The sequence below is a fragment of the Lepus europaeus genome, chromosome 7 (assembly GCF_033115175.1).
Source record: "Lepus europaeus isolate LE1 chromosome 7, mLepTim1.pri, whole genome shotgun sequence".
NCBI lineage: Eukaryota > Metazoa > Chordata > Mammalia > Lagomorpha > Leporidae > Lepus > Lepus europaeus.
In genome coordinates this window covers 86,521,461-86,665,639 of record NC_084833.1, presented here as the reverse complement: position 1 = coordinate 86,665,639, position 144,179 = coordinate 86,521,461, and positions in this window count along the sequence as shown.

Here is a 144,179-nt window from a genome sequence, read left to right as displayed (position 1 = left end):
GTGTTTCCTAGAATTTGTCCTTTTTGCATTCAAAGTAAGTTTTCATTCAAATAGCATGGCCTCTTGTATTTGTCAGTGCTTACCCTTTCATGATGTAAAACCCTGACTTTGTACTCCCAACACTTTGCGGCACCAGTAGATTCCTGTGCTCATGTGATGTCTCTAATGCTGTATGCAAATGCAAGAGCAAGGAAAAGGAAATACCACATATATCTTTTGTTCATGCATATGTTCCAGAGTCCCACTGGGAAATAACAGTTGAAAAATAAAATTATAGCAGATCATATAGCAGACCATATGTATTCCTGAGCCTTGGACCTGAGTGTATAACATAGGTCTCACTGTTATGAAAGCAGGCCTACTGGACTTTCTCTGCTTTCTTTCCATTTATTATATAATTCCTATATATGCTACAATTATCTTACTGCCTGTTCAAATCTGAAATTATCATCTCCTATAAAAGATTCTTTTACTTTTCTCAGTGAGCCCCTTTTCATATTTAATGTCATTCAGAACTGCAGAATCACCTTTGACTTTTTCTGTTTTCATTTCTAATTAGTCAAGAATAGTATTTGTTTTTAAAAAGAGTAAAAGATATACTTTTATTTTTAATATTAAAAACCTAAGGAAAAAATGGAATCTACTGGTTCACATTTCTGAGAAGAATATTTGAGGAATTCACAGAATCAAATGAAAGAGCTGCAGGGAACAAGGGTCTTATAAACTGAAATTGTGATCTTAATATCACAAGGCATTTGCTTCTCCAAATATATCTCATTTCTTCTCGATTCTACCAACAGCTTAGAGCCAAATGAGTTCATGTTTATAAATTACCTGAGGAGTGCCTCACACATGTTAAGTGTTTAGTTTAAAATATTATCATTTATCGTTATTATCATATCCATGCAAGAGTAAAAGGAGACCTCCCCACTTCCAAGGGGAAAGATTTCTGTTACTAAGATTGGACGAATGGTGTACACTAGAGGGGGAGAGAGCAGTCAGTATAAATGAAGAACTTGGATTATTGGCATTCTTAGAATTACACGGGCTGAGGTGTGAACTTATGTAAAGAAATAGGCTTGTTCTTTCCTGAAGAAAGGGGTGAGTCAGTAACAGTGGCTGTACCAGCTGATTATGCTCCCAATGTGTTTCCCTACAAACACTTTTTTTAAATTTCCTCTGCCACTTCCTTAGTTCAAGACATTAATATTTCTCATAAATAGTATTCTGCAAATGTATTTTAACTTCTTAGTCCCCATCCATTATATCCCCTGCTTTTTAAATCCTATTTTAAAAAGTTGTTATATAAATTTCCTTTCATACTTAGCTCTGATTCATTACTGTGTTGTTCAAATACATTTAATGACTTTCCATTGCTAAAAACATAACATATAAATTCCATACATTTTCTAGTTCTGACTCTAATTTTTTAGCCAAAATACTTAATTCTATAGCTTTTTTAAATCAGCGAATTCATTTATCTCAAACATGCTTTATAGTTTCTGGTTTCTCAGCTTTGTATAAATTGATCTCTCAGCTTCAGATATACTACTTGCCAATACATCGCTCTATTCAAATTAGACAATATGGGTAGAAGTAATTTTCACTATAAAGCAGAATGTAATTTTTACCATTTTAACTATCCATCTTTATCATCTACTTCGTATCTTAAAACTCTCTTTAAAGCCTTCACCAATTTGTTAGTTCAAAAATAATCTTGTTTACATGTTTTCAGAGTGGTATTTATTTTTCTATCATATTCCTTTTTATTTCCATCTTTTCATTAATATAATTTTATACATATTATCACCTAAATGTAGTCTTCTTGAGGATAGTATAGTCCATGTCATTTCTCCTCAAGCAGACCCCAAGGACCAAATTCTTCCAATCACCTGTTGTTTTTTTTTTTTTTAATTTTATTTAAGGAATACAAACTTTGTGCATTTCATGCTTACAAATTTAGGAACATATGATTCTTCCCAACCTACACTCCCTCCCACCTGCATTCCCATCCTTCTTCTAGATTCACTCCTATTCTCACTCAATTTTTATGAAGATTCATTTTCAGTTTCCTTTATACTCATAAGATTAACCCTACAGGAAGTAAAATTGTTAATTGTGTTGGAAAACACCTTATTCACTTGTTATAGCTTATGAATGCCTTTGTGCTAAAATGGAATATTGAATAGCTGTGATAGAGACTATATGGCCTACAAACCCTATCTAGCCTCTTCCAGAAAGTTTGCCAACTCCTATCCAGAGTCTGGCAAAACATTTATCATATAGTAAATGCATACAAAATTGATTTAAAAGATTCTCTATGTATTTGTTGAATATTAATTTTAGAGTATGAAGGCCATTTTAATTTTCATAGGCTTTAAAATGAATTTTCTGTGAAATTCAACAGAGTTTAGTTCAATGGTACTGTGAAAATTAAAGTTTAATGTGTTTCTTGAATTTAATGTTAAATATTTTGTTACTTTATGCTATTGGATTTTTCTGTTGGAATTATTAAGTAAGATTATGAAATAAGTAAGAGATGTGGGAAAAATATAACAGTTGACTAAATATTTTAAGACAGAGAGGCACAAAGCTCTCAATGATTTTGGGCAAAAAATGATGAATGTGATTTATTTTATAACACAAATGCCAACATAAATTAATGTTTACTTCATTCATGAGCAATCAATATATTCCATAGTAGGAGATACATAAATCAAAATTACTTCATCTTTCTAGCTGATTATATAATTTTTAAAATCTAAAATATTAGTATTTTTAAAGACAAAGCAGCTAATATTTGCAGTAAATTTATAAAGTTTCTTAGTACTTTAGAGTTGTACCTGCCAAAATCCTGATCTCTACTTCATAAACATTATAACTCAGCTATTAATTGACACTATAATAAGATACTGTCACCTATTGGCATCAACATGGAAATTGGCTAGCTGTAGACTATTGCCAAATATTTGATGTATAAAAATAAGAGTGGGAATAAGAGAGGGAGGAGCTGTATAATTCTGCATATGTTCTGATGGATTGACTTCTAAGGGTACAGCTAAAAACTGCCATGAGACTCCAAATCCCATTAAGCTGGGTGGTAATAATGACATCACTTAAGATGATGTCATTATTAAATGATCATATTAAGTGTTTAATTAATCATATAGGTAGGATTAAGTGTTAAAAAGATCATATAAATAAGATAATAACAATAGAATTAAAAAGGAGAGAATGTTCCAACATGGGAAGCAGTTCACACTGCAGACTTATAGAATGAAAACACTCTAAACAGCACTCTGACCTCAGAATCAGCCCTTAAGTCTGGCTGAAAAGCCCATGAAAGCATTTCAGGCATGGAAAGCCAAGACACTATGCCTAAAAAAATTTTAAAAAAATAAAATAGAATAAAAAATTGTCCTACATGAAGGATCTCTGTGAGTGAGACCCCAGTGGAAAGAAGGGGCCAACAAAGAAGGAGGTGCCTTTCTCTGAAGGGAGGAGAGAACTTCCATTTCACTTGTGGCCTTGTCTAAATACTCTTGGAGACTGTGTACTCAAAAAGCTTCCATAGTCTTGGCAGCTCATGGCAAGAGTCTCAGGTGATCATTGGCAAAATACATAAGTCTGTTAATTGGTAAATTAACAGCAGGAGTCACTGTGCACTAGCTCCTCATGCAGGACTTCTGTGCTTAATGAGTTGTACTATGAGACTTAAGTGTAAAACTTATTCTTAAACAGTTTTTTATATTGTGTGTCTGTGTGGGGGTACAAGTTTTTGAAATCTTTACTTAGTATAGAGTTGGTCTTCTGCACATAAAGTTAATTAAAAATGACTCATAATGGAGAATGAGACTGAGAATGGGAGAGGGAGCAGGAGGTGGGGTGGGAATGGGGGGGGGAGGGTGGGTGTGTGGGGAAGAACCACTGTATTCCTAAAATTGTACTTATGAAATTTGTACTCATTAAGTAAAAGATTTCTTTTAAAAAATAAATGCAGAAAAGCAAAAAAAAATAATAATGAATTAAGTAGCTCATATGAGTACCCAGCAATGCTTACATCTGACTGCTCCCCTTAAACTTTGAAACTGGGGCCAGTGCTGTGACGTAGTTGGTAAAGCAGCTTCCTTCAGTGCTGGCATATGACATCCCACATGGGTACAGGTTCAAGTCCCAGCTGCTTCACTTCCAATCCAGCTCTCTGCTAATGTGTCTGGGAAAGCAGCAGAAGATGGCCCAAGTCCTTGGGCCCCTGCATCCATCTGGGAAACCAGGAAGAAGCCCCTGGCTCCTTGCTTAGGATCGTCCCAGCTGTGCTATTGTGGCATTTGGGGAGTGAACCAGTGGATGGAAGACATTTCTTTGCCTCCGCATCTGCCTCTTTGTAGCCCTGCCTTCCAAATAAATAAATAAACCTTATTTAAAAAAAAAAAAAAAAAAACTTTGAAACTACATATGCAACACTTGTCTAGATATGATTCTGTTTCTGAAAAAAGGTTGCATGTGTTTATACCTGGTTTTATCAGATTGTATTCAAATAAGATTTTGACAGAGTTTGACTTCTTTATTTCTAATGAGCACATACAAATGCAGATTTTACATGTATAGCAAATGGGTGCATCTAGCAGTGTGTAAAAAAGATTTTATCTCATAAATGCAATCAGATAAAATCACCCCTGACTGAAACTAAAGAAACAAACTGATGTTTCACTAGATTACTTATGTTGTTGACTTATATCTACTATGTATTCACTCAGTGAATAAAGCACTAAAAAGTGAGAAAAAAATCAATAAAACAAATTGACAACACTAATAAGTTTTGAGAAGTGTTGTTGCCTTCCTGAAAATATATTACCAATATTGGATGTATTAGAGGATGAATTTGTAATTTTTATGGATTTCTTATTTTAAATTGTTTACTGACATGATTCATCGTAATAGAGACACTGCTACTTTACATATTCTTTTCAGTTGAACACAACTGTAGTACATATTATGAGCTTTATTATAGTTCAACATTCTCATTTTTCTAGAGACAAATTACTGTGAGTCATTCTTTGATACAGATATCATTAGACTTTACTTGGTGATGTAATTTTATGCACAAAGGCAAATACTGGCACTGAATTTTTTTTTACAGTTTTACTTTTATTTGAAATTCAGAGTTACAGTGAGAGAGGGAGACATTGAGAGAAAGAAAAGAGATTTTCCATCGACTGGTTTGTTTCCCAAATGGTAGTAACATCTAGGGCTGGGCCAGACCGAAATCAGGAGCCACAGGCTTCCTCTGGGTCCCCTATGTGGGTGCAGGGGTCCAAGCACTTGAGCCATCCTCCACTGCTTTCCCTGGCGCATTAGCAGGAAGCTGGAATGGAAATGGAGCAGCCAGGACTGAAACCAGCACCCATATGCGATGCTGGTGCTGCAGATAGTGGCTTAACCTGCTGTGTCACAGAGACGGCCTCTGCATAGAAATCTTATAACCCTACTCATTATAGCGCTGGTTATGAGAAAAAAATATACTGTTAATTTTTAAAAATTGTTATTTAAATTAAATTACAAAATCACACACATACACACATAATTCATGACAACTGCAGAGTGTATCTGCAGATCTCAGTATGAGGTTCACAGAACAAAAAAAAATATCAGAAATCAATGTTGTACAACTAAGTAATTATGGAGAAAACTACAGACTCAATTTACTAGGCAAAAATACTGGTTTAGGGAAATGTTCAGCCATAACATATCAATACCAAAGATAATGGCCAGGTTTGTAATCAGAAAAGTAGATCTGGTAACAAAAAAGGGACAAATGAAGTAAATGCTGGTTGAATGACCTTAGTCTGTTTAGATAATAAGAATCTGGCCCAAAATATTTTTAACTGAGGAAAATGCTTCTTTTATTTAGTGCCTTAGATGTGGCTTTAAAATACAGAAATCTTTGTTTCCATTTTATCTCAAAAATAAACTAAGATGAAATATTTGAGATAATTAAATAGTAATGGTTAATAAAATCTACTGATACTGGCTGAAATTATTTTAGGAATCTATCATAAATCAATTCTTTTTTTCTACCAGGTAAACAGACATAGCCTTGGGACCCAAGAGAATGGCACCCGGCCAGTCTTATATTCATTTCAGACATGTGCAGCAGATGGCATAGCAGCTACTCCATTTACACTGAAGTGATCCCATTATCATCTTATTTTTCCTGGCACTAGGATAATGTACAGGGTAATTTTGATAAGCACTGGAAAATACTTTCATAAATTACACACTTGATAGAAGCATAAAATATACAGCTGGAGAGAAAATAACATACATTTGACCATGATTTCACATTTTTGAATGAAATAAGCAATGTCCTATATACATAAAGTTTTTAAAGATGTTCTAATTCTAAATAATCATCACAGTAAGCTATTGTTTAACTTAATGTCAACAAATTGTTTCTTTAATTCTTATTTATTTTCATTTCACTTGAAAAGCAGAGAGACAGAAACAAACAGAAAGACAGACAGACTCAGAGACAGAGATCTTTCATCTGTTAGTGAATTTCTAAATGCCCTTAACAGCTCGGGTTGAGCCAGGCCACAGCTGGAAGCTCAGAACTCAATCCTAGTCTTTCATTGAGTGGGACATCCTAACTGCTTGAACTATCATCTGCTGCCTTGCTGGGTTTATTTTAGCAGAAAGCTGGAACTGGGAGCAGAACCAGGACTCTGGAATCTAGGTACTCCACAGTAGGATGTGAGCCTTGCACATGCCTTCTCAATCATTGTTGCCAAATGCCTGAATCAAGAAATGAGTAATACTTTATATTTAAAAGTAGAAGGCAATTTTATGGTAACAATAATGGGAAAATTGTTGAGAATATTAAATATGGTGTGTGTGGTCTATTTTTTAAGTGAACTTTTCTGCCCCTCATAATTCAGGTGTTTAGAGGTTAAAAAGATTTTTTTATTTGTTCAGTGGTTAAATATCTACTATAAGATTTAACAGTTTTTATGCATCTAATCAGATAATAAATTCTCTTGAAAGTAGACAAATATTTCATGTTTTCATAACTTTTAATATAAAAATTAAAATATTAGCACAAAAACTATAATTGTGAAAATTACATAACATATTAACAGTTTTATTGACAAATAAAAATAAATTAAACACATCTGTCTAATAAAATAATAGGATGTCAAATATACATTATTGTCTTTTTTCACCCAGACATATTTAAGCCTCCCATAGACCTTATGTCACACACAAAAATAGTGAATATTGGGGAAATATATTAAAAATTTTAAAATGTATCCTATTCTATATAAAATATTGACTTGGCTTAAGAATGGAGAGTGCAAAACACTGTTTAGTTTAGTGAATGGAACAAAACTGCTAAATAGACTGGTCTTTCAAATAAAAAGAAATTTAGAATTTTGATTCAGGTTTTAAATAGTACATGCTATTTTCAAATTCCGTGTTGATGTTTTCTTCTTTCTTTGAGTAAGGACTTTTATAAACAAGATTAGTTGATGAGGAGCATTGAAGATGGAATATAGGGATTGGTACTAAGACAAAGAAGATAGGATCACCCTCAAGAGATTTGTTGCAAATGACCACATGACTGATGGTCCAGTAGAAAATAAGGGGACAGACCAATGTAATGGTGCAGCAGTTAAACTAACACCTGCCTTGCCAGTATCATGTATGAGTACCATTTTGAGTCCTGGCTGCTCCTCTTCCATCCAGATCCCTGCTAATGGACCAGGGAAAGCGGCAGAAGGTATCCTGAGTGCTTTGACTCCTGCCACCTATACTGGAAACCTGGATAAAATTCCTGACTCCTGGCTTTGGCCTGGCTCAGCCCCAGCTATTACCATAGTAGCCATTTGGGGAGGGACCCAGCAAATGGAAAAATCTCTCTCTTTCTCTCGCTCTCTCTCTCTATTCTTCTTCTCCTAATCTACTTGTTTTCTTTTATTTAAAAAATGACCTATTTATTTCTTATAAAAGAAAACAAGTAGATTAGGAAGTAAAAAAGGATGTGTTCACTTTGGGGCAGGTTTAATTGAGATACTTGTGGTACAGTCATGTAGCAATACCTATTTGTAGTGAAAAATCTCAATCTAAAACTTGCAAGAAACATTTTATCTGAATATAACATCACTGAGAGTTATAAAAATATGGTAATTATATGACAGCAGAAAATACCTGCCAGTATTTGGAATACTTGATAAAGCTAACAATTGAAGCAATATTATCCAAGAACCATAAGCATTAGAATCATCCAAGCTGCTATGTAAATATTCAGGTCCCTGGTCCATCCCTTGGACCTATTTTGGTGACAGGGCTCTGGAATATGCTGGTTGAGTTTGTTTGTTTTGCTTTTGTTTTGTTTTTTTTTTTTTAATGGGCATCAGCAATGAGCCAATGTGTAGTAAAACATGTGCTCTGTTGATTTAATGGGACAATAGAAGATAAGAACAGAAGTGAACAAGTCATGATGAAAAGATAATGAAAATGTCAACAAAATCAGGTCACAGGAGCATAGGAGATGATTGTTGCAAAGAAAAGGCTAATAGATTTAATGGTGCACAGGACACAAATGAAGCAGTGCTTCATAATCTTATCACAAGTGCCAGTGGAATCAAGGGTGAAAAAGAGAACTTGTAAAGAGTAATATGAAAAAAGTGAGACAACAAATATTAATATCCTTATCCAGAGATTTTACTATTAATAAAAAATTCAAATAAGGTATTATGCAGAGAAGAATGCAAAGTTACCTAGCAACTTTTACTTTATTTTTTTGTAGAGTGAAGAAATTCATTCAAATAAGCTAAATGATATATTCTTATTTTTTTCCTAAGACTTTATTTATTTATTTAAAAGGCAGAGTTACGGAAAGAGAGAGAGAGAGACAGAGACAGAGATCGATCTTCCACCTGCTAGTTCACTTGCCAAATGGCTTCAGTCTCAGGGCTGGACCAAGCTGAAGCCAGGAGCCAGGAGCCAGGAGCTTCTTCATGGTCTTCCTCATGGGTGCAGGGGCACAAGCACTTGGGCTTTCACAGGCACATTAGCAGGGGACTCGATCAAAAGTGGAACAGAGGGGACTTGCACAGGTGCCCATATGGAATGCCAGCATTACAGGCAGCGACTTTACCTGCTATGCCACAACGCCAGCCCCAACAATATATATTCTTTCTGTCAATATGACATCAGACAAAAACTTTTTAAACAATTACTTTTGTAACCTGTAATTCCTCACTGTGCCTCCTGGTTCATGTGATGTACCTAAATATATGAGCATGTAACTTTTCTTATTACAAAGATGAAGGCAATAGGAGTGCACTTATCATTGGAAAACAGAATAGTAGAACACAAATTGTCAGTTTTCAAGAATGCTAGCAAATGTTAAAGCAAGCAGCATCACCAGTTCACTATAAAGCTAATGAATGCATATTGAATGCATTGATTTTTGAGTAAATTTCTACTGTGTGCATAATTCATCATATATACCCTAAGAGCAAGATAAGTTTTAGAAAGGAAGTACAATATAAACTTATCTCTGTTGCTGTTTATAATCAGGCCAACAATCCTCTCTGCACGTGTGTCTATTCTGAAAGTTTCCACGGAATGCTTCATGCCTCATGGGTTTTTTGTAATTTTGGAAATAACCAAGTCAAAGCCAATGTTGTGTTCAAGTAACCATTTTTCTGGTGCTCGAATCCCTCTGCCACAGAGTTTTTGCTGTGCTTGGGCATTGAGGGTATTTATAATTAGAAGGATTTTTAATTTTTCTGTTGACCATCTCTAGAAAGCCTCAAATTATTGTTGCTTAAAATATTTTTCAGAGCTGATACTTGCTGAAGGAGCAGTAGGTGAAGTCTTTTGTAGGAGGCTTTTTTTTTTTAAGATTTATTTATTTGAAAGTCAGAGTTACAGAGAGAGGAGAGGCAAAGAGAGAGGTCTTCTGTCCAATGGTTCACTCCCCAGTTGGCTGCATAGGCCAGAGTTTTGCAGATCCAAAGCCAGGAACCAGGAGCTTCTTCCGGGTCTCCCATGTGGGTGCAGGAGCCCAAGAACTTGGGCCATCTTCTATTGCTCTTCTAGGCCACAGTAGAGAGCTGGATCAGAGGTGGAGCAGCCGGGTCTCAAAAGGGCACCCATATGGGATGCCAGCACTTCAGGCCAGGGCATTAACCTGCTGTGCCACAGCGCAAGCCCCTTGTAGGACAGTTTTATAGGCAGGCTTTGTTATTAAAATCATGGCAATGAGTCCATTGTTTTGAACATTTTCTTCCCATACTTAAGCTAGCAAACATATGCAGGGGCATTCATACTTGAAGAAAATGTTTTATTTGGGACCTTCGCAGAAGCTGATGAAAGTTTGATTGGATTAATTACCATACAACATTTTCATGTAGATGAGGCCAGGGAAGTTAAATTGCTTAAACATTTGATTTTATTCTGCACATTCATAAGTTCATTGTGTATTTTCACATTCAATGAAGGTTTTCAAAAAGTTTGTACTTGCCATCTTGAGATTCCAATGGCAAAGCAAAAGCATTAGGTCATCACATAGGCTTAATTGCAAACTAGAAACTTGTATTGTTACCATTTCATTATTATTATTGAAATTCTGAGAATCTTTATGAGATAATGCTAGTCCGGTGCTAAGTGTTTATAGCAGTGTTTAATTCTTTGCTTTTTTAAACCTTCTCATGTTGATCATTTAATACGTAAATTCTTGTTAAATATTTTTTTATTTAATTTTCATGTTATTTTTCAGGCAGAGAGAAATAGGTAAAGATCTTCTATTTGTTGTTTCTTTCATTTTCTTTTTTTATTTAAGATGTATTTATTCATTTTAAAGCCTGAGTTACAGTTCAGGCAAAAGCCAGGAGCTAGAAGTCCTTCCAGGTCCCCTCTCCCTAACTGGTGGCAGGGACCCAAGAATATGGGTCATCTTCCAGTGCTTTCCCAGGCACATAAGCAAGGAGCTAGATTGGAGATGGAGCATCTGGGACTTGAACCCATGCTCACATGGGATGCTAAATCAAAGCAGCAGCTTAAGCCACTGTACTCCAGAACTGTCCTCTTCATTAGGTATTTCCTTCCCCAAAGCCCCCAACAGCCAGGGCTGCACCAGGCCAAAGCCAGAAGCCTGGAACTCAGCCTGAGTCTTCCACAGGAGGTCAGAGATCCCGACCATATGAATGATAGTCGCTGACTCCCACAGTATGTATTAGCAGGAAGTTGAATCAGAAGCGGAGTAGCTAGAATCTCAAATCAAAAACTCCAAAATGAGATACAGGAATCCTAATTGGTACTTAACCACTGTGCCCCATACCCTCACACTTAATTTAATTCTTGTTTGCCCAAAACTAATGCCTTTGTTTTACTGATGAAGGAACATGTGCATATCTATATTAAATAATTTGCCTTAGATAAATGACTAATACCAGGCAGAACAAAGATGAGAACTATTTTTTTTTCTCAGTCTTAAACTTGAACTCTTAAATTGCATTGCTTACTATGAGTGAACATGGTACAAAATCCAGCCCAGTATGACCTCTTAAGATGTCTGCACAGGTAAAAATCCATTGCCATAGTTTTTGTACATGAAAAGAAAAATCATTAGAGTAGATTGTTTATAAAAACTAACATTTTTCTTGGCTTTATTTAAATATGTGTGTATGTGTGTACACGTACAAATCGGGATCAGCTCAGTCGTTTTGAGGCTATTATCAATAAATACAGGCTAAGCTGTGTAAACTGTCAACACTGAAGACTAGAAATAAAATTAAATACAAAATAAAGTAATAATAATTGTGTGGGGGTTCAGTTTCCCTAGAAAGCTACATATAATATTCATTAAATACGCATAGTAACACCTGAAGCCTAGAGCTTAGTGCAGGAATGAAAAACAAACAAACAAAACAAAACAAACATCTCTCTACACTTTCATATTCTGTGGCTGGCCTAATAATTAAGCCTAGCTAAGACACATTAACAAAAGAAAAGCATACAAAGTTGTGTATTTTTTTACATGTATATAGGAGTCTTCAGAAAGAAAAAGAAGATCCAAAGACTCCTGTTTACACACAAAAAAATGGTAAATTATGGAGATAAGTTGTGACACAGTATGGGCTACCCTTAGTAAGTAGTGAGAGAGTGACTGGAAATACATGGGATGGGAGAGCATTAATGGAAGATAAGCACAAAGTTAGCAGAATTATTTGTATGTGTCTTTGTACAGCTTTGATTACCAGTCCCTGGTAATTATATCTTCACCCTGCTACAGAGAGAGCATCTTGCTCATGAGAAGTTTTATGATCTGCTTTTAGGTAGAAACAGGAAGGTCAGGGCAGGCATACAGTGCAGCAGTTCAGTCACAGGCTGGGATGCCCAAATCCCTTATTGGAGCAGCCAGGGTTGGAGGGAATTGAGTCCTGCTTCTTCTCCCAGCTCTACCTTCCTGCTAATGTGCATCCTGGGAGTGATAGGTGATGGCTGAAGTAGTTGAGTTCCTGCTTTCTGGGAGGTAGACTCAGACTGATTCCCTGGCTCCTGGCTTCAGCCTGGCCTGGCTTTGCTTTCTTCTGGCTTTTGGGGAGTGAAACAGCAGATGGAAGTCTATCTGTCTCTCTGCTTTTCAAACAAAAAAAAATTTAAATTACTAAAGAAAAAAAAAAAAAGAGAGAGAGGTCAGAAAGCTCCTCCAGCATCTGCTGTTTCTCATGTTCCAAGTCAAATAATCTAAATGCTGAAACAGCATATTGGAGGAGGGGTCATGCTCTGGATCCCTTCAAAAGAAAAGGAATAGCAGTTTCATAGATAAATAGAAAAAAAGAACAGACTCCTATCCAAGGTGAGTTATCTGACATCTCAGATGGAAAGTCTAAGTTCCTAACAACTCAGACATATATCATTAAAAAAAAATCAATTGAGGGATTAAAATATTCTAAACCACACTAAATGGAATGTTTTAATAAGACATATCATTTCCTTGACTATGACAGCTGTGATCTGTTAGAGCTCAGAATGAGAAAATATTTGCATTTTTAGTCCTCACTGACTCCTCACGCTCCCTTTTGTCATGATGGAATGGGGTGAAGTGATGATACTTCAGTTTGCCTTTTTGTAACATTGGTATAGAAACTATAAAAAAATTGACAAAAATTAGTAATTTTGTTTGCATATCTTCAGAATTAGAGTAGCAAGTAAAAGGGGTTTACCTTGGATAAAGAAAAGGAAGAAAAGGCAGACAGAAAAGAATGTGGTACCAAGTCAGTTGCCACTGCGGGCATGAGGAGATTCTTTTTGCTGGGAGACTTCTTGGAGTGAAGCAGAAAACACATGGCTAAGATTTATTTCATGTAAGGCATGAAAAAATAAAGAGAAGTATGCATCAGTTTTTCTCAGTCTTTGGTAGAAGGGGTACCTGTGCTTCCTCAAGTTAGAGAAGATTTGCTCTAAAACAGGCAAATGGGTTTGTAGACAGTTGCATACTTGACTCTTTTTTTGGACAGAGTTAGACAGCGAGAGAGAGAGAGACAGAGAGAAAGGTCTTCCTTTTCCATTGGTTCACCCCCAAATGGCCGCCACGGCCGGTGCGCTGCACTGATCCAAAGCCAGGAGTTAGGTGCTTCCTCCTGGTCTCCCATGCAGGTGCAGGGCCCAAGGACCTGGGCCATCCTCCACTGCCTTCCTGGGCCACAGCAGAGAGCTGGACTAGAAGAGGAGCAACCAGGAGAGAATCCGGTGCCCCAACTGGAACTAGAAGCCGGGGTGCCGGCGCCACAGCATTCTTGACTTTTATAGACCAGAGTTTATAATCACTGGAGTCCTGGTTCCACTCCTGATTCTGTCTTCCTACTAATGCATTCCCTGCGAGGCAGCAGGTGATGGCTCAGGTAGCTGAATCCCTGTCACCAACATGTGAAACCAAATGGAGTTCCAGTATCAGGATGAAATATTCAGGCAAAGCAATGCTAAAGCTGGGGGTTAGAGGTTAGTTCATAGACACTGAAATGATATACGACAGGAGGATGTGGACAAAGCACCAACAGCATCTGCTAGAATTCATTAAAATTTCCTTGTATATGAAACATTAGTTTGTAAAGGGTTTTTTTTGGTTATTGTTCTGGTTTTTTGTTTAATTTCAAGATAAGGGCCAGCATTGTGGTGCCATGGAATAAGCTGTGTCTTCAGTGCTGACATCCCAATTTAGAGTGTCAGTTTGAGACCCAGTTTCTCTGCTTTGAATGAAGCTCTGAGCTAATACACCTGGGAAAGCAGTGGATGATGGCCCAATTTAGTTGTGTACCTGCCATCCACTTGGGAGATCCTGATGAGGTTCTTAGCTCCTGGCTTAAGCTTGACCAAGCCCTGAAAGTTGCAACCTTTTGGGGAGTCAATTGGCAGATGTAAGATAAATCTTTCTCTCTCTCTGTCTCTTTCTCTCTCTCTTTCTGTCTCTTTCTCTCTGTCTGACACTTTGCCTTTCAAACACATAAATAAATCTTTTGAAGAAATAAAATAAATTATAAGATATATTCAAACTATAGAATTTAGAAGATAATCCATTAATTTAGTTTCCTTCTAACTGGGATCTTAAATAACTGTTTATAGAGACAGGAATGACTACCTAGCTTGTGGCACATTGTCCTCCTTAAACACTATTGGCATTTAAAAATCAAATAAATGATTGATGGCTCTAATTTACCAAAAATGTTTTTCTTTTATCATCCCACTTGCTAGCAAGTACCATTTAATTGTTGTAAAATTTTTACATTATTTACCTTGGTGAAAGTAACCGAACTGCTCAGAGTTCATTTTTCTCTAGTTTGTGGCACTTCTCACATGTTAGTTTGAGAGCCACCGTGAAGAGATTTGGAGTTGAGGAGAATCCATAGGTTCCTTAGTGAAGGAGAGGAAGCATCTGCAGAACGCAGAGGGCAATTAGGGGAAACAGCTTCAAGTGCAGACTCAAGCCCACTGGCCTTGTGGCCCTGGCTGCTGATCGATTGCTTCCTTAAATTGCATGAGAAGTCTTCAAACAATTGGAGGAAAATGGAATTAAAAGAGAAGTTTACTTTGGTGCACAAAACCCTGAAATCTATGCTTAGATTTTTCACAATACACACTTCCCATGAACTTTTTGAAGTGTTCATATATATGTGTGTGTGTGTGTGTTTTATGTGTATATTCTATACACTGAATATTATAAAATAATGTAGCATGTAAAAATATATTCATATGTAGTGAAATTTTACCTTCACCAGAACATAGTATGAAATTTAAGAAACTTCTTTGCTTTGTTTTACTTTTCTCCAAATATTTTTCTACATATTTCTTCTATATTTAGGCAAACTGATTGTGTTTTCTTGCCTTAAGAAACATTTGTGTCTTTAGGTGTCTGTAGGCACTTGACTATCTAGCTTTTGTTTGCAAATGTCTAAAACCATTGAGGAGATTATGATTTGATCAATCTTGAACACTTAGAAAAATAGATTTTGAGTAGAGACAGAAATGTAAAATAAATGTAAGGAAAAATCTTCATCAGAGAAAAATACTCCTATAAAGTGGGACAGGATATCATGGGAATGGGAGTTGGGCAGGGATCTGAGGCCTTAAGTTTCCAAGAAACACCAAAATATGTTGTGGCTCAATTATTGCATGGAAGCAACAGAGGTGGTGTACTCAGTGTGTGGTGATGGAAAACAACAGTTTCTTAGCTGTATCATGTGATCACCATGAGCCATCAGAGTGGAAGGGGGTAGCTCAAATGTTCTATGAAATACAAGCCCAGTATGCCCATAGTACAGAGCTTAGAGAGTCAGATTTAGCTGGGCAAGAGTTTTATTTCTATTGGACCCTAAACATCTGTTTTTCTCTCTCATGTTCCATAATCCAGTTTATACAAACATTCTACCATTGAAATCATTTCTTTTCTCCCACTCCTTCCAAGTGTCTCCCTAATCCCTGGACCCCTTCCACAGCATTTTCTTTAAAAATCAGCAGTTACTTTCTCCACATCTCCACTTTCTTTTTGCTTTCAATCTACTTTTAGACAGACTCTTGTTCACACCACTCCCTCCCTTTACACACATCAAAGTCACTAAGGGTCTTTTTGTTGTCAAATGCAATTTTCAAGTCTCTTCTCATCTGAACAGATCTCTGAACACCATTCAACACAGCTGACCCTTATTCCTTCTTGAAATATATTTCTTTATGGGCTTTTAGAACTCCAAATACTCCTGATTTTCTTCCTATTTTCTGCATGCCATCTTAAATTCTTTAGTTATCTCATCCTCTTTTGTCAAATCTTTGTATTATTTGAATCACTCTTGTACATCCTTCATTAATTTCCTTTATATTTTGACATAATCCTTTGTGGGATTTCTGGATGATAGATATTAAGAGTGAAAGAATGGCTTCCTAGAGTGTAAGTTAATGCTGCCACCTGAATTTTTGAGTTTATTTTACCTTTTGACCAATAAGCTAAGGAAGTTTTATTTTAATTTTTTAAAAGGTATTATATATTTACCTGACAGGTAAAGTCACAGACCATGAGAGGGAAAGATAGAAAGGTCCTCCATCTGCTTCTTCACTCCCCAAATGGCCGCAACGGCTAGAGCTGGGCCCATCCAAAGCCAGGAGCCAGGAGCCTCTTACGAGTCTCCCACATGTGAAGGGGCCCAGGCACTTGGGCCAAGCTCCACTGTTTTCCCAGGCCACAGCAGAGAACTGGATCTGAAGAGGAGCAGCCAGGACCAGAGCCAGTGCCTACGTGGGATGCCAGTGCCACAGGTGGAAGATTAACCTACTGTGCTACAGCGCCGGCCCTGAAAGTGGTTGTTTATTAACTGAGGTGATTAATTTTAAAGTAAAGGGCAAATACTTAACCTTCTGCACAGAGGGGATTTATTGCACATTGCCTAGGATTAGCCTATTGAGCCTTGGTGCCGGCCCCCCTTATCTGTTTCATAGCTGCCCCCTGCAGCTTATCTGCTTTGCTATTTGCATTGCAAGGAGTTGAGAAGGACCAGGTTAGGCACCAAGGATCTCTACAAAAAGGAGGACATGGGGTTGTGGGGCCGGAGGAGAAAGAAAGAGAGGAGGGGAAAGGTGTGACAAGGTGACAAGTCCTTTAATCTATGCATAATTTCTTTTATTATTGACACCCAAACTTGTCAACATCCTTTTTGCCTATAACTTATTAAACAATAATTTACCAGAGAATTAATAAGCACCAAATTTTCTCAGGGTGCTCACTCAAGAGCTCATCCTTTAAGGAGTAAGGCATTCCCAGTAGATTGGGATTCTACAAACATATATATATATATATATATATATATATATATATATATATATATATAGGAGGTGGGAGACAAAGATATATTATTTTCAAAATGTGCCCTATTATTATGGATGCTAGAATGCTCCCAAATCTATAGGGTGAGTTGACGATCTAGAGCTCCAGAAATATCCATGTTTTAGTTTCAATCCAAAGGCTAGAAGGAGACAATGCTCTAGTTCAAAAGCTTTTACAGGAAGAATTTTCTTTTACCTATGGGAGTGTCATCTTTTAGTTATAATCAGACTTTCAACTCATTGGATGAGCTCATTCACATTATAGAAACAATTTGTTTTCTTTACCTTACCAAGTCAAATTCAGTCTCATCCAGAAACATCTTAACAGGACACCCAAAATAAGGTCTGCCAAATATCTTGGCATCTCATGGCCCAATTATGTTGACATAAATTAATTATCATACCCAATGATGAGAAATAAAGGCTCACTGCAGGAGACAGACACTGATCAAAGTGTGGGTCTTGGGGAGGCAGCTAGAGTGTGTTTCGCACTGTTCAGGTCAGAAAGGTCTCGCAGGGAAACCTAAAGAAGTGCAGTAAATAAAAGAGCAAGCATTTTAACATGTAGCATGCTCAGAGGGCCTGTTCAGGAGGCACAATATTAAGTCAAAGTTCAGAGTCGACGATTGTTCTCTTCTTGATTGAGTGACGTTCACTGCAAGTGTTCATAATCTGCCTAATTAGGAAGAAGTAGAAGCTTCAAATCAGATAGGAAAAGAATATGGTGCCAATATCATAGATTTCTCATTTCAGTCACTGTATAATGAGACAGTTGAATCATGGAATAAATCTTACTGTTATGCAAAGTCCATTATTTCTTGTGTTGTGTCCAATTTAGTTCTGTTTATTCAATAACATGGTATATGTTCATTTTTCTTCCACTATATACTTCTTAATGGAAAAATTCATGATATCTCTACATTAATCTTACAAAAGTTAGATTAGTATATGTATTAAAAATACTGGTTTCTAAGAATGAGAAGAAACTGTTTAAGAGAAACTAATAGGAACAACAAATGTTCCAAATTTTACCACTAAAAGATGACCCCTCTTACCCTTGAGGGACACTCACCTCATAAGAATTATCTCAGGGTTCTCTACCTTTGTTACTACGAGGGCATGATGGCATCCACAGCTGAATTGCCTCCTAGTCACACCACCTCTAAGTAAGGTCTATATATTATGCATTGATGAATACCAGACATTTGTCATTGCACTGGAGATACAAAATTACCTCCTGCTTTAATGAAACAAACGTAGAGATTGACTATTTAAAGAAATGACTATAATACAGGCCCAAAGAAAGCCTAATTAGTGATTACATATCATTGTGGGTGTTGTTGCATTACTAGAGCTGCATATCAAGCCACTTCAAAACTTAGAAGCTTCAAACATTTATGAAGTCACTTCAAAAATTTCATGGAAACCAGAATTTTAAAAGGTAAGTTTGAGGCCATCATGTACTTTTGAGGAGTAAGCTAGCATATGGGAGCACTGACTCTCTCTCTCATTTTCTCTCCCTGCTTCTCAAATAATTTTTAAATATGTTTATTTTGCTACAAAATATTTTGAAATACATTTATTTTTCCATTATCAATTTTATATGCAATTTAAAAATAATTTCACATTTTTAACTTCATTTTATTTATTTGAAAGGTAGAGGAACAAACAGAGCGAGAGCAAATGAGAGAGAGAGAGAAAGAGACTAAGAGACAGAGGTAAATTCTCCAAATGCTAGCTCACTCCACAGAGTCCACAGTAGCTAGGGCCAGGCCAGGCCAAAGCTAGGAGCCTGGAACTCAATCTGGGTCTTCCCCAAGAGTGACAGTGATGCAAGTGCTTCTGTCATCACTTACTGCCTCCCATGGTATGCTTTGACAGGAAGCTACAGTCACAAATGGAATTGAGACTCAAACTGAGGGTTGGGTATAGAACATGGGCATCCTAAAGGATGTCTAAAGAGCTGTGCTAAATGTCTATCTCCATGAAATTGAAGACACCCTCATATGCATGAAATTCAAAATTTTTACACCAAAATGCACTTATTATTTAATGCCATTTCCATGAACTTTTTGAAGTTTATTCATATTTTGCACATGAATGGATTTGTTGGTGCCACTCAGCATCAGTTATGAGTTGGATTCATCAAAAGGATCCCTTGGTCAAATGTCTAGTGTCTGAGCTAGGTCCTTTTAACAACTGGGGACTGAATCATCTGGGCTGCTTGGTTATCTCTTTTTTCTCTATTTAGTCTCGCCGCATGAGTTCTCCATCATGGCCACATTAGGACAGAAAGCCTCTTATAGCAATAAGCCTCCTAAGATGCATGTCTCCAATGAGAGCCAGGTGAAAGCTGTAGTGCTTTTTATTTTATGAAGCTGTCTTAGAAGTCATGCAGTGTAACTTTCACAATAATCCAGCTTCCTGGGAAGAAACTGAAGGCTCCTTTCACAAGGGAAGAATACCCAAATCACATTATAAGAAGAACATATTGTAAGAAGACTGGAATATTGCACTTGGAAAATGAATTAGCCACAGGTGTATAGAGAAGGGGATACTATTTCAGACTTGAGAAGTCAAGGAAATATTCTAGAATGGGAGCCAGGAATTTCAGTAGAGGAATCACCTTGGGCTTTTTCCTCACCTCTCCTCTGTTCATTTTCCACATTGACTCCCAGAAACATTATCTTGACTCCCAAACAAATTATGTATAATATAAGTGTTATATCACTACTATGCATAGCACAGCACATAGTACAGCACAAATGCTGTACTAGCACTATCCTATAGAACTTTGTTTTATGGTGGGAATATTCTGTAAACCATGCAGTATAATAGCTCGTAGTCACAGGTGGCTATTCAGGTTTAAAATGCTACTCATTTAAAATAAAAGAGTAACTGAATATTTAATTTTATTTATGTAAATCAATTTTAAAATGATTAATAGGTACATAGGGCTAAAGAGTAATTTTTTCAATAGCATAGACATTCTTTTTTAAATTTTTTTTTGACAGGCAGAGTTAGAGACAGAAAGGTCTTCCTTTTCCATGGTTCACCCCCAAAATGGCCGCAACGGCCGGTGCGCTGCACCAATCCAAAGCCAGGAGCCAGGTGCTTTCTCCTGGTCTCCCATGCGGGTGCAGGGTCCAAGAACTTGGGCCATCCTCCACTGCCTTCCTGGGGCACAGCAGAGAGCTGGACAATAGGAGCAACCGGGACAGAATCCAGCACACCAAATGTGACTAGAACCTGGGGTGCCAGCGCCACAGGCAGAGGATTAGCCAAGTGAGCTGCGGCGCCGGCCAGCATAGACATTCTGAGATAAACCCCAAAGATGTTAAGTCAGGGTGTTCTCTTACAATAGTCTTTGAAAGACAAGGAATCATAAATTAAAAACATTTTTTTTAAATTTAAGATGTTACCATTTGGTTTATAATAGGAAAATCTTATTTTAACCAAGGACAATGCAAGTATTTAAAATTTCTCTGTGTAACATTCAGTGTTAATTTGAGGAAACACTTTCATCAAGACATCTGCTTTATTGGCATTTTTTTCAGTATACATTACAAAGCTTCACATACTAGAAAATGTTGACCAGTCATGAGGAAAAAAAATCAAGGATTGCTGTTGAATCATTCGTATATTATTCCTGACATCAAATATTTTAAGTGTTGTTTATGTGTTTGAAGGTTAAATTACAGAGGGAGAGATGTTGGAAGAAGGGAGAAAGATCTGGCACTGCTGGTTCATTCCCCACATTCCATCTGAGTCTCCCACATGGGTGGCAGAAATCCAAGCATTTGGGTCATAATCTGCTGCCTCCCAGGCATAAAAGCGGAAGCTGGCCAGAAGTGGAGGCAGGACTCAAAACCAGATATTTTTGATATGGAATGAGAGCATCCCAAGCAGCTGTTTAACCCACTGAGCCAGAACACATTTCCCTATTTTAAAGTCATTTTAGTTATTACATAAAGTTATTTTAAAGTCATCCTTGCAAACCTTTACAAGTGATTTTGTTGTTCAGGATCTACAGGTTTACATATCTTATTAGTCCTGAGAAGCTGATCTTGGGGATAATGCAATGTTAAGCATTGTTAGTTCCCTTCAGATTTCCTCCCCTAAACAATGTAGTGAAATAATCCCTTTACAAACCTTGAGTGACATAGCGTTGAAGAGATCCTTTCTCTATGCCACAATCTTGGAATTATTCTCAAAATAAAGACATCTTAGCTGGACATTTTTGAAAGAATGCTAACATTAGAGATAGATACATATATATAGAATGGATCTTATTATGTACCTGAAAACAGCAATAGGATTTTAATACCATCTTAAACTAACAAATGTAAAGCTGCCCAATTAGTTAAAAGGTCATACATTGTGTTAAGAATGAGCCTGGAAGACTCAGCATCTTTGTTTCATATAGTTACATGTTTTCTTTTCTGGGTAATATAGTCTGGTCCATACATTAGTCATCTTATTTTCAACTCAAAATTTCTTTTTGCATTTTCTAGATGAGAGACAAATCTTGGCAGGCAAAATGAAGATGAGTAATTAGGATTCTGTTTATTCTGTGAGTTGTAATTCACAGATCCTACTGATTAGCAATGAGCAATATTTGAAAGGTTGACTGTTATTTTGATGTTTGTTTGCTACACTTAGGATAAGAATAACTTTCCACCATTTGTAGCTAACCAGTGAATGCAAAAACAACCATTTTTACAGAAGATAAAGAAATCCAGTGAGGAGCCATGAATGTAAATATCCAAATATAAACTTTTCTACCATTTCACTTAGTTTGAGAGTTTCCCAATAAGAGGGAGAGATGCACCTGGAGGGGTGAGCCCGAATGCCTGAACTCACCGGAGTCCGGAGCGGCAGGGCACTGCAAGGTGGGAGCCCGGATGCCTTGGCAGCTGGCTGTTGGTATCTGGGACTGCATATCAGCCTTCTCTGTTTCATCCAGTCTAAGAACAGAAACAGAAAAAAAAAAACAAGTCTGAGTTATCTCAGGTTAGTGAGGTTGGTGTATTACATATTATTTCTCAAAAACTACATTTTCAGTCTGTGACATTGAGCAAATACTGCATTAAATGGCATGAACAAACTTTAGGCTCAACTCTGCCATCAACCAGTGAATTGCCTAACCTCTGAGACTTCTATTCCAGATCTGTAAGGAAGGAAAGGTATTAGTATATAAAATATTGGCTTGTCTCCATAAATAATAGGTGAAGCAAATGAAACCACTTAATAACTAGATTTGCTCCTCAGTCTTTGGTGAGCACCGTAAACACCTGGAGGCCTTTTTAAGCAGGGCTGCTGGGCATCACAGCAATGCAAAGGCTACAAACAACTTCACTGACGTCCTTCTAAGAGGAAGGTAAGCTTTCTTGCCCCCACACGCAGAGAACTTGTTAAACAATTTTCAATAAAAATGGAAACCAAACAGATCCTGTAGATTTAGTTTTTCTAAATTGGATCATATATGAAAAATATTTTCATAATGTTAATGTAGGTAGTTACATAGCCATTCTGATGTCACTTGGTTAAAAGTGATATTTCATATAATACATAGTTCTTAATTATTAAATATGAAGACTTAAGGAAATTCTGGATAAACTTTTCTGTATTTTGAAGGAAATAATACATAGTGGGTTGAATAGTTTTCTCTAATTTATGCCCACCTGGAACATAAGCATGTGAACTGATTTGGCAATAGCCTACAGATGTAACTAATGTAACAAACTAGATGAGATCATCTTGCTTAGGGCGGGCTCTATATAGTTTGAGAGAGTTCTTAGAAAAAACACACAGTCGGAGAGAAGAAGGTGATGTGAAAACAGACGCGAGTTGGGGTGAGGAACGGATGTCAAGAATTGCCAGCAACCACCAAAATGTAGTGGCAACACAAGGAAAGTTTTCTCCCTCAGAGCCTCTGAACTGAACATCTTGACTTTGGACTTCTGGTCTGCTGAATTGTGAGAGAATAAAGTTTTATTGTTTTAAGTGTTTCATAGTAATTAGTTAAGATACTATTAGAAAATTAATACATCATAATATATCTAAAAATAGATGTATACGAAGCTTAAATTATTTAGACTTTATTTTGGTTTTCAGGTAGTTGGTTACATGCAAATTCTAAACAAGGATCTTATGGCCCATTAATGATGGGCAGTGCTGTCAGTGACCACTATCTCATATCTGACCAGCTTCTCTCTGCGTGCAGCTACAAGTCTGTCTTGTACCTCCTTTGTTGACTCTCATTTTCCTCTCTTTGCTTCTCCTTACACTATCCACAGTACCACTAATTTTCCAGCAATAATGTCGTGCATTCATTTTCTTTCTCTTTTCCTTTCCCATACGTAACACAGGTTTTGTTTGTCTGTAGGTTTTACCTTGAACAGTTGACACTGGTGCTGAGTAACTTTTATAGTTTCTGTCTCTGCTCAAGCATGGAAACAAATCTGCAGGCCGACATTGGTAGATTGAATTTTTTTTTAAACAACCTACAAAAACTTTGTAGTAGATAACTAGAAAGAGACATTTGTGTGGGTGTATTGATAGCTCCTGCCTTTTTTTAGTAAAGTTGTTTTTATGGTACACCTCCTTTGAATATAGTTGGGATTTTCTGCTTTTCAAAGATCCAATGAGAAATCAGTTCCTCAGCACAGCTGCTCCACCAGCAAGAGAACAAGACAGAGGTGGCTTTAATGTATGCCAATCAACATGTGCTGTTTCAGTTTGAGCTACAAAACAGGCAATAATACAATTCTCAACAGATCTACTAAGTAGCAATTATACTTTAAGGTAATATAAAAACCATCCTTCCTGGTGGACAATCAATACAGAGTCCAATATGTATATGTCAAAAATGGGTGATTTATGCTATTTTAATTAGTTTATAAATAATTCATAAAAGAACATGCTTGCTTACCCAGTCATTAATTCTTTAAAGGAATGACAAACATTATTAGAGAAAAGGCAGATTATAAAGCTAAAGCTATAGGACTTTAGTTTCCAGGTAACCAAAGAGTATAGTGTATTCTGATTTTGTCAATAAATTTTGTGATTATGAGTAAGAGCAATTAATATACTAACGTTTTCCTGAATTTGGTTATAGTGAAAAATAATGTATCAAATGTTGCATCCTGTTATCTGGGTGTACTTAAAAGCATTTAAAACCCTCAAATATTCCAATTTATTCATTTAGTAATCCAAATATTCATTTTTCTCTCTATATATATAGAGGAGCTTCAAATTTGTTTAACATATAGTCCTCAAGATGTCTAGATGGTTGTGCAGAAATAATAAAATGTTGCTATGTATTAAATATGTGTTAAATATTACTGTTACTTGCTTTGCACCATTTTTTAACTAGCATTATTTTACGAAATTGAACCATTGATGGTTTTAAACAATATTTCAGAATTGTTATTTCTATTGAGAATCCAAGTATTCTAGACACTGAAATTTAAGTTTGTGTTCCTTCAATGAGTATGCACTGTTGTTTTACCCACAATTTCACTCATGAGCATAATTGCTAATACCTATAAGAATAACCAGAAAACAAATGCATTTGTGTTGCTTTGCAATGTTTCAACTTGGCTAGAATGAACTTTACCTCCCAAAATACTCTTCTGCATTCATTCCTGTTAGTGCAGGTTCTGATAGCAGCTCCTGTGGGAGATTTGGAGGGTAAAAATGCAGTAGTAGCCATTTTGTAATGCAAATGGATTCAAAGCTTAGGTACTGGCTTACCTCCTTGGTGTGGGGGGAAAAAAAAGAAACTGAGTGTGATTGTTTCACCTTTTCTTGGGTCCCTTTTTAGCTTCCTTAACCCTATAGGCTAAGTGTGGGTTTTGTGACACGGTGGTCTTAGGTTCTGCAGGAGACGCTCATCAGCAAGGTCAAAAGCAGTAATACCTGACTTCGATTTCAGTCCACTTTATTGAGCTCTAGTTTATACTCTTGGGTTCCTGTTTGTTTTTCTCTTGAATATTTTACATTAGTTTTCCCTTTCTGATGTGTTGTTTTGCCCTGTGGACTTGCATGCAGCTCTGACATCAGGCATGATGACAACAGCCTTGCAGAAACTGCTTAATGAATGCTTCTCGCAACTGAGTCAGGTTAAATCTTTAACAAATCTGTATATTCATCAAGGGACTTCAACAGTCTACACCATTGCTTCTCAAATATAGTCTATGAAAACTGACAACAGCCTACAAATTGTTACTGATTCATATTGAAATAATACATGCGTTTATTTTAATTTAAAATTTTGAAAGATTCTATTTTGAAATTTTATTTTTTAGGAATAAAATTTTATAGCTTACAAAATACTTTTTATTTATTTATTTATTTAAATTTACGAATTGGCATTGAACTGGGAAATAAACTGTTGACCACATAGTCTGCAAGCACTGGGCTCAGTGACTTGTCCTGCCCCCATAGCCAAATGATTACACTAACTCTACTTGAGTAGGAAAGACACCATGGACAATCAATTGTGATAATAGAAGGCAGCATGGGAGAATTGCCGTCTGCATGGTAGAAGTTTCTTTGTCTTGACTGCTGATAGAATCCTTCATGGAAAGGATAATGATTTCAGCTGGTACTGCAGCCACTTAGAGATGGCTAATGGAAGCTGAGTGGTTTTCTCAGCATTTGATTACAAGTTGTTTTTATGGTTATATGGTCATTTCTTTGCATGTAGTTTCTTATTCTGTTTTTCTGTTGAACACTAATTAATACTTTAATAACTAATGCAGTATAGTTCATCTTCATTAAGGTGTGCATCTAATGTAAATCAATCAAATGATAGTAGTACCTCTATTGCCAGTTCCATTTTCTCAGTGTTGACTGTCTATATTGTTGTATTCATGATGCCACATGATACCACATTCAGGGCAAAAGACATGGCTGTCTTGTGTGACAGGAGTAATGGGCTGTATGCTTGGTATTTGCTGTCTCTGAAATGCATGGTATCTTACTATAGGCAGCTGTGCAAAAACACTTCCTAACTGTCCAACTACCAGCATCCTTCTGAAAATTTTTAAACAACAGCTTGTTATGCCTTCTCCATGCCATGTTTTCAATCTCATTATACAGCAAAGGTTGACTGTTAAAAAAAATATTTTCTATGATTACTTCATCATTTAAAAACAACTGCTTGTCCAGGTGACCTCTTGAAGTACTTTGCATCTATATGAGCTGTGACTGATTATTGTAATCCATCATGTTTCTAAAGCACCTATGGTTAGTCTAAACATAGCTGGATAAATAGCAAGGGTTTCTATTCATGAAATTAAAGACAAGGTAAGATAGGAATATAATATATTTGAATACAATAAACTATTCAGAGACTGCTGAGCCAAGCAGTTGTTTTGAATTTGGAAAAGCTAGGATCATGGTCAGAGTTCAAATGGAATATCACATTGAGTGCAATGTGATATTGTGCTCTGTGTCACTTGCTGAAATATAGCGGTAATCAGTTACTTTGTTCAGTCCTGCATCTGCTCTTTCATTTTCTCTCTCTTCTGTCTTTGTGGGACTGTTAATCACACAGATTTGACTGTCCTGCAGGACTAGTTGCAGAACTAAAGCTGAGCCAATAAAGTCCCCTCAGGAAAGTTTACTGGACTTATCAGAAATAGAATACAAAATAAAAATTCCCCTTTTCTATATGATTGCTGATATTAAGGAGGATAAAAAGGTTTTGCATTTTCATATGGAGAACATTCTTAAGAATAAAGCTGAGGGAGACAAAATCAGAATCAAGATTAGAAGAAAGCTTTTTCTTTAAACATCTGATTAACCCCTAGTTAAAACTTGGATATTTCGATTATATAAGACAATAATTTCCCTATCTTACTGAAGCTAAAGTTTGTATTCTTGTGTTTTGTAACTAAAATATGTTAATAAAGAATACATCCCATAATATGATTTCACATGATTGATTTGGAGCAGTGTAATAGCCCAAATAAGGAAATTTACAAAATATGTGGAATTCACAAAAATGTTAGAATGCACATAAATAAACCACATTGCATACAATTGTATGATATTTAACTGAAATTTCATGAACTCCAGACTAACAATCAATGCTCTAGAGAGAAAAATAAATTTTAAGTAACATCAAGAGTATTGTCTCAGAACAGAGAAATTTCAGGAGGAGAAGAAATCAAAACCGAAATGGAGAGAAAGGAACACCATGGTTACCTATTATAGAAAATTTATAGGCCATTTAAAAGGATCATGTCTTTAAGAGTTTCCTTATGGTCCCCATAGAAACAGTTGATTGTACAATGAAACTACATACATAGAGCTTACTCTAAGGAAAATTACATCCTTAAGATACACTCAGGTAATTCCAAACCTCTGTCTACACATCCATGATTTTGCTTTTGCCACTATATATTGAAATCAAATCAGGATGCATTCATTTTGAACACAAAACATAAGAACTTTTGTACTATAATTTCCACTTACAGTTTGCCAGGGTAATTTCCTGGAAGTATTGTCAGTGTCTGCAACATCTGCTCAGTGTAACCTCCATCTTTCTACAAAAAGCAATTGGAAGGTTGTACCACTTTAGCAAGAAGTATAACTCACAATTATTCCTATTTATTACATGGAGTGACTTAAATTTAGGAGCTTCTCTAACCTTTAGCCCCACCTTGCTGTCTGCAAAGATTACCTTAGTTACTATCATTCTAACATGATTTACCATCTCATCTAGAGACTGCTCCTGAAAATTGACTTCTTCCCCAGCAAGTTCAGCTTCAGGGTTAATGTTGCTTATTTGTTTAAGTTGATGCTGACTGTGCAGTGTCATTACCTAGTGGCCGGCCCCTATCCAATGTCTTCCTCTGACCTCTGAAGCATGATAATTCCCTACCTGCTAATTCTTCTTGTTGCTTCTGATTCCTACAACCCCCTGGGATCTGTGCCTGGAGCAACCCTTTTGTACACAGATTTTATTTTATGCATTCAGTAATACTTTTATGTTGTTTTTAAATTAAATAACCTCTATAGACTCAATGTGCTGTGTACACTTTAAGCGGGAAATTCCTTTTATTAGAAAGCAAAGGGCCTTTTTTGTAGTTCTCACAGATCAGGGAGAACATATGATATTTGTCCCTTTGGAACTGGCTCAATTCACTCAGCATGATGTTTTCCAGATTCCTCCATTTTGTTGCAAATGACCAGATTTCATTGTTTTTGACTGCTGTATAGAATTCTATAGAGTACATGTCCATAATTTCTTCATCTAGTCTACTGTTGATGGGCATTTGGGTTGATTCCAGGTCTTAGCTATTGTTAATTGAATTGCAATAAACATTAAGGTGCAGACAGCTTTTTTGTGTGACAACTAACCAACCACAAAAAAGAAAACCTGTTAGAGAAATGGATACTATGAGGAACAGTGACTTGATCAGCCCTTGTCCTGACTGTTGATGTACAATTTAATACTTTATCCCTTCTTATATTTTTTTGTTCTAGTTAGTACTATTCGTTGAACTCTAATTAACACATTTATTCTTAGGTGTTTAAATTTAACTGAAAAGTGTTCCCTGTTAAATATAAGAGTGGGATAAGAGAGGGAAGAGATATACAATTTGGAACATGCTCAAGCTGACTTGCCCCAAATGGTAGAGTTAGAAACATACCAGGGGATTCCAATTCAATCCCATCAAGGTGGCATGTACCAATGCCATCTTACTAGTCCAAGTGATCAATTTCAGTTCACAATTGATCACACTGATAGGTCTAAGAGTCAAAGGGATCACACAAACAAGACTAGTGTCTGCTAATACTAACTGATAGAATCAAAAAGGGAGAGAATGATCCAACATGGGAAGTGGGGTACACAGCAGACTCATAAAATGGTAGATGTCCTAAACAGCACTCTGGCCTCAGAATCAGCCCTTAATGCATTTGGATCTGACTGAAGAGCCCGTAAGAGTATTTTAGGCATGGAAAGCCAAGACACTCTGACCAAAAAAAAAAAAAAACCCTAAATGAAAGATCTCTGCGAGTGAGATCCTAGTAGAAAGAACGGGCCATCAAAGGAGGAGGTACCTTTCTCTGAAGGGACGAGAGAACTTCCACTTTGACTATGACCTTGTTTAAATAAGATCGAAGTCGGCAAACCCTAAAGGCTTCCATAGCCTTGGAAACTCATGACTAGAGCCTGGGGAGATTTCTGACACCATAAACAAAAGTGTCAAATTGTTAAGTCAACAACAGGAGTCACTGTGTACTTACTCCTCATGTGGGATCTGTGTCCTTAATGTATTGTCCAATGTGAATTAATGCTATTACTAGTACTGAAACAGTATTTTATACTTTATGTTCTGTGTGGTTGCAAACTGATGAAATCTTTGCTTTATATACAGAAGATCGATTTAATATATATTAAGATAATTGAAAATGAATCTTGATGTGAATGGAATGGGAGAGGGAGCGGGAGATGGGAGGGTTGCAGGTGAGAGGGAAATTATGGGGGGGAAAAAGACATTGTAATCCATAAACTGTACTTCGGAAAATTATATTTACTAAATAAAAGTTTTAAAAAAGGCCGGCGCCGCGGCTCAATAGGCTAATCCTCCGCCTTGTGGCGCCGGCACACCGGGTTCTAGTCCCGGTCAGGGCACCGATCCTGTCCCGGTTGCCCTTCTTCCAGGCCAGCTCTCTGCTGTGGCCAGGGAGTGCAGTGGAGGATGGCCCAAGTGCTTGGGCCCTGCACCCCATGGGAGACCAGGAGAAGCCCCTGGCTCCTGCCATCGGATCAGCGCGGTGCGCTGGCCGCAGCGCGCTACCGCGGCGGCCATTGGAGGGTGAACCAACGGCAAAAAGGAAGACCTTTCTCTCTGTCTCTCTCTCTCACTGTCCACTCTGCCTGTCCAAAACAAAAACACAAAAAAAAAAAATAGAAAAGTTTTAAAAAAACATAAAAAGCAAAGGGCCTGTCTGTGTTGTCATGTAGTGGGTTAAACCACTGGCTGTGATACAGGGGCATAATGTATGGGCACAGGTTTGAGTCCCAGTTGCTCCACTTCCGATCCAGATCCCTGCTAATATGACTGATAAAAGCAGCAGCAGATGGCCCAAGTGCTTGGGCACCTGCATACATGTGTGAGACACAGATGAAGTTTCTGGCTTCAGCCTGGTCCAGCCCTGGCTGTTATGGGCCTTTGTGTTGTGAACTAGCTGATGGTTCTCCATCTCACTCTGTAACTCTGCCTTTCAAATAAAATAAATGAATCTTTAAAGAAAAGAAAGAAAGCCAGTTTTATGGTTCATGACGGGAGAAAACTGTCCTGCTAAGAAAATAATGATCTAATACCCAAATTGTATTTGGTTAACTCTCTTATCATGTGATCCTTATGTCAACATTTCTGATTAGTCATCTCAATTTAACAAAAGAAACAGCAGTTTTATTAGATTGGTGCACATGGATCTTATATAATTGAAAGAAGAGTGAGCTAGATGATCAGTTTCTATGAAGAATAATATTTTAAAGATTTATTTATTTGAAAGGAATAGTTAGAGAGAGAGAGAGAGAGGTCTTTCATCTACTGAAGCACTCCCCAGATGGCCGCAATGGCTAGAGCTGCACTGATGTGAAACCAGGAGACAGGAGCTTCTTTGGGGTCCCCAGTGTGAGTGCAGGATTCCAAGTACTTAGGCCTTATCCCACTGCCTTCCCCGGTCACAGCAGAGAATTGGATCAGAAGTGGAGCAGCCAGGCTTGAACCAGTGCCCGTATGTAGTGCTGGCACTGCAGGCAGCATCCTTACCCACTACGCCACAGCATTTGCCCTGTCGTGTGGACTCTTGGAGCCTCCTTGAGCTTCATGTTCCTGTGATTTAGCTTTACAGTGGTTCAGAATATTGGGTCTGTTGGAATGATAGTTCTAAACAAGCTCTTAAGAGTAACTAAGGGAGTCTTAGTTACCTCCTCTTAAAAACAAACTATTAAGTACATATGTATTTAGTCTTACCATTCACACACAGTCAAAAAGCTCCTTCATCACACACAAGTGTACACACAGCTATTATATGAGCATTCCATCATCTCAAAGATAGCCAAAGATACTAGTTTGCAAACTACTGTTTAACTTTTTTGCTGAAGTTTGTCTTTCAGAAGTGTGATGTTTTTCTATGAATGTAACATCAAATAATATACAAGTTTTGATTAACTCATATTTTTCTGTCTATGGTGACTAAAACTTTATGATATTAAAATAGCCTGTCACATCTTATCTGTAAACATGCTTAAAAATTAAAACTTTGTGTGAAACTCTATGTAATTAATTATTATATTTGTGTACTAGAAAAGGCATGATTGGCATGAATGCCATGGTGCTGTGGAGTAGAAAGGCTCTGTGGGTCCAAGCTCTATACATTTACCCTGTGTAGCAGTTAAGTTGCTAAAATGTATGTTTTTGTTTGTAAAGCAAAAACAATGCTTTTTTGGCTTAATCCTGAATATTGTGTGAGAGGTGTGGCCAGGATACAGTTTAGGTTTTGTAAGCCGCAGTTTCTCTGTTGTAATTACTCAGTTCTATCGTTGTCACATAAAGGTGTCCGTGGCTAATATGAAAATGAATGGGCATGGCTATATTCCAATGAAATTTAGTCATTAAAACAAGCTTCTTTCCTGAGATTCATAATTTTGTCTGTCAGTCCCTGCCTTAGAAATCCCTTTTAGTCAAAAGTCACATGGTAACCACTGGGATACACAATTCTTCCTGTCTGCAGGAGACACAGGTATTTAGAGAATAAATGTAATATCTATTAGGGATTATGACATTTAGTTTCACAACCTTAGTAATATACAGTTCTCAAGTTCTCATTTAGCTATATTTCAATATTTGGTCATTTGTAAATGGAAGAACTGAAACTTTAAAGCAATATGACACATCAACTATTATTTGAAAGAGCAATTGAGATAAGAGGAAGAAAAAAGATCTTCCTTGTGCTGGTTCATTCCCCAGATGGTACCAGGTCTGGGTCAGGACAAAGACTGGAGTCAGGAATTCCATCCTAGTCTCCCATTTGTGTAGCAGGAGCTCAAGTACAAGTGCCTTCCAAGAAAATAGAAGCAGCTGGGACTTGAGCCCAGCCCTCCAATATGGGATGCTGGCATTGTAATCTGCAGCATAACCTTCTGTGCCCCTCCCTCTAGGTAGACCATTATTGATCTGAATAATCACAAACAAGTAGCTTAAAAATTGAAAAAAATCAGTTATAAAGAACAAAAAGTGAAACTATAGGAGCATGAAGGTTTCATCTGTGTGGGGAAAAATACCATGTGAGAAGACTGTAAAGTAATAAAATTAGAGATTGCTTTTCTAAAAGAATCTCCTGTAATATTTTCATAATATTTTAAAAAGCATTTCTAAAATTATAAAAATGAAAATTTGCTTGAATCTCATGAAATTTTTATAGAGATGAGCAAACTGACAAATTGAACCTATTACTTTTAAGGTATAGTATAGAAGTCAGGAATTACAATATAAGACTTGAAATATAAGAATCTGATGAATAACAGTAAGATTTGGTGATTGTGAAGTAATACAGTTCTCTGTAAGACTAGAAATTATTTCAGAAATATTCTGCCCTGTATATTTTCACTTACAGAAGGAACAAAAGAGAATTATCATTGCCTGTGACTAGGTATCATGCTAATTCTATTTATTTATAATAGTTTGTTGTATCAAAAGTTTGTTGTAATAGAGAAGTCTGGTAGTCAATATTTAGATGAGATATGTGTTCTACTTTCTCAGGAAATCAAGACACAAGGTGGAAATGTGAATTTTTTTAATTTATTTATGTGAAAGAGTTACACAGAGAGAGAAGGAGAGGCAGAGAGAGAGAGAGAGAGGAGAGAGAGAGAGAAGGAGAGAGAGAGAGAAGGAGAGAGAGAGAGAGAGGTCTTCCACTCGCTGGTTCACTCCTGAATTGCCGCAATGGCCAGAGCTGCACCGATCTGAAGCCATGAGCCAGGAGCTTCTTCTTGGTCTCCCACATGGGTGCAGGGGTCCAACAACTTGAGCCATCTTTTACTGCTTTCGCAGGCCATAGCAGAGAGTGGATTGGAAGTGGAGCAGCTGAGACTCGAAACAGCACCCATATGGGATGCCAGCACTGCAGGGTACACCAGAGTACCAGTCCCAAAATGTGAATTTCTGATGCCTTCCTTCTACTTCCACTGCAAGGTATACAGCAGTACCTGGTATTTCTCAATATGAGTGGTTTAGATTTTAAGAAAATTAAACTGGATTGTAATAGACTGACGGATTAGAGCAGGGAATATCCTTGAGAATGGAAGTCCTCATTATCTCTCAAGAGCCAAAAAATCAATGAAAGCATGGCTGCCTATCCAGCCAATAGAAAAGAAAATGGAGGAATGTGTGCAGCTGCTGTATCAAAACGGAATAGGCAGAGAAGAGCACTGAATTAGGAAAACTGCATTCATCTTCTTGACAAAGAATCCATTGAAATAAAAATTTTTCCAAGTTTGCCATAGAGGAAACAAGTATAAAATATAGAAAATGTGGGCCCCTGTTGTAGCAAAGTGGGTTAATCTGACTCTTGTCATGCCAGCATCCCATATGAGCTCTGGATCAAGACTTGGCTACTGTGCTTTCAATCCAACTCTCTGTTAATGTGCCTTGGAAAGCTATGGATGATGGTACAAATGCTTGGGCTCAAGTCATCCAATGGGAGATGCAGATGCAGTTCCAAGCTTCTGGCTTTGGCCTGGCCTAGCCCCAGCCATTGTGGCCATTTGAGATGGAAGATCTGTTTCTCATTGTGTCTTTCTTCATGTCACTCTGCCTTTCAAATAAATATTTTAATCTAGAAAATAAATTGAAATGTGAAAGTTTTCAATAGTTGAAAAAGGATTTTTTTCTTCTTTTATTTTAGTAGCAAGCATATATGACCTACAAGGTAAAAATAGACTTTTACATTGTATTCTGCCTCTTTATTTTTGCCTTATGAAACTAGTCTATTTTTTCTATTTGTTGATATGTATGACAGATTGTTAAAATGAAACAAATTATGTCTTGTTTCTACTGTGGTACCAATGTGATAGGTATCAGACGCTGGAATGAGTATAAGAGCTTCCATGTATGCATACTTTTCCAAAATAAATTTTGGAGAGCCTGTCTTAAATCTTTTATTCCTCAGATCTTTAAGAAGATAAAAGAGAAAGAAAAATGTGAGGATTTTCCTTTGGAGATAGTTTTTGTGGGTTCATTACTTCCTCCTTTGAGGTTGAGACATCTTGGGAGATACATTCTTCACTTTAATTGTAAATAAAATGAGCCTCAGTATGAACCATTGTATAGCTTGATGTGTGTATCTCTGTTGATATGAGATACTCTGGATTGTATTATCACATCTAATTGCATAATCAAGATGTGGAGATAGCTGATTCACTGGCTGAGTCAGGAGAGAGCTTTGTATTATTTAGGTTTCACAGCCTTTTGAATCTTTAGGCTTTTGCAAATTTTGGGGGAAAAATGCCATTATTCCTAGGAAAACTTTTCTGGTCCCACACTTTTCATTTGCTTCTAGGACTCTCAAAAATAAATGTGAGAGCTTTGTTATAATTCTATAGTCCCATGATATCTCACTCAATTTTTTCAGTCTGTTTTTATCTGTTGTTTAGGTTTAGTAACTTGTCATTAAACTTTCAAATCCACTGATTCTTTCACCTTTTCATTCCATGCTGCTCTTCATTCCATTCAGTGAGCTTTTGCTTGAGTAATTTTTGCTTAAAATTTCTATTTGGTTCTTCTTTATGTCTTTTTTTTTTCTATTTCTTTCAAATGTGTTTATAATTTCTAATTAAAGCTTTTTTTTTAAAGAGCTATAGCTGCTTCAAAATACTTACCGCATAATTCTGACATCTATCTGATCTTGATATTGGCACCTGCTAAGTATCTTTTCTTATTCAGATTGAGAGTTTGCCTGTTTTGTTAATATGAATGACATTTGATTATATCCTGGACTTTGTGGATATAGAAAACACTGGGTCTTGATTTAAATCTATTTTAGTGGAGTCCTCTGTCTGACATTGCTCAGGTGAACAAGAGACACTGACTTTTACCTCTGTATAGAGATGAGAGTTCTGAGTCCCCAGTAGGTCTCTGTGGATGCTTGTCTTGGTGGAAGAGCATAACTTATTACTGCTGAATGATCTTGGATTTCAAACTCCCATGAGGCTTTCACTGACACCACCCAAGCCGGGATAGGGAGGAGCTCCTAGTTACTACTTAGGTGACTTCCAACCACACAATTGGGAGGGAAGTTATTCTTGGCAGGAATTTGTTTCCCAATTAGCCTCATCTGACAGGCCTGCTGCAAGTGGTACCTTGTGAGATTTGGAGTTCAGGATCCTAACTTAATGTCCAGCCACTCTGAGGAGAACATTGTATGAAAGATCCAGTCCCTCACCCATTCTTCTCTGAAAATAGACTGGGAGTAAGTTTGCAAGGGGTGACTCATTTCACCCCGGGAAGAATTGAAGTCCAGAGTTTCATCTGGCCTTTACTGATGGAAGTAGGAGTGTTACTGTTACGTTTTTTTTTTTTTTTTAAACCTTGTTTTATCTTTGGTAAGGTAAGGCATTCAGTATCTAAAAGGCTCTGTCATGCTGCTTTGTCTCTTTCTGGTTCTAGGAAGGAATAGAAGTTTTCAAGTGCTTTTTGTTGCTGTTGCTGCACCCCTGGACTATTCTAAATTGTTGCCACCTTCTTTAGCATCAAGTCTGGGATATATGATGCAAAAAGAGAACTCACTGTAATGGTCACTGTTATAGGTCAACATGAAAAAACTCTAGTCCCTAGCTATATAGCTAAACATTAATTTAGATTTGCTCTGAAGATATTTTGTAGATAAAAATCAACGTCTAAAGTCAGTTAACTTAAAGTGAGAAAGATTATTTTCAATAATCAGGGTGAGCTGTATTTACTCAGTTGAAAAGTGTTTAAAGGCTTCCCTGAAAACAGCAAATTCTGCCTATGGATTGCTGCTTCAGATCTGCCCTCTCAGTTCCAGCCTGCCTTTACCTGTGGCTGGTCATACAGAGTTTGAACTTTCCTACTCATTCCCCCTAAATCATATAAGCCAATTGGTGCAATAAATACTTTGGTATCAGGGAGCAGTGCGCTGCTATAATAAATGCTTAGAAATGTGGAAATAATTTGAAACTAGATAATGGACAGGGTCTGGAAGAATTATTACATGATGGAAAATATCTAGATTGCCTTGATCAGATAGTTGATAGAAATATGGGCTTGATGTGAATGGAATGGGAGAGGGAGCGGGAGATGGGAGGGGTGCGAGTGGGAGGGAAATTATGGGGGGGGGAGCCACTGTAATCCATAAACTGTACTTTAGAAATTTATATTTACTAAATAAAAGTTAAAAAAAAGAAATGGGCATTAAAAACTCTACCAGTAAGTTCATAGGAAGACATGAAGAACATGACAGAAATTTTGCATTGTCTTAGAGAATGCATAAATCCTCAGTTTTTGCAGAAATATGAATGTTTAAAGTCCTTCCGATGAGAGCTTCCATGGAAATGATGAGCTTACTATGAAAAACTAATGGAAAGGAGATCCTTGTCATACAATGGTGGACACTTAGCTGAATTTTTGGCTTACATTTGTGTGGAAAACAGAAATTTTAGCAGTGAATTTGCATATTTAGGTGAGGCAGTTAACAAGAAAATCGTTAAAGGAAAAAATTCTTAACCCCCATCCTTCAAGATGTGACCTTATTTGGATATAGGGTATATACCAAGGTATTCAAGTTAAAATGATGTAATGAGGAAGAACTCTAATCCAGTATGACTGATGCCCTTATTGAAGTGGAGATTTTGGACACACATACAGAGTGCCATGTAAACTATGTATATGTATATGTGTGTGTGTGTGTGTGTATGTATATATATATATATATATATATATATATATATATATGTCATCTACTAGCCATGGAGAAAGACCTGGAACAGGTCATCTGTTCACATAGACACTGCCAGTGATACAGAGAAACAACCACGTGAAAACATAGATGGCCATGTACAAGTGGATGAGAGAAGTCTCAAAAACCCAGCTGCACCAAATCTTTGTGTATTAGCCCACTTTTGTTATCTTAACCAAAACATCATCCAATAACTCCTTGGGAAGGGGAGGGAAAGCTGTACTTCAGGTTATAGTTTGAAAGATTGGATAGCATGAAGTTGTAGTGTCTGGTAAAAACTCACGATGTTTGTGGAGAAACAGTCACATGGTGAGCCAGGAAGTGGAATTGCTAGGTAGAACTTGAACTAGAATAATCAACTCGCTCTAGAGAACAAGGGCCTACTAAGGCCATACCCCCTAAGACCTAAAGACCTGGCACCAGATCTACCTCTCAGACATCATGATTAAATCAAACGTCTACTCTTAATCCATTCAACCACACAGTTAAAATATCTGCATGAGGCTTGTGGAGTTGGGTCCTGTTCAACCGCTATCACCTTCATCTGACACTTCTACTCTCCAAAATCTGGAGAGGAAAAAATAAATTATAACTGTTAAGCCTCCCATTGTGTTGTAGAAACCCTAACAAGCTAACAATTTTTCAAAGAACTCCCAAAAGCCAAAGAGTTTTGTGCTGTTTCCTTTTGAAGAAAATGTTACTTTTATAGAATGATGCAATCATTGTACACTCATTCCCTCGTAAAAAAATACTTATTTCATTCCCAATTTCGTAAGTTTAAATGGAGTCTTCTCACTTTATGCTCACTCCCCTTAAATTAGGGAGCTCTTCTTACTGTGAATTAAAGACCAGATGCAAGTGGCCAAAGTTTGAATTACTCAGTATAGTTGGAATTTATACAACAATTAAAAAAATAGGTTCCTTTGGAGCATTTTTAAAATGTTGATCATTATATGCATGGTTCTGAATTAATAAATGGATAAAACACTTCTGGCTCAAAACAGAAGTGATCCTAAATTAAAAGATTGATAAACTTATACATAAATATGCAAAGTTTAGAAATTATTTTACTTTGGTGCATATGTAATTCTTTCATTTTACATTTTGTCCTTTTCTTGAATTACATATAAACAAAGTAGATAATGAAGTTTCTTCAATCCTTAGCTTTTTCTTGCCCTTATGTGCAAACCTTATAGTAAAGTATAAACAAAAAGTGCATTTTTTTAGGCTTTTTGTTAGCTTTCCCCTGCAAAATTTGAGATTATATTTCAAATGACTACCAACAGGAATTACATCTATCTGTGGCAGCTAAATTTTCTTTCTTTATTTCCCTTTCCCTGTTTAACTGCTGTTCTAATTCTTCCAAATTTCAATCATAGGGTTATTTTATAAGACATCTTTTGTACAACCATCCCCTGTGGATTAAAGAAACATTCTCTTTGTTGTCCTCATTTATAACTTTAACTTTTACAATTTGATATTATAAATATCTATTTGCTTTTCTGTCTCATCTACTAGGCCTTTCCACACTTTTTTGTTTTTATCTGTACTGCCTCATATAGCATATTTAAATAATAGACACTTATATATTGTTGAAATAAGCTGCTATTAAAAATTAATGTTATATGGACCACCATTTCCAGACATACATTTCTATGTTTAAAGAATGTCTTTTTCATATATATAATGTAGGATTGTATTTTAATAAAGCGCTCATTTTTACTACATAGTATCAATGCTCCTATCAGATAAGAATTTATGTGTTTCAATACAATTTTAGTTTATTCAAAGATGAGGATTAAAAGTTGACAGTAGTATAATATTAAAAAGTTTCCAGTTTGGGCCATGATGATTAAGAAGAAACTGTGTCTTGTGTGCAAGCACAGAAATTTTGGGTGACTGGCTTATCCTTGCTTAGTTGGCACTGAGCCCGGGTATCAGGTACTCATCCTGCTCTCCAGCAAAGTGTGTCCTGGGATGTTTAATGACCGTAAATGGTCAGGACCTCAACTTTATGTCTCATCCAATAAGAGTGCTTGTCTTTTAAAACACTAAAATGAAGGCTGAGTCATGAGGAAATCAATAGTGTTATATTCAAACAAAGCTATTTAGAACAAAACACATTCCATTTGCTCATTAGCTATGGAGCCAGAGAGGGTTGGGGGGGAGGAGAATTTGCATTCATCTGAAATGCACACAGATGGGATGGTTGCTTCCCACTGCCTGGAGAAGGCTCCAAAGTACAATGACTCAAATGTATTTTATTAAAAGTGACTTTAAAAATGCATGTTGTTTCCTCCCATTTATTCAATAATTGATTAATTACAGCCTACTGTACTTCTTTCAGTGACATTTCTCAGTTTATTTTCCCTTTATATTTTTGAAGTTTGGTTAGCATTGGGAATTGTATTTCAAATGAATTTTTAAAAGATTTGAGGAAATCTGATTTCCTTTTTAAAAGATGATAATACATCAATTTCCAAAATCAGTAATTGGGACACATGCATTTGTTCACATTTTGTAGGATTTCCAACAGAAAGCAGAAGTCATAACTGGAAAGTCAAGATTTTTGTTTCTGTTTTTTCCTGGAATTTTAGGAATTGATGCATATTCCAGTACTGTGCTATGTAATAGCAGTGCAACTGAGTCATGTATAATATCAAACTTTCTAGAGGCTACCCACATTAAGAAATATAAAATAAACATGGGGAGTTAATTTTAACTCTATATTTAGCCTAGTGTATCCAAAATGTTATCAATTCAAAATGTAATATAAAAGTCATAAATGAGATATTTTACATTCTTAGTAATAAGTGATTAAAAGTAAATGTGTATTATACATTTAAGCACATATGATAAGTGGCTATCAGTGTAGACAAAACAGTTCTATTTGTTCTAGCTGTAGCACTTCAGGAATACTGAATCTCTTTGATATGTGCCCTGTTACATTTGACCATGATGTTACCGTTAAATGGCAGGGTCCTTGTCTTCCAGCAAGAAAGAATTCAGGCATGAGACAGAGAGTAAGCGGAAAGCAAATAGCAAGGTTTATTAGGATAGGGACATCTGTAAGAATGGATGGGCACCTCCCCAGACAGAACCTAAGAGAGAGTGCCCAGTCACTCAGACTGAGGGAGAGCGGGTTACATGGTTGAGTGGAGAGATTACACCTGGCCAGGCCAGGTGGGCGGCTCAGCATAGAGGCAGAGGTCTGAGCAGTCTGGTTGAGGCCGGGGGTTTTTAAGGGGATGAGTCTTTGTCTTCTCACATCTCAACCTGAAACGAAAGACTTTATGGATGTAAATACTAAAAACTCCTGAGTTTTCCCCCTGAAGTTATCAGACAGGGGAAGCCTGGCTGGCATTGCCCGCTGAAAGGAAGGATGGGCAGGACCCCCTGAAGGATCAGAATCCAGAGCAGGATATTTGAAATGCAGAATTCAGGCAGAAGGGGCGGGGACCCCCACCTGGCAGGTTATAGGGTTGAAGGGGCAGGGCGGGATGCAAATACTGGGCTGCCCCTGAAATGTTATAGGGATGACTTTGAGATGCACATGCTGGACCTAAATGTCCACTTAGGCCTTTGTGACACACACATAATCTCATATCTGACTTCCTACCTAACAATGGCCCATATTTTAAAATCTCTTGAACATTCCTGTCCCCCACATCACCATTTCCACCAGCAAAAAAATAACAAAACAAAAGACAACAATAAATTCACAAGGTATTATTAATTTCCCTCCAAAGTGTCTGCAGATTGTACTGGATGTGGTAGGTTTATGATCAGTGCTCAGAGAGCAATTAGCATTTGAATTAAGCCACATGAAGATAACAACAGGCGATTACCCATTTTAAAAGCTGCTAAGTGGTGTTAATTGCTGGCTATAGACCACAAGCTGAGCAATTTTCTGTATATTGTACAAACAGAACAAAACAAAGAAGTTAAAGGAAGAGGTATTGTCCTTATTGTAATAAAGTACAGTAAAGTAGATGGTGACATAATGTACACTTATGAAAGATGTGATTTATGGAATTGACCATAAATAATAACTAGGCAGCATTTGGAGGGAAATGAAATTCAGGTGTTTTTTTGTTTTTTGTTTTTTTTTCAAATAATAAATGGTTGGGTAGGCCTTTGGTACAGTAGTTATGACTCTCATAATGAAGCCCACATTCCAAATCTGAGTGCCTAGTTTGAGTCCCAATTCTTCTGCTTCTGACACAGCTTCCTCTAGTGCACTCCTTGGGTAGAAATAGGTGATGGAAAAAATACTTGGGTATTTGCCACCCTTATGAAAAATCTGGAGTTCTGGGATGCTAGCTTTGGAATGGTGTAACTCACTATGGGGGACATTTGGGGAGTAAACCAGAAAATGGATCTCTGTCTCTCTCTGCCTTCTAAATTACAACGGAATAATTGAATTAAAGTAGTATGCAATTCAAAATGTTTTTTACATCCCATTAGTTTATGACTCTTACTGGTTGAGGTGAGTTCTTGTTATTTGCTTTGTTTAGGAAGAGATGTAATTACAAGTTGGAAGGTGCTGTAAAATAATAGTATGATTAAACTATTCCTATGAAAAAAGTGTCCAAAAGAAGTAGAAATCATCAGGTAATTGGGGAGGGCTGCCCCTGGGACACTTGACAGACTGGGAAAGTCCCTATCTAAGGCAGTGCAAACTCTCCAGCTGCCCCCAGAATGGCAGATAACCTAATGGGGAAAAACTGTGTTGGATCACAAGAAAATACTTGTTGGATCACAAGTATAAAGAGGCTGCTATTGCAAATATATCTCTGTGATTAAAGCCTCAGTCTGAGTTGTAGCAGTCAGCCGCTGCCTGTCCTGCCTACTTTCTCCTCTCGCCATGTGTTCATTAAATCTGACTCTGCTCACTCTGTCTGATGGATCAGGGGAATTTTTTCACCACCTGAGTTGGACATTTCCTGCAATAGTAGTTAGTATATGCAGATTGAGTTAAGTTGTATTGATATTTACTGTCATTTCAGTTTTTGTTTCTAAAACGATAGCTAGGAAAATGTGATTGATTTCCATTTTCAGTCCATGAGACTGTGAAACAATGGATCACATATGGAAATTGTTATTTAGAACAATAAATCATTTATCACATTTATCATCAGTTTATTCTTAAAATTTGTATTATAAAATGCAGACATATCTAGAATGTCACATGATATCATAGACATAATTATGATAGATTTATTTTGGTAAAACTATCCACCTACAGAGTTACCTTGATTTCTTTTTTTAAAAAAAAAGACTTATTTATTTATTTGAAAGAGTTAGAAAAGGAGAGGCAGAGATAGGGAGGTCTTCCATCCTCAGTTGGCTGCAATGGCAGGAGTTGTGCTGATCCGAAGCCAGGAGCCTCTTCCAGGTCTCCCACATGGGTGCAGGGGCCCAAGGGCTTGGGTTCCTATCAGAGTAGCAGAGAGCTGAATTGGAAGTGGAGTATCCGAGACTCGAACCAGTGCCCATGTGGGATGCCAACACTGCAGGTTGTAGCTTTTTACCCTCTATGCCACAGCACCGGCCCCACCTTAATTTCTTATTCCATGTAATTCTGTGTTCATGAGCCTGGCTTTCAGACAAAAGTAGCATTTGCTGGTGTTGGAGAGTGGGGTTTAATATTTTTATTCCAGATTTTTGCCATGCATAAAGAGAAGAATTCTTTGAGCTGACGTATATAAAACAGATTTGATTCAGAAGGTGAGAAAGTGAAAACACATGTGTGTGAGCATTTGTTGTCCCACACAGAGACATACTCATCATGAGTGGGCAGTGAGTCCAGAAGCAGAAAGGGGTTGGAGAGAGGAGGACACAGAACATTCTAGCACCTCCTGCAGTCATGGTCTCAGGCAGAAGAGAGCTGTCCCCTATTGTCAGCCTTTGCATGAGGTAGGAGCAGGGTTGGTATTTACCTGGTGTCTCCATGCCATGTTTCAGATGAAGGAGATGCATTATGATTGACAAGTAAACGAGTACCTGGAGTGAGGTATCAGCTTGTGACTTCCAGCTCAGTGATCCTAGCTGGCTGCCTATCCCTTATCACTTATACAATATTATGTACAGTTGGAAAAAGGAGCTAAGTACATGGCTACATTTGCAGCCTGCTGTCTGATGCCTGTTGGAACTTGAAATTTTTATATCAAGTCTTTTACAATTCTATGTTATTAATTACTGACCAAGATGGCCTTAATATCCCCCCTCAGCTCAGCTGAATGTTTTATAAATGTATTCACTGCTCTAGTCTCCTCACCTCTTTTCTTATTTACTTTAGATAACTTGGAATTGCAAATTATTTCTCTGCCCTTGTGAGATGTAAATCTTCTTCCAATGCCTTGCCAGTTGGACAGACCAAAAAAATAGTTCTCAAGGATTTGTGAGTCATTCCATTGAAACATAGCCATTGGAAAAGATAGCATCTCTGTAAACCATAGCAGAAGCTGGACTTTGATAGATGCTAATAGCAAACACACATGGTCTAATCACATTGACCAGTTTCTCCTCTAATGACTTCCAAGATTTTCCATTAACAACTCAGTGATAAAAATTTCCCATGCTTTATTTCAACAGAGTTGATTTCTATCACTCTCCCTATTGCAAATAGTCTTAAATCCATTGCAATAATTCTGAATTAATCTTTCTACTGGTTTAACCTAATTTAAAAAAAAAGTTATGAAAAGCCCCCACCCTCCATAATTAGATGAGAGATGGAAAGCCTTGGAAATAGTCATCTATTCTCAATCTGTATTGCAAGTAAGAGTGTTTCACATGAAATGAGCATGGGAAATGATTGCAAAGACATAGAAATCAGTTGCCTTGGTCATCTAGAGAAGAAACTATGAAGGTTAGAGAGGGTAGAGGTGTATATTATGTATATATCCTTCTTTTATACATACTGCAGTCTGTGTATTTTAATGTTATAAATACATAGAGGTTAAAAAGAAACTCAAAAACAAGAAAAAGTATGGATTTTGGAACAAGGTGTCTGTAACTGGTGACTTTTCTGAAGAAATTATAGGTGTAAGTAATACATTTAAACATTTAAGAAATGGTTTTGGATACATGTTTTATTGGAGACATATTATTAGAACAAAATCTCCTTCCAATCTAGAATATCACAATGGTAAAGAGAAAGAACACTAACTTAAATTTTAAAAAGCATTAAAACAGAATGTCATGTGCATCCCAGGCAATCTGCTAAAATTTGCCAACACAGAAATCTCACCCTTTTATAGAACCATGTGGATAAATTCCCTTGAATAACATGTTCTCAAGATAAACAGTAACTAGTCTTCAAGTAAGTGAACTTGACACCATCATCTGTCATGCAGGGTTCAGCCTAAATTCACCTGGTAATTGAGGTGAACATCTGTGTTAGCTAATTGGCTTTATACAAGGGAAAAGTAAACTCATATATTTATGACAGGAGGACAGTTCTGCAACTTGAAGCTGAAGATAAGCTCTAACCTTCACGCAGAATCTGGGAAACAGTCACACTCTCTTCCTTGGATGTTGATATTCCAGACAGATGATTCCCAGCTCCTTGAAGTAAGCATTCCTAGGCCATAAGCCTGGCAAAAGATATTTAACTTTTTGGAGGGTTTACATGCATTTCATTTAGAGAGAAAAAAATTAAAACAAGTTTTCCAAGAAGATTATAAATTTCCCTGATTTTCAACAGAGAATTAAGCCTCTTATTTGTAATTTGCATTTTCCATTGTATACTCCTGAAAAGAAACAAATGAAGAGCAAAGAATCAAAAGAAAAAAAAAAGTTATAGGGAATCTTGACAGTTACATTAAAAAACCTTAAAGATATATTTATTTTTAAGATTCTTATTTATTTGAGAGGCAGAGTTAGAGAGAGTTACAGAGAGAGAGTTACAGAGAGAGAGTTACAGAGAGAGAAAGAGAGAGCGGTTTTCTATCTGCTGGTTCACTCCCCATATGGCTGCAAGGCCAGAACTGGGCAGATTGGAAGCCAGGAGCCAGGAGTTTCTTCTGCATCTCCCACGCAAGTGCAGGGGCCCAAGCACTTGGGCCATCTTCCACTGCTTTTCCAGGCCATTAGCAGGGAGCTACTTCGAATTGGAGCAGCTAGGACTGGAACTGGTACCCATATGCTGAGTGCTGCAGGTGGAAGCTTAGTCTATGCTACAGCACTGGTCCCAAGATTATTTATTTGAAAGAAAGAGTGATAGAGAGGGAAAGACACAGATATCTTTCATCTACTGGTTCACTTGCTAAACGGCTGCAATAGGCCAGGCTGAAGACAGGAGCCAGGAGCTTCTTCTGGGTCTCCCATGTAGTTGCAGGGGCCCAGGTACTTGGGCCATTTTCTGCTGCTTTACCAGGCCAGAAGCAGAGAGATTGATGGGAGGTGGAGCATCTGGGACTCAAACTGGTACCCATATAGGATGCCCATGTTGCAGGCAATGCTTTAACCTGCTATGCTACAAGGTTGGCTCCCATATTTAAAAATAATGATATTTAATACAATGATCCTGATAGTGAACACTTAGTTATAGATTTAAAGGATCATGTTGGAGATTCAAGTTGCCTAGACATAGCTCATAAGACTCTGATCTATAAATTTTTGGTTTTAGTAGCATAGTTTCCTTTTTATCTATCTATTCTATAGTTACTTTTGTTATTAAGGAATTTCTGCCTAATAAAACTTATACCCACATTGAAGAAAACAAAGATATCTTATAGTCAAGCATTATTAACATTTTGGTTGATTTTTCATTAGTAGTTTATATTTGTATATTTTAATATAGCTGAAATGATGTATATATAATTTTTATTCATCTCTTAAATGCAGGGTCGTATGTTTTTATTTTTGTTCATTTGTTTATAATGTTTACTTGATAGGCAAACAGTTGGACATCCTCCACTTACTAATTTATCCCCAAATGCCCACCCCAGCTGAAGCTGAGCTAGACCCAAGGCATATGCCCAGAACTCAATCCAGGTCTCTCATGTAGGTGATATGGGCACAAATATTTGAATCATTCACTTTTACCTCCCAGAGTACACATTCTGAGGACTCTGGATGGGAAATGGAATAGCCCGCACTCAAACAAGGCACTCTTGGAAATGGGTGACCCAAGGGGCCGGCACTGTGACGAAGCAGGTAAAGACACTGCCTGTAGTGCTGGCATCCTATATGGGCTCCGGTTCGAGACCCAACAGCTTCACTTCCGATTCAGCTCTCTGCTATGGCCTGGGAAAGCAGTAGAGGATGGCCCAAGTCCTTGGGCCCCTGTACCCGTGTGGGAGACCCAGAAGAGGCTCCTGGCCCCTGGCTTTGGATCAGTGCAACTCCAATCATTGTGGCCATTTGGGGAGTGAACCAGTGGATGGAAGACCTCTCCCCCTCTCTCCCCCCTCTCCCCCTCCCCCTCTCCCCCCTCTCCTCTCTCCCCTCCTCTCCCCCCTCTCCTCTCTCCCCCCCTCTCCTCCCCCCCTCTCCTCTCTCCCTCCCTCTCCCCCCCTCTCCCCCCTCTCCTCTCTCCCCTCCTCTCCCCCCTCCCCCCTCTCCTCTCTCCCTCCCTCTCCCCCCCTCTCCCCCCTCTCCTCTCTCCCCTCCTCTCCCCCCTCCCCCCTCTCCCCCCTCTCCTCTCTCCCCCCTCTCCTCTCTCCCCCTCTCTCCCCCCTCTCCCCCTTCTCCCCCCTCTCCTCTCTCCCCCCTCTCCTCTCTCCCCCCTCTCCTCTCTCCCTCCCTCTCCCCCCCTCTCCCCCCTCTCCTCTCTCCCCCCTCTCCTCTCTCCCCCTCTCTCCCCCCTCTCCCCCTTCTCCCCCCTCTCCTCTCTCCCCCCTCTCCTCTCTCCCCCCTCTCCTCTCTCCCCCCTCTCCTCTCTCCCCCCTCTCCTCTCTCCCCCCTCTCCTCTCTCCCCCCTCTCCTCTCTCCCCCCCTCTCTCCCCCCCTCTCTCCCCCCCCCCCTCTCTCCCCCCTCTCCTCTCTCCCCCCTCTCTCCCCCCCTCTCTCCCCCCTCTCTCCCCCCCTCTCTCCCCCCTCTCTCCCCCCCTCTCCCCCCTCTCCTCTCTCCCCCCTCTCCTCTCTCCCCCCTCTCCTCTCTCCCCCCTCTCCTCTCTCCCCCCTCTCCTCTCTCCCCCCCTCTCCCCCCTTTCCCCCCTTTCCCCCCTTTCCTCTCTCCCCCCTCTCCTCTCTCCCCCCCTCCTCTCTCCCCTCTCCTCTCTCCCCTCTCTCCCCTCTCCTCTCTCTGTGTAACTCTTTCTTTTTTTAAAAAAAAATTTATTTATTTCAAAGAGTTACACAGAGGGAGGAGAGGCAGAGAGAGAGAGAGGTCTTCCATCCAATGGTTCACTCCCCAGATGGCCGCAACAGCCGAAGCTGTGCTGATCTGGAGCCAGGAGCTTCTTCCTGGTCTCCTACGTGGGTGCAGGGGCCCAAGTCCTTGGGCCATCTTCCACTGCTTTCCCAGGCCATAAGAGAGAGGAGCAGCCAGGTCTTGAACCAGCATCCATATGGGATGCCAGCACTTCAGATCAGGGCATTAACCCACTGCACCACAGTGCCGGCCCCAACTCTGATTTTCAAGTAAAATTTAAAAAAAAATCTTAAAAAAAAAAAAGGGGATGACTCAAGTAGCAAATTAACAGCTGTGCCTAATGTCAGCTCCTAAACAATGTTATGCATATTTTGGTATCTGAAATTAACTTTAGATTTTCTCACAATGCGCTATGTTGTGTAAACTATGCTCCAGAGCATGTTAGTCCCAACATCAGTAATTTATACAAGAATGGTCAACAGTTATTTATCAGAAATGCCATACTACAGTAGTTGTTAAAACGTATACTTTAACCATCTCTATGCCTGTCTATACCAGACTGTATATAGTCTGTCAGAGGTAAATTTTTATTGATGAAATTACTAAATTGCAAAACATATTAGAAATGGTATTGAAGTTGAATAGATTATATAAGAAGATATAGAGCCATTTATTCACTTTTGCAATAGCCTGGTACATTATCTTTGAAAGCATTTTAATGGGTAATGTTAGGAAGGTTCCCGAGGTTTGAGCCCTAAATGGTTCATATTTTCATCTGTTTTCTTCTAATTTCTACTAGCATGGCTCTAATAAATGGCTAGATGAATGCTGTAGCTGGAATTTGGCCCCGTTTATCTCAGAACTCTGGAAAAAAAACTGGGAAGTTTATTGACCATGTTTTGTCACCATCTTAAATGAGCTGCCTGCTTAAAATAAAATTCAGCAAGTAGGGCTGAAAAGGGTCTAAGACTTGATTTTTAGAGGGATGATTCTGAATGAGCAGCAAACTTTTCACATGGGGATACTGGTTGTTACTGAACATACTGTTGCAGAACCCCCCAACTAGTTTGAGGTGTTGGTATAGAACTGCCAACTATAGGTCCACTCATTCAGTGTGCCAAAAGCTAATCACTGACATCAGGGTAGTGGGAAAAAATAGGTATTTATTGTAAAGTGCACATAAAAGTTCTGGGCTTTAATTCCTGGGCTCCTCATGGAGTTGAGGGTGAAGGATTTTACAGATTATAATTGGAGTTGAGGCATGTGTTCATCTCAAGTCCAAGTTCCCGGTTGGTCAGTGGGGCTCTTGACCTAACTTTGGTCAGTGATGCAGTGACCTTTAAGGAGTTTTTATGATGGTCAAGTAGACTTAGTGAAGTAAGTCTAGAGGGTTAAATGCAGGATGTGGTTATATTCTGCACCAGACCTGAAATTCCCCAAACAATCTCATCAGTACAATACTGGCCAGAAGGTTCTTATCTATTGCAGAAGGAAATGACTCCTTGAGTCCAGTAATGGAATGGTATAGGGACCAGCTGTATACCTCAGTGAATTCCTTTTGATGAAGGACAGGCAAGGGCACCTTGGACTAAGGAAAACATGTTAGATGCTGGGTCCTCCCTTTACATTATAGGGGATTGGTCTCAATACCAAATTGTTTAAGATTTAAACTTGACTTAGGCCAGTTTGCAATGTAAATATTTCTCATATTGCATTTATTGTAAGTACCATCATATTGAGTGAAAATTTTATAAAGATATCACAATTTATAGAATCGTGATCAGTTCATGGGCATTTTCTGGCAGATAGTGTAGCAAAGAACATTTTTGTATATGAGCTTTTGCATTGCAATTATTTTATTGGGATATGATGCTAGAATTGATAGTACTTCTTCAAAATATATGATTGTGCCTTTTGATGCAGTGCCAAATTGTTTTCTGAGAAATATGACACTTCATAATCCCTTGATTTCTCTGAAAGGCTAAAAGTTACCTCAATTTTCTTCAAATCATCTTTCATTTTGAGTGTAATGGTACAGAAAAACAAGTCAAACATTCTGATATTTCAGGACACACTATATTTACCAAACAAGTCTTTCCTAGTGTTTCGATCTGATTGTATACCACACACACACCGATAAGCAGTAACCCATGGGAGGAGGCAACACTTTAATCACTGGTGTGATCAAGGAATGTGGGGCATGAGGGTGGCAAATACGGCACTGAGAGGAAGTTAGGCAGAGTCTGAGTTGTTTACAAGAAAACTTGATTGGGCACAAGCATCAGGAGAGATGATGTCAGCGCATGAACAGTACATGGACCTTATGGAAACCGAGCACATGATAGGGTAACCTTTAAAATGATTGGCTGGCTTCTCTTCCCCTCCCCTATAGCTCTGCAGTTTTTTGCTTTAAAAGAGGCTTACTGCGCAATAATAAATGAGTTCCTGCCTGACTTGACTCCCCGCGGTGTCTGATTGTCTCCAGGATCAAGGGAGGTGCAGAACGGGCAAGCGGCACACTTACCTTTCCTCGGAACCAGTCCACTCTCATTTGGGTGGACTAAGACCCTGCAAATGAATAGTTTATTTTTTTAAAAATTACTTATTTTAATTTTATTACAGACAGAGAGAGTTCTTCCATCTACTCTTTCATCCCCCAAATGACCACAACTGCAAAGAGTGCGCCACATTGAAATCAGGAGCCTAGTATGCCATCTGAGGGTTATCACATTATTGTCAGGGACCTGAGTGCTTAAGCCATTACTCCTGCCTCCAAAGTGTCTTTGCAGAAACCTAGGATCAGAAATAGAGCTGTGAATCCAAGCCAGGCACTCCAATATGGGTCCCAAGTGGCATCTTAATTGTTGCGCCAAATACCTACCACAGTCAAGGAAAACTTTAGATCACTGAATAACAAAATATCAGGGCATTAATTGATACCACTAGCAGTCATTGTGAAGACAGTAATGAAGGAACAGAACACACTGGGGGGGGAGGGCGGATAAGGTGCACTATCTTGGGCTCTTAGCCAAAGATAGAAGAAATATTTTCTTACATGTCTTACAAATAATACTGTGAATATTCTTGAAGAAATTTGTGCTATAGGGAACATAATATTAAGAAAATTTACTTGTGATCGTTTCTGGTTTAGGCTGAAAATAAACCCGATTTAAAGATGAGATGAGAAGACTGTCCAGAGAAGAGGCTTGTTCCTGTGCCTCTGTGTGTGTGTGTGCACAAGCAGGTTCATGTTGTTTGTGCCAAATTTAAATAGGAACTTATACATGGATCATATGACCCCTGTGTGACTGACAACAGCATTTGCTCATGCTTTTTTTCTGGCAAGAACATTGGATTTGTGAATATATCCCTAAATGCTCAATAGTTAAGGAACAGGGCATGGGGTTCCCTGTAAGTGTCCTTTGTAGTATCTTTTTTTTTACATCTTACAATTTGCATTAGTTACCTTTGTAATTAAAAATTACATAAAGCAGAACATCTTTACATAACACATAATATAAAATCCAGAAGCTGGATACTTAGTAGTTAAATACTTAGTAGTTAAAGTAATTACATAAATAGATAGGTGAATAAAAGTAAAATCATTTAATAAAATGAGTTTATATATATTTTTGATATATAGAGCATGGTATTTATAAGTACAGTTGTGATCAAAATTCAGTCATACCACAAAAACCCAAAATCACAATCGATGACTCCTAGAAAGTTGTAGTTGTGCTGTTTTTATAAAAGAATATCTACAGCTGAATCTGTATCAGTTAAGAAAGTTAAAAATGGGAATTATTATCCAATTAGTCTTATTAAGAAGTATACAATCAAAATGAATTATGCAAACCTTCAGCATGAGTTAATAATCCATAAATAGAAAATTTGTCCCTGTGATATTCATCTGGAATATCTTCTTATTCTTAGCTTTTGAATCTAATTTTTCCCCCCTGAGATTGATACTGCTTTCTTAGCAGGAATAATCTCTGTTCCTTCAGAAATCCACGCGAATTCAGAAAAGAAACTGTAATATTGTATCATCATTTTCCAAAATGCAATCCTACCAATTCCTTTTTGCTAGAAGTTATGAGGCTGAAAGACTCATTTGAATATGCAAATGTTTTCAGATGAAGACAAGAGACAGGGATAAGAAGAGTAGCTCATTTATTCATAGATGACTTTGTAAAAATGTAACAGAGCATGTGTTTCCCCATGTAATAAAAATGTCACTGTCCTGAAAGACAGCCTTATTATACAAAATTAAGTTGAGGAAGGGAAAACACAATATCTTAATCGCTCGAATGCTGTCTAGTCATCTGATATATAAAACATTTTCTGAGGACTAGATGCAACCACTCAGACTAACAAAAAGGATTCTGATCAAAGTCTTATATCTACAGAATACTCTGGGCTATCATTTTTTTTTCAAACAAATAACTAATGTTACATGAGTGTACTTTTAGAAGTTAGACATGCACATGATGGCATATTTTATCATTCATTAAATAAAAGTTTAATAAATGAAAAATAAAAGAATAGTGTATTTCCAGAATGGTACTTTTTTAAGGTTAAATAGTATTTTTGTTTTATTTAAAAGTCACAGAGACATAGAATGATCTTCCTGTATACTGATTTACTCCCCAAATGTGCACAAGTCAAGGATGGGCCAGATCTAACTCAGGAGCCAAGAACTCAATCCAAGTCTCCCACTTGAGTGGCAGGAGCCCAAGTACTTGAGCCATAACTTTACTGCCTTCCAGTGTGTGTATAACTAGAAGTTGGAATCAGACCCTCCGATATGGGATGTGGGCATCCCAAGTGGTAACTTAACTCTTGTGCCAAATACCTATCCCAAAACTTTTACACTGAAACAGAGTGAACCTGACTGCAGAGAAATAAAAAAAAAAAAAAAACAAAAAACAACCATTTATACACACAAACACATACACACACACACACACACACACACACATATATATATATATATATAAAATGTTTAATCATATGAATAGACTGGTCTTAGAACATTGAAATTTAAGAAGTTCTTTCATAGGATTATTTATGTATTTTCATGTACTTAAAAGGCAGAGTGATAGAGAAAGAGAGAGAGATCTCTATCCATTGGTTCATGCCTTACATGCTCCCAACAGCCAGCACAAGACCAGGTGAAAACCAGGGACCTGGAACTCAGTCCAGATCTCTCACGTGGGTGGCCAGAACCCAGGTACTTGGGCCATTATCTCCTGCCTTTTGGGATTGATTAGCATGAAGCTGGGATACAGGTGCCCCAAGTGGCAGCTTACATGCTGTGCCACAATGCTTGGTTAGTTAAATGGCAAATTACATAATTGTAAATATTTTATCTATCTATGGGAAAATTATAAGACTTTCCACTTTACTACAATTTTATTGAAAACCCTCAGACATATTTATTTTATGCTGAAAAACTAAGTCACACAAAGACGAAGTGATTAGATTTATGGCAACTTAGGAGAATCAGAGCTCAGTTTTTTTTTTTTTAATTGAGAATTCCAATTTGGCTTCAATAATATTGTTAAAATATGAACTTTACGAAGGTCACAAATGATAAAAGCTAATTATAAAATATGAGGCATTATTACTCATTAAACAAATTAGATCTTTCTGTACTCATATGCATCTCATTGATGGAGACCACAACAATTTGCCTGCCTGTGTTGTGCATGCAAACTTCTCAGAACAACACTCCATTTAAGATATTTGCATTTAATGATCATTTCTACCACTTACCCCTTTATCTCCATCTAAATAGTTTAAATGTAACTGATACCTTAAAAAATTTAAAAAAAAGTGTTAGGTGAACTTTTGAGTTGCTAGAAATGGAAGCACACATAAAAATAATTTGGAGAATAAGGTGAGCATAAACAAATGTGGAGTTTGAAGGTTTATAGCAGGTTTATATATATCTTTAGAAGGTTCACATGGAGGGGTTGGCATTTTGGTGAGGTGGGTTAAACCAAGAATTTTAATGATGACATCTCATATCTGAGTGCTGGTTCAAGTCCTGGATGTTTTGCTTTCAATCTGGTTCCCTATTAATGTGCTTGTGAGGCACTGGAAAATCACCCAACTACTGGGTCCCATGCTGCTTGTGTGGGAGACCATGTTGGTATTCCTGGCCCCTGGATTGGGCCTGGCCCAGCCCTAGCTTTTTCAAGCATTTGGGGAGTGAGCCAGCAGATGAATGATCTTTGTTTCTCCCTCTCCTGGTCACTCTGCTTTTTAAATAAATAGATAAATATTTAAAAAAAAAAATTCACACAGAGAATTTCAATTCACACATCAGATAAGTGAGCCTACTTTGTCCTATTTTCACAGGTAAATAAAAATTGAATAATCTGAGTGTTGTAAAACAAGGAAATTATTAGTTGATAGTCAACATCTTTTAAAGTATTAAAGGCATGTAGAAGGCAGATGGAATCATTGGAGGACAGTAATTGCAAAGAAATTGCTAAACTAAATTGAAACTTCAATAAGTGAAATAAAGAATAACCTATTATATACATATAGGACATAGTCATCAATTTAAAATATATGTACAAAACAATTAGATTTAAGGTACACTTGGAGTATTTTTGCTAAGACTAACACTAACCAGCTACCACAAACTAGGTAGCTTAAACCACAGAAATTTATTTTCTCATGATCCTGGAGGCTGGAATTTTGAGATTAAAATGCCAGCAGAGCTGGTTCCTTGTAATAACTATGAAGGAAGGATCTGTTCTGAAAGGAATCTCCTTGGCTTGTACATGGTTATGTTCCCTGTATCTTTTCACATCGTTTTCCTGACATCTATGTATTTCTGTCCAAATTTTCTTATTTTTTGGAGATTTTATTTATTTGAGGAGTAACAAAAAGAGGGAGAGAAAGGTCTTCCTTGTGCTGGTTCATTCCCCAAATGGTCGCAACAGCCGGAACTGGGCCAATCTGAAGCTACGAATCAGGAACTTGGGTGCAGGCGCCTAAGCACTTCAGCCATCTTCTACTGCTCTCCCAGGCCATAGCAGAGCTGGATTAGAAGAGGAGCAGCCTGGAAACAAACCCATGGAATGCTGGTGCCTAAATTTCCTCTTCTTATAAAAAGCCCAGTGACCTTGCTTTAGGGCCTACTCTAAGGACCCAAGTAGGGGAGGAAAATATCTTTTATGCTACCCATCTTAGCAATTTATTGGTGAGGCCCCAGTAACCCAAGACAGATTAACAAGTGAGGAGCATACACATGCATTTACTATAACATTATATGACATGGGAGCTATTGCAAGGAAATGTAGAACGAATAAAACAGTTAAATATGTGTATTTTTATAATAGATTTGATGCAAATGGGAGAATTTTAACAAGAGTTATTCATTCAGATTCCTATGTGTCCCTTGATCTTCAGAGAGAAGGACACCCTTTTCTTAGGTACCGAGAAGACACCTGTCATGTAGTGTCTTTTCTAAAATCCTTTCTAGATTTTAAGGTCTGCTTTGGGGGAAGATCAAGATTTCCTTCTTGTGTGTGGTGTTCTTCAAACTCCTTCAGTTTACCATATGAAATATTCCAATGTGACATCTTTTAATAACCCCACACTCTCATCTAACATGATTACCCTTGTGAGGAACTTACCTCAAAATAAGCCCAGGTTCTAGGATATTGAGCCTTAGGACTCCAACATCTTTTCGTAGAGGGCCCATAAATCAACCATACTATTATAAGATTTTAGGACACTAAGGAAATGAAGAAACACACTGGAATTCTTGCCAACACTTTCCTCCCAAAGTCACATACACATAGCTGGCGGATGTAGGTAATCGTATTTAGTTTCAGATTGCCGAGAACAATCAGTTTTAGAACAGAGGTAAGCAATATCTGTGTAGTCTGAATAAAATTAATGGTAAACTGAAAATGATGCATCTACATGCTTTTCCTGTCTCATATGAGGAAGCAATAAACAAAGGAAGAAAGAAATGGAAGTCCACATGGAAACAAAGAAAAGCAAACCATTCAGGAGTGAAGTCCAGCATAAACCTGCAATAGGAATTATGTTTAGAGGGAGAACAAAAATGTCTTTTAAAAAACCTTGTCATGATGTTGTGATAAGTAGACACTGAAGATAAGGTAAAGGAAGTGGAAGGGAAAATATTATTTCAATATTTTTAGAAATGGTCCTCACAGATAGCATCAAAAACCCAAATACTTTGAAAAGCACAATGATTCCAATATCTTAATATTTCCATAACACTTATCTTTATATAACAGAATTACTTTAGGGATTAACATTTTTTTTTAAAAGAACCATTTTTTTTTGACTTTTAGAGCCACCTCAACGATATTTTGTTTTTAAAAAATTTAATTTATTGAAATTTTAATGTTGTATGTGCAAGTTCAGACTCTGGATCCAGCCTATCTTATTTCAAATCCATTCTCAGCTGGTTGAGTTTGTTATTTTGTTTCTTTATTATCTCAGTTTCTTTATCTGTAAAAAATGTGAGACATATTCCATAGCTTCTAAATACTTAAAGATTATATGAGCTTCTATATTGAAATTAGAACACTGCTCAGCACATATGACGCTCTGTAGGTGTTTAAGTAAAATTGAAGAAAAATTTAAACTGTACTCATGTACATTGACCTTTTTTTATAAAAGTATTTCTAGCCATTTACCAACAACTCTTCTAATCTTCATAGATGAAGTAAAATAGCCATAAGATTTTACTACTTACATGGATATATTTGGGAAATATAATTTTTGAGTAATTTTTGTCTTTGTACATGCATTTATTACATAATTTGCTCATATGTAATTTGAAAATAATATCATTGATTTTTAAAATATTAATGTTCATTGAAAAACTAGTGGAAGAATTAAGAATATACACGAACATAACTTATTTGAAAAATTAAGCCTACAATTTTACTAGGATACACACATACACACCAAAAAGATAATAACAAACTGAAGAATTATTTAATCTTTGGAATTTATTTTCTGGGAGTGCAACTTCTAAGTTGTGTAGAAAGAAGGACAAAAAATGGTAAAAACCTGAGCCAAAAAATTAGAATTTACCTATCTTAATGTGAAATCAATGATCTGTTAACTGGAGAAACTTTAAAACTTCAAGCATAAATACCTTATGAACTTTCAGAGACACGGAGATGAACAAAAGAAGGACACCTGGAAAGAATAACCATCAGTTGGTAGTGCTTGTCTTCACAGAATCATGAATGCTAGAACAAAATTCAGTAATGATAGAAAAAACGTGAAGGTCTCATTCGGTATTCAAGTTATTAAATTAGCTGTTAAGAGCAAACTAATGATACTCTCCATAACTTATGAAGCTTAATACTCTTGTGCCCATTAAAAATTATTCAAGTGTATTCATGAACCACAAAATTATTCTCAGAAAGAAGGTAAAATTGCATATGTTTAAAACAAATCGCTGGTACTTGGGTAAGAACAGGAACTGACGGGGGCTGTAAAGAATTAAAAGTGGATGCCTTATATTTTTGACACAGCAAAGTTTTCATGAGTTACTGATTTTAATGGGATAATATTTTATTTCCTCTATTAATACTGTAGTAAAAGCATTTACATAAGCATGTATAATATATATCACAGTTTTATATGAAATCTCCCAAGTTTGAGTATTTAGTATTCAGAGCAACTACCTGAGGAAATAATTATGAATGCAGACCCGTATTCCTCATCTCTCAGATCTGCTTAATTAGATCCCCACTGGTAGACCCAGGAATCTTCATTTCAATGAGCTGACAGGCTGATACACAAATACCACAGTTTAGAAGTTGCTAACATAATAAAGAGGAGCCAACTAGCATTACTGAATAAAATGTAAATAGTATAAATGTGGATTATGTACAATATTGAAACAAGTAACAAAACCTAGGGAACCAAAGTACTAGCACGTATCAGTGAAGGAAAAGTAATATTCTCACTTCACAGCGTGGAGTGATCACATCCAGTTATTTAAAGAATGGAGAATCAGACACCAGTGTATTACTTAACTTCTGTTTCTAAACACCAAGAGAAACAAAATTAGCACTCAGTAGTGGGAAAGAAGTAGTGTTTGGTGACAGATAAATATAAGATTTACTTTCATTATACATATGCACAGTTTGATATATTTTTAAAACGTGTGTGCCATTTTGGGGCTGGTGTTACAGCATGGGGGTAAGCTGATGCCAGCAGGCAATGTGAGCACTGTGTTGAGTCCTGCCTGCTGCTCCACTTCCAGTCCCTGTTAATCACCTGGGAAAGCAGCAGAAGATGGCCCAATTGCTTGGGGCCATCATTGTGGGAGACCTGGATAGAATTTCAGGCTCTTGGCGTTGGCCTGTCTGAGCCCCAGAAATTGTAGCAATTTGGGGAGCGAAACGGTTGATGGAAGATTTCTCTTTTGCTCACTCTTTCTCTCTGTTACACTGATATTCAAATAAATGAATCTTTATAAAAATGTGTGTACCATATTTAATTAAAATATTGTTTCATGCTGTGCATTACCTGCTTTCTTGAATTTTTACAAATTAAAATATATTCATAAGTTATTGTGCTTTGCTCTAGTCATTTTTTTTTTAATTTTTTTTTATTTGACAGATAGAGTTAGACAGTGAGAGAGAGAGAGAGACAGAGAGAAAGGTCTTCCTTCCATTGGTTTACTTCCCAAATGGCCGCTATGGCCAGCGCTGCGCTGATCCGAAGCCAGGAGCCAGGTGCTTCTCCCTGGTCTCCCATGTGGGTACAGGGCCCAAACACTTGGGCCATCCTCCACTGCCTTCTCCCGGGCCACAGCAGAGAGCTGGACTGGGAGAGCAGCAACTGGGACTAGAACCCGGTGCCCATATGGGATACAGGCGCCACAGGTGGAGGATTAACCAAGTGAGCCACGGCACTGGCTCTGCTCTAGTCATTTTTAAAATTTCTTTTTTTTTAACCTTTTTCTGACAGTCAGCAATTCTGCTATTACTCTCAGTTCTTTTTGTGTCCTTATAATCTGCTTCTTGCACTGTGATTTTTTTCTGGAGAATTTACAAAAACCAAATGTGTAAGAAGGGCTTATAAACAGTTAACAGTACTAAGAAGATCTGTGATTTTTTTTTTAAATAATGAAGTACAGCAGTTTTTGTACATTGGCTTTATTAAAGACGATTCATTAACTTCTTGTTGTCTTGTATTTGTTTTCTCTTAAGAAACACTTTGGTTCATCTAACAGTAGTTACTATAGCCTTCAACCATGTCAAGCATCCATTGTAGGGCCCTCAGTTTTCCTTAAAGAAGGGTAACCTATATCCTTTTTTCATGAATGCATTTCTACTCTACATAAATGATAGCATAAATACCTAAGGAGTCTTCAGCGGAGGGTTTGTCTCCATTGTTTGCCATGCAGTGGCTTTGAATGACACGTAGTGTATTCATTCTTCCATATACTTTAATTTTTCTCCAGTCGAATCAATAGGGCTGATGATGATAGTTTCTTTGAGGGATGCATTGAGAAATTGTTCTATGAAATCCATCTCCATTTGTGTACTTGAATATGTAATTTGTTTTTACTCATTATTTGAGTTGTTACTTAGAAACACTGTTCATTACCTGACACAGTATCTTATTAAGGTGGGCATTCAAGTAAAATTTATGACTGGCTTAATTTCTGAGAATAACTATAATTCTGAAAATTTTAATGGAATTTGTGTAATACATAACTGATCACATTTTTAGTAGATTCCAGAGGATCTAGCATAATCTGGTCAGACTTTAAAAACAGAAAACTTTGTGATATGTAGTTAGGACTAATATATTACTTCATTTTCCCTAATTTTAATTTGTTTTTCTTTGCTGTTGAAAAGAAACATACTATATCATATATCCATTCATTCATATTTTTATTTATAATGAATTTATATGTATATTTATATATAGATGGATGGATGTGTGAGTACACACACACAATCATTCCCACACAAAGACACACTTTGCATTGTGTCATGTGAGAAGAAATACTGCCTCTGCCTCTAACTCTTCCTAGCTTTGGGATTATGGAAGCTACTTAACCTATGTAAGCACTGGTTTCTTCACTTTTGCTAAACAGTTATTAGTACTATCCAATTCATATAAAGATTTCTTAGAGGATTAACTAAAAGAAAATATAGCAAAAGGTAGCTGGTCTTAAATGTAGCAGTTCTTAGCCATCATTGCTATTCTTACTTTTCTTAGCCTATCACTGTATAAGGAATAAATCTACCTGCTTGTGTTTCCATTTATTTATATTTGTATGCATAATATTCATACGTGTATACATGCATATATATTTGCACAGGCATTTTGACCATTGTATATAAATAGCCTCTTTATATTTTTGCTTTCCATTTCATTCCTATAAATCCAACATAGCTAGTTTTAAGAGAACCTGATGGTTTGGCATCCAACAGAGAGCATATATTCAGGATAATGCTCACAGCTTGCTATAAATGCATGTCTATGAACTCGACCTGATCTAAGCGTAAGAAGTGTTTTTTACAGAGTGTAGAAAATAGAGCGAATACTAGAAAATATAAGTATGTTCTAATCTATTTCCAAGATGAGGAAATGTGTGCATAAAATACTATTAAAATAAAGGCTGATACATATTATGTCAAATGTATTCCATATTCTCATTTGAGGTTCAAATAGCATTTTATTCTTAGAAACTCCTTTTATTTAAAGTGTCCCCTTGTCCCACACAGTTCAGTGAAATCACCTTTCTTTTGTGAAAATAAAACACACTGTCTTGGAAAGCATATTCATGCCATTGTTTGTTTTAACAGGTTGGTGCTATTCAAATTAACATTAAAATTTGTGCCAACTGAACCCCCCTTTCTGCCACATCACTTTCTCTGTACTTTTCCTCCTGGCTTGTTTTTTTTCCCTTCTCTTCTCATTTTTGTCCATTTTCTAATACTTACAAAGGGAATATAATAGTCTGTGCCTTTTAAACTACTCTTTTTTTCCTCCATCACCCCAATTTATTCTTCAGGGTTTAAAGTAAATAATAAGGGAGTAGCTTATTTTCTAAGTTATTTCTATTCCTGAAAACTTTCCAGATTATCAATTACATGGCTTTGAACAAGATCTATATCTTAATCCGGACAAAAAAGAAAATAAGAAACATGTTTTTGATAGACAAATATATTTTTGGCAATCAAGGTCTTAAACAGGATGCTTTAGTTATCTTGCTTATCTGTCCACTAGGTACCACACAGAAATCACTGCACTTAGGATGACTGAGATGGAGAATCCATTACTGAATAAAGATATAGGGTAATTAAAGAACATCAACTCAATTGTATAGACTATATATCTCCAATTTCTAGTCTCCTTCCTTATGCCATCAAGTGAATGGCAAAATTTCTACATGGTAATTCATATTGTCTAGCCCTGAAATTTTTGAGAATTCTAGCACCAGCATATTAGATTACTTAACAATGAAGAGATTAAATGTGTTAAAAATTTAAGAAAAAAAATGGTGTTTGTAACTATGGTTTAGAACTCTAAAGCAGTTGGCAGATCATTCTAAAAATTGTTGTTGAAGACATTTTCTTTTCTTTTTTTTTTTTTTTTTGAGATTCATTTTATTTATTCAAGTGGCAGAGTTACAGGGAGAATAAAAGAGGGGGAGGGAGAGAGGAGGACAGAGAGAGAGAGAGAGACCTTCCATCCTCTGTTTCACTCCCCAGATGGTTGCAATGGCCACAGTTGGGCCAGGCCAAATCTATGAGCCAGGAATTTCAACCAGGTCTCCTATGAGATTGGTACCATCCCAAGTACTTGAGCCATCTTCTGCTTTCCCAGGTGCATTAGTAAGCAGCTGGATCAGAAGAGGAGCTGCCGTACTCAATACCAGCATCCTATATCTGAGTGCTGGTTTGCTGTGTGCTGTACCACAATGCCTTCCCCTGTTGAAGGCATTTTCCTCTTGTGATTATGTGAGAATGACTCTGTTAACGTTAAGAAAGTGATATAATTGCAAACACTGAAAACAGACACATGGATTCTCTATGTATTGAGGAGTATATCCAGGATATAGAACACAAGTTGTAAATGAGATTGGTTTATTAATCATTATTTGTCAATGAAAAGGTGATATTCATAATAATTTGAGGGGAGGACATCAAACTGAGGCACTGATTTAATTTCAAGTTGAATTTATGGATATAAATGTAACATACTTAAATGGCTTTTCCATGTAAGTGAATTAATTTATTTTTCTTCCTTTTTTTTTTTTTTTTGACAGAGTGGACAATGAGAGACAGAGAGAAAGGTCTTCCTTTTTGCCGTTGGTTCACCCTCCAATGGCTGCTGCGGCCGGCGCACTGCGCTGATCCTAAGCTAGGAGCCAGGTGCTTCTCCTGGTCTCCCATGGGGTGCAGGGCCCAAGCACTTGGGCCATCCTCCACTGTACTCCTGGGCCACAGCAGAGAGCTGGCCTGGAAGAGGGGCAACCAGGACAGAATCCAGTGCCCAGACCGGGACTAGAACCTGGTGTGCTGGCACTGCAGGCGGAGGATTAGCCTAGTGAGCCACGGCGCCGGCCATAAGTGAACTAATTTTTTTTAAGGTTTATTTGCTTATTTGAACGTCAAAGTTACAGAGAGAAAAAGACAGAAAGAAAGAGAGAGATATCTATCCAATGGTTCACTCCCCAGATTGATGCACTTGACAGGCTGGGCCTGGCAGCAGCCAGGAGCCAGTAAATTTATCTGGGTCTTGCATGTGGGTGCAGGGGCGCAAGCACTTGGGCTGTCTTTCATTGCTTTTCCAGGCACATTAGCAGGGAGCTGGATCAGACGTGGAGGATCCACAGCTCGAAATGGCTCCAATACGGGATGCCAGAGTTGCAGGCAGAAGCTTTACCTGCTATACCACTCACAGCACCCCCACCCAATTCCATGTTAATATTTAGTCTCTATTTGAAAATTCGTTGATAGATTCAAAATGAAACTCATAGGAATCATAATAAAACTATTAAATATAGAATAATATGTGCAATAGCTTGTCTCACCTATAGTAACATTATCTATTGGCATCAACATCACTTTTAGAACTCGATTTAGCTGTAATGACATTTTGTCTTAAGAATCACACACTAAAGGAAGAGGCAGAAACTAGAACTTTTGTTGTAGAGAATCACATAACCATGTCTACTTCTAGCAGCCATGATGGAATATTTTAGGTGGGTTAAACAGAGTATCATATCTTAAAAATATTTATAAGTATTTATTGTTCTGCTTATACTCTTTTGAAAACAGCACTGATAATAAAGTTCACAAAGGCAGAGGTCGTGTCTACCTTCTTACTTTTTATTCCCACATCCAAGCAGATTTATTTATACATAGTTAATAGATAAAATAGAAGATACATAGCCTGATGCTCCTTTTAGACAAACCAACAATGAAACATAACTTGCAAAAATTTAAATTTAACTTGACATTGTGTATTATATCTATTTAGTTTCCAATCCTTTACATGTGCTGAGTAAAAGAAGAAACCTTTGTGAAGACAGTCTAGGGCCTAGAAGATTGCATTGAACAAAGTGCTAACTGTAGACGTTTTATGATAATTTTACTTAATATTGAAGTAATTTGTGTTTATAAAACTAAACATTAAGCTGTAAAGCCCAGGTGAACACATTCCTAAAAAGGTAAACACTTATAAGGACTTCTGATCCTCTAAAGTATATTTACTCAATATTTTTTTTTGAATTATTTTTTTTTTGCTTTTGGCATCTAACATTTCAAGAATAAAATCAAGAGGAGCTGAAGAAGGAAACAAGTATTAATAGTTTCCACTTTTATGACCTCTTCCTGATAATTGAATATCTGAAGTCATTTGAGGTTCAAATGTATTTATTCATTGGTTGGGCTATCATAAGATATGATTTCTTTATGTGATTGGAAATTTGTACATTTGTGCCTCTTTCTTTGAATATAATCTATAGTGTTGTAGAGACTCATATGGAGGTGAAATCGGAATTTGGGGTGCCATACGGTATCATCATATGCTTATTAATAAATTCCCAATATTAATAAGCCCATGTGGGGGTTCTTGCCAAATATTCAGAGAATTCTGAATACCGCATAGATAAACGAAGCAGTATGGTACATTTTTAAGGTTTATTCAGTGAGAAAGATGCATAGGAGAGTGAGGGCATTAGTCCAATCTAAAAAGAAGGGAAAATCTAGAAATTAGGTTTGGGTCCATACCAAGCAGAAAGCAGTGCAAAATCCGTGTGCAGCAAGTGTTTTGAGCAGTTTATCATGAGCAGTGAAATAGAGGTAGAGAGAGCTTTTGGGCCACTCCTTGCCTTTTATATATTTTTTGAAGGGGAGTGTTTACATGATCTGGTGGGCAGGTGGGCGCCCAGGTGTGGTCACAGGTCACACAGGGGTGTAGTGAAGGTGTGGTCTTCCAGCTCACAAACCTGATCAATTTTATTCTATATGCCTGCCTGCAACAGAGGTAACTTTATTTAACAGTAAAAGAATTGCGTTTTCTTCTCTGTATTCAAAGGATGCTACCAAACCGTGATCTTATGGTTCTCCTCCTGTTTTAATATAAGTTCTTGCTCACGATCTCAAACTTCCTGTTCTCTTTAGGTTACTATAAAGGTCAAATGTCAACCTCTGCACCCAGGACAATGCAAACTGAAGCTTTGTTACTGTTTGCACCTACCTGAGCAGTCCTTTTTCTATTTTCTATTTTGTATAGTTAAGTTGATAAATGTATTATAATTGTTGACTACAGTTAGATATCAAAGTCTCACTTGAGAAAACTGTAGATCCTGTTGGCATTACCCATCTCCCTCTGTGATATAGCCCAGATATAAAGAGCCCACTTACTGCATTTAAGATTTATTTATTTATTTATTTGCAAGGCAGAGTTACAGAGAGGCAGAAGGAGGGGGAGAGAGAGATCTTCCATCCTCTGGTTCATTCCCCAAATGGTTACCTAGGCCAGAGCTGGGCCTACCCAAAGTTAAGAGCCAAGAGCTGCTTCTGGGTCTCCCCCATGGGTCCCAAGGACTTCTACTGCTTTCTCAGGCTGTAGCGGAGAGCTGGATTGGAAGTGGAGCAACTAGGACTTGAGCTGACACACATATGAGATGCTGTCACTGCAGGTAACAGCTTTACCCACTAAGCCACAGTGAAGGCCCCTGGATTGTTTTGTTAAAATGAAAAACACATGATTAATTAAGACTGGCATTAAGTACAACAAGGGGATTAGGTCTATTTAAGTCTGAATGAGAAATTTCACTGGATATGGCTCACAAAGTTTTCCCTGTTTCAACTGAAGGTTAACATGCTCATTTATAGCCTGCCATCAAATAAGACTGTTTTCTCTTTAAATTTTCTGGAGTTTTAATATAAACAAAATTGGATTAGAGTAATTAATTTTGCATTTTACTGTGCGGGTACTTCAAAAACTTTGTGGGAAATGGAATGAAACAGTAAGCTCATAACTTCAAATGTATTCATGCTTAAATATCACCTTTAAATTTTAAACCACAAAAAAAACAAGAAAAGCATAATTTTATACTCTCTTAATCAATTATTATGACACTTTTTCAAGCTTTTTAATTTTTTAATTTTAATTAATTTTTAACAGATTCCGTATGATTTGTAGATACAAGTCTAAGAACATAAGGATATTCCCTTCCACCCTCCTACCTTCTACCTTTCTGTCTTTTAGTTTTTGTGATGTCATATTTTAGATTTGCATTGCAGTATTAAGGCTTAATATTTCACCAAATAAGAAGTTTAACAAGTAAAAAACAAAAATATACTAGTTTAGTGGAAATATAGACAACAACTATAAACAATAACTGGATGGGAAAATGACCATTGCACCCTTATACAGGTTTTTTTTTTTTTTTTTTGTCAGTCATTCATAAGTTCTTTCAATGAAATAGAGACAATGACTATGTAACATCTAAATATTTCCTGTGTGGTTACAAGATAATGATTAAGTTCACTTAGACTTTAAACCATTTCCTCTCAACAGTTTATGCACAGGAATAGTTTTATGTAGATTACAATGCAAATACTTATACATTGCATTTTTTGTACTCTATTAGTTACCACAGATCAGGGAAAACATGGTATTTGTCTTTTGGGGACTGCCTTATTTCACTGTGTATTGATTTCCAGTTGAATCCATTCAAGCTTCTTTTTAAATGGATTTTAACACGCAAAACATAAAATTTACCGTGTTAACCCTTTTCAAGCATGCATTTCACTGGTATTAAGTACATTCACACTGTTGTGAAACAGATCTCCAGAATTTTTTATCTTGTAAATCTAAAAATTCATTCCTAATAAACTACTCCCTTTACCCTACCCATCCCTCCAATGTCCCTTTCCTGAAACATGATAATTTTACAGAAATTATAGACTCAACACTTTGCCATTTTTCAGAGCTTTTAACCTGTTTTTGTTTTTAGTAAGAATTTGGAGGTTCCAGTGCCTATGCCAGTTTAATTACAAAGTGGCATATATTATTAACTTAATCCGATTATCTTTGTTTATGTTAATTATTTGTTGACTATCAGCCAAAGCAAAAGGATCATAATACTTACTATGGAAAGGTAAAGGTGTGAAACATTCAGCTTAGGACATATATCCTAAGTGGTTTGTTTAGAGAAAATCCTATTCTTACTGATGCTGTAAGAAAAAAAAAAAAAACCTACATGCTTCTCTGAAAATAAGAATAAGCTTATGTCGCTAAAATATATCCACAGCCTTGATGTGACAAGGCTTCGTATGAATTAGAGCTCTCGATGAGGCCTCCAGATGTCAGTAATTCTAAATCATCATTTTAAATTGTATTTTTGCAGGATTTTCATCTTGAAGACGATTAATTGAGCAAGGTTGAATGTCTGAGGAGCCATAAATTATTCTAAAACTAATGCATTTATAACTAAGAGAGTGATTTTCCTTATTCCTTCTTTTTTATAATTTTCCTTCTTCTTATTCTATTTTCTTCCTTTCTTCCTACCACCATTCTTTCCCTTTCTGGCTATCATCTTGTATATTTTTCAAAATTTGTTCAGGTAATATCAGAAAAATAAATCAATGGGAAACATCATGACAAAATCAACTACTTAAAGACTGAAAAAACTCTTATCAGCTGAATGGAAGTATTTTTTCAATTAAATTTTACATGTAGAGTGTTCACTTACTGCTTAAAAAGAATACTGAGGATTTAGAGAGAATAAATCATACAAGAGGCAGGACCATGGGATGTCCTCAATTGTAAAGGCTTTACTCCTCATTTAGTGTTCATGAGACATTAGGAAATACTAAATGTTCCATTAGTGATAGTAAGGGAGACTCAGAGTCCTACTGGACATGCTCTGTGCCAAAATCAATAAAAGTGGAGACATGAAGATTACTGAGGCCCATTGCTCTCAAGTAGCTCAACATTAAGTTACAAGTTAGGGAAAGTGTTTACAACCTATAAAAGTATGTGCTAGATCTTGAACAAATACAAAAATGCTATCATTGCAAAGAATATGCGATCTAGTGCAAGTTGGTGGAAGAAGATTCAAGGAAGCCATTTAAGACTGAACTTTGAGGAACGTATACAGTATTTGTCCATGTGGAATAGCGTGGCAAAAGGGTTTTTTAAAAAGGTCCCCTAATGACTGTAATCAGGTTCTTCAAACAATGAGAGTATGTATTAACCAAATATTTAACTAAGCTGTACTATCTTGATCTTCAAAATAAATTTTAATAGTCTACAGCAAATAATTTCATGAAAAATTAAATGAAGTAATGAATGGGAGGCATTTAGTAAAAGGCGTGGCACATACTGAGTACTAATTTTCTTACAGAAGTTTTATTAAGAAAATATAGGAACAATAAAGTCTATAGACTGCCTCATAATGAATTTTGGTTCGTCAATTTGGTTGGACCCTCCTGAAAGGAATATGAGAAAAAGCATTTCACAAGAGGTTGAGACAAAAATCTAATTTGAGCTCTTCTGGGAAAAGAAAATTAAGGTTTTTTGATTAGATTAAGGTGTCTACTTCTTTTCCATTTCCAGTTATATGATTTTCCTGTTGTAGTGTTTTATAAAACTAATTATATTTGTTATAGTAATCTATTTTTAAAATGTAAAAAGAGAGACCACCTGCATACCCAGTCTTTCACCATAATGAATATAAACACATGCAGTCTCCCTATGGTAAAACCGCAGTCTCATTATCAAATACCAGATTAGCCATAAAAAATATGACTAATGTCTAATTGTTAACAGATAAAATACTGCACATTATTAAGTACATGGGTAAACTTTAAATTGGGAAGAATAATTCTAAATATGTCATTTAAACCTTCAACTTGTGGAATATTATATGAATACGGTTTATGGCTTAATTTGATCTTCCAAGATCTCTTGATACATACTTGATAAAAAATAACCACTCTTTTAAATTGTGCTTAATTTTTCTAACAGTCTTCAGTTTCATCTTTTATATTAGAAGTAGTCATCTTTACCTAGAAGTCTGTATCTACTCTCAGACACACTTACTGGTTACATAACTCCCAGCATTCAATTGGAAATCCTATCCATTTCTCTGAAATATTAAAAAAAAAATATTGAATATTTTAGGGTAAACTTTGCATCTTATGCAACATTTTGAAAATGTTAAACCAATTAGTATTTTAAATACTTCTAATTCAAATTTCACTTTATACTCTGCAAATTGATCATTAAGCACAGATTACTGTTATACTGAGGTTTATCATAATTTCCCTAAGAAATTTAGTTCAAATGAGTCTTACTTTGAGAAGCTCCAAATGTTTCTGAAGCAACTTTGCCTTGGTTGAAGATGGTCTCATTGTCAGTACATGGATGAATTTCTTATTCCAATTTATTTAAAGAGATGAATAATTTGGTGAAGAATCAACCTGTTGTGTAGGGTGCTGGCAACTTATAATTTGTGAATTATATGGGATGCTCAGATGTGTTGATCCTAGCAGCAAACTGAGGACAAAAACAGTATTAAAGGATTCATCTTTTTTATCACCTACATTGCAGAAAGTAAGAACACAGAATATAAAATTGAGAATTTAAATTAACAACATATGACATAAAATTCTGCTATAACCTATCAGGTCTCACAGGCTATGTATTCTTGTATTGTCTCTAGTAAATAATAAATGTCAGTAAACATTTAGTACCCTAGCCCTCTCTACCACCTCAATTAGCTGAGAAATGTACATAAGGTTAATCTAGACATCAGAGCAAATGATTTTTAAGTATGGACTGTTTTGTATGTAGAGAAAATTCACCCTGTCCTAATATCTTAATATTCTTTTCTGACCATGGTGCTCAATGCTCATAAAATAAGAGAGCTTGTGTGTTTGTGAAATTTTAATTTTGCCCCAGAATTTCATCCTGATCTACACAAAAGTATAAACTTATTTATTTGAAAATCCAGCCTCCCTCTTTCTTCTCATCCCTGTGGCATTCACTCTTACTTTGTATTCAGCCATACTAAAAGTTAGGGAATCATGGCTTGCTGATGTCCCTGTATCATATGTGTTCCTTGTTACCTGAAAGGACTCACACATGCATTCGTGTGATGAACTCCCACTCATCATCCTTCAAGATCCACATGAGCAGGTCCTCTGCTATGAATTCTTCCCTCAACCTGCCAGGGGAAGTTATTCCTTCCAATGTGACAGCCCTGAATTCTTTTTCTTTATTTACTGTTAAGTATAGATTATACTCGGTTGAAATTTTTTTTTGGTTATTTTCTTGTTTGTCTTCTGAGACTTTGATCTCCCTACATTTTAGAAAAGCACATGACTCACAATAGAAAGTTCAATAAAATATTATGAATATCATAAATAAAGATTAAGTGGCCACAAAGGTGAATAATAACAGAAATCTGTTACAGAGGAGGAACGATTGATTATTCAATTAAACATTAATTTAATACTTAGTCAAACATATGACCATCCTTTCTATGTATCAAGAGTTGCTGCCTAGATTCACTGCAAAAGAGAGTATGTGTCCATTTTAAAAGAATCTAATATATGAAAGTAGATTAAATGAAAAATGCTAAACTGTATTAGTAGCAATTGTGGTCATCAAAGGAATCTCCTCTCCAGCCATTTCATGTGTATTGGTTCTTTCTCTGAACTCTAGAATATGAAGAAAAGCTATGATTTAAAAAAAAATTAATGGCAATTTTAAGAGTTCTTATTGTGGGGCCGGCACGATGGCTCACTAGGTTAATCCTCTGCCTACAGTGCCAGCATCCCATATGGGCACCGGATTCTAGTCTTGGTTGCTCTTCTTCCAGTCCAGCTCTCTGCTGTGGCCCAGGAAGGCAGTGGAGGATGGCCCAAGTGCTTGGGCCCCTGCACCTGCATGGGAGACCAGCAGGAAGCACCTGGCTTCTGGCTTAGGATCGGCATGGTGCACCGGCCGCAGCGGCCATTGGAGGGTGAACCAACGGAAGGAAGACCTTTGTTTCTGTTTCTCTCACTGTCTAACTCTGTCAAGGAAAAAAAAATACAAATCTTACAATAAGGTCTCTTTTTTTATCAAATTGCAATTTATGTCATGCTATGTGTTGATACAAAGATAAAATTGTCTAATTCTGATACTTAGGGACCTGATCCATTTGATCAGTAGAAGTTATGTTTATTAGAAAAGATTTTTTTTGTATGTTGCTTTACTCCCTAGATAATGGAGCGCTGTTATGGAAAGCTCCCTGTAAAGCCTCAACAGCAATTGTGATGCTGAACTCAACAGTGATATCTCAGATGACAATATGACCACAAAATTTTTCCTAAGCTCCTTCGTCAGTGAGATTCTGATAAATTAGATACAAAAGACAATGGAAACAGAAATGTCTGAATTATATCCTTTCAACAGCAGTTAAGAATGGTGTTAAGGGCTCCATGATGATTGATAATATTATCTGTATTAGATTTCTGTTGCTATTGTGACAAACTCCACAAACATAATGGCGTATAACAACACAGATGTACTGTGTTTGAGTTCTGGAGGCAAGATATTCTAACATCAAGGTGTTTGCTAGAGCTGCATTTCTTCTGGAGGTTCTGAGAAAATGTATGTCCTTGTCTTTTCTAACTTCTTAAGGCTGACTGATTCCTTGGTTCAGAGACTCTACATCCACCTTCATAGCTAGAACTGTAATTTCAAATCCCTTTTGTTTTCTGACTCCTGCTTTGGTTATCACAATCCTTCTGTTTGAGATTATTTGTTTCTTTTGTTAAGGACTAGATTATATCCAGGGGCTGGTGTTATTGTGGGTCAGGTTAAGCTGTCGCTTCTAATGTCAGCATCCCAAATCAGAGTGCTAGTTCAAGTCCCAGGTGCTCTGCTTCCAGTCTAGCAGCCTGCTAATGTGTGTGGAAAGGCAGTAGAAGATATCTCAAGTATTTGTATCCTTGCAATCCCCTTGGGACACCCAGATAGATTACCTGGTTCTACTGGCTTCAGCCTAGTCCAGAATTGGATGTTGTAGCCATTTGGGGAGTGAACAAGCAGATGGAAGCGCTCTCTCTCTCTATGTGTGTGTGTCTCTGTCTCTGTCTCTCTCTCCACACACAGCTTTTCAATTAAATATATAAATACATAAATAAGCAAAACAACAACAATAAAAGAACTATCCTATATCTGAGAAGGAATTTCATCTATTATATATAGACAACTCAGCTCAGTAATGGGAAGATAAGTAACACAATTTTAAAAATGGACAAATTGGGGCTGATGTTGTAGTGCAGCACATTTAGCCCCCACATGCCATGCTGTCATCCCCCTTCAGCTGCTTCACTTCTGAACTGTCTTCCTGCTAATGTACCTGGGAAGGCAGCTAGACATGACTCAAGGTCTCCTGCCACCACATGGGATGGAATTTCTGGCTCCTGGCTTCAGCCTGCAATCTCTGATATTCACTTGCAGAGAGAAACAGCATATGAAAGATGTCACATTCCCTGTTTCTTTTTCTGTATGTGTATATCACTCTACCTTTCTATAAATAAATAAATCTTTAAAAATGTACAAGGATCTGAAAAGACATTTCTTTAGGAAGATACACAAGTGGCTAGTGAAAAATTAGAAGATGTTCAAAATAATTTATTATAAGGGAAATGCAAATCAAAACCACAATGTGATACCTCTTGGAATACTGAAATTAAAATTTTAGATAGATATTGGCAACGAAGTGGAGAAATCAAACACTTTACACAGTGCTTGTTGTATGTAAAATGGTGTGTGTGTTTTGGACAACAGTCTGGCAGTTCATAAAATATTGAACATAGAGTTACTGTATTATGCCAGCAATTCCACTCCAAGGTATGTATCTAAGAAAAATTGAGACATATGTACCCACAAAAAACTATACACAAATGTTTATTTTGCATTATTTATAATAGTCAAAAGTGAAAACAACCAAAATATCCATCAACAAATGAATGATTCAATGCAATGTGGTTTATCCATACAATGAAATATGGTTTTATAATGAAAGGAAATTATGTACTCTTATATTCTGCCACATGGATTAACCTAGACAACACTGGAAGTGAAAGAAAGGATTCATGGGGCTGGTGTTGTAGCATAAGGGGTTAATTCACTGCCTGTGACACCAGCATACTCTATAGGTGCTGTTCTTGTTCTTGCTGCTCCAGTTCCAATTCAGTTCCCTGCTAATATGCATGGGAAAGCAGTAGAAGATGGTCCTGTACCCATGTGGTGGTAGGAAACTGGCGCAGTTTTAGCCAGGTGGCCACATGGCCCAATCTCTGTGATCAAGCTCCACCCCCATCCTAATGGGATTCCCTGCACCTGCTTCCCTGCCCACCCTTGGGCAAAGTTTTTAAAGGGCCTGTTCCTGAACATGTGCCCTCTTGGTTCCTCTCTCTAGCCTCCTTCTCTGGTCTCTTGGCTCCTCTCTCGGCACATCTCTCTGCTCTATCGTCTCTCCTCACTATCTCCTCTCCTCTGTCTCTCTCTTATACAATTTCTCCCTCTCTTTCCCTTCGCCGCCCCTTCACTCAGGTCTGTTGGGTGTTCCCCATTAAACCCTTTCCCTTATTCCGGTGTTTGGTGTGTTTTGTGATCGCTAACATTAATAAATAACATGTGGGATACCTGAAGTTCCGGGTTTCAACCTGGACTAGCCATGGCCATTTAGAGTGGACCAGCAAATGGAAGATTTCTCTCTCTTGCTGTCTTTCTGTAACTCTTTTAACTAAAAAAAAAAAATCTTAAAGTTTCACAAAAGATCACCTATAACATTTTATTTATTTAAAATGCCTAGAATTTAGAATAGATACATTATGATACAAAGAACAGATTATGGATTTCTTGGAGCCAGGGTCAGTAATGGTGGTGTATGGTGATTGAGAGGAAATAAGAAGTTGTTTCTGTTACATTGTTTATTTTGGAGATGGCAACGTTTCTGAAATTGATTATGATACGATTGCACGTCCCTGAGAATGTACTGAAACAATTTAATGTGATCACTTAAGTGAATTTTATGATATCTGAATTGTATCTCAAGATAATAAACTAATTTCTTATTTTCAGCATACCTTCTTCCTTTATCTCGTATACTTTAATATTTTCTATTGCCTAATACCATGAGTTAGCTAATTCAATACTTTCTGAGTACCAGGCATTGAGGTAGCTTCTTAGGATACAGGATTAGAAAACTAAGGCAAAAATTATTCTCCTAGAATTACATTTTTGTGAGATTAGTTGATCATAAACAAGATACACAGCTCAAATATTATGCTACATAGAGAAATGAACTAAGAAGCTCAAAGCAAATCAGGGAACAGGAAATTTTTAGGTAATGAAGCCAGAGAAGTTCCTGTTGAGATGACCTTTGATTGAAGACTATAAGGAAATGAAGACCTAAGTCATGCAGTTATCCAGGGGATGAGAAAAATAGACAAAACAGCAAGTGCCAACTCTGTGAAATCTTCTAGGGGCTATTAAGATAATATTGAGTTTGTAGCACAGTGAGCAAAAGAAATTAGGTAATGTTGACACAATCACATAGAGCTTTTTGGGTTATTACATAGGTTTAGAATTTTTTTCTAGTTGAAATCAGAAAACATTGGGAGATATTCATTATGAAAGTGATGGCATGTAAGTCATTTTTAAAAGGATTTACTTTATTTTTCTTTTAAGGCTATTCTATGGTAGAATAAGGGGGGAAGTGAGATAGAAGTTATGTTTTTTTCTTTTTCCATGTTTCATTTACAGTAAGACTTACCAATAGCCAAAGATGTTAGTAATTCTGATGTGTTATAATAGTGAACATGTCACATAGATTGCATTGTAATTTTTGTCCCTGGAATTGTGCCGCTTAAAAGCTTCAGTTAATATAAGTGGAGTGGAGGGAACAAATTTTAGAAAAATTTTGAAGGTAGAAACAACGAAATTTATTGACAGTTAACCCTGGGAGGGGATTGAGAAGGAAAAAAAATAGAAGAAAAATGATTTTATTTTTCCCACCTTAATTCTCTTTTCTAATTTATTTTTATTTTTTTTGAAGGGAAGACAGAACAGAAAGACATCTTTCACCTCCTGGTTCATTCCCCAAATGCCTGTAACTTCTAGGATGGGATCAAGCCAAAACTGAGAGATAAGAACCTAATCCAGGTTTCCCATATGGATGAAAAGAATATAAGTACTTGAGCCATCACCTGCTGCTTGCCAGAGCACATATTAGCAGGAAGCTGGAATTGAAAGTGTCACCTACACTGGGACCCAAGCACTTTGTGATAGGATGATGGTGTCCCAAGTGGCTTCTTAACTGCTGCACAAAACACTTAACCAACCTAAATTTCTGAAGAAATGAAATTGTCATTTCTAAAATAGGAAAAGTTGCATTGGAATCATCCATTAAATATCTAATGGTTTTGCATTTACAATTGATAGATGAAGTTTAGGGCAGACATCTAGTCTGGAAGATAAATTCTGGAAACATCAGAGTGATGCTATTTATCAGCATGAGCCTGAATTAGGACACACTGCCTTTCTGTTAACCTTTCACTCAATCCTTCACTTACTCTTTTAGGCTTTATCACTCCAAACCATATCAGTTGTCCCTTTAACATACATTCTTAGTACAGCCTAATGTCCTAACATTTTAATAGGATAAATATTGGATATGCACAGAATTAGCCAGCAAGCTACACTAAGTCAGTATGGGTTATATTTTGTTTTGTTTATCACAGTTTTAAAATATTAATAACTATGTATATAATGAATCAATAAAATAATTTTGAAGCAATCTACAATGTATGAGATGACAGAATGACTATAACAGAGTGACTCTAACACTTTTTTGTAATTAGTATGATTAATACGATATGAAAATTTTGATACTGGAAGCTTCCAAATAAAATGAAAAATACTTAATTTCCATCAGAATTTTATGGAAGGGAATATATGAAAAATGATCAGGATCTCCAAGAATTCTGACAACTCCAGGATTTTAACTTTTATGATTCAAATAAATTTCTTAGAAAAATAGATGAATAAATAATACAAAGGTAGAAAGGTCCATTAAAGAAAATAGGATGGGCTGGCGCTGTGGCTCACTAGGCTAATCCTCCACCTGAGGCACTGACACCCTGGGTTCTAGTCCTGGTTGGGGCGCCGAATTCTGTCCCGGTTGCTCCTCTTCCAGTCCAGCTCTCTGCTGTGGCCCGGGAGTGCAGTGGAGGATGGCCCAAGTGCTTGGGCCCCTGCACCCATATGGGAGACCAGAAGGGGGCACCTGGCTCCTGCCTTTGAATCGGCGTGGCGTGCCGGCCTCAGCACACCAGCCATAGTGGCCATTTGGGGGATGAACCAGCGGAAGGGAGATCTGTCTGTCTGCGGTCTCTCTCACTGTCTGCCTGTCAAAAAAAAAAAAAAAAGTATATACTTCTATTGCTAATTGTCTATTCAGAGACATTGATAATATATAATTACCTTGACAATTTCATCAACTTCTTAATTCTCTTTATTAGTCAAATTATTAAGGATTTAAAGATGCTTGTTGGAGTTAGTGCTGTGGCATAGTATGGTAAGCCTCTGCCTGCAGTGCTGGCATCCCATATTGATATGGGATAAGGCAGGTAACTAGATTAGGTTCAGGAGCTGGAAGCCACACCTCCTCGACCCCTTGTAATCTTATCCACACATCTGTCAATCAGATGACCCTTTCCCCAGGATGTACTTCCTCCTTACCTGGGATCTGAGGACAGTACCATGTAATTACTTCCCTTTATAAGCTCATAAGAAGCCTGATTAAAGGAAGGGCTCTCTTTCTCCACGTGGACCCAAAGTGAGCTGAATATGGATATCTCTCTCTCTTTTCCTTTTCTGGCCCACTTTTCCTAAACAATGTTCATGTGTTGTGTGTGTGTGTGTTCCTCACTTTAAAATAAATGTCATTTTGCACATTTTGTTTGAGCCTTTATTTATTTATTTATTTATTTTGACAGGCAGAGTGGACAGTGAGAGAGAGACAGAGGCAAAGGTCTTCCTTTTCCGTTGTTTTACCCCCCAATGGCTGCTGTGGCCAGCGCGTTGCGGCCGGTGCACCGCGCTGATCAGAAGCCGGGAGCCAGGAGCTTCTCCTGGTCTCCCATGCGGGTGCAGGGCCCAAGCACTTGGGCCATCCTCCACTGCACTCCCGGGCCACAGCAGAGAGCTGGACTGGAAGAGGAGCTACCAGGACAGAATTCGGCGCCGCAACCGGGACTAGAACCCGGGGTGCCGGCGACGCAGGTAGAGAATTAGCCTATTGAGCCACGGCGCCGGCCCATTTGAGCCTATATTTAGAATGCTTCTCTAAGTAAGAGGCAAGAGCTTGGAATAGGAATTTAGGCCCAACCTAGCCCACAACAATATGGGTGCCTGTTTGAGTCCTGGCTGCTCCACTTCTGATCCAGCTTCCTGCAGATTTGTCTGGGAGAGCAGCTGAAGATGGCTGAAATCTCGGAGTCCTATACTCACATGGTAGACCCTTGTGAAGCTCCTGGTCCTGGCTTCAGTCTGGCCCAGCACTGGCTATTGTGGCCATTTCAGGATTGAACCAGTGGATGGAAGACTTCTCTCTCTGCCTCTGCCTCTGCCTCTCCCTCTCTGTAACTCTGCCTTTCAAATAAATAAACAAGCATTTATAAAGATGCCTTTTTATGTGAATAGTTCACAGAAGACTTGATATAGTATTAATTTACAGTGAGAAATAGAATTGTTGAGAGTACAAAATATTAAAATGAGTATGACCAGATTTCCCCGTAGGCAAGCCACCTGAAGAATGAAACTAGAACCATGATATTTTGTGGATAAGAACCAAGAAATCTTCAGAGAAAGAAACGTAGGATCGTCATTTGAATATTTCCAGAGTCCTTCCGGCTGGATATTCGGAGAGTCAGTCTTGTCAGTAAGATGCATTTCCTCTCAGAATTCTCTGCCACAGAGGTGTTATAAACTTAAATTCTGTGAGTGCTGGTTTTCTAGCCTCCATTTCTTACAAACTTTTTCTTACCACCTTTATAAGATCTATGACTTCAACTTAATCCTGCTCTCCTTAGGAAGCATTCCGTTTTCATTGTTTGTATCTGTCTTTTCTCTGATAAATTGCATGTTGATTTTACGGTTTAATCCAAGAAGAAATGAGAGCAGCAGAGGAGAAATTCCTGGGGAAAAGAAAATGAAGCAGGAAGCCATGTCTAACTTTTCCACTGGACTTCTGCATAAAGGAGTTGGAACCTTTGAAATGTCCTCAGCAGGGATCCTGGCAAAGGATTCTCTACAATAAGTAGAGCCTAGATTTTATGCAGCCTTGCTCCCTGGGAATATTGCCTAAGGAAAATGGTTCCTGGAGTGCAATTTGTAGGTTTGTTTTGTTTTTTAATGGAATGCTTCTCATTATGTCAGAGTATCTGCAAACCTCATCAGAATCTTCATTTATCTGGGCTTGAGGTTGACACTCAATATTGAGAAGAACCTGTAGAACCACCTTCAGTATCAAACACATATTTCTGTTGCTTCTGAGCTTCTGATTTTCTGTACTTTTGAAATTTAGTAAAGCTTGTCACTGAGCATGCTTTCTGATTTGTGTGATGCTAATTTGGCAACCCAATCTTATGAGTTTGATAATACTAGGGAAGAGAACGTGCTTTTGATTTCTTAAGTTGTAGGGGAGACAAAGGATGAATCACTTCTTCACTACCACTATGTAATACCTACAAGAATTATCTCACAGCTATAGAGACGCTAGATATATATATATATATATATATATTTATATGTATGTATAATATAAATTATTTTGCCAACAGTGCAGACGGATGTGAAAAATTTCAAAGACATTTAAATAGTCTTACTTGATAAATTGGTGTGAAGAGTATTTTGTTACTTGCAGCGTTTTAGGGTTTGAAGAAGCACAGAGATGACAAATTAAAGCAGGGAAGACTTTATTGTAGAAGGGACAGCATAGCAGACCTGTAGATAATATTGTTGGCCACCCAGGGAGCCGGTGGATGCTAAAAGAGAAGGTTCTGTCACCCCGGCCATGTTGTATTTTTTCAGAAGGGGATACTTTTTGCAGAAAGGCCAATTGGTAAAGTTGCCTTTTTTACAATGTCTTCTCTCAGCAATTTGGGATGTCCAGGTGCAGGGCTTTCCCTACAGTAAACATTCCACTAGCCTTTAGATTATCTGTGCTCAATATCTTGGGGCCTGAGAGTTTATGCCCCAGTGGCCCAAATAGGTTCTATCATATGTCAGTGGCCTAATAGGTTCTAACATAGCCATCTTTGAAATCCTAAATTTGAATGCTAAGGCTCAATAATACTTGTAAGAATATGGTCTTATGTGCTTTAAAGAGAAAGAATTACAGAACTATGCAGCATTTAAATTTCTTTGCAGCATACAAAGCCAAATTTATCTCCTTAATTTACAGTATAGAAATCAAGATCTTTAGAAGTTGTGTCCATTGTCTGTTATCACACAACGGTTAGCATCAAGAACAGAACTATATCTCAGATTAGGACTTCTCTTATTGAAATCTCTTCTATTTCAAAATATAAAGCACTGAATTTTTGTTTTAGAACCTCATATTTAAGGATATGTCTGTAAGGAAGAAAGTAATATACCTTTTCTAATGTTTGCTTTCATTTTATTTATTTTTCTCTTTGAGAAAGTGTTTTTATTGACTTTTTTAACTCTCTAGACATGCTATTGTGTGATTTGCTTCTAGAAACCACAATATATCTTGTCATCTTTTTAGGCCTAAGCAGTTTTTCCAAATAGTGTAATTAATTTGTGACAAGAGATTTGATTGTTACTTTTAACCCTTTTCTATGCCCCTCTGGAACAGTGGTCTATTTTTTACTTGTTGAGCATTATGGATAGAGGTGCATTAAGCAGTAAAATGAAATTATGCAATTGCAAAAATTAAAGGAAAAGAAAGGAAAGAAAGAGATGAGGTTGAGGGAGGTGGAAGGGAGGAAATTATGGTCATCTTCTTAGAATTGTATCTACAAAGTATATGAAATCTATTATATTTATATATATATATATATATTCCTAGATCTTTATATATTTGTGTACATTAAATAAATTTTTTTATAAAAAGGAGGAAAAAAAAAGAGCCAACTAGGAAGTTTACAGTTTCAAACTGCAATTCAGAAACTCATTGAAAAGCTAGTTTTGACATTAACATAAGATGATAACAACAGCAGCAAAAATAACTGAAATCTATAATTGCATGTAAATAAAATATAGCCATGATACCAAGAAAATTATAATTAATGTTATGTCAAATACTTTCTGTATCAGACCCATTTTTCAGGGTGTTTTTAAGTTAAACATAAAATGATTAATTCTGACATGTATAGTTATTTGTAATAAGAAAATGCATTTCCTATAGAGTCAAAAAATAGAAATTACTTTCAAAAAGTAGTTTGCGTCTCCATTAGCAAAATGGTAGTTTTTCGAATGTATATAGTAAACATATATTTAAGTGGGAGGTCTTGATACGATGGTAAATTTAATTTTACCTGATTTAATATTTATTCTCCTAATTAGCTGCTTATTTCTGGATTTAATTTAAAATCAAATCTAAATTTGAAGAAAAGCATGTAGAATAATTTAGAATATATGCCAGTAGTCTAATTTATTTAAATATCTTCACTGAGATTATCAACAGATTTTTAGGTTAACAAAGTTTCCCTCAAAACTGACATGATAATTTTCAAATAAATTGTATCCATAAAATAAGCTCATGTACTCAAAATTAAAGAGACAAACCTCCCTGTCACAATGTACGAAAGTCTTAAAAATCACGTCACAAAATATTAAGAAACTGGCACAATAACAAACGTACTTAATACCATTGACCATCAGGAAAACAACTACTGAAATCATATTCATTTCCAACCTACTTCAATGATGACATTAGTAGGATTAACACCACGAAGCATCAGTGAGGACATAGCGCACACAACTGTGACGGTGTTTATGGTCGACCTATGTTGTAGCAGTGCTTTGCAGTTTCTAATAAAATGTAGTGACCAGTAAATAATCCATTGTTGTGAACTGTAGTCAGCCTGTGGTGCTGTGGAGCACTAGAAGTTGGTACTTCTCTGACTGCCTTGGTCCTAGTTATCCAACCTCTTTCTGTTGTCCCTTTCATTTCCCAGCCCCTAACAATCAATATTCTGAGACTGACTATTTTTTAAAGTTCCACATAGGAAAGAGAACATGCAATGCTGTTCTTTTTGTGTCTGGCCTATTTCACTTAATGAGATAATCTCCAGTTCTGCCCATCTTGTGCAAATGGCAGGATTTCATTATTTTTCCATTATTTTTCATTAGTTACCATGTCTGAAAAATATTCCATTGTATTTATGCTACTTTACTTATCCATGCGTTGTTTGAATATTCATTGTTTTCATATCCTAGCTATTGTGAATAGTGCTGCAAAGAACATGGGAGTGCAGGTTTTATTTATTTAGAAACTTAAAAGTGCCTTATTTAAAGTACGGTTATAGTGTTAATTTGTTTTAAAATTATTTGAAAATATTTTTAAATTTTTTTGAAAAATTAAATAATTAAATAAGATAACTCTTTTGTTTATTTATTTTGATGGAGGCAGGGGATAGCTAGTAGGGAGGAACTGATACCACCAGCATTGACCTGCAGCCCCAGCTGCTCCAGCCACCTTCAACATTTTCTGTACAGCAGATAACCCTTATTTCTGTGAAATCACCACCCAGAACTGGTGCTGACTAAAAAGTAACCAGCAAGACTGTTGACTGCATTCCTATCATGATGTTTAGCTGTTGTATAATGTCATTATACACAATTACAATGGTTGACATTCCTACTCCCATGCTATGACACTCCTTATGGCATAACACTTCTGAAATTAAAAAACAAAAAAAGGGCAAGGGGGCCAGCATTGTGGCATGGCAGGTAAAACCACTGCCTGAGATGCTGGCATCTCATATGGGCACCAGTTCAAGTCCCAGCTGTTCCACTTCTGATCCAGCTCCCTGCTATTGCATCTGGGAAAGCAGAGGGAAAAGTCCCAGATGCTTGGGCCTCTGCATCCACATGGGAGATCAGAAGAAGCTCCTAGATTGTGGCTTCAGAATAGCCCTGCCTCTGTCCTTTGGGTCATTTGGGAAGTTAACCAGATGGAAGATTCTTTCTCTCTCGCTCTCTCTCTCTGTAACTGTATTTCAAATTAATTAATTTAAAAATAGGGCAAGGAGGGTCCAGCGCCATGGCTCACTTGGTTAATCCTCCACCTGTGGCGCCAGCATTCCATATGGGCACCGGTTCTAGTCCTGGTTGCTCTTCTTCCAGTCTAGCTCTCTGCTGTAGCCCGGGAAGGCAGTGGAGGATGGCCCAAGTGCTTGGGCCCCTGCACCCGCATGGGAGACCAGGAAGAAGCACCTGGCTCCTGGCTTCAGATAGGGCGCAGCGCCGGCCGTTGCAGCCACTTGAGGAGAGAACCAGTGGAAGGAAGACCTTTCTCTCTGTCTGTCTCATTATCTAACTCTTTCTGTCAAATAACTAACTAAATAACTAACTAACTAAATAGATAAAAAAAAAGGCAAGGAAATGGGAGACACTCATATTCTTCCAAAAACTCCACCCTATTATGAATAATGAATTAAATCTACCCCAGACACCTCTCTCAATGCTTCCAGGTTATGAAGGAACCTCCACTGTGATATGGCCTTGACTAAACAAGTTCAGAGTTGGTGAACTCAAAGGGCTTCCATAGCCTAGTCAGCTCATGGAAAGAGCCTTGGGTGATTGCTGATGCCATAAATAAGAGTGCCAGTTGTTAAATCAACAATGGGAGTCACTGGGTACAGGCTCCCCACGTAGGATCTCTGTCCTTAATGTGTTTTACTATAAAACTTAAAAACATCACTACTAGTCAAACAATACCCTATACCCTGTGCGGTTGTGTGAGGGCAGCCTGCTGAAATCCTTGCTTAGTTATATACTAAGTTGATCTTCTGTATATGAAGGTAATTGAAAATGAAACTCGATGAAGGGCGGGATGGGAGAGGGTGTGGGAGAGGGGAGGGCCACGGGAGGGAGGGAGGTTGGGGGTGGGGAGAAAGCCACAACAATACAAAAGTTGCACTTTGTAAATTCACATTTATTAAATAATAAAAATAAAAAGAAAAGGGATGACCCAGAACCTTGTTAAGTGCAGCTCACTTTTGAGTATACCTATATTCCATCCTGAGGGCATTATTTTGCTTTGTATGCAAATCTTTTCCTCTGCTGGCTTTTGCTTATGTTTCATTCTAAAATTCTTTTTCACACTTGAGACTTGAACTTTAACCCAATATTCATGGCATCTTGACGCAGCTACCCCATGGCAATTTTCTTACCTTAAGGTAAATATCCCAGGATGGGATGGCTGAATCATAGAGTATATCTATTTTTAGTTTTTTATTAGCTTGCATATTGTTCTCCATAATGGTTGGACTGGATTGGAATCTCAGCAACAGTGTACAGATTCCAAACACAAAGAAAAGATAAGGAAATGGAAAGACTGGTTGTCTGGTTTGGTTAATTTATACTGAGTTGTAGGTGCCCTAAACCTTGTGTAACTGCACAGGTATTACATGTTTATTAAAAATTAAAAAGAATTTTTGGCAAGCTTTTGACCCCGTGATTAAGACACTGGTTTGTGAGGCCCACATCCTGTTGGAGGTCGGGTCTCAAGTCCCATCCCTGCACAGATTCCAGCTTCCTGCTAATATGCACCCTGATGGTCAGCAGGTAATGGCTCAAGCAGGTGGATCCTACCTACCACTCAGAAGATCTGGATGGAATTCCTGACTCCTGGTTCAGTCTGGTGCAGCCCTGGCCATTGCAGTTATTTGGTGATTGAGCCAACTGATAGAAAGCACTCTGACTCTTTTTCTTCTCTTCTATCTACCTCTTACATGAATAAATTTCAAAAGATAATTTTAAAACAAAATAATACTATAAATATAGTTTAAATATATAACACCTATGTTTCTAAAAAATAAAAATAACTGCATAGATTTACCGTATAGTCTAGCAATTTTATATCTCCATATATACCAACAGGAATTGAAAGCAAGAAATCAAGCAATGTTCATTGCAGTGTTATTCTCAGTAGCCCAAAGGTTGAAACAACCAAACTGTTCGTCAATTAATTGATGGATAAATAAATATGAATATATATGAAAATTCTTCAACTCTAAAAAGGATAAAATGCTATTATCTTCTACAACATGGATACATTTTGAAAATTTACACTAAGTAAAATAAGCTGGAACAAAAAAACCAAATTATTGCATGATACTCAGATGAAATATGTAGAGTAGTCAAATTGCCAGGAGCTGGGAAGGCAGAAAATTGGGTAATATTGCTTAATAGTTAGAGTTTCTATTTCAGGTGATAAAAAGTTTTAAAGGTAGATAGTGGTGATGTTTGTACATCATTGTGAGTATAATTAATGCCACTGAATATATTATATATATCATCATAATTAAAACATCAGTAATGTAATATACCAAAATCCAATTGATTTATATACTTTAAATAGGTAAATTTTATGATCTGTGAATTACACCCTAACAAATCTTTTTTTAGAGAAAACACATACTTACTATATCACCCAGCAATTGTTTAAGATATTTAGCCCAGAGAAATGAATAAAAAAACTCTAGAGAAAGATTTTTATTTCTATTTCTATTTTCCCTTATTATTGTGATATCCATCAGTGGAAGAAAAGATTATTATCTCCTACATACATGTTAAAAGGGATGATCTGATATACTCAAAAGTATGACTGAAACTCCCAGACATTGAACTGAGTGAAAATAGCTGGCACAAAAGTGTGTATACTGTTAACTTTTTCTTGTCCTTGAGCTTCATATAAATGTAATCTTTTTGCTAGAGATGAGAAGAGTGTCTGTTTCTGTGGCAAGTAGGAGTACAATTTCACTGTAAGTGATTTACAGGAGTTTTCTTGGGTACCAGAAATGTTACATCTTGATCGCAGCATAGTTTATTTGAATAAACACCTTTGGCCAAACAGTGCAAATTTTATAATTAATATCTACGCTTTTAATTTAATATAGATTATACTTCATATCTATGAATACTTCTCCACGTTTTATCTGCCAAACTAGAAGAGTTCAGGCTTCATATTTTCATGAAGGCTTGGCTTATATCCCCATCTCCTAGAACAACTCCTTAGGTAAAATGCAGAAATGTTGAATATATGTGTAGAGGAAGACATGTGGATGAGACTGATTGAATTTTGATGATTAAAGATAATAGAGTTGACTGTAACTTATGCTATGGTTTGAATACAATTTGAGTGTGTCCCTCAAGGGTTCATGTGTTAGAAGCTGGTCCTTATTGTGGCAATGTTGAGAAGTGGTGGGACTTTTAACAGATAGAACCTAGTGAGAAGAAACTGAGGATTATGCCTGTGGAAGGAATTGATGCAGATCTTGAGGGGCACTGGTTTGTTCTTGTGAAATAGTTGCTATCAAAGAGCAAGCTTGGCCCCTCAGCATACCCTGGCAGTCTGTCCTGACATGTGATCTCTCTGTCTCACATGTGTTCCCAACCACAATGAAAAGACACAAGCAGCAGAGTCCTTACCAGGGATACCAGCATGCTGTTAGCATTTTTTATCAGCCAAAACTGTGAGCTAAATATCTTTTATTCATAAAGTACCTGGCCTCAGGTATTTTGTTATAGTAATGGAAAATTGACTAACACCAGACATATTTTTATCTGGGAAAACATAAATACTGTAGGTCATATAAATGCATTTTTGGGGAAACTCTGAAGAAAAATGTAATATTTTATATTCCATACTCTAATATTAACTATATTCACCATGGTGTGATTGTAGCATATAAACATATATATATATATATATATTTCTCCTGTCCAAGTGATATTTTTATCCTTTGACCATCATCTCCCAATTTCCTCTACCCCTTGTGCCTTTTAATCCCCTTCCTACTCTCTGCTTCTATGAGTTTATTTTATATTTTACATATGAGCAAAAACATAGTTTTTGTCTCTGTGTGCCTGGCTAACTTCACCATAGTGTCCTCTTGTTACATCAATGTTGTTGCAAATGACAGATATTTTTTTTAGGCTGGATAGTATATCATTGTGTAAATATACCAACTTTTCTTCATTCATATTTTCATATAAGCTTAGTTTGATTTTATAAGTTAGCAATTGTGATGTATGCTGCAATGAACATGAAAATTCAGATATCAGTTTGACAAACTGATTTCAGATATATTGGAGAAATACCCAGAAGTAGGTGTGTTGGATCATATTGTAAGTCTTTTTAAATTTTTGAGGAACCTCCATCCACTTTTCCGTGATGGCTGTACTTGATTCCCACCAACTGTGTACAAGGGTTCCTTCTTCTACACATCTTTACCAACACATACTATCTTTCACTGTTTGAATGGCAGCCATTCTGACTGTTATGAAATAGTATCTCCTTGTGTCTTTATTTTACATTTCTCTATTTATTAACAATATTGAGTGGTTTTTTTCATATACCTGTTGACCATTTGTAAATCTTCTGTTGAGGACTGTGTGTACAGATCCCTTGCCAATTTGTCAGTTATTTTTACTGTGTGTCTGCCTGATTTTTTGCTATGTAGTGGTTTGTACACCTCACAAAGTTTGGATATTAAAAGAACAGATATATGAATTTCAAATATTTTCTCTGATTCTGCAGTTAATTATTTTAACATGCAGAAGCCTTTTAGTTTGATGTCATCTGTCTGCATTTTTTTTCCTCTTGTCCCATGCTTTTGGGGTTTAACTGAGGAACCATTGCCCAAATCCATGTTTGAAGGCTTTTCCTTGCTTTTGTTCTAAGAATTTTAGCATTTAAGGTCTTGCTCTTGACCCTTTAACCATTTTGAATTGATTTTTGCCTATGGTATAAGAAAAAAAAAAGGCCAATTTCATTTTTCTGCATGTGGATGGATATTTATTTTCTGCGTGTTATTTTTCTTATGATCATTTACTGAAGAGACTATTGTTTCTCCATTGTATGTTCTTGGTACTTTAGCATGTGTGGTTTTGGTTCTAGGCTCTATCCTGTTCCATTAGTCACCGTGTTTGATTTTTTTAATCATTATCATATTGCTTTAATAATTATAGTCGGTGGCAAATTGTATGATACCTCCTTCATTTTTTTTTTTTTTGCTAATGATTGCCTTTCTAGTTTGAATATTTCTTCAGCAGTTTCATATTAATCTTATGATTATTTTATAATTTTCATTTTAGGTGCCTTTCATATCTTTGGTTAGATTTATTTCAAGGGGCTTTTTGGGGGGTAGTTATTATGATTTTATTGCTCTCATAATTTCCTTTTCAGTGATTTCATATTGGTGTATAAAATTGCTGCTGATTGTAATATATTGATTTTATATGCTGCAACTTCACTGTATTTATTTGTAAGTTTTATTAACTTCTAGTAGAGTCTTTAGGGTTTTCTCTGTATAAGACCATATCATCTGCAAACTTTGATTTATTTCATCTTTCTTTCCTATTTAAATGCATTTTATTTCAGTCTATTGTCTACATTCTCTGGTGGGGTCTTCTAAACTGTGAGGAATAGAAGTGGCAAGAGTGTACATCATTGCTTGTACCCGATTATAGAGGAAAGACTTTTAATTTTTTACCATTGACTATAATGTTAGATATGGACTTTTCATATCTGGCTTTTTTGTGTGTGAAGTATATTCTTTTAAACCTAATACGCTGAGCCTTTTTTATCTGGAAAGGATATTGATTTTTTTTCAAGTATTGCTGCGTTATTGAGATGAACACAGAGTTGTTATATTTAATTTTGTTAATTTGAAGTGTCTCCTCTGTTTATTTCTATTGGTAAATTATCCTTATATTCCTGGGATAAATCCCACTTGGTGGTGGTGGGTCATTCTTTTCAAGTGTTGGTGAACTCAGCTTGATACTATCTTGTTGAACTTTTTAAAAAGATATTTGTTTATTTGATTATGAAGGGTAGAGTGGCAGAAAGAAGGACTTGCTCACTCCCCAAAAGGCTGCAATGGACAGGTCTGGGTCAGGCTGAAGCCAGGAGCCAGAAACTCCATTCTGGTCTTCCACGTGGTAACAAAGGTCCAGGTGTTTTGGCTGTCTTCTGCTGCCTTATCAGGCACATTAGCAGGAGCCCAAATTGAAAGTGGAGAAGCCCAGGATTCAAATTCACAGTTGGCTATGGGATGCTGATGTCTTAACAGGAGCTTAATCCACTGTACCAGAAAGCCAGCCCCTGGTGAAGATTTCTTCAACTATATTTATCAAAGAAATGGCCTGTAAATTTCTTTTCTTTAAATATCTCTGCTTGGCTGAGGTCTTTGGTATAAGGGTAACAATGATACCATAAAAAAGTTTGGAAGTATTGCTCTTTAATTTGGGGAGAATTTGAGAGAGATTACTATTTCTTCTTCAAAATGTTCAATAAAGGGGTCAGCACCGTGGCTCACTTGGTTAATCCTTGCCTGCGGCACCTGCATCCCATATGTTAAATAAAAAAAATTTAAAAAATGTTCAATAGAATTAGCCATGAAGCCATAAGATCCTGGGGAATGTACTGACTCAGCGTCCTTACTTACTATTGGTCTGCTCAGATATCGTATTTCTTTATGGTTCAATGTTGGTAGATTGTATATGTCTAGGACTTTACCCAGTTATTATAGGTCATCCAATATTTTATGTATAATTATTAATCTTGCCTTTTAGGGTCCTTTGTATTTTTTTTTTTTTTTGGTATCACAGTATTTATTCTCTTACTACTGATTTTATTTCTTTGAATCTTATCTTTTTTCTTAGTCTAGCTAAAGATTTGCCAGTTTTATTTTTCAAAATAACAACTCTCATTTTCTTGATCTTTTGTGTTTTCCTAGTCTCGTGTCCTTCTTTTTACAGTTCTTCAATGTGTAATGTTAGGTTATTTATTTAAAATCTTCTCTTTTTTTGTGTAGGTATTTGGTTCTATAAACTTTGCTCTTAGAACAACTTTCACTGAATTCTCTAAGTTTGGTATTTTGTGTTTTATTTTTGTCTCAGAATAAGTTTAAATTTCCATTTTTAAAAATTTCTTCATTGACCTATTGATTGGTCAGGAGCATTCTTCCTGCTTTTGATTTCTAGCTTCATCCTTCCATGTTCACAAAAGATACTTACCTTCACTTGTCTTAAATGTGTTGTAGATATTTTGTTTCCTGATGTGGTTTATTTGGAGAATATTCTGTGTATACTTGAAAAGAATGTATATTCTGTTGTTCTTAGATGAATGTTCTTTATATAACTGTTATGTCCACTTGTTCTGAAGTATTGTTCAAGCCCATGGTTTTCATATTCATTTTCATTTCAATAGTTATTAAAAGCCTTTATTATTGTTTTTCACTGCACCTCTGCCTTTAGATATCTAAATATTTATGTGCTTCAATGTTAGATGCATGTTTTTTACAATTGTTATATCTTCTTGCTGAATTTATACTCACTCTCAACATTATATATAAATACATAGTCATCTTTGTTTCTTCATACAATTTTTAAATGAAACTCTATTTGCTCTTATGTGAGTATAGTTATCCTTGTTTTTTCTATTTTGGCTTTATTTTATGTAAAATATTCTTTTCCATTTTTTGCCTTTCATTCCACATATGTCCTTAAATGGGAGGTGAGTCTATTGTGGGCAGCATATAGTTGGTCTTGTTAGTTATTCGTTCAGTTCCTCTTTGCCTTTTGATTAGAATATCACTTCCATTTACATCCAATGTAGATAAGGATATACAACTGCCATTTGGTAGTTGTTTTATCCTGTTCTAAAATACTTTTTTCTTTCTTCTCTTGCTGCCTTTCTTTGTCATTTGTTGACTTCCCATAGTACTATGCATTAAAAACTTATTTAAAAAATGAAAATAAAAAATATTTTATTAATGAATGTACATACAAACAAAATCAGATAACCACCAAAGTCATTCCCGACTTAAAATATTTCCATAATTACAGTAACTGTTGGTTTTGCTACTTCTTAAAGATGTACAAAATTTCATAAGTTTAAAAACAGTCTTAATTAAACCAACATCTGACTATCCCAATACAGATTGTAGGTACCTGTGCTGAAGGAATAAACAACCAAACAAAATTCAATCTGATCTACAAAAATAATCATTTTAACTAAATTGTTCCTCTTCCTCTCTTTTTCCCATTCTCCCTCTCAGTTATTGATATTCCCCCCAAACGGTGTAAGCTGATAGCCAAATTGCCCAATATCCATTTCTTTAAAAAAAAAAAAAGTTTTCTTAAAAGGTACTATACAGCAAGAGACTCTTGACTGTAACACCATTGGAATTGTTTACTGAATAACAGTCAAAGATCTACTGTCACTAAAATATCTATTGGAAAGCATTGTTGCATTTTTGTGCTGAGTTAACTTTTTAGAGGCTTCCGTTTAGTAACATTCCACTGAAAAAATCACTATTCACTAACGTAAATATGCAAATGATCGTAAATAATAGATAAAAGTCAAGCATAGAGAACAATTTCCTAATACCATCTATTGTTACTGATTAGTGTTAAGATTAGAACATAGGTTTATTCTTAATCCTATATACTACCCATTTCCCTCTAGCCCTCCATTATTGCATGTTGCATTCTATCACTGTGCACATGTGTTCAAATAATTTTGGAAATACTGGATAAAACAAGGTTAATTAAATTTCCAGATAGCTTGGTATGCATCATATGTCTTAATGAAAGGCATGGTGAATACACCAGGCATAAGGAACTGAGTACATTGCTGTGTGACCAAGTCTTTCCAGAGAGCCTATAAATCTAAGCTTTGGTTTCAAACTCTAGGCTTATGTATGTTGCCTCACATTTAAGAAAAAAGAATACACTGCAGTTTGAACAAAATAAGTTTTTAGACCAGTTCAGGCTATGCTTATTTGGAAAGCCTACTATACAATGTATCTCAATCTTACTTGTCTACAGAACCTAAATTCAGAAGATGTATTAATTTCCTAGAACTCTGCAGAGCAGTATTGAAAATGTGGCCTTTGAAAGCAAGAGCCCTGCTCCCATAGACCTAAGAGTGTTTCTGAATCCCAGGAATGATTGATTGTTCAAGGTTTCCTCAAAAATGAAATTAATGCCCAGTTTTGCTAATAGTTCACATAGAAATATTTCTCTTCTGACAACTGAAGCCCTTTGAAAAATCAGCAAACATACTTAATCGTTTCATTTTGTTTCTGATGTAGAAACACATTTTGGTAATCATGACAACCAAAAATGTGAACAAACCCAAGGAAGAAATACAAATTCCAACACACAGTCACCAGTGCTCTATTTCATGGATTTTTTTTTTTAATGCCAAATACCATTTGGAGACCATGTTACGGTTCTACCTCATTTGTTAGGCAATAATGCAAGGATGAGCTGGTAAACTGTGCCCATCTTGTTGTCTGTGGTGCCACACACTAAGTTATGTTCTAGTTTGTGGTAAGCTACTAGTTGAACTTTCTTCTGATGGGGCAGTGGAACCTGAGTCTTTTATACTAACATCTTACTAACATCACTCAAAATCTAGTTAGTGTAATTAGTGCAGTTTTGAAAACAGTTGATGGGGCCAGCACTGTGGTGTAGAGAGGAAAGCCACTGTCTGCAGTGCTGGCATCCCATATGGGTGCTGGTTCGAGTCTCAGCTGATCAATTTCTGATCCAGCTCTCTGCAATGGCCTGGGAAAGCAGTGGAAGATGGCCCAAGTCCTTGGGCCTCTGCACCTACGTGGGAGACTCGGAAGAAGCTCCTGGCTCCTGGCTTCTGATCCACTTTGCTCCGACCATTGCAGCCAACTGGGGAGTGAACCAGCAGATGGAAGACCTCTATCTCTTCCTTTCTGCCTCTCCTCTCTCTGTGTTACTCTGACTTTCAAATAAATAAATAAATCTTAAAAAAAAAAGAAAGAAAACAGTTGAGTAAAGGATTAGTCTGTGAAATCCATAAGATTTTATACAAAATCCACAATTAATTTCCATTATATCTTCCGTAATAACACAGAGAACAAGCAGATATCTCTGACTCAGTCTTCAGAGTAACTGGTAATGAAGGTCATTGCCGAAAGAGTTGACCTAGAAAATGTCTGCCGAGCACCAGGAAAAAATGCAACATGTTCTTTAGCTCAATGCTATTTTGGCAGATAATCACTAAACCTACACAGAAATGAGCCCAGGACATTAGATTACTTTGAAATATGGGCAATGATTAAAAGATATGGAGTATGTCTGTTTTAGAATAATGAAATAACATTATAAATTGGCAAAAAGTAAAATAAGCCCTGTAGTATAAGTTCATTAAAATTAATAAACATTTACTGATTATTCATTAATCTTTCAACAAATGTGACTTATTACCTCCTAATTGACAGAAATGGTACTTTGTGCTGAATTATACAACATCTATACTTTTTTCATGATTGTTAACTCCGTTATTCATTCCACCCAGTGATCAACAGTCATAAGAAAGAGAGGAGAATTTCATTTAAGGCTTTTGGTAAATTAAAACACAAAGAAAACATTATCTTCCTGGATAGGAATATAAGCATGTTTTACAAGTTACAAGCACATAAATTGTTAGTCTCTTGGAAACTAATATAATCACAAAACCAACCTCTGTGTGCATCGGAAAGGAGCACTAGCAGAATGAGCCTCTTCTGAGGCTTCCTTGCATCACAGAGTCAGTCAAACTTTGGGCGTTCATTAGCAAGCATTCTGGACTTTCTGCTGCTTATAACCCAAAACATCCTAACTAACCAACATAACATGTTGCTAATTCTATGTAAAATAGATATCAATTATTCAATAAGAATATGAGTTATGATATCACCCTGAGATTTTTATATCTACTTATCTTTTGAGACAACCCCTCCTAAATTGTCATAATCCAGTCAGCTGCCGTGAAGACATAGCCCTCTGATAGTTTCTAGCCCAATCGATAAGAAAAGATATGATCTCAAATTTAGAGACTGAATTCTTTCTAGGATCCCATAATTGCCAACTAAATATTCTATACTCTGACTTTAAATTGATTACTCTCAACTGTTCCTCTATCTATAGTTGGATTTATCTAGTAACCAGGGTAAACTGAGTCACTTCAGCAGCCTAATCTACTCTGATCATCCATTTTTATTTATTTGAAAGGAAGTAAGGAATGAAAAGAGACAGCAAGAGAAATTAAGTGCAAGCAAGAGAGAAAACATCACTCCCCTTCACTGTTTCAGTCTAGAAATGTCCATGCCCACAGTGCACAGCAGCAGGCAGTCTCCCCTCAGTGTCTGCATTGTGAAGACAGTTGCTCTGTAACATTTTTCTCCTGTATGCTTTCTTGTGATGGGCTGGTGGAGACTGATTAAAAACAACTTTGAGGGGTAGGGGTTTGGCCTAGCAGGTAAGAAGCTGGTTAAGGTGTCCACATCCCATTGCCTGGATTTTTTTGCCAGCTTGGTTCCCGACTCCAGCTTCCCACAAAGGCACACCATAGGAGGCAGCAGTGATGATCAAGTGATTAGGTTCCTGCCACCCACATGGGAGACCTGGATTAAGTTCCCAGCTCCATGCTTTAGCATCAACCTTGAGTAGTGTGGGAATTTAGTGAGCAAACCAGTAGATGAGAGTACTCTTTCCATTTCTCCCTCTGCCTTTCACATTAATCAATAAATTATTTTTAAAACTTTTATTTAACGAAAATAAATTTCCAAAGTACAGCTTATGGATTACAATGGCTTCTCCCCTGCCCCTTAACTTCTCTCCCACCTGCAACCCTCCCCTTTCCCGCTCCCTCTCCCCTTCCATTCACATCAAGATTCATTTTCAATTCTCTTTATATACAGAAGATCAGTTTAATATATATTAAGTAAAGATTTCAATAGTTTGCCCTCACATAGCAACACAGTGAAAAATACTGTTGGAGTACTAGTTATAGCATTAAATCGCAATGTACAGCACATTAAGGACAGAGATCCTACATGATATTTTGCTAATACTAACTGATAAAACCAAAAAGGGAGAGAAGGATCCAACATGGGAAGGGGGAGACACAGCAGACTCATAGAATGGCAGATGTCCTAAATAGCAGTTTGGCCTCAGAATCAGCCCTTAAGACATTTGGATCTGGCTGAAGAGCCTATGAGAGTATTTTAGGCATGGAAAGCCAAGACACTCTGGAAAAAAAAAAAGAATAATAAGAAGAAGATCTAAATGAAGGATCTCAGCGAGTGAGATCCCAGTGGAAAGAACGGGGCCATCAAGGTAGGAGGTACCTTTCTCTGAAGGGAGGAGAGAACTTCCACTTTGACAATGACCCTGTTGGAATAAGAACGAAGTTGGCGAACCCTAAAGGCTTCCATAGCCTCGGCAACCCATGACCATAAACAAGAGTGTTAAATTGTTAAATCAACATCAAGAGTCATTGTGTACTTACGTCCCATGTGGGATCTGTCCTTAATGGGTTGTCTAATGTGAAGTAATGATATAGCTAGTACTGAAACAGTATTTTTACACTTTGTGTTTACGTGTGGGTGCAAACTGATGAAATCTTTACTTAGTATATACTGAATCGATCTTCTGTATATAAAGACAATTGAAAATGAAAAAAAAAAACTTGGTGTTAAATTGGAAATTACATAGAAAATTAATCAATTTTTTAAAAAAAAGTAGGATCTCTGTCATTAATGTGCTGTACACTGATATTTAATGCTATAACTAGTACTCCAACAGTATTTTTTCACTTTGTGTTGCTATGTGAGGGCAAACTGTTGAAATCTTTATATATACTAAACTGATTTTCTGTATATAAAGAGAATTGAAAATGAATCTTGATGTGAATGGAAGGGGAGAGGGAGCGGGAAAGGGGAGGGTTGCAGTGGGAGGGAAGTTATGGGGGGGAAGCCATTGTAAATCCATAAGCTATACTTTGGAAATTTATATTCATTAAATAAAAGATAAAAAAATTGATTAATTTTCTATGCAATTTCCAATTTAACCCCAAGGTTTTTTTTTTTTTTTCAATTATCTTTATATATATACAGAAGATCGATTCGGTACATACTAAGTAAAGATTTCATCAGTTTGCACCCACACAGAAACACAAGGTGTAAAAATACTGTTTGAGTACTAGTTGTAGCATTACTTCACATTGGACAACACATTAAGGACAGATCCCACATGAGACATAAGTACACAGTGACTCCTGTTGGTGATTTAACAATTTGACACTCTTGTTTATGGCATCAGTAATCTCCCTAGGCTCTAGTCATGAGTTGCCAAGGCTAGGGAAGCCTTTAGGGTTTGCCAACTTCCATCTGATTCTGACAGGGTCATTGTCAAAGTGGAAGTTCTCTCCTCCCTTCAGAGAAAGGTACCTCCTTCTTTGATGGCCCCATTCTTTCCACTGGGATTTCACTCGCAGAGATCTTTCATTTAGGTCTTTTTTTTTTTTTCCACAGTGTCTTGGTTTTCCATGCCTAAAATACTCTCATGGGCTCTTGAGCCAAATCTGAATGCCTTAAGGGCTGATTCTGAGGCCAGAGTGTTATTTAGGACTTCTGCCATTCTATGTTTCTGAATTTAAAGGAAAATAGCTTAGGTAGTAGTGAATTCCCTTTGTATGTATTAGTCATAGAGCTTCCATAATGATATGATAGTTCAATTTAATAAATGATATGATATGTGGTAAGCATTAAATTACTGATCTATTATATATTATTATGTGTTAAGGACTCTTTATGAGACACTAAAGGGTATAACTGAAATAGAATCAGATTTTCAAATGGTAAATCTATTGTTATCTATTTCAGTATCTGCTGGATTATTATTCAAAGACATTAATAGTTAGGCCAAAAGATATTAATATGTTAGTATTTTTTAAATATATGTAAACAAACATCTTACAAAATTATCAGTTTATTTATTTATTTAGAGTTATTTATTTTACTTGAAAGTCACAGTTACACAGAGAAACGAAAGGCAGAGAGAGAAAGAGAGAGAGGTCTTCCATCTGCTAGTTCACTTCCCAGATGGCCGCAATGGCCGGAACTGCACTGATCCAGAGCCAGGAGCCAGGAGCATCTACCAGATCTCCCACATGGTTGCAGGGGCCCAAGGACTTGGGCCATCTTCTGCTTTCTCAGATCATAGCAGAGAGCTGGATAGGAAGTGGAACAGCCAGGTCTGGAGCCAGGGACCATATGGGATACCAGCCCTGCAGGTGGCAGCTTTACCCACTATGCCACAGGGCTGACCCCACAAAATTATCAATTTAAACAAAATTAAGTGGAGTTCTTTGTCTCGTGATTTTAATTTTGAGTATCCTCTGAGAAATATCAAGATGTTTGAATAGTGTTTATCAAAATTACTTGACTAGGGAACTCTTAATTTTCAAGCAACTTCAGGAGAATAATTTTCCAGAGTTGATTTGGGATATTATTGGGAGATTTTTATTGACTTTAACATCTTTACATAAGTATGTGCAGGTTGAAGACTAAAGGTGAGATTTATTTACGAACTCTTAAGTTGCAATAATTAAAAATAGCACATCAATATTCGACCTTATATGTCTATATCTTTAAATGTGTAGCATCTTATAAAAACAAAAAAATCCATTGTTTATTACTAAATCTGCATGTTCATAATGTATATTGTTATTTTCATCATGATAATAACATCGATTCAAAGAAGTCAAGTGACTGACTTAAAGCACCAGTTCTAACAAGTAGAAGTACCAGAATACAGAATTAAACCTCTTGTTCCTTCTATTAAAAGGCATAGCTTTATCTCAGATGTAACATAAACAGATATTTTATATAAAAAAGAGATTTCCATAAACTAAAGTGATATAAAAAGCGTTACTAAAAAGGTATGATGTAGGCTAAAAAAGAGTGAGGTATACTTGACAGGTAGAGAGTAATATGTTTTTTGCAGAGGTCATAGTACAAAGTTATAGAAATAAAAAACACTGGAATACCAAACAAGGAAGAAAAATGAGGGGTCAACCTGGATAAAGTGAACAGATGTGCACAGGCACAATGGGAAATAAATTTGGATAGGCCAAGAGGAACTATGTAAAAAGGTACCTAAAATGGTACTAAAATATTATTGTTTAGAAACACACAAGGATTTAAGGAGGATAGTGTTTTCTAATGTTAATTTTGAATGCTGTGAAAAATAACATATTTGAAATAATGAATACAGTAGTTAGACAAATGATTATAATTTACATTTAATTCCTTAATGTATTTAGTAAGTTTTATCCTTAGCAATCCTTATGGACAGAACCTGATCACTACTCAGTCCCTTTATTTCCTTGAAATACACCTGTGCAGGATCCATTCACATGATGTTGAGTAATACAACTGTGAGTAGGAAAATTTTTTCTATTTAGAAACAAAACACTTCGGCTGGCGCCGTGGCTTAACAGGCTAATCCTCCGCCTTGCAGCGCTGGCACACCGGGTTCTAGTCCCGGTCGGGGCGCCGGATTCTATCCCAGTTGCCCCTCTTCCAGGCCAGCTCTCTGCTATGGCCCGGGAAGGCAGTGGAGGATGGCCCAAGTCCTTGGGCCCTGCACCCTATGGGAGACCAGGAGAAGCACCTGGCTCCTGGCTTTGGATCAGCACGATGCGCCAGCCGCAGCGGCCATTGGAGGGTGAACCAACGGCAAAAAGGAAGACCTTTCTCTCTGTCTCTCTCTCTCTCTCTCACTATCCACTCTGCCTGTCAAAAAATAAAAATAAAAATAAAAAATAAGAAATTAAAAAGGAAACAAAACACTTCAATTCTTTTTTTTCTCCTTTAGCATAATTAAAAAACAGTTGAAACTATATAAAATACAAAGTTGGCAAGATTTCAGTTTTTATTGAGAAAGGAAAATCATGCAAGGTTTATAGAAAACTGGCTATTTTTGAATTGTGTAGGATTTAAAGTATGAATTAGAATACATATAAGGAATTATTTTTTCAATGGCCACTTCAACTGGGTTCATTTGAGTTAAGAAAGTATTAGCTTAAAATCCTTTAAAGATAGTTTTACTGGATTATGTCCAATCTATGGGTACTAAAGCTAAACAGAATTATGCGTGGGTAAACTTGGAGCATCAAAACAGAGTAATTATCAGTGGATGAATGAGAGAGCATTTAGTTTTTTTTTTTCTTTCACATTACCAAGGCAGTGTATTTATGTACATGTTTTCTTTCCAAAACTGTTAGAGTACTTTGCCTTCACTGAGATAATACTTACCTGATGTCTTTATTATAAGGAATGTGTGAGTGTGTAAACAGATGCTGGCGGTAGTTTTCTATATGAGACTACAATTTCTTTCACATATTGTGTGTATGATTTAGTCTTTTGGAAGAACAGTGTCACAAGTCTCTAGCCATTCACCCTATTTTTGAACATAGTAATGTTCATTTATTCAGGACCCTTAGATTCAGTAACTTTGTGGTTGAAGAATTCATGGTTTCTTGAGCAAAACTAATTTGATAATTTGATGAAGATAAAAATGAATGAGGCCAAGGGGCAAACCTCTTTATCTCATTATAAAGTCCAGACTCTTCTCATGAAGCCAGGCTTACTGCTTGAAAGAAATGCATAATGTAACCTTGTCTTCTCTGATCATTAGTGTGTGAGTGTGAATATATACAAAGTAAACATTTCAATAGAATACATGTAAATACTAAGTGGGGATAACAGACATTAAATGCTATAAATGATTTAGAGAGGAACATAAGTATTGGCTAGTGTGCTCTAAGTCTAATGGATTTCCAGAGACTACTCCATTGTACAAAGTTTGAGTAAATTTTAGATTATAGAAAATACCATAATTAATATTAATACTTTTCCATCTATGATAATTATACTGCATAATACTATCTCATTATGTGGCCTTAATTGTATCTTATCTAATCCCTTAACTATGTCAAAAGTGGCCCCATTGATCTTAGAAGTTCTTTCTCAGGCCAGCACCGTGGCTCACTTGGCTAATCCTCCACCTGAGGCACCGGCTCCCCAGGTGCTAGTCCTAGTTGGGGTGCCGGATACTGTCCCAGTTGCTCCTCTTCCAGTCCAGCTCTCTGCTGCGGCCCAGGAAGGCAGTGGACGATGGCCCAGGTCCTTGGGCCCTGCACCTGCATAGGAGACCAGGAGGAAGCACCTGGCTCCTGGCTTCTGATTGGCGTAGCACGCCAGCCGTAGCAGCCATTTGAGGGGTGAACCAACGGAAGGAAGACCTTTCTCTCTCTCTCTCTCACTGTCTAACTCTGCCTGTCAAAAAAAAAAAAAAAAAATCACTGAACTTATGACTTCAGCCATAAAATGCAGAAAATAGGAAATAGAGTTTCTCCAAAACATATGCAAAAAAAGAGACTGCCAGGACTAGCATCAACATTATAGTTTTTCTGAACTTAGGGAAATGTTGAAGTCACATGATTCCCATGCGATTGCAGCAGATGGAAGACATGAGCACTCCCTTTCAGTAGTTAAAATGCGATATAAGAAGAAAAGCATTTAGTCAGACTAGTTTACCAATTGGAGGAGAGCAAATACACGCTGGCACAGAAGCATGAAGCAAGGAAATTGCGATAATCTTGTGAGAATTTTAGTTCATTGAGTGCTATCTTAGCAATAAAAATTCTCCAGTTTAGTTCAAATCCTAACTAGAATAACTCATAATCTCTCACATAAGGCCTACCAAATGTGCCTATTTCCAGACTTAAAATTTACTTTCCTCAGTGTCTACTGACCTATATTTCTGTCCCTACAAGGCATATGAATAGGCAAGAAAGAACACACTAGTAAGAAATAAAACAATCATGAATATGCAACTAAGATAATGACACTACTGTTGAAATTAAACATCTTGGATAAATAATTGAAATAATTGAATATTAATGCTCCTAGTGGAAAAGATGGCAGAAATTCAGATTATGTGTAAAATTTCAGCAGATCAATCTTCCAATGAGCCAAGGGGCCAGTACTGTGGTGCAGCTGGTTAAGCCACCATCTTCAGTAATAGCATCCCATGTGGGTGTTCGTTTGAGTTCAGGCTGCTCTGCCCTCCCATCCAGCTCCCTGCTAGTGTGCCTGGGAAAGCAGTAGAAGATGGCCCAAGTCCTTGGGCCCTTGCACTGTCATGGGAGCCCCAGAAGAAGCTCCTGGCTCTTGGCTTTGGCCCGGTCCACTTTCAGCCTTTGTGGCCATTTGGGAGTGAACCAGTGAATGAAAGATTCTCTCTCTCTGTCTCTCTTATCTCTATCACTCTGACTTTCAACTAACTAAATAAATCTTTAAAAACAAAAAAAGAGTCAAGCTGAAACCTGTATGTTAAAAAAGGTAAAATTTAGTAAAATAAATAAAAATGGTTTCATGTGTTTTTAAAAATTACCAATAAAATACATTGCTATTGTGCATGGCAATAATCCAGAATGTCCTAGTTTTATACACTGAGTTCCAGACATATCCCCAAATGGCACTGTAGTAACAGTTGCCCGATTTCCTTTTAGAAATGAGAATTAACTTCTCAACCAGTGTAGACCTCCTTGTTCTCTTGGTTGAAAACAAGTGAAGTAGCCTCAGTTGTTGAGAAATGTAGGTTTCCAGTAAGAATTTATGGAATCATTCAAACATCACTATTTCTGGCTGCTTGTGGAGAAGTTTAGGTAGACATCTGCTGACTATATGTGTTTTAAAATATTAACCTCTTGCTTTCTTGGTTTTTGAATTCCTTATTATTAAATATTTAGTATTTGTCTATTATAACCTTCAATTTGAAGTCAGTTATGTCAGACAAATATCATGTAAGCTAACAACAAGGTTTTTTTTAATAAAAAGGATAAAAATAATGACTCTCCACAGGGCTTTAGGAAAGCTCTGTTAGCTGTGAAAAACTTGTCTTGTGGAAAACTTAATTGGTTTCCCTTATTGACAGCCATCCTAATTGAATTAGCCTAACAGTTCACATTAGATGCAGTTCCTAATTAGACTTGCCTAAAAGTCCCAAGAAGGAACATAATCAGAAACAAGACACTGAAATAATGACCAAGCAAATGTCACGATTAAACAAGCCACCAAAGTGGTCGTGATGCAATGCTTTTTTGATTCTGAAAATGCTACGTTAGTTTACAAACAATAAAATTCAGTAGACTTCATTTAATGGCATCTTTAAATGATCATGTTTCTTAGTTAAAAACCAACTCAGAATTTGAGAAAACAAGTCTATGGAGATTGACGGGTCTCTGAAAATTTTTAATGAAAATGGACTTTTCTTTGGTTGAATTAGATTGTAAATGCCTTGGAGTAAGAGAATTAAAATTAACAAATGTGAAGGCAAAGAAAAATATATCTAATACTTATCTAATACTAGTACACATAATACTTCCTAATTTGGGAATAAATTTTTTAATAAAGTGATTGTATTTATTTATTTGAGAGCCAGAGTTATTGACAAGAAAAGGAGAGACAGAGAAAGGTCTTATATCTGCTGGTTCACTCCCCAAATGGCTGCAATAGCTGGAGCTGGGCCACTCCACAGCCAGGAGCCAGGAGCTTCTTCTGAGTCTCCCACACCAGTCCCAAGGACTTGTGCCATCTTGCTCCGCTTTCCCAGGCCATAGCAAAGTTGGAATGGAAGAGGAGCAACTGTTCTATGGTCCATGAGGGATCTGATGCCAAAGGCGTCGGGCATGTAATTTTTTTAACATGAGATTTTCTTGAAGTCTGATAGACTAGTAATCAACATGTTATTATTGATATATTACCTAGATACTACTTGCACACCTTAAAGCTGCTTTTCTAATCCTCTTCAATTTTCCTATATGTCTAATGAATTCAAATAAGAGAGATAGGGTGCCCTTTAATTAAGAGATAAAGAGGATTTGTCTCCTAAAACAAAAGCATTTGGCAGGATTATTGTCTCCTGTTTTCCACTAGCTCAGTGTATTGGTTAATGGTTTTGATTAATGAAATATTAAAAAATAATGGGGTTATAAAAATTTTCAGTTGTTTATAGCTATAATATCAGTAACAAGAGATCCTAAAAGCATACCAGTTGCCTGCAGGTCATTCTAAAAGTGTAACAATCAAATACATTCAATCAGTGATTTAAAGTACATCTGAGTTTTGTTTCCAGCACATACTTTGTTGCTCAATTTTAAAACACATTGCACATGAACATGATGGCAATTTGTGTGAAACATATCCATTCCAAGTATCAACTACTTAGAATTTTACTGCTTGCCAGAAATAATGAAAATATTAATAAAAATATCACTGCTTTATTTCTTCATGATCTATTGTTCTCTCTTTGTAATTGTAGATTCCAGTAGAGAAAAAAAGCTGTAAAATACCAACTTTTACCCATTACTTTCAGTGATTTTATTTCATAAATTTTATAAAGTATAAGAAAATTGTACTTAAAAAAGAGCTTGCCAAACCAACATTATACTACCAAAATGCAAAAAAACAAAAAAAAAAATTTGCCTGATTATAGAGAACTTAGATACATTTCTAAAAAATTCACGTATTACAGGGCGCCTTCTTCAAGGCCTTAATTTCTCCTGCCTCTACTTTCTCAACACAAAGTGACAGATGTGCCTTTAGTGACTCTGATTGGGTTGCTTTTTTAGTCATTAGTAAAGTGACAATGACATCTGAATTTAAATAATTTTACTTTGAATCTTTACTCTGTCACTAGATTTCCTTAAACTGCTTTTCAACGTTGGAAAAATCAAATTTCCAACACCTGTTAATGAAATTTAATAATTGTATTTACTTATTAAGTTAATATTAAATAAAAATTCTTTTAAAATAAGAATTTTTAAAATTAAAATTTTAAAAGAATTTTAAAATAATTTTAAAAAATGCATATTCTAGGCATTCAGTTAGTAATAGTTTCTATGATTCCTTTTCCTCTTTATTTGGACTTGTCATTATACCATTCTATTCTAACCAATACAATGCATATTAAATGAATATAGTGTCACTTTGATCACATATCTCAGCAGTATTTGCATGGGTATAATCATCCTATTTACTTATTTAAGATATTCCAAATACTTTGCAAATTATGCAATAGAAGCAAGCCTCACATTCAAAAACTCTGTGCCTGAGGCTTCTAAAATAAGCTATTTGAAGGAACACAAAAAGTATATCCCAAGTAGTATAATCTTACAAAAAAATAGTTCCTGTTTAAGTAATTGCTCAGCAAATGCTGAGAGTTCTAAAATAATTCTCCCTTCTCAGGTTTGTTAAAGTTACCAATTAGAGGACTGCACAGGTCGACATGATACTGACAATTTTCTTATTTAAGACCAGTTTATGTTCATTTTCAAAACCGATTTTGGTTAAAAAAAAAAAAAACACACAGCCTATATCACTTTTAATATTTCCACTCTAACAATAGAGAATATAATGTAAATCCCCATAAAGCTTCATTTTTTTTCCTTTTTAAAGAATTATTTTATTTTATTTTATTTTATTTGAAAGACAGAAATGCAGAGAGAGGGAGAGGACTTCCAGTCTGCTTGTTCTCTCCCCAAATGACTGCAACGGCCAGAGCTGAGCTTATCTGAAGCCAGGAGCCAGGAGCTTCTTCCTGGTCTCCCATGTGGGTACAGGGGTTCAAGGGCTTGGGTCATCTTCAACTGCTTTCCCAGGCCATAGCAGAGAGCTAGATCAGAAGAGGAGCAGCCGGGTCTTGAACCAGCACCCTTATGGGAGACTGGTGCTGCAGGCTAGGGCTTTAACCCACTGTACAACAGCACAGTCCCCAAACTGCATTTTCTGTGACCACATCAGTTCTATGCTTGAAGGCTTTGGGGATAAGCTACTACTTGAGAGATGGAGAAATACAACCCTTTTCTTAAGGGGCAGAATTTAAGAAAATAGGCTAAATGGATTTCAATTGTTCTTAAAATTATTTATTTATTTATTTATTTATTTATTTGAAAGAGCATTACAGAGAGAAAAGGAGAGACAGAGATTCCTCCATCTGCTGATTCACTCCCCAGATGGCTGCAATTGGCTGGAATCTAGGCAAGACTGAAACCAGGAGCCCAGCGCTTCTTCTGAGTCTCCCTTTTGGGTGCAAGGGCCCAACCTTTGGGCCATCTTCTGCTTTCACAGACACATTAGCAGGGAGCTGTGTTGCAAGTAGAGCAGCTGGAGCACAAACCTGTGCCCTTATGAGATGCCTGCACTGCAGGCAGTGGCTTAATTGGCTGTGCCACAATACAGGCCCCCAATTTTTCTTTAATCTTTTTATTTACTTGAGGCATGCACACATGCTATCTCTCTCTCTCACACACAGCTAGAGGAGGGGGAAGAGAGAGAGTTCATGAGAGCATTATCACATTCCATATGCTTGTTCACCTCCTGGTTGCTCGTGGTCACTGGGTCTGGGCCAAGACTGAAGTGGGGAGGTGGGATCCAGGAACACAATCACATTTCCCACCTGGGAGGCAGGCATACCATTGCTTGAGTCCTGACCTCTGTCTCCCAAGGTCATTGGCAGGAACCTGGAAGCAAGAGGTAGAGCTGGTAATGGAAGCCCAGCACTCCCATGTAGGACTCAGGCATCTTCACTGCTGGGCTAATTCACTCCCAAACAGACCAAATGGAGACCAAGAGGAAAGTTTAACCTCAGTGCACCTGTCTTCAATTTTGTGCAATTTTCCAAATGAACGTTTAAAGATGTAATCTAAAATACACTCAATAATTTTTGTGACTTATGAAACTCTTTTACTTCACTGCCAATAAGCTAATCATAATTTTTCTATCCTGTACATTTTGTAAAAATTATTCAAAATGTTGGGGCCGGTGCTGTGGTACAGCAGGTTAATGCCCTGGCCTGAAGCACCAGCATCCCATATGGGCGCTGGTTCTTGTCCCAGCTGCTCCTCTTCTGATCCAGCTCTCTGCTATGGCCTGGGAAAGCAGTAGAAGATGGCCCAAGTCTTTGGGCACCTGCCATGTGGGAGACCAGGAAGAAGCTCCTGGATTCTGGCTTCGAATCGGCACAGCTCTGGCCATTGTGGCCATCTGGGGAGTGAACCAGTGGATGAAAGAACTCTTTCTCTGTTTCTACCTCTCTGTCTCTACCTCTCTCTGTAACTCTGTCTTTCAAATAATAAAAATAAATCTTTTAAAAAATTATTCAAAATGCTACCTTTCATTTATTTTTCATTAATGTGTATATCTGATATAGTTTGTGAGGGCATCCATAAGCTAGTTTAAGGGGAAGTAATGCATGATATTTGAAGTAACAAATGGGAAGAAATGATCAAATAATGATAACTCTGGGGAACTTAAATAAATAAATAAAGGCTTACCAGTTTCAGAAGGTATATCTGGTGTTCCTGTACTAAATTTTCTCAGGGATGTCAAAATTATTTCTATTTTTTAAAGATTTATTTATTTTATTTGTAAAGCAGAGTTACAGAGGCAAAGAGAGAAAGAGGTCTTCCAGCTGCTGGTTCACTCCCCAAATGGCTGTAACTGCCTGAGGTTGGCTAATCCAGAGCCAGGAGCAAGAAGCTTTTTCCAGGTTTCCCACATGGGTGCATGGGCCCAAATATATGGACCATCTTCCACTACTTTTCCAGGCACATTAGCAGAGAGCTGGATTGGAAGTAGAGCAACCAGGACACGAACCCTACAGAGCAACCAGGACAGTGCCCATATGGATGCCAGCACTGCAGGCAGCACCTTTACCTGCTATACTAGAGTACCAGCCCCCAGATTACTTCTATTTTAAGATTCAAGGTTCAGGATGTGGCCAGAATTTTTTGGTTTACCTGAAATTCTTGAGGAATAATAAAATTTTGGCTAGTAACAAAGGGAAATTCTACATTCTAGAGTTCTAATTTCAAAGAGTTCGAAGTTCAAAGCCTAGCCCTGCCACTTTCTGATTGACTTGGAAAATTACTTTGTAGCTTTAATTTTAGGGGACCTTATTGCTGAGTTAGAATACTAAGAATTATACAGTCAATGTTGACTTTAAAAAATGAAGTTGATACATGTAGAAGGCTATTACTAATCATATACCTGGAAATGGTCTATTGATAATATAAAACAGACACACACACACACAGATGCATGTGCGCACACACACACGCAGGAAAAATAATAGAATAATTTAGAAAAGTCAACTCTGTTGCGCTGTGGCTATGACCAGTCAATGTGTCACATGGGAGTACTAAGTAATATACTTACAAATCCCTCCTTCCTCCTCTGTCTTACATTCTTCCTCCCTCCTTTCATCTCTTCCAAGCTTCTCTCCTCTCTGCCCTATGTACCCATACACAAACGTTGTAAAGGATACTTAACAAGAGTTTGCCAGTTTAACACAAAGGTGAACATATATGGGAGCTATAATTCATCATAGCAAGATTTTTACTGTCAATATCTCTTGGGCATTGCCTAAAATCTCCATTACAATATGGTGCCTGGCGGATGTTCAAGAGGTGTGTCTGTGGCTGCTGTGGTTAAGCCGAGTAAGACCAGACCACTGGCAGGGATAGGTCCGCTTTAGTTCCGGACATGTGGACAGTGCATGATCTCTATACCTTGCTTAAGATGCCCCGTGCATGGTCCACCCATGCCTGCATGACCTTTTCGCTGATTGGCTCCCCTACTGCGCATGTCTTTTGTAAGCTTTATAAGCCTGCACACTTCTTAAATAAAGCGGTTCCTGCTTCGACAGAACTCACAGGTGCTTGTGGTGTGCTCATCACCTGCCCACCTTACCTCTCCCTTCGCCTTGTTGGGGAGTGCTTGTGCTGCCTCTGCTGGTCAGGAGCTAGCATTGGGCTTGAGACCCCGACAAATATCTTCCAATTCCTCTAATTACATTTGTATAAATGTATAACATAAATGCTTTGGAGTTTAAGTTGTCATAAACCACAGTTACTTTCTTTTGTCCCAAATTCCCTTCTTATAGAGTCCTAACTGATTGTACAGCTTGTTGGGGAGCATATCTGGTATGTGGTCAATAAGTTTAAAAATACATGTAAGCAAAAAGGTTCATGTACAGGTAGAACATGCTGGGGTTTAGAAACATTTTTAAAGCTATATAAAACATTTGAGACATCTCACCTCATCCTTTATGTAGACAGAAAGGTGAGATTTCCAAAGGCAGAATTTGATCTAAATCTGCAACAAAGGTAAAACGCACTTGGGAAACGTAAGAGGTTATTGCAATCTGTTTAGGAGTTAAACTCACTTATAAGGGGAAGATGTGTTTAAATTGCAAATACACCCCAAAGTAGTGAGACATATTTATGTTTAACCATGTTTTTCAACACATTTAAGCTTATGTTAATTGTTTATAAAGACTTGAGTCAGAACTTATGAAAAAATGATTGATGAAATTACTATGCTCTAAGGAAGTTTATTTCACTCAGGATGAATCAGTAACTATACCTAAGTACCAAGGAAGGAATTTCCCCGGTAAATAACTGGGTCCTTTAGCTTGTCATCCTAGTTGTACAAAGCACTGGGTTTTCTGCCATTTTTATAGATATGTCTAAGAACTTTGTGAATTTCATTCTCAATTCAAATAAGTAATGAAACAGCTTTTGAAAAAATACAACAATTTTCTTACCTACCAGTTGATCTTTTAGCTTTCAAACATTGGAAGTTTCTCAGGGACAAGAATTGAGTCTAACACTATTTGACCAATTTTATTGGGTATAAACAGTATTTCCTGAACCATTTTCTCACTCTAACACTCCTTGGGGGAATTATACCATAAAGCTTTAAGTGATGTCATCTTTTAATAAAAATGTCCCAATTCCTTCTAACTAAACAGTATAGAATGTTGAAATAGATTGTTTTAAAACTAGGCTCCAGATATGTTTGGGTCCTGTCTCAATTCTCTAGGCAGTTGATTTGCTAATCTCTTCTTGAAAAGCAGTGTTTTGCTTGATCAGTATTTGGATATTTGTTGAGCAAATAATTTTTGCTTTCTGACACTATGCTGCTAAAACTGAATCACTTCCGTTCTGTTCTCTCACTTCAACAAGAACACAACTTTCTATGAGGTTACATTTTAAATACAAAGGAAGCAATAAACAAGACTCCTTATTTTCAACCTCCTGTTTTTTTGCTCCCTCCTTATGCACTTCTTTAATGAAGAACTCAGATTCATTCTCCTGTCCTCTGTGGCAATATTCACTGCAAACATTATTACGGATGTGAGGTCTCTCGCTTAATTAAGAACTAAAAGGCTTCATTTCCTAAAACAAAAGCATGTGGCAGGTGTTATTGATTTGGTCTCTGTCGCCAGCTGAGCCCATTAGCTGTGGTTATTGATTACTCTGGCCATAATGAGCTTGGGTTCCTTGTCAGTTGAAGTCCACATTCCATGGGAGTGTTTTCTTATAACTGCCTACTATGGAAGTACATGTGCCCATTGATACACAAAGCAGTAGGCTTTTAATGCTTTATTGCCAACGAATCATTCTTTCAGAATAGATCAGTCATTATCTTTTTATAATTTCTTCTGAGTACTAATGATGATCTTATGAATACGTGATAAGCCAAAAGAAGGGTAGCATTAAAAAAATGTAATCTCATATGGTTCATGCCACTTTTAATAAGTTCTCAAGTAACTATCATCATTATCTTCTGATGCCCAAGCTGACAACTTACCTAGTTTAGCTTTATCATTACCTATAGTTATGATCTCAGTCTAGAATATGAAATAAAAGTTGATGGGAAGAAGTTTGAGGTTTAATGACCAGTGAGAAAAATTTATCTGAGTAGACTAAAATGTGTGACATCTCTTAAGAAAAGACAATAACTTTTTCTCTAGGGAAAATATGTAGAAACATATTGCTAAAATATGTTTTATCTCAACACTGCTCTTAAAGGATGCATGCTGGTGAAACATTGTCAAATGTGAAGAATGAAATCAGTGAGGGGACTTGAACTTCTTTTGTTAAGACAAGATAAAGGTGATAGCTGAGATTCTAAGTGTATGTGTGTGCATGCATATGTGTGTTTATTGTGTGTGTTTGTGGTCAGCCAAAAGAAATAGAATACTCAAAATTTTTCATGAATGAATTTAGACGATCATTAAAGTATTTGAATTTTTTAAAAGATTTTATTTATTTGTTTGAGAGGTAGAGTTACAGACAGAGAGGGAGAGACAGAGAGAAAGGTCTTCCATCCACTGGTTCACTCCCTAAATGGCCGTAATGGTGGGAGCTAGGCCTATCTGAAAACAGAAGCCAAGAGCTTCTTCTGGGTCTCTCACATGGGTGCAGGGGCCCAAGCACCTGAGCTATCTTCCACTGCTTTCCCAGGCAATAGCAGAGAGTGGTCTGCTAAGTAGAACAGCCAGGACTCCAACCTGCATGTGGGATGCTGGCACGGAAAATGGTAGCTTTTCCAGCTACAGCACAGCTTTGGGCTCCTAAAATATTTGCCTTTAAAATATGCTGTTCTCATTATAGATGTATTTAAAATGGACTTGAGGAAAAAAACCTCTATTTGTTAAATGGAAGTAAATGATATTTATGAATAATAATATATAATGTTTCAATAAGAGATGAAGCCAATCCACAGTCTTCAGTGTGACCAAAATGTTATGCACAATTCAGAGTTGGCCTATATTACTCCTGTCAGTGATAGACCCCATAGCATGTGTGCCCCTAAGGGAATGAAATGTAAGCTGAATGGAAACACAAATACAATGGCCAAGAAAATATGCTATTGGTAAAGTAGAGTGTGATTCCACAAAAAGTACTATGGTCTTCAACACTGGCAAGTGTGACAGGTTATACATCTTTTTTTTCTTGTTAATAACATGCTTTTAAGTGCAGATGATCCAATTCTTGACAATAAAAACTTCAAAACTAACTCAATGAAAATTGATATTTCACTACAATTACTTTTGAGAAAGAAAAAGGAAAATGTGTGAATTCTTGCTATTTATAAAATCATGGCTTAAAAATTGCTGTGCATCACTGTGGACCAAATAAAAACCAATAATATTACACAGCATGATTGCTCCTCAACAAAGCACAAAACTTGCTGGGGAAGGTGAGAAGGTTTTAGTTTCCACAACATAAATAACATGAACAACTGACTCAAGAAAGAGTGACAAATATAAACAAAATCTTTTAAAATAAGGCATAAGAAAAAATGTGAATGGGCTGCCATCATTTAAGCAAAAAAAAAAAAAGATCTTAGAAATGTGATAAATGTGGTTTTTGAAAGAAATAATATACTGTTGTAATACATAAAGATATTTTCTCATCACTAGCGATAGAAAAACATTAGTTATTTGCTTCAGAATGTAGTGATTACTGTAGAAATCTCACATCAGAAAATCTCAGCTTTTCCACAATTTTGTCATTTCAGCTTAGTGCATTTGCGCGCTCTCTCTTGCTCCCTCTCAAACACGCACCATATACTCACTAATATCAGAAAGTAATTTTTTCTAGAAATATATCCTGCTATATTGCAGTTTTGGCGATCCTTTTCTGTCTTCTCTGAATGTTTATTATCCTGTCTTTACTTGTCAAAATTGCTCCCATAGCTAAATGGCCCAAATCCAGAAGGCACTCTTCACCTCTTTTAAGAATGAAGCGTTACGAACTCCTCCATTATTCTGTCTTTTAATGCCAAATCACCATTAAATATCACATTATAATCTATACACAGCATCTGTCAACTTCTGAGGCCTGAAAATTCTGCCAATACAAGTTTTGCAATTCGTAGCATTTATATCCTTCTACTCATCTGGAACGATTCCCTGTGAGTAGAAACTATATATTTTGAATTGAGTGAAGTTTAAATGATAGTTCAGAATGCTTCTTCTACCCAAACAATACAGCCACTTTGACACTGTGAGAGAATTCTGTCCTTACAATGCCAGGTGGGTTAGTGTTAGGAATGATTGCATCTGTGATACATGCAAGTGTATGTTCCAACCTTATGAAGTTTCAAAGTAGCTGCAAGGGCTGGCGCTATGGCTCAGTAGGCTAATCCTCCACTTGCAGTGCCGGCATCACAAATGGGTGCCGGTTCTAGTCCCAGCTGCTCCTCTTCCAATCCAGCGTTCTGCTGTGGCCTGGGAAAGCAGTGGAAGATGACCAGAGTGCTTGGTCCCATGCACCTGGCTCCTGGCTTCGGATCGGCGCAGCTCTTGCTATTGCAGCCATCTGGGGAGTGAACCAACAGAAGGAAGACATTTCTCTCTGTCTCTCCTTCTCACTGTCTGTAACTCTAACTCTCAAATAAATAAATAAAATCTTTAAAAAGAAAAAAAAAGTAACTGCAATATACCATCCCCATCCAACCCCTCAACACACACTTGTTTTTTAAAATTTTTTATTTTTCAGTTTCCAGAATTTTTTTCCCTTTGTTATCAGATGCTGCCGTGCTTCCTCTTAACACTTTTTTTTTTTTTTTTTTTGACAGGCAGAGTGGACAGTGAGAGAGAGAGAGAGAGAAAGGTCTTTCTTTTCCGTTGGTTCACCCCCCAATGGCCTCTGCGACCAGCGCACCATGCTGATCCAAAGCCAGGAGCCAGGTGCTTCTCCTGGTCTCCTATGCGTGTTCAGGGCCCAAGGACTTGGGCCATCCTCCACTGCCTTCCCAGGCCACAGCAGAGAGCTGGACTGGAAGAGGAGCAACTGGGACAGAATCAGGCGCCCTGACCCGGACTATAAATTTCCAAAGTACAGTTTATGGATTACAATGGTTTCCCCCCCCCCCCATAACTTCCCTCCCACCCGCAACCCTCCCCTTTCCCGCTCCCTCTCCCCTTCCATTCACATCAAGATTCATTTTTAATTCTCTATATACAGAAGATCAGTTTAGTATATATTAGGTAAAGATTTCAACAGTTTGCCCCCACATAGTAACACAAAATGAAAAATACTGTTGGAGTACTAGTTATAGCATTAATCACAATGTACAGCTCATTAAGGACAGAGATCCTACATGATATTTTTAAAAAATTGATTAATTTTCTATGCAATTTCCAATTTAAAAACCAAGTTTTTTTTTATTTTCAATTATCTTTATATACGGAAGATCGATTCAGTATATACTAAGTAAGGATTTCATCAGTTTGCACCCACACAGAAACACAAAGTGTAAAAATACTGTCTCAGTACTAGTTATAGCATTACTTCACATTGGACAACACATTAAGGACAGATCCCACATGAGACGAAAGTACACAGTGACTCCTGTTGTTCATTTAACAATTTGACACTCTTGTTTATGGCATCAGTAATCTCCTTAGGCACTAGTCATGAGTTGCCAAGGCTATGGAAGCCTTTAGGGTTATAATATTTGATTTGCAGTGTGACTTTTAATTAATCATTAAAGAGGATCTGGATTCAGTTGCTGCTTTTCAATCTCAATCCCAAATGGGCATTGGTTCGTTTCCTGGCTGCTCCTCTTCCTATCCAGCTCTCTGCTTATCGCCTGGGAAAACAGGGGAAGATGCTTGGGCCCCTGTACTCATGTGGGAGAAACAGAAGTAGCTCCTGGTTTCTGGCTTCAGGTTAGCTCAGCTCTTGCCTTTGTGGCCATCTGGGGAGTGAACTGGCAGATGGAAGACCTTTCTTTGTCTCTCCCTGTTTTCTTCTGTCTATAACTCTACTTCTCAAATAAATAAATAAGTCTTTGAAAAAAATGTTAGCGAGAAAAGGATTAGATTTAAAGACCTTACTTATTTTCCTGGACTATAATACTTGATCTACAAATACCAATGTCCTCTCTCTCTCTCATACAAATACACAAACTCTCATATACATGGGATGCAGAAAAGAACAAGAGAAATATACTGATAATAAGTTATGTAATGGCCACATTGCAATTCTCTCTTGTTCTTTGTCTTGTCAGACTAGACCATCTAATGGTACATAAGTGATAACCTTGAATGGGCCCAATATGTATATGGATTTTCAATTTTTAAAAAATTTTTTTTTCTGATGTTATTTATAATAGATTTTTCTAGGGTGCCCTCTATCAATTCAATACTCTATATATTATATCACAAAATCATATTCTCCCATAATTTTAGGGAAGTATATTATATACTACTAATGTATCCCATCTAATAATTATATTTTGTTTACCTGTTATACCTCCTTTTTTTTATGTACAGAAGATCAGTTTAGTATATATTAGGTAAAGATTTCAACAGTTTGCCCCCATATAGCAACACAAAGTGAAAAAAAAATACTGTTGGAGTACTAGTTATAGCATTAAATAACAGTGTACAGCACATTAAAGACAGAGATCCTACATAATTTTTTTAAATTAATTTTCTATGTCATTTCCAATTTAACACCAGTTTTTTTTTCATTTCCAATTATCTTTATATACAGAAGATTGATTCAGTATATAATTAGTAAAGATCTCATCGGTTTGTACCCACGCAGAAACACAAAGTGTAAAAATACTGTTATACCTCCTTTTTAAAAAAACAGATTTTATTTATGTGAAATGCAGAATTACAGTGAGAGAGAGGGAGAGGGAGGTGGGAGAGAGAGAGAGAAAGAGATCTTACATTTGCCATCTGCTGGTTGACTCCCCAAATGGCCACAATGGCCTGCTGGGCCAAGCTGAAGCCAGGAGCCAGGAGCCAGGAGCTTCTTATCAGTGTCCTATGTGGATGCAGGGGACCAAGAACTTGGGCTATCTTTTGCTACTTTCCCATGCACATTAGCAGGGATCTGGATCAAAAAGTAGAGCAGCTGGGACTCAAACTGTCACCTGTATGGAAGGCCCACGTTGTAGGTGGTAGCTTAAATTGTTATGCCACAATGCTGGCCCCACCCATTATACCTTCTTATTGTAACCTTTAATACCTCCTTCCATATTTTCCATGTTCATTTAAATTCTACTTACTCAGTTATACCAATCAATTTTTATATACTAATATAGTTAATTCTAAGCTCCCCAAATTCCCATGGAAACCAATAGTTATGTCTGCCTTTAAAATTTGTAAAGCATCATTATCACAAAGATATAATTATAAAATGTAGACAATTCTTCATAATGCAGTAGATGGTAAAGATTTCATAATATCTGACTCTGAGGGTGGTGCAGTCTCTGTCCATATATGTAGCTATCTATCCAGAAACTTCTGAGCAAATGGAAAATCTGGCTTCAAACTCTACTATATGAGCATTCCTGAATAACCTCTTACCCAGGTGACCAGTCCCAGGGACTCTGCAATGAGAAGCATGAAGAACTTATTGATATGACCTCTCCATGACCTTTCCTGCTCTAGTGACCTGGAGATAAGAGAATGAGGAGCCTAGATGCATGCAAGGCAGCCATGGGGAAAGAGAACATGATTCCCATATTATAATGAAAACTCTTACCCCCCTCTTCTTATACAAAGCACATTTTAAGGCAGGAGTTGGGTGGGAGTGAGGGTGGCATTTGGTTTAGCAGTTAAGATACTGCTTGGGAAACCGATATCCCATATTGGAGTAACTGAGTTCAAATCACTGTTCTGATTCCAGTCCAGCTTCCTGCTTATGTGCACCCTGATAGGCAGTAGGGATTAGCTCAAGCAGTTGGGTTCCTGCCACCCATGTAGGAAACCAGATTGAGTTTAAGACCAGATTGAAGTATGGGCTCCTGGCTTTGGCATGGACCAGACCCAGCTGTTTTAGGCATTTGAGGAGTGAGTTAGCAAGTGGGAGATCTCTTTCTTTTTCTCTCTGCTCCACTCCTCCCCTTTCCCCCCTCCCTCCTTCTTCTCACTCTGCCTTACAATTAAGAAACCTAAACTTAAAAGTTTAAAAAATATACTTTATTTATTTTTAATTTATATAAAATGAAAAAAATTCATGTTTTTCTTATATGCAGATTTAAGAGCATAGTGATATTTCCCACCCAAACCTCCTTCCCACTCATGTCCCACACCCTTCCTCCTTCTTTTCTTATTGTTTCTTTTAATTTTTACAGTTTATATTATAACCATAAAATTAACCTCCACTAAATAACAAATTCAGCAAACAGTAAGAAGAAAAATATTGTTCCTCAACAGTATAGACAAGGGCTGTAACAATGATTAAATCTCTGAATGTCAATTTTGCTCCTATGCTTTATATTTTTTGTGCTCTATTATTTAGTACAGATCAGGGAAAGCATATGGTAGTTCTTTTTTGGGACTGGTCTATTTCAATAAGTGTAATGACTTCCAGTTGCATCCATTTTGTTGCAAAAGACAGGATTTAATTATTTTTTATGGCTGAGCAGTATTGCATAGTCTATATCTACAGCATGTTTGCTTTATACAGCATTGAGGGGTATCTGGGTTGATTCCTTATCTTAGTTACTGTGAGTTGCTTCAATAACAAGGGGATATAGATAACTTTTTAATAAGCTGTTTTCATTTCTTGGTGTAAATTCCTAGGGGTAAGATAGCTCAGTCATATGTTAGATCTATTTTAGGATTTCTAAATAATCTCCATAATGTCTTCCACAATGGCCATGCTAGTTTGCATTCCCATAAATGATGGATTAGGGTACATCGTAAGAAAACAACTTAAATGTTATCAACAGCATCCTTTGATCATGACCCTATCTATGACCATTGTATAAATCACCATTGTACTCTGATATGAAAAATAAATATAGAGAGTATGTAAAGTACTATAAGCAAAGTAGAGAATTTTTTACCTATACCATTTTATTGATAGAATAATACAGACTCACAAAGAGATGGTTTTTAAATTTTAAGGTCAAGGAATAACAGAGTATGAAGTCTCAGAGTTTCCTATATTACTTTTGAACAAGTAATGTAGTAACAGACCAATTTTATGGTTAAATGCTTATGGGTTGTTACCTATAATAAGAGTATAAACATAATCCATCTTGGCTATTTCTGCTTGATCTTCTTATATATTGAAGAAATTTTCACTTAATTTAAATGATCAATTAAAAATGTGACTTGATTTCCAATCTATGTCATATAATGAAACATATATCCTGATAGTCACATAAAAATGTTAGTAAATAATCAAAATTCATGAGCCACAGCAACATGCACTAATATAAATTCATCTTAACAACATAATAAGGGAGACATTACCAAATATTTACTTTCATTGTTGTACCTTTCATGCAAACAAAAGCTATCATTTAAGAAGGTAACAAATATAAATAAATATGTACATATGTATATGTAAAACATATAAAAGGAAGAAGATAATTATAAAAGCAGCTTTCCAAATGGCAGTTACATTGGTGACAGGCAGGAGGATGGATTGGTGAGAGGGACAGTGTGGTCCCTATATTTTAAGATGAGTGTTGGAGTTTGGATATTCCCAATGGCCAATCCTAAAACAATTTGACTACCAGAATTGTTGATGTAGTAATGTTATAGCCCAGGGTAGAAAAATAAGTTCATTCATATCCATAAAAGCAGTTGAATAGTCAATAAATGGGAGAGGATACATACATATTTTGTACGGAAGAATTTGGGTAGATACTGTATCCAGTAAGAGATGCAACTTAGCCACCCTCACCCTTTTAAGGTGTGAAGTACTTACTTGGTAACTTATTTCCAATAAGGGAAGTATAAAAGTAAAGGATGGGAAGGAGCATCTTCACACTGCAGAAAACTGGCAAATATTACCTTAGCCAGGCAACCAAGATTAATATCGTCAATCATGGATCAGCTATGGGTGTTGGGAGACCTTGTGTCGTAAGCTAAGGAGGCTAAGTAAAACACTGAAGTTGAAGGAGAAAGAAGTAGAGTTATGTGGTGGAAAGAGCTATGGAAACATTGAAAACCTTGATTCCACTCCTGCTTGAAACTTATATGTCCTCCTATACTTCCTGTGTGGTTTATTTTTTTATCTGAATTATATCAAATTGTCTTTCTGTCCATTGTTACCAAAGAAAGATTTCCTAAAAGTACTAAGTTAGATTTCTTACAAGGATAGAGTATTTAACCTATGTTTTAAAGGATAATCATCACTAACACTTATTAAAATAAGTACAGTGTTTCAGATACTCTTTCAAAATACTCTCTTGGTATCACCTACATTGATAATATATAGATGTTATACCCAAAAAGCTGATGCTGAAGTAGCGGTTAACATAAAAACATATTAGAGCAAGTTAGTATGCTTAACATTTTAAAGAACTTTGGTCAAAGTGGTGAGGAATGAATCAGATTTTGCTGGTGGAAAAGAGAAGGAAACATGTAGGCATGAAGAATTAAAAATTATTTAGATTTGATTTTATGATTTAAGATTTTAACAGTTGATAATATGACTTAGAAGGAGGAAGAAATTAAAATATTCTGAGCTCTAGGAGGACATTACTAGTAAAACTACATTTTAGAAAAATAAAAGAAAATATACAAATATCAAAAAGCAGAAAATAGGCAATTTGTATATTTTAAATAGATATAATTGTGAGAATAAATTAACTTTTAAAGGGATGATGTATTTTGAGTCATCTCTGGAATTAGAACTGTTTTTGTTTAAATCTGGTTGTTGAACACTGGTACTAATCCTTATGCCATAATATTAATAAGATTATAGAAGAGACTGTGAAAACTTAGTTCCCCAATGCTCTCCTCCCTACCCATATTGATAAACCCAAATTATTTACAAGTAGCTACAAAAGCTAAGGAACAGTCTCTTATTTTTCTTAGTGCTATTTTTCATAACCTAGTTTTGAAACAAGCTAAATATTCATTTCCCCCTTATAGATAATGTCTTTTATGCCAAGGAAATACCTTCCTTCAAGATTTTCAACTAAGGGTTTATAATTTGTCATATTCTAGTTGATTTTCTTGTACCATTTGGTGCTATAACTTGAATCAAAAAAAAAAAAAAAGAACTTTCTGCTCAACCCTGGTCACTAGAGCAGGAAAGGTCATGGAGAGGTCATATCAATAAGTTCTTCATGATTCTCATTGCAGAGTCCCTGGGACTGGTCACCTGGGTAAGCTCTGCTGCTCACAACTAGTACTTTATTTACTGCCTTTGAAGTGAAGCATTATGAAAGCTTTTATGCTTCTGTCTCAGTGCCATTGGCATAATCTTTGATTTGATTTGTTTTACTAGTCAAAGGTCTCATGAATGATGTAGGTGCAGAGTGACAAGACTCTCATGTGCGATAACTGTTTGTCTCATGTTCATTGTTGTCATTTGAAGATTAGCAATCATCTGTCATTCAATGTGTCTCCAGATTGCTGGCCATCTTCTTACTTATGTAAGCATGGTACCAATAATACTAAATATTTAGCACTAAATAATTGAAGTTCTGTAGAATTTTCCAAAGGGCATTACAGAATTTTGGTAGTTACTCTGGTAAACCTGATATATGAGTAAAATAAACCATTTGTGTCATACCTTTGAATGAAAAAAAAATCTAAAGATTATAAACATTTATAAGCAATCAGCATTTTTGATTCATATAAGGAGATTTCAATAATACATGAATATTATAAAATTATTTTAGAATTTCCTAGAAAATTCGAAAAGCATGGAATATGTTTCCTGTACCTCTCCCCACCCAACTGCATAGAGGCCTACCTTCTGAATTTTTGTAGATTTGTTAGGTAGGAAGTTCAAAATTAGCCTATGTGTATGTGAGTAGGTCCTGAAGAAAACAATATCTGCTTTGGAAGCCCCAGAAACCCAGCATTTTGCACTTCAAAGTCCTGCTCAGACCCTGATAACCTTCCAGGTGGTCTCAACCATCCCACCCACCCACCCAAGGAAAGCTCCCAGGAGAATTCTCTCTCCTCAGGACCAAAGGTCAGTTACCTGATCTGATAACATAGGGCAATAAAACCTTCTCAGACACCCTAGGGAAACCCCTCTACTTTGTCGGGGGCCAGCACATCTGGGGAGGAATTTGATAATTTTCACCCACCACACCCTTTGGCCAGGGTTTCCCATCCTTTGTTCTGGAGAAAGGGGAGGGGGTAAAGAGACTCCCTTAAAAACTAGTAGTACAAAGACTGCTTGCTCAGCTCTCTGCTCTCTGCTGAGCCACCCACCTGACCTGCCCTGGTGTATTTTCTCCATCCAACCATGTAACTTTGCTCCCTCCTCCCCAGTCCAAGTGACTGGGCACTCTCTATCTGTCCCTTCAGTTCTGCTGACAGATGCTCTAGCCCCAAAAAAACCTTATCACTTCATTCACTGTCTCATGCCTGAATTCTTTCTTGCATGAAGAGAAAAACCCCATGGCTTCCACATCTCTTTTCTCTCCTGACAGGTTGATTTTTTCCTCTCTTACTTTATTATTCTTTCTTTGGAGCTTTTTCAAAACCTGTCTTCATTTTCCTTGAACACTACTTTCTAAACATTTCCCTCTCATTGGGAAATATGACATCCTATTGTCTAGCATGGATAGAGAAGATTACCAGGATCATTATTTCTATAATTTGGAAACTTGGCAAAGATCATATTTCCAAGATCCAGCTGAGGAATTTTGAGTTTCATAACAAAAGACAAAAATTAAGAAATATGATTAATTTAAAAAATTATTCAAAATCCCCTTATTTCCTTGAATCCATGATATCACTGTGAGACCACAAATTGCTAAATCTAAGATATAGTAAGATGGATCGTTTCCTAAAGTGACTTCAAATATAAATACTTACCCCAAACGGTAGAGTTAGACACATACCAGGGGATTCCAATTCAATCCCATCAAGGTGGCATGTACCAATGCCATCTCACTAGTCCAAGTGATCAAGTACTGTTCACAATTGATCATAATGATAGGTCTAAGAGTCAAAGGGATCACATAAACAAGACTAGTGTCTGAATAATACTAACCAATAGAAAAAAAGGGAGAGAATGATCCAACATGAGAAGTGGGATGCACAGCAGACTCATAGAATGGCAGATGTCCTAAACAGCACTCTGGCCTCAGAATCAGCCCTTAAGGCATTCGGATCTGGCTGAAAAGATAATGAGAGTATTTCAGGCATGGAAATCCAGGACACTCTGTCAAAAAACAAACAAACAAACAAAAACAAAAACAAAAACAAACTAAATGAAAGATCTCTGCGCGTGAGATCCAGTGAAAGGAATGGGTCATCAAAGAAGGAGGTACCTTTCTCTGAAGGGAGGAGCGAACTTCCACTTTGACTATGACCTTGTCTAAATATGATCAGAGTCGGCCTTGGCATCTCCTGACAAGAGCCTCGGGTGATTACTGATGCCATAGACGAGAGTGTCAATTTGTTAAGTCAACAACAGGAGTCACTGTGCACTTACTCCTCATGTAGGATCTCTGTCCTTAATGTGCTGTACACTGTGATTTAATGCTATAACTAGCACTCCAACAGTTCACTTTGTGTTTCTATGTGGGTAAAAACTGTTGAAATCTTTACTCAATATATACTAAACTAATCTTCTGTATATAAAGAGGATTGAAAATGAATCTTGATGTGAATGGAAGGGGAGAGGGAGCGGGAAAGGGGAGGGTTGCAGGTGGGAGGGAAGTTATGAGGGGGAAGCCATTGTATAGTTGGCTTACTCAATTTTGTCATTGATGTGATTGTTTAGTGGCCTCTGGGTGAGCCACTCACTGGGTGGTATAAGCAACTCAACAGACTTTATCCTTCTAGTCTAAAATCATGTCAATTCAGTAAGAACTGAATGGCTACAAAAGATTTAAGTTTGAATTTCCTAAGTCTTATTTAGGTTGGCTGCTACCAACGTACTATGCAAGTCCAGATAGTTCGGGATTGCCACTGGGGAAAAATAAGCTAATTTTTTTAAAAGATTTATTTATTTACTTGGAAGTCAGAGTTACATAGGGAGCGAAGGAGAGGCAGAGAGAGAGAGAGAGAGAGAGAGAGAGAGAGAGAGAGAGAGAGAGAAATCTTCCATCCACTAGTTCACTCCCCAGTTGGCCGCAATGGCTGGAGCTGTGCCAATCTGAAGCCAGGAGCTTCTTCTGGGTCTCCCACATGGGTACAGGGGCCCAAGGATGTGGGCCATCTTACACTGCTTTCCCAGGACATAGCAGAGAGCTGGATTGGAAGTGGAGCAGCTGAGACTTGAACTGGCACTCATATGGGATGCAGGCACTGCAGGCAGCGGCTTTACCTACTATGTCACAGCGCCGACCCCAATGAGCTAAAATTTTAGAAAAGAAAGATGGAAACATGGAAAGAGGGAGGGAGGGAAGGAAGGAAGAAAGAAAAGAAGGGAGGGAGGGAGGGAGGGAAGCAGGGAGGAAGGAAGGATGGACCTGTGTATCCATTTACTGAAAATTATTGTTAGACTATTTTGAATCTTCACCCTCCCTCCAAAATGATATAAATAATATACTACTATAGTATTAATGATGTTGTGACTATTTTAAAATGCACCTTATATGAGAGAAGTTGAATATCTTTTTGTCAGAATATTCTTTACAGCCCTTGCTTGTATTCCACCTGGACTATGGTCTTTTGTTGAACTCTTTGTTGAGCAAAGCCATTAAGCCTTTTACTATAATATAAATTAAATCTGTTATATCAAAATCAATAAATATTAAGTTAAAGAGAGAAAGCTAGCAAAATATATAAGGCAGAAGTCTAGAAGTGGGCAGGGCAGAACCTTGAATATTTAAAGTAAGACTGTGTAGCATCCTTTTCCCAATCTTGACTTTCTCAGTACTTGAACAGTTCTCGAGAGGAGAGATTTTCTTTTTAGAAAGTGCTATATTTAATGACCTGGCTGTTTAGGGTGTGTAGAACAGGAGGAGGTGAGGGGAGTAGAATTGGACTATCAGCTCATTAATTAGTTTCTTCCATAAAAATCACAGATTGACAAATTGTAGTTAGTTGGAAGCTGAACACAAGATACAGCTTAATTTCAATGGCCCCATCAGTGTGGCTGGAATTAACTGATCAGTAACAGGAACAAAATCTCATTTGAAATGCCAGTGGAATCACCAGTGCTTGTACATACTCAAACATAATCTATTCGCCATGGGCAGAAGGGCACGGTCCCTGTGGTGTTGCCTCCTCCCATCTTAACGGTTTTTGGCAGAAATCACTAACTTGGCATGTACTTATAACTTCCGCATCAGAAGTTTGTGTTTGTGTGGTTGTGTGTGTGCATGCTATGCGATTGTGGGTGTGTTGGTATGTCAAAGGCAGTGATGAATTTATGCAACAATTGCAGCAGTGTGGGCAGTGCGAGCACTGTCAGAAGCCTGCTGGCCATCTGTTTCATTAGTGAACTGGCAAGTACTGTGAGAATCGACATGAGTTGCCCAGATAGTTTAATCAGCAGCCCCAGTTTGAATCCACAGTTCCTATCCCCAAAGATTTGTGTCCATAACGTACAAGTCATCATGTCTGGGTCTAGTCCACCAAATTGTACAGTCATGCTCACCTACAATGCATGGGTTTAATCCACTTCACTTTTCTCTTTAAACCACACAAGCAGTTGTCATAAAGTTCATGCACATGAATGTTATGATTAAAAAGTAAGCATGGATTTCAAAGTCTTTTTCACCCAAAATAAACGTTTCATTTAATTCCAGTTTTCCATAAGTATATTGAAGTGCCTTCATATGTGTGGATTGTGGCTAGGTAGGAGACATTAAATACTGAATATTCTCTTTGCCTCTAGATGTTACTTTTCAGAGTATTCTCAAGGAACAAGCTTACAGATGTATTCCTCCCACAATTTTTCCTCAAACAACCATATTCAAATGTTTGTTAGAATAGTTGTATTTTAAAGAAAACATTTCAGTAAGTTGCCGATTAGCTGTATGTTAGTAGAAATTCTAAGCTTGCTTAATAGGCACAGGTACTTTGTTGATCAAGTTCATAGTCCCATGTCTTTTGAAGTCATGGCATGAAGTGCTTTAATCTCATAGACATCTAAGTTAATAATAAAGAAAAAAGGAATTCGACTTTGTGCAATTGAAAGTTTGAAATCCTCAGGCATACTAATGCCATTATGTAGATGTGCATTTCAAAAAATTGTAGATTCACAAAGAAAAATGAAAGACAGTATATTGTTTTAAAGAAGGATTTATTGAACAGAAATGCCAGTTACATTATAAAAACAGAGATTTATTTACTTTTGCAGATACCCTTAGAATCTGCAGAGGAAAAACAAGTTTAGGCTGACTTTATGCAATTTTAGTTGAATAAAAATGTTGATTAGGCAATTGAGTAAACTTTCAGTATAGGTCAGAAATTCGAATTAGGGTTTGTACAAAATCAATTAGAGATATCAGTATAAGAATTTCTAGTAAATAGATTGCACAGCTGATAGAAAAAGACTAAGGGCAATTTCTATATATATATATATATGCTTTTTATATACATTTGTATTGTCTACTTATATGCACGTTTGTTATAGCAAAACAGACTTTCAAATATATATATAAAGCAGGCAATTATTTAAATTACATGTAATTTTTCGCTTTATATCATCAATATTGTAGGTTAGTTAATAATATCTTTAAATTTTCTCTTCTCAGTTTCATAGATCTTTATTTACAGAAAAGAAAATATCTTACTGTTTGTGATTACAACATTAAAAAAACACAAATATCTTCTCAAAAGAATTGGCCCCAAGTCATTTATTCACTATACTTTTATATTTGTATAAATTTGTTCTGTTATTCTTCAAATACCACTAACAGTTCCACAGGATATAATGAAAAATGAGTTAAAGTGACTTTACTATATTAGGATATTTTTTATTCCCTATATACTATTTTACTGTCTCTAGTTCTGCATATCAGATCGAGTTCCCATGGATGAAAAGAGTGTAACCATCAATTGAGACATTTTCTTTTTTTTTTTTCATGAGGTCACCTTTTAAATAAAACCTATTGATATTCTATGAATGTATACAGTGCAGTGCATTCAAAAATAGAAGACATGCCAAAGGGACAGAATTCTCAAAGGAAAAGGGTTAGCACAAATGTTCATCATTGCAATAGCCAGCTAGCAGAAAATAGGACTGCAATATTATATGTAACCCTGGACAGCTGTATCTCTGGGTGATTCCTACGAGGAATAGGGTCCACAACCATCTGTTTCCAGACATTTCTGACATTCTAGAATTGAATTGGTACTCTCACAAGTCAATTAAGGGCATTTGTTTTAAACAGGACATACAAAAATGGAAGACAAAATAACATTGAACTGTCAACTTATTACTTTGATGGCTCATCCTGGGAATAGAAATGAATTAAAAAAGGGAATTGTAAATATGTTCTTTTTTTGAGGGGTAGAGTTTTAAGAATAATTCTCATATATTATAAATGATTTCTAGGTCAAAGAACAATATATACATTGGTGTTCTCTTTGAACAACCATTTTCACAGCTAATTTAACATCAAAAATATGAGCAAATTTCAAATACGTATTGATATTGACCATTCAATTATTCATAGGATATAAAAGCAAGTTGTTATGGTCAATGTAAATTTGGAGCACAGATTAATGGTTTGCCACTTCTGTGTGGGAGTTCTCAAAATGCTTGCAACATGTTAGCATTTTTATATGATGGCTACAACTGACTTCACATAAAACGATAATTGTGGTGGAAAGAGTCATTACAAAAATTAGACTCTTTCATCAGTGTGTTAATTACAGCAGAATATCGAAGGTGCTGAAATGGAAATGATCACTGTTACACACCGCTCAGAATTCACAACTTATACTAAAATACTCTTGTCACAGGACATGGGTGTTATTGCCTTAAGAGAAGGGTACCTGTATTCTAGCAAGTGAAATTGTAAATAGCAAGTCTTTATAAAGTATATAGAATCATAGTTCATTGGCTATTGAAATGGCATTAGTACATAGTGACTCCTGTTGTTTACTTAACAATTGGACACTCTTGTTTATGGCGTCAGTAATCTCTCTAGGCTCTAGTCATGAGTTGCCAAGGCCATGGAAGCCTTTAGGGTTCGCTGACTTTGATCTTATTCCGACAGGGTCATATTCAAAGTGGAAGTTCTCTCCTCCCTTCAGAGAAAGGTACCTCCTTCTTTGATGGCCCCATTCTTTCCACTGGGATCTCACTCACAGAGATCTTTCATTTAGGTCTTCTTTTTTTTTTTTTTTTTTTCAGAGTGTCTACATTGATCACACTGATAGGTCTAAGAGTCAAAGGGATCACACAAACAAGACTAGTGTCTGCAAATACTAGCTGATAGAATCAAAAAGGGAGAGAACGACCCATCATGGGAAGCAGGATACACAGCAGACTCATAGAGTGGCAGATGTCCTAAAAAGCACTCTGGCCTCAGAATCAGCCCTTAAGGCATTCGGATCTGGCTGAAGAGCCCATGGGAGTATTTTAGGCATGGAAAGCCAAGAGAAATGTTATTTTATAATATCAATAACAAAAATATATCTGTTAAAATTCAACAGTAATTTATAAAAATTCACAGGAAAATAGAAACATTTTTATCCATAAAGAACTTTTATGAAAAACACAGCTATTGTTATCAGACTTTCTTTTTCCTATTAGCAGTCGCAAGATCAGGGATGTTGCATCTACAGTTTTATTCAACAGTATCCAGGTGCTGTGGAGTACTACATTAAGCCTCTGGCTAGGACGCCGACATCCCATGTGGGCACCAGTTTGAGTTCCAACTGTTCCACTTCTAATCCAGCTCTCTGCTGTTGGCCTGGGAAAGCAGTAGAAGATGGTCTAAAGCATTTGGGTCCCTGTATCCACGTGGGAGACCCAGAAGAAGCTCCTGGCTCCTGGCTTTGGTTCAGCCCAGCTCTGGCTGTTGTAGCCATTTGGCGAGTGATCCAGAGGACGGAAAACCTCTCTCTCTGTCTCTCCCTCTCTCTCTAACTCTGCCTCTCAAATAGATAAATAAATCTTTTAAAAAATTTATTCAACAATCCATAGTCTTTGACCAGTTCAATAAGGCAAGAAAAGGAAATAAAACATTTCTGTTTGCAGAGACAGTATCTTTCATATGAGAAATGCAAATATTTTTTTAAAAATTATATCTTTAATTTTCTGCAATTTTAAAAAATATCTTTAATTGAAAAGTAGAGTTACAGAGAGAGGGAGAAGGAGACAGAGAGAAAGAGAGAGAGAGAGAGAGAGAGAGAGAGATCTTCCGTCAACTGTTCACTCCCCAAATGGCCACAATGACTGAGACTATGCCACAGCCAGGCCAATAGCCTGGAACTCCATCTGGGTCTCCCACATACTTACAGGGCCCAACAGCCTGGGCCATCCTCTGTTGCTTTTCCAAGGCACAACAGTAAGGAGCCAGATTGGAAGTAGAGTAGCTGGGGCTCAAATTGTCACCCATATGGGATGCCGTTGTAGCATGTGGAGGCATAGCACAGTGTACCACAATGCCAGCTTGTCAAAGAATTTAGAAAACTAGAAATAATTTATTTGGTGCAATGCAGGACACATGTTAATAAATATAGTGTTTATGAAATTAGCAGTAGAAACTTTAAGATAAAATAGACAATCCTGTTTATACTTCCCCCCTCCAAAGATGAACTATGTAAGCATAAATTGAACAAAATGTGTGAAGTGCCTATTCTCTGTCAATTATAAGCATTGTTGGGAGCATAGTGTACACCGTCAGAATATGCCATCTGAAAATGTGTCATATTGACATCGTGATTATTTTGTGCTGAAGGCAACTGAGAAAAAAACAGATGCAAGATGAGCTTCTGGTCTCCCCCATCTGCCTAAAAATAATGATGAGAATTCCTTTTATGATAGGACTGTCACTTCTTGTCCTGGATGGGGAAGAAGAGAACAACCTTATCAGTGCCAAAAATGATGCCCCACAGAGTCTACATAAACAAACCTTACCAAAAAACACTCACCTGCTGTAAGCATTCCCCTCCACATATTTAACTTGCCCCAATTCACTGCCTGCACATAGCCCAGAAATCTCATTTCTTTGTCATGTTTTTGCCATATATATTTATTGTCCTTCTCCAAATAAAAGCATCTAATCCCAAATGCTTCTTTGAGAATTTTGTCTTCTTTATGAAGCCTACTCCACTTCTTACCATGGAACTCTTTTATATCAAATCAATTGTGCTCGTTTGATGGTCAGTTTATTTATTTATTTATAGTTTGAGAGACAGAAATACTGAGAGAGATAAGACAGCAATCCCATCTGCTGGCTTCCTATCTAAATGTCCACAACGACTGGATCTCAGCCAGGTCCTCAGCATTCTTTAGTCTCCAATGTGGGTGGCAAGGACTGTTCTTCCAGCCTTCACTGTTGCCTGTCATAGTGTGCATTGGAGGGAAGGTGGATTCAGAGCTGGAGCCAGAGCCGGAAAACCTCCCCGCACCTGTGGTACAGGATGTTGGTCTCTTAACCACCAGGCTGAATGTTTATCACTATTAGTTTATTTTGAAGTCCCAGTCACTGATCCTAAGAACTTAGAGGAAAATGTTTCTGCTTTGCTGCAGTAAACCATAAATAGGTATGAAAATATAATAGGTTAATGGATACAAAGAATATCAAATTGTCAGTTTTCCTAAATTCCTAAATCAATCTATAGATTAAATGTGATAACTAACAAAAATCCCAGCAGGTAGTTTTAAAATACCATTTGAAATCATGCATTTGCTATGACCCTGAGAATCTAATGTATTAATAAATTCCTCAAAAAATAAAAATAGCATTTGACAAACTGATTCTAATAGTTATAATACAGTGCACACAATCTGCAATAAACAAACAGCTTAAAACAACATAAGTCATATAAAATAATTGGTTTAATTTCATTGTTCATTATGTATCTTTCAAAATTTTAACTATCATGGTCATCTTTTGAAAATTATTTATTTATAGGGGATCAGGAGTTAGGATGCACTCAGTCAATTAAAGCTGGTAGTGTGGAAATGGTGGTGGTTAACTACAGACAAAATATTGCTTTTTCTTTGTGTTCCTGAGTACCAAGAGCTCCAACAATTCAGTTATAGTTTGGGTCCACTGAAATAAGATACCCAGATGGATGCAAGATATATATTAAAGGTTAATAGCCAAGCATGAGAAGCAAGAGAAATATAGGATGAAACTTAAATTCTTATGCATAAATGGCCAATCCTCAGCCAAGCTGGTGGAAGCTCATCTGGCATAAACTATTGCCTTTCTAAGCATCTTGGAATACATTGTGCCAAAATGCATTGGCCTTCATACCCTCTCCCAATTCCTAAGAGCTTACCTTGAAGGCATGGCCTTATGAAAGGGTCCTATCTGCAAACAAAGAAACCCTAAAGAACTGACAGCTGATGGCTGATTTTTGACTACAGTTGCTCTATGGGTGTATATCATCTTTCGGGAAGTTGCTATAAGTATATTTCCACACCTAACACATCTCCTACTGTTTTATCTGCACCACTTAGAAGCATGTGGCTAGTCATTTAAAATAATTTACAAGTTTCAGAAAATTTCTCAGATATGTATATATTTACTATTTATAATAGTCTTATAAAGAAAGCTTGAAGCAAAGTGTTAAGCAATCAGGGTGGTATTGTGATGGGTGCCTACAGAGAAAAATGGCCTCTGTTCTTTGTCTCATGTGAAAGAATTTCCACACAGACAAAGCAGAGAAAGACAAGATCTGTTTAAGTTAGAATTCTCCTGCCACAGTGATCAGAAAGGGAGCTCTAGGAAAGGCAGACCCCCTGAACTGTGATGGTCTGAGTCTTTTAAGCACACTCTGGGGAAGTATAAACAGAATAGCAGCTCACAATCAGAAGATGGGAGCAAAATCCATCAACAGTCTGAGTTTGTAATCTTGTTTGCTCTGTCTAGCTTGCTTATGACCACTGGGGGAAAAAAAATAAGAATGGGACTAGTAACTTCTTTGGATTCTGATGATAAAACTAGAAACTCAGAAGGGCGGGCTGGGAACTTTTGTCTTGCTAAGGGCAGCTTTGAGAAACATGCAGTGAGATTTGCCATCTTGATCTTGCTAAAGAAAACTTTTGGGGGAACCAAGCATTTTGCACCGTCTTAAGGTGACTCCTTTTCTCATTTTTAACTGGAGCCAACCTAACTGCCTATTCAGCCCTTAACTCCTCACAATATGAACTAGATCGAAAATGCTGCCCTTGACAAAGGCAAAACAGCGAATAGCTGTGTGTGTGTGTGTATGTATATATGTATTGTGTATATACTGAGAATCCTGTGGATACATAGACACAAAAGACAAATGAATGAAAAGCACAATGTACATCCCTAAAATTGTGTTTAAAAAAAAAAACATTCCAGCTAATATTTTTCCATCTGAAGAACAGATTAACAAAGTTGTCATAAATGTTAGGATCTCTAGTACAAAACTATGATGGTTATCACTATTATAAAATGTATAGTGAAACAAAAGTAGAAACACTTTTTTCCTAAGAATTCTACCATTCTCAGTCCAGGAGTGTTTGATATAAATTAATAGCTAAAATAATGTTTACAACGATTCAAGTAACAATGTGATAAACACCCCCCAAATTCTATGATTTTTGTATGTCATCAGCCCAGGTATTCAATTCCGGGAAATTGAGAATGGCTCCTACATTTCCATGGCACATGGAAAGGCAGAGGAGTGATGTTCTCCTGTTGCCCTGGGGAGATAAGTGGAAGGTAGGGAGCCTACAGACTTTGAGGAGGACGTGACAATCCCTGTGCAGGCACTCTTGCTTTCTGATTGTAATTTCCTTTGGAACCTAACAAGGACTATTCTCCCCTGAGGGACATGCCTTGCCCTCAGCAGACTATGGGGGCAAGAAGCTATGGGTTTATTATTAGTAATGCCCTTCAGAAGTGAAGTTTTTAAAAGTTTCAGAAAGTAGTGTTTAAATTTCTATAGCTGCAGGGCACCTGTAGTTTATGTGCTAACCATGTATGTATGTTTTATGAAGCTGTTTAATCTGCAATTCACTTTAGTTTTTAAATCACAATCACCATAGCAACTGACATCAGAAAAGTGTTGTGCTAGCTTTGACACACAGAATATATATATATATATATATATATATATATATATATATATATATTCTATTTTTCCCCCTATGTAGCAGGTGTGAGCTAGGAATGTCTGTTTTCAGGAAAATGAAACCAGAGTTAACTCATTATTTTAGTCATTTTATTCTCATCACCCTGGGCAAATGTTGAAGGTAGTGAGGGATAAGCAAAGTAAAAACTGCAGGATGTCAGCTGCAATACTGCTGTTGACTCAGATGAAAACTCTTTAAAGTAGCCTTAGCAATTTTAAAAGGAAAATCTAATTGGGTCAGAATTTTCCTTTCAGTAATAAAGAATTTGTAAAGAAAACAATTGCTTTTTCCCTGTGACCAGGTACTCAGTTATTTTCACATCAAAAATTCACAGGAACTGTATAGACAAATTGTTTTTTTTTTTTCCCAGTAAATGGTAATACTGTGGGCTTGAAACAAGTTTGAGCTCAGATCAACACAAAGAACAGCTGAAATTTTTTTAAAATAATCTAATGCTATTAATAATTGAAAATTCTAAACATTGTGGTGTTTTGATGAAATAAGAGTGCGGGGGAGGGAGGGCTAGCAGAAAAGACACCAATAAAGATGCTCACGATGCATATGAGAGTGCCTGGGTTGGTTTCCCACCACAGGCTGCTGATTCCAGCTTCCTGCTAACACAGACCCTGCCAGGTAGTAGTGATCTCTCAGGTGGTTGAGTCCCTGCCTCTCAGGTGGAAGACCTGGATTCAGTTTCTGGCTCTAGATTTCTACCTGGCCCAGCTTCAGCTGTTGCAAACATTTGAAGAGTGAACCAGTACCTGGGAGATCTCTGTTTAACTGACTCTGACTCTCACTGTGTTAGAAACAAATAGCAATTTAAAAGGAGAGTACACAATATTATTTTTCTTGTTGGTAGTAAGATTAATATAGGCCAAAATACAGTATAAAATATTCACTCTAAGAATGGAATAGCCAGCAAAGAATTCAAAGCTAAGAGAGTGAACTTTTGAGGGGGGGGGGGGCAGCATTATAAGTACCGTGGGTTAAGCCTCCAGTTGTAACATTGGCATCCCATATCTGAGTGCTAATTTGAGTCCTGGCTACTTCCTTGGATGGCAGCAGCTGATGGACTGAGTGTCTGGGTCTTGCCACCCACATGGGAGATCCAGATGAAGTTCCTGGCTCCTGTCTTTAACCTGACCCAGACGAAGTATTGTGGACATTTGGGGAGTGAACCAACAGAAGGAACTCTCTGCCTCTTACTCTCTGTCACTCTTACTTTTGAATAAATATGTAACTAAATCTTTATTTAAAAATCAGTTTTTTGCCTTACAGATTGAGAATGGGAAATAATTTTGGTGCATACAAGATTTCGGCTACATATCAAGATTTTTAAGTTTCAATTTAGTTGAAAGAGATGAGCATTAGTAACTAAAACTAATAAATGATCAATGTCATATGTATTATAATGTCAATGTCAATGTCATATATATTAAAAATTTTACCTAAAAATGAACAATTAAATAAAATATAACTTAAAAACTACACATTTCATAAAGCAAATTTTAAGTCAGTTAATTATTTGAGTGAGTATAAACTGTTGAAATCTTTACTTAGTGTAGAATTGATCTTTTGTATATAAAGATAATTAAAAGTGAATCTTAATGATGAAGAATGGGATGGGAGAGGGAGTAGGAGATGGGATGGTTTGTGGGTGGGAGGGTGTTTATGGGGGGAAAAAAACACTATAATCCAAAAGTTGTACTTTCAAAATTTATATTTATTAAATAAAAACTTTCTATAAAAAATGAAAATATCTGTTCCTGAGTTTGGCAAGAACTCACCTAAAAAAAAATCAGTTGGCTGAATGTGTGGATTAATTTCTGGGCTCTGTATTCTGTTCCATTGATCTATGTATCAGGTTTTTTTTTTTAAGATTTTTTTAAAAATTATTTGAAAGTCAGAGTTACAGAGAGAGAGGAAGACAGAGAGTGATCTTCCATCTGTTGATACACTCCCCAAATGGCCACAATAGATAGGGCTGGGCCTGGCTGAATCTGGCAGCTTGGAGCTTCATCTGGGTCTCCCGAGTGGGTGCAGGGACCCGAGCACTTGGGCCATCCTCCATTGCCCTTCCAGGTGCACTAGCAGGGAGCTGGATCAGAAGTGGAGCAGCCAGAACTTGAACTTGTGCCCACATGGGATGTTGACGCTGTAGACAATGGCTTAACTTGCTAAGCCACAGTGCTAGCCCCTATTGTTCTGTACCAAGCTGTTTTGATTACTGTAGCTTAGTAGTATGCTTTGAAGTCAGGTATTATGATGCCTCCAGCTTGATTTTTCTTGCTAAAGATCATGTTAGCTATTCTGGGTCTTCTGTGATTCCATATGACTTTTAGGATTATTATTCCTAATTCTTTAAAGAATTTCATTGGCATTTTGATAGGGATTGCATTGAATCTGTGCATTGCTTTAGGTAGTATAGACATTTTAGTGATATTGATTCTTCCAATCCATGAACAAGAGCTATTTTTCCATTTTTTGTGCTCATGATGAATTCATTCATCAATATTTGATAATTTTCATTGTAGAGATCTTTCACTTTGGTGAAATTTACTTCTAAATATTGATTTGTTGTGGCTATTGTGAATGAAATTTCCTGATTTCTCTTTCAGTGAGTTCATTATTAGTATATAAAATGTTACTCTTTTTGTATGTTGATTTTGCAACCTACAACTGTACTGAGTTGATTTATCAATTCTAACAGTTTTTTGGTAGAGTGTTTAGGATTTTACTTGTACAACATCATGACCTCTGCAAATGTGGATAATTTGATTTCTTCTTTTTCAATTCTTTCCAATTTCCCTTTATTTCTTGCTCCTTCCTAATTGCTCTTATTAAAACTTCCAATATTACATTGAATAAGAGTGACAAAAGGACATCCTTGTTCCAAATCTGAGAGGAAATTCTTTCAACTTTTCCCCATTCAATATGATATTGGCTGTTGGATCATCATATATAGCCTTTATAATTTTGAGGAATGCTCCTTCTCTAGCTAATCTGTGGAGAGCTTTTATTATGTAGTGGTGTTAAATTTTTATCGTATGCTTTTTCTGCATCTACTGAGATTATCAAATTGTTCTTTATTTTGGTGATGTGATTTATGACATTTATTGATGAGTGAATGTTAAATCACCCTTGGATTTCTGGCATAAACCCCACTGGATTGTGATATGTGATCTTTTTGGTATGGTTTGAATTGGACTGGCTAATATTTTGTTGAGAATCTGCATCTCTATTCACTAAGGATAAATGTCTGTGATTTTCTTTTTGTGTCTTTTGTTTTGCTATCAAAGTCATGCTAGCCTCATAACAAGAATTTGGGAAAGTTCAATATTTTTTCAATATTTTGGCATGATTTGAAAGTTATCAGAGTTACTTCCTGTTTGACTATTTCACAGAATTCAATAGTAAAGCCATCAGGTCCCAGAATTTTCCTTGATAGAAGAATTTGATTACTGCTTCAATCTCATTGCTTGTTATGGGTCTGTTTAGTTTGTCTATATCTTCTTGATTTCATCTTTGTAGATTATATGTATCTGGAACATATTTTATTTCTCCTTCACTTTGAAAGGAAAGCTTTGCTGGATATAATATTCTTGGTTTGAATTTCTTTTTTTCTTTTTACAGGTTTCTAAAAATTATTTATTTATTTGAAAGCAGAGTTAGAGAGAGGAGAGACAGAGACAAAGAGGTCTTCTATCCACTGTTCCACTCTCCAAATGGCCACAACTACTGTGGCTGAAGCCAGAGGCTTCTTCTTGGTCTCCCATATGGATGCAGGAGCCAAAGGACTTGGGCCATCCTCTGTTGCTTTCGCAGGCACATTAGCAGGGAGCTGGATCAGAAGTGGAGGAGCCAGGACTCCAAATAGTACCCATATGGGATGCTACTGCTGCAGGTTGTGGTTTTTCCTTTTAAGATCTTACTCTCTTCTGGCCTGTAGGGTTTCCACTGAGAAGTCTGAAGTTAATCTAATTGGTTTTCCTTTATATGTAAATTGGTGTTTTTGTCATGCTGTTTTTAGGATGCTCTCCTTGTCTTTAACTTTTGACAATTTGAAGACAATATGCCTTGGAGAAGAAGTTTTTGATTGAGTCTGCTTGGTGTTCATTGAGCGTCTTGTATCTGGATATCCATATCTCTTTCAGGACCTGGGAAATCTTCAACTATTATTTCATTTAGCAGGTTCTTTTTTTATAGTTTATTTATTTATTTGACAGATAGAGTTAGACAGAGAGAGACAGAGAGAAAAGTCTTCCTTCCATTGGTTCACCCCCAAAATGGTCACTATGACCAGAGCTATTCTGATCCAAAGCCAGGAGCCAGGTACCTCCTCCTGGTCTCCCATGCGGGTGCAAGGGCTCAAGCACTTGGGCCATCCTCCTCTGCCCTCCAGGGCCACAGCAGAGAGCTGGACTAGAAGAGGAGCAACCAGGACTAGAACCCAATGCCCATATGGGATGCCAGCACTGCAGGCAGAGGATTAACCAAGTGACCCATGGTGCCGGCCCCTAGCAGGTTCTTAACAACTTTTTCCTTTTATTCTCCTTCAGGGATACCTATAATATGTGTATTTGGTGTTTAATGGTATCACATGTTTCACACAGACTTTCTTTATTCCTTTTCATTCTTTTCTCTTCATGTTTGTATGATTGGGTTATTTCACAAGTCTTGTCCTCTAACTCAGAAATTCTTTCCTCCCCTTGTTCTGCTTCAATTAAAGCTGTCAATCATATTTTGTTGACTGAAGATTTCATCTCCAGAATTTGCATTTGGCTCTAATAAATTCTATCTCCTTAGTCATATTCCTATTCATTGATTTCCTCATTTCTTTAATCTATCTGTATTCTCTTGCATCACATTGAGTTTTTAAAAATCATTATTTTGAATCATTCTTTTTTATTTTATTTATTGATTGATTTTTTTGACAGGCTGAGTGGACAGTGAGAGAGAGACAGAGAGAAAGGTCTTCCTTTACCATTGGTTCACCCTCCAATGGCTGCTGATTCGAAGCCAGGAGCCAGGTGCTTTTCCTGGTCTCCCATATGGGTGCAGGGCCCAAGCACTTGGGCCATCCTCCACTGCCCTCCCGGGCCATAGAAGAGAGCTGGCCTGGAAGAGGGGCAACCGGGACAGAATCCAGTGCCCCGACAGGGACTAGAACCTGGTGTGTTGGCGCCGCAGGCGGAGGATTAGCCTATTGAGCCGCGGCGCCGGCCGAATCATTCTTTATCTGTCATTTTATGTGTTTCCTTCAGTTCCAGATCTGATTCTGGAGAATTATTGGGTTCCACTCGAGGCACAATGCTACGTTGTTTCTTTGTGTCTCCTGTGCCATACATTGAAATCTGCTCGTTTGGTATAATTGTCTCTTGTGCTTAATGGAGTAGGTTTATTGGAACTTAGTTTATGGTTTAGCAATGCAAGTTATCACTTGGCTTGTTGCATTGGCTGTGGTTCTAGGTGTGCCCAGGAGTGCAGTCCCTGAGAGATTTATTTTATCTTAATGAATGTCAATTGTGTCTATAAGTTATAACATGGTCTATTCTGCTATACTTCATAGGGATATTGGGGTGGTTTTGAGATGAATATGGGTCTCCTAGGGTGTGTATGGTTGTTCCATAAAGAGATTGTTGTCATTCTCTCTGTTGATTGAAATAGTCAGGGCCTTGTTTGTGATGCTGAGAGAGACAGGGATTAATGTCCCCTTGTCCTTTGGTAACCTTGAGTGAAGCCAAGGCTTCTGGTACCAATTGCTGTTGTTCTAGGGCTATGTGATGCAAATGGACCCTTCCTGGAGTCCTGCTAGGAGAGTCCAACTGGTACTTTGGCTTATAACACCAACAGCCCTGTCCTAAGACTAGGGGATGTGAACTGAAGCTTACTCCAGTCCTCCAAGGAAACTACAAGGTATACAGGGGATTTTGCTCTGAAGGATTTCAGTCCAGGATGGTGGAATGTAGATAGGTTCTTGTCTAGGTCCACCAGATAGATTTTGGTGACACTGAGAAATTTTGAACTGATTGGTACAGTCCTGGTAAGGCAGTGGATAGTGGTGCCATTATCCAGATCTTCTGTGGTGGGAGAGGATTTTTTATGGTCTGCTTCTGGTGTTAGCCCCCAGAAGCTAAGGTGAATCCCCTTGGGTCACATAGAGTGGGTGAGCATAGCTCTGGAACTAATGCTCACTAACTCCCTCAGTTGCAGGATGCAGGGGATTTGTCCTCTGCGTCACACGTTGCCCAGACTCCGACTCTGATGCTGGGAGAAGTGGAACAGAGGCACTTTGCACAACTTTCCCCTGCCAAGTACAGTTCTCTGTAGGAGTGGAGTGCGGAAAGAAGCAAGGTGTATTCCCTTCTCCAACTCTGGCAGTTGTTCAGACCGCAGTCAGCCTAAGGCTGAAGTAAATGTCAGTGAGTGAATGTGGAATTCCCTGTCTACCAAAATGGCAAGCAGCATGTGAGTGGCAATTTCTTCCTTCCTTGACATGGTAAGATGGTGGCTTGTAGCTGACAGCTGGCTGCCCCACACTGCTTGCTGGAGTCTCTCAGTCTTCTCTCCTTTTGTCCCATAGAATCTTCATTGTTTTTTCACTTCTTTGCCAAAAATTTTCATCAGTCAGTGCCCTGGAATAGTGGTCCTTCCTTTGTTGTTTTCATTGAAGTTAATGTGGTTATGCTCTAATCAGCCATCTTAGATCCTCCTCCAGAATTCCCTTCTTTATTTCATTTTCAGATGATTAATTATTGCTCTTTAAAAATACAAATTATTTTTGGACCTTGTATCCAGCAACTTTGCTAAATTTGTTTATTCTTTGGAATAGCTGTTTTAGAGGGTCTTTAGGGTTTTCCATATGTAACATGTGAACTGCAAACAATGATAATTTGAATTTCTCCTTCTGTGTTCCAATGTTCTATATTACTTTTCCTCTTGTCTAATTGCTGTATTTAGGATCTCCAGTACTATGTTGATTAAAAGTGATGAAAGTGAGGACCTTGTCTTTTTCTAGATTTTTAGAAAGATTTTATATTTTACACATTCAATATGATGTTTGCTGTTGACTCATTTCATATGTCCTTCATCATGTTGAAGTATGTTCCTTCTATGTCTAATCTGGTCAAAATTTTTCTCTTATGAAGGGATGTTGAGTTTTATCAAATGCCTTTTCAAATAAATCTTTTTTTTTTAAATAAATCTTTTATTTATTTATTTTTTGACAGGCAGAGTGGACAGTGAGAGAGAGAGAGACAGAGAGAAAGGTCTTCCTTTGCCGTTGGTTCACGCTCCAATGGCCGCCGTGGCTAACGCGCTGCGGCCGGCGCACCGCGCTGATCCGATGGCAGGAGCCAGGCGCTTCTCCTGGTCTCCCATGGGGTGCAGGGCCCAAGCACTTGGGACATCCTCCACTGCACATCCTGGCCACAGCAGAGAGCTGTCAAATGCCTTTTCAGAATCTATTGAGATGATTTTTGTCTTTCATTCTGTTGATGCTGTATCATACTTACTGATTTGTATTTGGTAACTATCCTTGTATCCCTGGGATAATTATCACTTGATTGTGGTGAATTATGTTTTTAATGTGCTACTAGATTTGATTTTCTAGTATTTTCTTGAGGATTTTTGCATTTATGTTCATCAAAGATATTGCCCTGTAGCTTTCTTTTGTGTTGTTTCCTTGTGTGGTTTTGTTACCAAAGTGAATTTGCCCTTCTATTTTTTGAAATAATTTAATAGGACTGTATTATTCTTTAAACCTTTGATAGAATATAGTAATGAAGCTACTGATCCTGGGCCTCTCTTTTGATAGAATTTTTAAGACTGATTAAATATCACTACTCATTATTGTTCAGTGCAGGTATTCTAGATCTTCATGATTTAATTTCTAAGGTGTTTACATCCAAAAATCAATTCATTGTCTGTAGGCTATTGACTTTGTTACAATATAATTGTTAATAATAATCTGTAATGATCCTTCAAGTTTCTGTGGTTATCAGTCACAATGTCTCCATTTTCATCCCTGAGTCTGTATATTTTAGTACTCTCTCATTTTTCTTGGTTAGTCTAGCTAAGGGTTTATCAATTTTTCTTATCTTTTTAACCAATGCTTTATTTTTATTGGATTTTAATGTAATTTTAGTCTGTATGCCATTTATTTATGCTATTTATTATTTTGTTCTAAAAATTCTGAATTTCAGCACATGCTCAATCAGACTTGCCCCTAACGGTAGAGTTAGAAACATGCCAAAGGTTCCAATTCAATCCCATCAAGGCAGCATGTACCAATGCCATCTCACTAGTCAAAGTGATCAGTTTCAGTTCAGTTCATAACTGATCATAATAATAGGATTAGGAGTCAAAGGGATCACATAAACAAGACTAGTGTCTGCTAATACTGACTGATAGAATTAAAAAGGAGAGAATGATCCAACATGGGAAGTGGGATACACAGCAGACTCATAGAATGGCAGATGTCCTAAACAGCACTCTGGCCTCAGAATCAGCCCTTAAGGCATTTGGATCTGGCTAAAAAGCCTATGAGAGTATTTCATGCATGGAAAGCCAAGACACTCTGGCAAAAAAAAAAAAAAAAAAAAAAAAACGAAAAACAAACAAAAAAAAAAAACCCAACTAAATGAAAGATCTTTTCGAGTGAGATCCCAGAAGAAAGAACAGGCCATCCAAAAGGACTTACCTTTCTCTGAAGGGAGGAGAGAACTTCCACTTTGACTATGACCTTATCTAAATAAGATTGGAGTTGGCGATCTCAAGAGGCTTTCATAGCCTTGGCAACTCATGACAAGAGCCTAGGGAGATTACTGATGCCATAAATAAGAGTGTCAATTGTTAACAACAGGAATCACTGTACACTTACCCCCCATGTAGGATCTCTGTCCTTAATGTGTTGTACTATGAGAGTTAACGGCATAACTAGCGTCAGTTGTTAACAACAGGAGTCACTGTGCACTTACTCCCCATTTAGGATCTCTGTCCTTAATGTGTCGTACTCTGTGAGTTAACGGCATAACTAGTACTCAAACAGTACTTTATACTTTGTGTTTCTGTGTGAATACAAGTTGTTGAAATCTTTACTTATCATATACTAAATTGATCTTCTGTATATAAAGATAATTGAAAATGAATCTTGATGATGAATCTTGAATGGGATGGGAAAGGGAGCGGGAGATGGGATGGTTGCGGGTGGGAGGGTGTTTATGTCGGGAAAAAGCTGCTATAATCTAAAAGTTTTACTTTGGAAATTTGTATTTATTAAATAAAAGTTAAAAAAATTCTTAATTTGTTTTGTTTTTGTTTTGCTTGTTTGTTGAGGTACAGTAAAAAGATGCCTATCTGAATAATTTTCAGTGCAGACATTGATTATTAAAACTTGTCTTTCTGTATTGTTTTTCCTATTATCTCATTGGTTTTGGTATAATGCATTTACATTGTAATTCATTTCCAAATGGTTTTAACTTCCTCCTTAATTTCTTTCTTGACCAATTATTCAGGATTAAGTTGTTTAATTTCATGTATTTCTGTAGTGTCCCAAGTGTTTCTTATTATTGAGTTTTAGTTGATTGCATTGTGTGGTCAGAAAATCATATCATATATGCATTATGAATTTTATTCTCTTAAATTTGTTGAGACTTGTTCTGTGGCCTACCATGTGGTTTATCCTGAAAAATGTTCCATGTGCTGTTGAAAAGCATTTATATTTTGCAGTTCATACATATAAAATTTTATATAGATATTTGTTTGATCTTAGTCATCTAGGGTACAATCTAACTATGCTGTTTCTTTGTTTATTTTCTGTAAGGATTATTTGTTCATTTCTAAATAAGAGATGTTAAAGTCTCCTACTATTATTGAGTTGAAATTTATTTTTCCCTTTAAGACTTTTAATATGTATGTATTTGGGTGCTCCAATATTGAGTACATGTATATTTCATCTTGCTGGGTTGAGCCCTTTATCATTATAGAATGACTTTCCTGGTCTCTTTTTATGGATTTAAAAATCTATGTTTTTTCTAACAGAAATATGACTACTCCTTATTTCTTTTGTCTTCCTTTTATATGTAATATCTTATTTCACCCCTTCATTTTCAGTGGATGTTTCCTTAGAGATGAAGTGGCTTTCCTTTTAGTAGCATACATTTGGGTCTTGTTTTTTGATATATTAAGTCATTTTATGCATACTAATTGGATAATTTAGTCCATTTACATTTATGGTAATTATCAATAAGTTTTTACTACAGCCATTTTAATACATGCTTTCTATTTTTCTTATATATTCTTCTTTCTTACAATCTTTATTTACATTTAAGTGATTTTCTCTAGTGATATACTTTAATTACTTGATTATTATTTTTGGTAAGCCAATTCCAGGTTTTTGCTTTGTGGTTACCATGAGACATACAAAAAACTTTTAGCTATACCAAGTTGTCTTGAAATAATAACAACTTAACTGTGGTTATGAAGATAGAGAAAGCAGCAAACAAACAACAACAAAAACCAGAGATTAGAAATCCCAATTTAAAAACTCTATGTTTATGCTCTTTTCTTCTCAGAATTTTAAATATTTGTTGTTACATTTGAACTCTAAAAACTGCCTGTCTCATAATGTTTCAAAGTAGGGATTATAATAGTTGTATTCTTTGCAGTGAATATATAAATGGTTCATAGACTATGTTTACAATATTACAGCATTCTGAATTTTTTGTGTACTCTTTTTAAATAAATTTTACCTGCAGAGAGAGAGAGAGAGAGAGATCTTCCATCTGCTGGTTTCCTACCAAAATGGCCAAAATGGCCAGAGCTGGGCCAGGCTTAAAGCCAGGAGCCATTAACTCCATATTTTTCTCCCACATGGATGGCAGGGGCCCAACTACTTGGACCATGTTCCATTGCCTTCCTGGGCATCTTAGAAGGGAGCCGTTCAGAAACCAAGCAGCCAGAGCTCTATCAAAATTCTCTGTTTAAATATTGAATCATTTCTCATATTCCCTTTCATTTTGTTGTGCTTCCTCAAAATAGCTGTTTTGAAATCTTCATCCAAGTACTTGGAAATTTCATTTCATACATGGTTTGTTTCTGGCATTTCATTTTGCTTTTGATATGAGGTCATGGTTCCCTGGAAGTTCTTGAAGCTTGTTGGTTCACATTGTCTGCACATTGAAGGATTAATTATATTAATCTGTCTTCATTGTTGCTGTCCCTCTAGAATTTCTAACCATTCTGTTTACTTTCTCTGATTCTACGGCTAAGTCTGTTATTTCTGCACTAGATAGCAGCCTAAGTTACAATTTGTTCCAGATCTGCTGCTGATATGTTTTTACTGATTCAGTGTTAGAATACTCAACTCATATTTTCCCCAAATGTGCAATTTATGTATTGTTTGGTTTGAACTGGCAAAATGCCTGCAAAGGAGTAGCCTATTCTTAGAAATCTCTTCCTATCCTATGTCCACGCATGCAGTATGCTAGATCATATCTGTGTCCCTCATTCCACCAAGATCAATGCAGCCCGAAGATTGGGCCAAAGCAACACCCTGTGATCGTCTGTCTGCTGCTGAAGTGGGTTTGCTGCAAGGTGCCATGCCTGTCAGACACTGGTAAAATTCCCTTGGATACAATACTGCTCAATCCAGGTGAAAGGGCTCCATTGGGCAGTGAAGCGAGTCAGGAGATTTGTCTTCAAGCACCGGCCTGGGGACAGGAACCATTTGGATCTGCTCATTGCTGAGTTTTACTAGGATGGCACTGAGTCCCAAAACAGTGCTGTGATTCTTTTCTGTCTGTCCCAGGTTATAGAAGATTATAGAGGTAGCTCAGTTTCACAGGCAGGCCCTAGGAGGGCCACACATGAATCTCAGGGAACAGGTCCAGTGTCATCTTGGAGATAGCCTGCAAGAGGCTTTTGGTGATACATGCCAAAATAAGTCTGTTTCTCCAGGATGCAGATCTGTGCCTGAACACTGGGCCAAGTCCAAAACTCTGTCCACAAGCATTGACTGCTGGAAGGAAACTGTTCGGATGTGCCCCATTGTGTCCCAAGACACAGTCTGGTGGTCCCTTGGAGGAAAATGGTAAAGGTAGCCCTCTGGCCACCAGAATGGTCCAATGCTGGTCACATCTGTTGTCCAGCATCACACATCCCTGCAAAGTCCTGGGAATTTCTGCCAATTTACAGGAGGCAGACAGTGATATTCAGCAAAATGAGTATAACCCTCAAAGGTCAGTTCTCTGCCTGATGTTGAGAAAGTCTGAGGTTCAGTCTGTAAGCATTGACTGAGAGTAATAGGTCTTTGGGTTTTATGAGGGCCTGAGTCTCAGAACAAACGTCGGGCTCCGAGATCCAAGTTGTGGTCCTAATCTCCATCTCCTATCCTTTCTGTGTGGCTGGAGTTTTCCTCTCTGTTGGCATTGGCACAGACATAGTACAGATTGCCTGGTTTTGGAAGCTCCAAATAATCATTCTAAAGGTAGGGGCCTGGAGTCCAGGGCATGGTTGCTCATTCTAACTGAATTTTGTTGTAGATCTGGCACTGGGATTCGGTTCCTTCTCCCTTTCACCAGCAGGGGGCATCATTCTACTCTAAGCTCTTTGGAGCTGTGGGAGGGGCGCCACAGGCAAATCTGTTTCATGCTTTCTTCAATGCAACTTTTCCTCTGATTATAACAAGCTGAGGCACTGTGGTCTCTGGCTTCCACAGCTCTTGTGAAGGTGACTTGGTGTGTGCAGCTGCTCGTATTCGTGTCCCTGCAGGTCCCTGGAGCCTCTTATTCAGCCAGTCTTTTGGGTCTGTTCCCTTTTCTAATCTCATAGAAATGATTTTTTTCATCAGCTTTCCTTTCTAAGTCTTGACATAACAATTACCCTTTAACCAACATAAAAATGATAAAATGGCTTTTATTTACATTCACTACTACATTCTTCATATTTCATATCTCTCTTTAGATACAAAAATGGGGGCGTGATGACAACTTTGTCATATTTTAAGTCTTTAACTCGAACTTTGCATATTGAATTCAGAGTTGTGTTTGTGTCTTATGTGTACATGAGAGAACTTCAAAAAGTTTGAGGAAAATGCAACTAAAAGACACACATTTAATTTCGTGTAGAAAAATTGAACTTCACACATAGTTTTTGTTAAGATGCATGTTGCAAGAACATTTTTAAAATGAGTTTATGTATATATTTATTTTAAAGCAGAGTGAGTGAAAGAGAGATCTCACAAGTGCTGGTTCACTCCCCAAATGGCCAAAACAGTCAGGGTTGGACCAGGCTGAAACCAGGAGTATGGAACTCCATCCAGGTTTCCCATGTGGGTAACAGGAACTTGAGTTATCATCCACTTAACAGTGCTTGAGTTATCATCTACTGCTTTCCTGGTTCATTAGCAGAGAACTGGATCAGAGTCAGAGTAGCCAGGACTCAAACTGGCACTCCAGTATGTGATGCGGTATTCCAACTAGCAGCTTAACTCATTGCACCACAACACCTAACTTTCTGTGAAATTTTTGAAGACTCTGTATATAGCACCTATGATCTTGTGCTATAGTTATAAAGAAATTATAAAGAAGATAGGTTTTGTAAATATGAAATGTTGCCTCTATGTAATATAAAATTAGACAATATTTCTGATTACTTTAAAATGACTGACAGTTGTTTTCTTAAAATTCATTTTCATTGTAGGAGAATGGATAAGTAAGTACTAAGTGATTTTAAGATGTTATAGAAAGTCTGTATACAAGCAAAAGTGCTTGATATTTATCTTTCTGTGTTTGGCTTATTTCACTTTTTATAATGCCTTCCAGTTTTATTCATATTGCTTCAAATGACAGAATTTATTATTTGGCTGAATAATATTCTCTTTTTTGTATATATCACATTTTCCTTATCCATTCAACTATCAATGGACATATTGGTTGATTCCAACCTTAACTTCTATGAATAGTGCTATAATAAGCATGGGTGTGCAGGGTTGTCTCTGCTATGGCAGCTTTCTTCCCTTCATATACTCAGCAGTGAGATAGCTGATTTCTGTTGTAGTTCTATTTGTAGTTTATTGATAAATCTCCATAGTGTTTTTCCTAATGGATCTACTAATTTGCATTCCCACCATCACTCTGTAAGAGTCTGTTTCCCCACATCCTTACCAAACATTTCTATTTCTTGTCTTTTTTATTATAGTCATTACAACTTTGCCAAGATATCTCATTACAGTTAGATTTTCCATTTCTATCCTGTCTTATTTCTAAACATCTAAACTTATGGCTTTATAGTCACATTCTGCTTCACTTCTTGAAGGGGTGTTATTATTTCTCCAACTGCCACTCTTGGTCCACTTCACTTTTATTTTCTCCAGTATCTTACTTCTGCTTAGCCTTTCCTAGAGCATGGATTTTTTTTTATTTGACAGGTAGAGTTATAGACAGTGAGAGAGAGAGAGAGAGAGAGAGAGAGAAAGGTCTTCCCTCCGTTGGTTCACTTCCCAAATGGCCACTACGACCGGTGCTGTGCCGATCAGAAGCCAGGAGCCGGGAGCTTCTTCCTAGTCTCCCATGCAGGTGCCGGGTCCCAAGCACCTGGGCCACAGCAGAGAGCTAGATTGGAAGAGGAGCAACCGGGACTAGAACCCGGTGCCCTTATGGGATGCCAGTGCCACACGCAGAGGATGAACCAAGTGAGCCATGGCGCCGGCCACTGGAACACGCATTTTAAGCAGTGATCTAATGATTCTTTTTTTCTCTTTTTTTG